Source organism: Microcebus murinus, chromosome X (assembly GCF_040939455.1).
Source record: "Microcebus murinus isolate Inina chromosome X, M.murinus_Inina_mat1.0, whole genome shotgun sequence".
Taxonomy (NCBI): domain Eukaryota; kingdom Metazoa; phylum Chordata; class Mammalia; order Primates; family Cheirogaleidae; genus Microcebus; species Microcebus murinus.
Window position 1 is genome coordinate 46,077,924 of NC_134136.1, and position 144,179 is coordinate 46,222,102.

Below are 144,179 nucleotides of genomic sequence, written 5' to 3' on the forward strand. Positions count from 1 at the left end.
AGATCTTCACATTTTTTTAAGAGAGTCAGAAATACCGGTTTTATGTAAAAATCTATTGGTTAAGTGCCTACATCTAATATTTCAAGAATTAAAATAACGTGAGGGTCAAATAAACATGTGTTCAAACCAGCTGTAGTCACCAAGGCCAGCAATTTCCCAGCCTTGGCTTACCACATTGTGCAATGAGCCTTGGAGGGATGTCTACCCTGTATTCTCCCTGGTGATCTAGTTCAACGCCAGCAATTTCAACTACCACCAACACGCTGATACCTCCTGTCTCTACCTCTCCAATCAAGACCTCATGCTGAATCCCAAACCCAAATCTCTAACTGGACACATTACTAGATCTTTCCACCAGGACATTCCTTATGCCTGTGCTTTTTGAACATTAATGTGCATGTGAATTATCTGGGGGTCTTGTTAAAATGGAGACTCTGATTCAGTAGGCCTGGGATACTGCCCACGCGTGCATTCCTAATAAGCTCCAGCTAAGCCAACACTACTGGCTCATGAGCCACACTCTAAGACACAACCCCCACTTAAATATAAGGTCTTTTCTGCAAGTTTGCCCTTCTCCCTGTATACCTCCTCTTGGTGACTGATATGCTATCCACCCACCCACCCAAGCAAAAATTTGGGGCATAAGTTGGATGTAGAAGAAATGGGAAAAGTAGAGGAAGAATCCTAAGCCCTGTCCCATCCAAGTCCTTAACATATATCTGTCCCTGCATTTATGTCCTCATCATCCCAACCTTGATTTAAGCCCTCATTTTCTCCTGGGGTAAGGCTCCTCTCTGTTGTCCCCGCTCCAGTCTCCACCTCTCCAATTGGAACCTTAATGCACCTACCAGCACAATACTTGTAAAAAGCAAAATGATCTCTAAGTGGACATATAGGAGTAACATTTATCGGGTGTCGGGAGGGGGGAGGAGGGGCGGGTATATAAAACCACAACGAGTAAGATGTGCAACGTTTGGGGGATGGACACGCTTGAAGCTCTTACTCGAGGGGGGAGGGGGGATGAGCAATATATGTAACCTTAACACTTGTACCCCCATAATACGCTAAAAAAAAAAAAAGCAAAATGATCTCTCATAAAACAAGGGCTCTGGGGCCAGACTGCTGGTGGGTTTAAATTCTAGTGCCATCTTTTACTAACTATGACTTTGGGCAAGTAACGTAACCTCTCTGTGTATCAGTTCCCTCATCTATAAAAAGGGGATAATGAGCCTAACTTGTGCAAGATAAATGAGGAAATACAGGTGAAGTGTTTATAGTACTCAGTGAATACACATTAGTTGTGATGTTGGCCAAGTCATTCCTGGCTTCAGTGTGGTTGGAGTGCCAAGGGTAAGGAGGAAGCAGAAAGATATAAAGCTGTACAGGTAGCCTGAGGCCAGATTGCAGGAGGTTGGGTTCCCTGGGAGATAGATTCTGCGATTGAGGTTATTAGTATGTAGGAAGCTTATTGAGGAGTGCTTGGATCTACACCTGTAGGGTAAGGCAAGGAAGCAGGATCAGGCAGACGAGAAGCTAAGCTGTAGTGCAGTCACAACACAGCCTCTGTCAATCCCACAGGGAGCTCTCTGAGCCTGGCATGGCCCCTCAGAATTGTCCTCAGAGGGAGTAAGGCAGACAGGGCTCGATATTCCTGTATTGGCCATTCATTACCAGCAGGCTGTACTGAAAAGGAGGTGTGGCTTTCGGTTAGAAAGATCTCTTAGGCCTGGTGCAATCTCGGAATGAGGATTCAGTTGCAAGCTGTCAGGCTTTCAGCAGTTGGGGAGCTCAGGGAATGGGTGCTTGGGTCCTGAAGTGGGGGTGGGAGGCGAAATCTGGATGAGTAGCGCTCCACAGTAGGGTAAATCATGCTAAGGACTTTAGACTTGATTTAACTGACAATGAAGAGTCAAGAGAGGGTTTTCCCAGAATAGGGCATGCTGTCAGGCACCTGTGTGCCTTTGTTCAAGTTGCTGCTTCTACCTCAGTGTTTCTGACCTGCATTGGAATCACCTGGGGTGCTTGGTCACTTATTGGAATGGAGGTAAAATGGCTTAATAATGAACAACCAAGTGTTCGAACCAGACCGACTATTTTCGAATTCTGACATCGCCACTTACTAGTAGTGTGACAGTGGACAAGTTCCTTAACTTCTCTGTACCTAAGTTTCCTCAGCTGTGAAATGGGGATAATATAACCAACTGCCTCACAGTGTTTTAGGAAGAGTATGAGAGTTAATCCACAAAGGGTTTAGAACATTGCCTGGCACATAATAAGTGTGCAAACAATGTTAGCTATTACTGAAGATGGAGATTCTCAGGCTTCCCCTTAGACCTCCTGGATCAGAATCTTTGGGGCCTGGTCCTAGGAACAGACATTTGAATAAGTACTTTCCCCCTCTTCAAGATTATTCTCATCCTCATTAAAGTTTGAGAACCACTGGTTCATCCCCTTCCTAATCCACCTGGTGAAAAATTTTGAGACTCAGCTCAGTGTCATTTCCTATATGAAACGTTGCTAAATCATACCTCCCACCATCCTTTGCCCACCTCCCCTTACCATGTAGAGACCTCGACCACAGCATCTATGACCTTTTGGCCGTCTCCCCTTGCTAGACTGCGAGCTCCTTCCTTGAGGGGAAACAACTTTGCATCCCTAGCCAACCACAGAGTCTAGCACGGGGCTGGAGCTCAGTGGAGGCTGATCAGGTAGATGTAGATGAGCAGGTCTCTTTAAAGTCTAAAATCTCAGCATGAAATGCTGCCTAATCCAGCCTCTGAAACTGAAAATGTCGATCCATGTACTATCACTGAAGATGTAGTTGGTAACTGTGGAATTTTGTTTTCTATTTTTTAAATTTTTAAACTTTTTATTGCTTTTTACAATAATATAAGTAATTTATGTTCACTGTGTAAGGACAACAGCAACAATTACCCATAATCCTTTTTTTCTATGCATGTGTATTTAACATAATGAGTTTACCATACCAGATAAATTCAATTCCACAAATATTAATTGAGCACCTACTATATGCCAGGCACTATTCTAAGTACAGGGATACAGCAGTGAAGAAAATAGACAAAATCTCTGTTCTCATGTAGCTTATATTCAAGTCGGAGGAGATAAAAAAATGAAAAATGACAATGTATATTAGGAACAGTAAATGTGATGGAGAAAAATAAAGCAGGGAAGAAGGGTGGAGAGTGGGATGAGGGTGTTTCAAGATTTGAAAGTGGTGAAGGAACGACCCATGAGGATATCTGGGGAAGAGCACTGCAGGCAAAAGGAATCATAAATACAGTGGCCCTGAATTGGAAATAGCCTCGTTGTTCAAGGGACAGCAATAAGGCCACTGTAGCTGAAGCAGAATGACCAGGAGAGGAAGTAGTAAGTGAGGTCTTAAAGTTTTAAAGGTAAGGGTGGGTGGGTTGGTGCAGATCCTGCAGGGCCTTGTAGATGCTATAAGAACTTTGGCTTCTACTCTTCGTGAGATGAGGAGCATTTTGGATACTTAGGTGGTTTCTAGTTTTTTTGCTGTCATAAATTGTGCTTTTTGATTTTTCTACACAAATTTTTATTCACATTGCTGAACACTTCCCTAGAAAAAATTCCTAGAAGTTAAATTTCTTGGCCACAGGCTAAGAATCATTTGAGGCTTTTGTTGCATATTGCCAAAAGACTTTCTAGAAAGCCTATATCCATTTACAACGTAATTTAGTTCAACAAATATTTATTGCATGCCTACTACATGCCAGACACGGACTAGGGGCTTAAAATAAGTTGGTGAACAAAATGAATCTTGTATTCTAGAAATTTCACTCTTGCCAATTGTGTCAGAGTGCTTGACTTGCTGCATGCTTGCCAACACCAAGTATTACCATTCTTAAAAAGCTCCAAGCAACAAATGAGAAAACAGAACACTCTAGTAATATAAATGATGAAAAATGGTATGTTGTTATGTTTCTTTGGATATATTTTATTACTAGTGAGGTTGAATTGTTTCCCACACATTTTCTAGCTAATCAGTCAATTGTCCTATTTTTCTTTGAAACTGTTAAAAATAATTACAAGGAGGCAGAAAGTTTGGAAGCATTAAAAGACTTAACATGTATCTTGGGAAATAAGTAGTCCTCAGGTCAAGTGCATAGGGAGTCCTCAAACTATGGCCCGAGGGCCACATGGCCCACCGAGGACATTTATCGGGCCCGCCAGGTGTTTTTGCCGAAGCTGCCTGTCCTGCTTAGCAGCCGACTTGTCCCGGGCCCACAGTGCGCATGTGTGGAATGTGTGCGCACTCTCCAACGGCCCTCCAACAGTCTGAGGGACAGTGAACTGGCCCCCTGTTTAAAAAGTTTGAGGACCCCTGGCAGATTTTAGGAATTGATTTGAAGCCAAAGAGCACATATAAGGCAACTCTCAGGTTCTGAGAAGGGCTTTTTACTCAGGCACACTCTTGCTTATTTCCAGATAACTTGAGAACTGTCACCCTGTACGAAACCTTCCCAGCCAGAATTGATTCTGACATGAGCCAAAATGGTGGATGCTTTTCTTCAACAATATCAACATCCCAGTGTTCCCTAATAGCCCACCTTACTTCACATCAAATTTGGTTTGAAAGCATTTATATTTGCAAACTGTATCACTTCTTGAGGTTTTAAATTACACAACTTTTCTACCCTCTGTGTGAATCAGGACTTCTTTAATCCATTACCCCTCCAAGGGGGATGCAGAGCTGTAGCAGAAAAGACACTGGACTATGAGAAATGAGAATTATAAATCCCCCCCCAGCCCTCCATAAAAACAGTTTCCCCACGTCTAATAGTGTTTACCTTTGAGGAAAGAGAATCAGGAGTGAGGAAGAAAGCTTTAATTATCTTCTGCATTTTTCCTTAGTTTGAATTTTCTTTTTCTTTTTTTTTTTTTTAATTACAAAATACCCTCAGATTCTATAGTTTGAATTTTCTAACCTTACCAAATATAACTTAAAAAAAAAAATTCCAGCAGGGGTTATCTGGGTGAGGAGCTAATGGCTTGTTTTTATTTTTTTACCTTTGCCTGTCTTTATTATAAAACAACTGATAAATATTTTATTATTTAGAGTTATCCCTAGTTTTGTAAAACAAAATCCTTATGTGTGTGTGTCTTGCAAGTATCTGCAAGAATATAAACCAAACTGCTAATTCATGGGCCTGATTTAAAGATTGGGGAACTGGGAGACGGAGAAATGAATTTCATTTTTTTTTACTTTATATACTTCCATATTATTTATGTTTGTCATAGTGAACAGGTATTATCGTTCTACAAGTTTTCAGAAAAGAAATAGTAAAACCATTTTTTTCCAAGGCAAAAAGTGACATACGTTCATGGTAGAAAATGTAGAAAAGTGCAAAGAAGAAACTATCAATCACGATGGTTAACACTTCAGCATGTTTCTTTTCAGGCTTCCTTTCATGTATTTTTTTTTTTTTACATAATTGAATTCATATAGTTTTGTGTCCTGTTTTTTTCTCTTAAGATTAAAACGTAAACATTTTCCCACATCATGATGATATCTGGATGGCCATTTTATGGTTTTACCACAATTCAAGCAGATTAGTTAGCCATTTTATTTAAAGGTGGACATTTAGGTTGTTTCTAGTTTTTCCATATTAAAAATGAATCTCTGATAAGCAGCTTAGTAATGAAATCTTTGTCTGCATTTCTAAGAGTTTCCTTGGGATAGATTCCTAAAAGCAGAATTACTGGGTCAGAGTGTAGATTTCTAGAAGTGAGATTAATGAACAGAAAATATTTTTATGGATAACAAAAGGTTTATACCAATTTCTCCCCCCTCAATAGTGTATGAGAGTCTTACCACCCACAACAGTGTATGTTATCCTTTTTTCCCTTTTATCTTTCCTACAGGAAAGCAATAGGTGACAGTGATATCTTTGTGTTTTCCTTTTTGCTAGCAAGACAGAACTTTTTCATATGCTTATTCACCATTAGTATACCTTTTTTTGTGAATCACCTGTTCCTAGTCTGTCCATTTACTGAGAAGAATCTCATGGATTTTCTTATCAATTCAAATGAGCTCTTAAAGGATATTAACTGTTTGTAATATAAGTTACGCATGAATGTATTTCTTGCAAGTTTGTTGGCTTTTAAACACGTGTTGACCCTACATGATTTTTTTTTTTAAAAAAAGAATAATTAGACTCTACTACAGCCGAGAGCCCTCAATTTGAGCCTGTTTCCCCATGATTTAAATTGAAGAGGTTTGACAAAAGATCTGGAGGGGCCTCAGCTAACCGTAGATTTAGCTCAGAGAAAACTGTGTAGGCCTGATATAAAGAGTATTTGGGCCGGGCGCTGTGGCTCAGGCCTGTAATCCTAGCTCTTGGGAGGCCGAGGCGGGCGGATTGCTCAAGGTCAGGAGTTCAAAACCAGCCTGATCAAGAGCGAGACCCCGTCTCTACTATAAACAGAAAGAAATTATATTGGCCAACTGATATATATATAAAAAATTAGCCGGGCATAGTGGCACATGCCTGTAGTCCCAGCTACTCGGGAGGCTGAGGCAGAAGGATCACTCAAGCCCAGGAGTTTGAGGTTGCTGTGAGCTAGGCTGACGCCACGGCACTCACTCTAGCCTGGACAACAAAGTGAGACTCTGTCTCAAAAAAAAAAAAAAAAAGTATTTGGCTCATTACATTTTTAAATGATTTAAGAAGATGGGAGGGCAAGGATGGAAGCAGAAATTTGCCAGAAATTTTTAGAATTCTGAGGTAAAGAGCCAATTCTCTCCTCAAGTCTTCTTGCCTATTGGGAAGTAAATTATGTGCAAGCCGACAGAATCCGTGATGGAAGAGTACTGCTCTGGGCTGCAGATGTGTGCATGGCTTGGTTTTAATTATTTTTTTCCCTCTCTCTATCCTTTCTTCTGCTCCCCTCCCCCTGCCACAAGATAAAGGACCGCTGGTTTAGGACCAGAAAAACCCTTACTCTGTGGAGGCCTGCTCCCGTGCAGCCTGTTAGCACATCAAAGGCCCGATGAAATACCTAGGAAAAGAAGGCACCAAGCCTAGGCCCCTTCCAAATCCCGCCTTTGTCCGGGCTCCAGTTCAGGGTTATTGTGACTGCCAAGGGTAGCTCGACAGACTTCAAATGAAGGAACGCTGCCAAACAAAGAAACTTTGGACATTAAAAATTTGCAACGAGAGGACGTGGCTTACTGATGCCTAGTGACTGAGCAAATCTGTGATTGCAAAAGGGTTTATTTTTCGAGAACAAACCCAAAGGAAATCGGGCGATCTGACTCGTTTCCCCAGATATTAGGGAGCATTGACTTTAGCTATCCCGTGGGTGCCCGCCTCATACCATCTGGGGGAAAATCGAGGAAAGGCCATGAAGGAGAGCGAGTGGGGGCTCTAAGACAGAAAATGGTGCTCGAGGAATGAGTTTCCTGTCGCCTAAGACAGCTTTGTAGCTTTGTGGTCCTGGCGGGTGGCCTGGGAGGGAGAGTGTATGTGTGTGAAAAATGAGGGGCTTTGGAATGGGAGACAGGGGAGAGGGAGCCTGAAGCAAGAGAAATGGCGTCGGCGTTTGGCGCGCATCAGGTGGCGGAGGGGGCCTAGCACAGAGCTCGACCAACCACACAGGTCTGCAAGGAGCAAAGGGGGGCGGGTGCCAAGGAGGGCTGCGCGCTGCGACGCGGTTAGCTGGAGGACTGCGAGAGCCTGGGCCTTGCAGGTAGAGCGGAGGGGTGGGCAGCGCTCGGCCGGGGTGGGGGGAGGCGGGGGCCGGCTAGTGGAGGGGAGCAGGACTAGGGAGGCTACGTGGGGGGCCTGAGCCGGGCCCTGCCTGACTGAGCCGGGCGGGGCGCTTAGGTGGCCGCAGGGGGCGGGGCTATGATGCTCCGCCCCTCAAGGCCCCGCCTCCTCCCCGCTCTAGTCCTCATCCGCCGCGGAGCTCTGCGCGCCACTAGCTCGCGGAGAGGGAGGAGAAAGCGGCGAGTTCCGGAGTCCTGCCCAGCCCGGCCCAACCTTTGCTCTAGAGATCATGGCTGCCAAAGATGTGGTGGCGACCGGCGCCGATCCGAGCGAGCTGGAGGGCGGCGGGCTGCTGCACGAGATTTTCACGTCGCCGCTCAACCTTCTGCTGCTTGGCCTCTGCATCTTCCTGCTCTACAAAATCGTGCGCGGGGACCAGCCTGCGGCCAGCAGCGACAGCGACGACGACGAACCTCCCTCGCTGCCCCGCCTCAAGCGGCGCGACTTCACCCCTGCCGAGCTGCGGCGCTTCGACGGCGTCCAGGACCCGCGCATACTCATGGCCATCAATGGCAAGGTGTTCGACGTGACCAAAGGCCGCAAGTTCTACGGGCCCGGTACGGCGGCCGGCAAGGGGGTCGCGGAGACAAAAGAAGGGGGCCCCAGCACGGGGCTGGGCCGGGAGAAGCCAGCGGGGAGCGGGGCGTCCCTGAGCAGAGGGAGGAATGGCGGCGAGCCAGGGAGGGCGGGCAGGCGACAGCCGGGAGGCTCCCTGAGCGGGCAAGGGATAAGAGACGCTCTGGAGGGGCTGCAGGCGGGGGGGGGGGGGGGGGGGGGGGGGGCAGATGCCGGCCCGCGCTGACAACGCTGGGATGGGGGTGGAGGAAGCCTGTGGTGGGTGGGACCACGAGGCTGGAAGGGGGGCACATCAGAGCACGGGGTGTTGGGGGAGTTTTCGAAGGTCGTGGATTTGGGGATTCCTGCAAGGAGGGTTTGGTGTCAGGTTCGAGAAAAGAAAATGAGGGTGTCTCGAGGGAGGCTTGAGGGGGGAAGCGCAGGAGCAGAGACAGTCCAGACTTGGAGAAGACGGGAAGGCCAATGACGCCAAGGGGCCAGGGATAGTCTTGGAATGTGAGGGTGTTGGAAAAAGTGGGGATTGAAATTACCAGCAGCTCGGAGCATTGTGCTTGGTGGGTAGTGATGTGTGTGCGCTGTGTGTGCATGCGCGGTGTGTGCCTCTTCAGTATATGTGGTTCGTCAGGGGTGTGTGTGTGTGTGTGCGTGCAAGCTTGCAGTGAGGCATGTGTCAGGTATGTATGTGGCATGTGTTTGGTATGTGTGCGCGCGTGCTGCGTGTGGCGCATGGGGAAAGGCTGGAAGGTGGACAGGGGAGGCTCCGTAGGGGAAAGGGTTGGTTGAGGAAGGAATAAAATAAAGGCTGAATGTGGTGGACAGTGGTAACGTGGTAAGCTGCTAAGAAAATACGGTATTTAGTCTGTAGCAAGAGAGAAAGGACTAGAAGCCAAAAAATAAAAATGGAGGGAGGAAGAAGTGGGAGGATCCCGAGAAACAAAAGGGGTAGGGCTATGAAGGCTTCTGGGTGGGGGGATTTCAGGAAGAGCCAACAGGAGGGGAAATGAGAGATGGCTGTCTGCAGTGCTGCTGGAAGGGGAAGGCTTGGGAGGGTTCCTTAGAGGTGAGGTTTTTGCAAACCTCATTGCCTATCAGAATCACCTGATGCGTCTGAGCAAAAATACAGATTTCCAGCCTCGTCACCATCACCACAGATGAGACTCTGGGGGAGGTCCAGGAATCTGCATTTGAACATGCTCCCCCAGCGAATTTGAGAAGCAGTCAGGTTTGGAAAGTCCTGCTTCACAGAATACTTGGAGAGGAGGAAGAAGAGTCCAATATGGACTCCTCTAAACACAGAGAGCTCAGGGGGTGTCCACATCGATGACAGTGTTCTCTTCCCCATTGGTCTGAGTACAGAAGGCAGTAAACTGCTCAGGCCTACACCTTTGTTTTCCTCTCTCGATCCAGCTAATCATAATCAGATGTGTGAAGGTTCTTAAGGAACTCTCCTATTTTTTTTCTTGTGGACATTTTAGAATACCTACTTTTTGTAAGCATGTAACTGTCAAAATAATTTATCAAAACCTGTTATTACTGAGCTAAACCATAAAGTAGTCAAAACATGTGCATTGGGCATCATCATATTTGCAAAGTCATTGAGAGGAATGTTGGCCTGTGCTGAGAGCACAATATTGGAAGTCAGGCAACCTGCGTTCTGGTCCTGGTTGGGTCACTGACCAGCTATGTGAACTAGTACAAAACATTGTTCTTTCTGTGCCTCAGTTTTCCCTCTGAAAAGTGATAAGGATGGCCCATCCTGAGATCTCCAAGTCTCTACCCTGCGCTATCACTCAGTAAGCCCATGAATAGTTAACAACATCACGATGGAAAGGATACTTCATGTTATACAGGATTCCTAAAAATTATGCATTCAGGTGCCTATTACTCCATACAAGGCATGGTTGTAGGTGCTGAGAATATAGCAGTGATCAAAACCCACAATTCTCTGTTCATGGAGCTTACATTCTAGTGAATATATATTGTGATGAATAATATGTATTCTCCAAAGATTTTAGTGCTTTCCCAAGGACCTTGTTTAAGTATTCTGTGAGGTTTGCTAGGTAAAGACCCAGTCTACCAAGTCAGTGACCATAATTTCTGAAATGGTGAAGTCCAAACCAGTACAGTTTGCTTATTTTTTTTTTTTTTTTTTTGAGACAGAGTCTCGCTTTGTTGCCTAGGCTAGAGTGAGTGCCATGGCGTCAGCCTAGCTCACAGCAACCTCAAACTCCTAGGCTCAAGCGATCCTTCTGTCTCAGCCTCCCAAGTAGCTGGGACTACAGGCATGAGCCACTATGCCTGGCTAATTTTTTTTTTCTATATATATTAGTTGGCCAATTAGTTTCTTTCTATTTATAGTAGAGACGGGGTCTCGCTCTTGCTCAGGCTGGTTTTGAACTCCCGACCTCGAGCAATCCACCCGCCTCGGCCTCCCAGAGAGCTAGGATTACAGGCGTGAGCCACCGCGCCCGGCCCAGTTTGCTTATTTTCAAGCACTAGGTACTACCATTTCCACAGAGATATACATTTATGAAAAATATGTGAGGTATTTTTACTTTCTCTAGTGGAAATGGCAGCATGTAATGATGATTAAAAAACAACCATTTTTCTTTGGAATCTTAATTGCATTTAAAAGTTGGTCATAGAATTCATCTAATTTTAAAAAATTTTCTTGGTGGATTGAGGTTTCAGGTGACCAGGCCATATTGAAACTTGATCTTTTCTCATACTTGGCATACTGGGTGGTTACTCACACTTTTTAATGTCAGGGTTGCTGTTTGGTCTACCTTTGGGAAAACAACACAATGTTTAAAGTACACTGGATTCTCTTCATTTACTTGTGCAATATTTAAATAAGTCTAAACATCCAATTTAAGTACCTGCGGAACAACAATTTACTGCTCTTAGACAAAAGTGCAGTATAATAACATATATAATAGCATTCTAAGTTTTATAGTTATTTTGCAGTATTGTTACAGCCCTTTTTTCCATGAAAATTTTAGTATTTTCAGTCTTCTCCTTAAACCCACCCAAAACAAGATGATTGAGCTGATCCCCTCTGTGCTATCTCTTATTTATTGACAGTGAAGGTTATATAACATGTGGATTGATTTTTGAACCACTAATACTCTTATAAAATGATTGCTCCTGCAGATGCTATGAGTTAATGTTTAACTGAGTCTTGCAACCAAAGATCTCTATGACATGACATTGACTCATTAAAACATACCAGACTACATTTATAAAGAAATATTTTCATTTACACATTAGGGCTTATTAAGAAACCATAATTCTCACTGTCGTAGCCCAAGTACCTAGAACATAGTCAGGCCCCCGATTTAATGTCCTAAAGTTGAATTCTAACCCCTGGACTCAGTATTGTCTGGAATGATTCCCTACCACCATTAACCCCCCCCCCCCAAGCAATAACCATTTATGACTTTTTTATTACCTATTTGGACATCATAGGAGATTAAAGAAAGTGTATAGCATTTTGATTTAATTTTTAGTCATTTAATAGTTTGATGACAACAGGTCTTTCTATATCCCCTACATAACAATGAAAGTATCAATATTACTGTGGTCTCCAAGTGGAATTTGATATTCAAAAAGGGTAAAGAAACCAGTTTCTGTGTATGAATGGTACTGTCTAATAAAGAATTGGTCTTTGGTTTTGTTTTGTTTTTAAAGAGGGGCCCTACGGGGTCTTTGCTGGAAGAGACGCATCCAGGGGCCTTGCTACGTTTTGCCTGGATAAAGAAGCACTGAAGGATGAGTACGATGACCTTTCTGACCTCAATGCTGCCCAGCAGGAGACTCTGAGTGACTGGGAGTCTCAGTTCACTTGTAAGCATTTTTTTTTTTAACATTGTGCCGGGATCAAATTTCTACCAGTAATGGGGATTCATGGCAGGACAATAGTTATTACTAAGCAGCCTGAAACTTGGGCACATTTTGATAGGCTCCTGAATCTTGGACAGATCAAGTTCATGGCTTGAAGTAATTTCAGAAGTGCTGAGTCACTTGCTATGATTGCATACCATTTTTTAGCTAGTTCTCTATGGAAACTTGGGTTTCTGGTTTTGATTTTAAGATTTTTGAGAGGTTTGCATAGATTCCACACTAGGATTTGGTGCTTGGTGTGTGGGGGAAAGGGTAGTGGCCATCTTGGCTACAGAAAGACGGATTTTCATAAGCCCTCTCTTGTACAGCTTGCCGTTTAAAAGCAGCCCACATCTCCGTTGAAGAATGGGAGACTTGTATTCTGCAAAACAGCTGCTTTTTAAATCTAATTGAGCCTAACTATAGGCTGCATCTACGAATGATGCTTATAATCTGTGCAGCAACAATGGTGTCTACGTTTTTTTTAAAAGAAAAAAGGAGACACTTGTTTCTTGCGTATGCTATGGGCTGAGGTCTTTGGGGGGAAGTAGGAATGAGGGGTTAAGTTCAAATTCTGAGAATTCAGGAATTAGCTTCTGTCAAACCTATATGTTTAATTATCACTTTAGTAATATTTTACTGCCAAGAATTTGAATAATAATCTTTCCCAGCTTTTATGAAACAGTATATAAAGAACACAACCATTTCTTTGAGGAAGATTTTTCATATAAAATGTAGTTTTCTATTTGCTGTTCTCTATAATAAGTTAAATATTATATGCTCTTTTGGCTATATTCAACCATTTTCTTTTAAAATAATGCTAACTTCAGAGAAGAGTTCTAGGTTAATAAATGGCCAGATATAGTTCTGCCTTTGAGTTTGGGTCTCAAGCAGATTAAGTATAGCTTTCAAGTCTAGAGGCAGATCATTATACTTTGAAAACATAGTTCAGCTACCTAACATAGACCCTAAATTTTTGCATCCTAAGGATGCCTTTGTAACAATAGAATCTTCTATATGAAACCAACAAGTTGTAATTTATAACTTACAAAGCTCTATTTTCTATGGCTTGCCTTCATCAGTTGGAGAAAAAAATGTGATTTTTTTCCCCCACCTTAACTAAGGCTAGCCCCAAATACTGTTGTAACACCTCAGCTGTACTCTAAGCAGGTGTGGCTTCCCCTTAAGGCAGGTTTCCCAGGTGCCACCCGGCTTTTATTTGTCCTGCATAGTTCCAATTGTTTCACACAAAAGCAGCTCTGGTTAGACAGGTTGGTTACTCTTTTAATTCCTACTCATATTCAGAAAGAAGACACTTGGTCCTCTTGGCTTCCGACATTGAGATATCCTGCATTAGTTTGGCTGTAATAATGTGGTGGTTTGCTGACTCCATCTCTTTAAGTCTTTTGCATTCTGGTTTGTACTCTTAAATTTGTTTTCTCCAACATCTCTCAGTCTTCTGGCTCCTTTACCTGACTTGTGTTAACTACCCATAGATTTTTCTCCATGTTGGGGAAAAAATTTCTGTCTCCTTCTGTCCTCTCCATCCACTAGACTATTATTCCTTCCCTTCACTGTCAAGCTTCTAAGTTGTTTTTGCCCCTAACCACTGCTTCATTTCTTCTCTATGCCTCCTTCCTCTCTACAATATGGCTCTGTCTCCATAATTGGATTGGACACTCCTTCTCAAAGGTTTCAGGGAAACCTTTTTTTTTTTTTCTTGCCAATACTAACTTCACTTATTCATTTCTTGTTGTGGATTTCCTCTACACAGTCCCCATTTTGGTCCATGGAACCTCCAGTTTTCACTTCATTAACTCATGTTCTAGCTTGCTTTCAAAGTATCTCTTAGCCTCTCCTTTCCATTCCCATGGACACCACCCTACTCCTAGCTGTGGTTCCTTTGCACCTGGATCTGCATAGTAGCCTCCTGGTTGCCCTGCTTCTAGTCTCTCCTTCCTGAAATCTCTCCTGTACACCACATTGATAATATTGTTGCTAAAGCAGTATTTTACATTGTCCTTCCTTTGCTGATAAATTTTCAGTGCACTTTGCCACATATAGGATAAGTCCAAACTCCTCAGGCTGGCTTTTCAGATCTTTCATAATATTTCCCCACACTAACTTAGCCAACCTTATCTCCTTCTACTTCCAGATGCCTACTCTGCCTCTGCCAACTTGGTTTCTTTATTGCTTCTCAGATATGTTCAGTTTCATATGCAATTGTACGTGGTGTTTTCGTTTTCCGGAAATCCCTCCTTCCCCAAATCCTTCTATATATTTTTTCCAAAACATATCCTTCTTCCATGAAGTGTTCTGCAACCTTTCTAACTAACTCATTACATGTCCTTGCTCTTCTAAACACTGTCTACATGAAAACACAATTCTTTTTTTGTTGTTTCTAGAGACAAGGGCTTGCTCAGTCACCTAGGCTGGCATGTGTGGTGCAGTCTTCGCTCACTGCCTCCCAAGTAGCTGGGACTACAGGCGTGCACCACCACGCCTGACTAATTTTTCTTTTTTCTTCTTCTTCTTATTTTTTTTTTTTTTAGTAGAGATAGGATCTTATTGTGTTGCCTAGGCTGGTTTTGAACTCCTGGCCTCAAGCAATCCTAAAGTGCTAGCAACATGACCCACCATGCCCCAGCCCCATAATTCATTTTGAGATTACCTTGCACGTGCATTGCCAGACATTGCTACCTTTTTTATGTTTCTGCCTTCTGAATAAAGCTCTAATTTCCTATTGGCAAGGACTGTGGTATAAACCACATTTGTATCCTTCAAGGAGCCTAACACATTGCTGAATATATTGTAGGCCTCTAATAAATGCTTTCAGATGAGATGTGGTAGTGATTATTTTAGAAGGCATGAGAATGACCATTTGTGGTTTTTTTTCTCTACCTCCAGTCAAGTATCATCATGTGGGCAAACTGCTGAAGGAGGGTGAGGAGCCCACTGTGTATTCGGATGAGGAAGAACCAAAAGATGAGAATGCTCGGAAAAATGATTAAAGCATTCAGTGGAAGCATATCTATTTTTGTATCTTGCAGAATCATTTGTAACATTCCAGTCTGTCTTTAAAACATGGTGATTTCAATATTTAGAAAAGTTTTGAACTTGCTGTAAATTTTTTAATTAACATCACTAGTGACACTGATAAAATTAACTTCTGTCTTAGAATGCATGATATGTTTGTGTGTCACAAATCCAGAAAGTGAACTGCAGTGCTGTAATGTAAATGTTAATACTGTTTTTCTTCTGTCTGTAGTTAGTACAGGCTGAATTAAATGTGTGTTTCCTGAGAGACAGGTAAGACTTGGATATTTCCTGGAACAGGTAAAAACGTTAGATGTGCACCAAGAACAAAGGATCAACTATTAGTCATGATGTTCTCTCAAGACAGCAAATCCCTTTTTTTCCTCAATTGACTTAACTGCATGATTTCTGTTTTATCTACCTCTAAAGCAAATCTGCAGTGTTCCAAAGGCTTTGATATTGATTAAAGAGAGCTGTCCAGTAACAAAATGAAATCTCAAAGCTGGACTCAGCTGGAAAAAAATATACTGTGTTTCTAGACTGCTTTGTTGTCCTTGCTTGCACATGGACACTCAGACACCCTCACATAGTAAACTACAGTTTGGATTAAAACAGGATCTAAACATTCAAAAGGAAGCTTTATAAAAAGCCAGCCGGCTTGCCTACAAACTGAAATATATGGAGAAGATTGTAGGACTATCTTCCCAACCCCCATGTTTGTGGCAGGGCAATGGTTATTTCATTATTTTACACGTTTGAACTGAGAGAGGGGCAAACAGACAGGAACAGGTGTCTGCTCTCTTACGGGCCTTCATATACACCCCTGAGCAATGAGGAAACAATACACATCACTAGCCAAGTGGTTTTTAAAGTAAAGCATATTCGTAAGGTAACACTTATTATGTTGTTACAAAACTATAGCCACTGCGAAAGTAGTAGTCAATTGTCTAGGTCTTTGATATTGCTCTTTTGGTTAACACTAAGCTTAAGTAGACTATACAGTTGTATGAATTTGTAAAAGTATTACATGAACAACTAGTGAGGTTTCAAATTCTTGTAGTTAAATAGTCATTGTATTTTCTTGTGAACTGTGTTTAATGGTTTTACCTCAAATCAGAAAACAAAATGAAGTGCTTTGGTCAGTTAATAAAATGGTTTTACCCAGTATAGTGTGGTGGCTTGTTTTAATTTTTTAAAACCTTTATTCTAAGGAATCAGACTTATTTTATTGTAGCTTAAAATTCAGTTTCACTTTTGGGTGTAGACTTTTTGTATTCCAAAGGAAATAAGGGGCAAAACTTCATAGATACGTCACACCACAAACAAAATACCAGGTTGTCCTGTTAAGAAATAGTGACTTGAATTACTTTTTTGTAATTTGTCAAATTCTGCCCAAGTCAGAACATTCTAAATTGTAAAAGGCAGGCCCTCTACCCTAAAGTCTATAGCAAGGTTATTAAAGGGCAATGTCACTGTGAAGGCATTGTCATTACCAAATGCTAAGGAAGGGTTTTGTTGTTTTTATCTTAATGTGTTGTCTGATCAGGAAAGTATTAGGAATCCTCATAGTAGCAAGAGATAATTCATCTCATGTCAATAGAAGGATAATAGATTTGCATAGGCAGTTGTATAAACATGTTTTGTCATTTTAATGTTGATAGTTTTCTTACAAGAGATGTACTCTTAGGTCATAGGTTTTCATTTTTCATGTTATCAAATTGCATCGAATATATTTGCATTTAAAATTTTTTTTTATTTCAACATACGGGGGTACAAATGTTCAGGTTATATATATTGCCTTTGCCCACCCAAGTCAGAGCTTCAAGTGTGTCCATCCCACAGATGCTGCACACTGCACCCATTATGTGTATATATATCCTTCCCCTCCTTGGCCCTCCCACCTGCCCAACACCCGATGAATGTTACTAGTATATGTGCACATAAGTGTTGATCAGTTAATACCAATTTGACAGTGAGTACATTTGGTGCCTTTTTTTTGGAGGGGGGAGACAGAGTCTTACTTTGTTGCCTAGGCTAGAGTGAGTGCCATGCAGCAACCTCAAACTCCTGGGCTCAAGCAATCCTACTGCCTCAGCCTCCTGAGTAGCTGGGACTACAGGCATGTGCCACCATCCTGGCTAATTTTTTCTATATATATTAGTTGGCCAATTAATTTCTTTCTATTTATAGTAGAGACAGGGTCTCACTCTTGCTCAGGCTGGTTTCGAACTCCTGACCTCGAGCAATCCGCCCGCCTCGGCCTCCCAGAGTGCTAGGATTACAGGCATGAGCCACCATGCCAGGCCCATGTGGTGCTTTTAATGTGTTCTTTTTCTCCACTAGGTTTCATTCACCAAATATTCCAGTGCCTATTGTGTCCAGTGACCTGTTACACCTTACGCTTTGAGGAAGCGGTGGAGAGAAGTTGAGCCACCTTTGCAGCCTGAAATCTCCTTTAGATTTGAAGATCAGGCTAGTCCTTTCACAAAGTTAAACAGACTTGTCTGAGGCCAAGAGGAAAACATGCAGAGCCTCCCCAAAGCTTCACTTCCAATAGCCTGATTCTCCATTCAGAGCTGAGTCAACATTGTGTTGATTACATGTAAAGGGATATTACTATAAAGCAGGACTAAAAACTTGATCTAAAAACTTCTCAAATCCAGCTAGAATATACATAAGCCATATTATGTAAAAGGTGCATTCAAGATGAGGAGTGGTTATTACAGCCACCACATGTCCAGTGGGGGAGGAGGGAGGTGTCAGGTTAACATCTGTTTGCTCTCCACCTGCTGTCATCCAACCAGCTACAGAGACACTTGTTTTCAGTACCAGCATCTGTGGTTCACAAGCAGCATTCACTACATGTTCGGTATGTGCATATCTGGCTTCTCTGCATAACCCAACATTCCCCTTACCTCAGAGGGCCAAATTTATGTAAATCCTAGATCCAGAACAAGCATTGTATATTCCTTTGTGTTTCAGAAAGAGCTCTTTGAACCCAACAAAGACCTCAGCTCTAAAGTGCCCAGATTTTACTCTAAGGTATAGTCTGCCTTTGTTATGTAACACTTAGAGGCAGTTTGCTGTATATTTCATGTGAAAATACAGTTAAAATATAGGTAATTCTTGAATGGTCAAAGATTGATTATTGAAGCCCCTAACTTCTCTGACCAGACTTCTCATCCCACACCCACAATTATTTTTGGATATTGTATAACTTGAACACTTCCACCCAGTGCTAAAGGGATGAGATACAATTCCATGGAGTCAATTTTGCTACCTTTTATTAGCACTGATAAAACATGCTGAAGGAAGGATAATCTTAAATCTTAATATCATGATTTCAGTTTATCCAAAATGAAAATAAAACTCTGGTCTTCAATTCCAGGAGATCTGACAGAGTCACTTCCCACAAACTAGCATCATAAACATCATAAAGGGAAAAGCTGCATAGAAAGGATATTAAAATTAGACATCTGTATTTCTATAGAAAATGTCATGGATGTGCAACATTTTCACCAATACATGTGGTAAATAAACAAAGACTCAATATTCACTATGACAATTTTATTTTTAATATATCTGAAAATTAAATATGTATTATTTCTCTAACAATGCAAATGAGAAAAAAGACCAGCAACATTAGTGCAAAGCAGCATACTACTGGTTACTACAGGTAGAAACTCACCCCTCACCCTGCCAAAGTGGAATTATCAGCATTTATTTAAAACTTAATATTTTCAACAGTTTTGCAACAAATAAAAATACATTTATTTGGTTCTTATTTTCAAAATTACCTGGTTACATGGCTTTCTACCTGAGAAATTCAAACAAATTGAACAGAAATACATTGACAGATTTTTAGCTTTCTTACAGCACCATCAGCAGCACATACAAAGAAAAACATGAAAACACCTATTTAAAAAGACAAAGTTTAAAGTTCAGGCCCTTACTTAATAGGACATAGAAAAAAGATAGGAGCAAAAACTTTTGCACCACTTAAATAACAGCACAACAAAGAATAACAATGTTAATTAAGGTGGTTATGATATTTTCAGTTCTATTTCATTCCTTACTAAGCCATTCACTTGAAAAGTACAGGATAAGTTGTTCTCTTCCTCATTTAAGGCCTACACACATAAAAGGTTGACTCAAATCTAGAATGCATTATCTATCACAAGACATATAAAAATCCAGGGTTGTACAGAAAGTAAACATAAAACCAGTATTTTTACTTTCTTCTAGGTCTCAGGACAGTATTTTGCAAACAAACAAAACAAGACAAAAATGTTATATAGAAATGACTTAGCACCAGTTCTATGATACAAAAAATCTGCACATGCTGTATTCTGCAATTTATTTTTTATGTCTGATTACTGAGCAGCAAATTGTTTCCATGCCTTAAAACTCTGCAAAGAAAAATTATCAAATGACAGAAGGAAGTGAGATTTTTTTCAAAACAAGCATAGCTGCTTTCCATTACAAACCCATGTTCTTTGTTTTAGTGGCAAGAAACGAAAAAATAAGGAGTCAGGTTTTCATTGGAAGAGAATAATACCTAATTACTGAAAGTTGTCTGACAAAATACAAGCTATTCGTAGTTTAAAAGGCTATTCTGGACAACAGTACTTTGAACATTAATAGTCATTGCTAGTCCTTAGGAGAGAAGGCACTCGCCCATGAGCGATTTTTTTCAGATCTGACAAGCCAAACGTCATTTTGATGGTAGAGTTACTGGCTTGAAAGTGGAATTGAACACAAGAGAGCCAACAAATCATTCCTTGGTTATCACCTTGTTGATAATAAACATGATCTGCTATGTTACATTCATTTCTGAATTCTTGCATGTACTAACATAGCTCTATTAAAATGTGATTAGAAGAGATCAACAAAGCAACTTGGGGCTCTTCAGATAAGTGAGATTTTTTTGTAGCTCCTGCAGATACCAGGTTGCTAAGAGGCTGATAACGAGCGCACATCCATGCTGCATCATTCTGGGCAGCCACCATGACTGGCAGCTGGCATTCTACCTGGCTCTACCAGTTGGCACTTTTCTACAGAATATCAAATGAAGACTGTTTGAAATGGATCATGTCATATGAAAATGTTGCCCTTCCACTGCTTCTGTGGATTAAAAGCCACCCTTTCCTGTTGCAGGCAGTCTCTAATGTCATTGGTGTCTTCAATTGCCAGGTCAGGTATAGCTTTGTTGGGGGGAAAAAAAGTAATCTACTGCCCCTGAGGTCCTAAATCCAATGTAAGGCAGAATGAATCAGCCGAGCTTTCTATAGAACATGCACTTGCACTAAGATGGAAGTCTTTTAAGAATCTATAAAATATCTCAATTTAAAAACATTTAAGAAGTCCAAAACCAGTAGGTAAAAAGATAAATTGCGTATGTTAAGAGTTTACAAATCCTACACAACATACAATTTTTCCCCAGCTAGAAAACTACACACTTTCCCCTTGACTCTTCCTAACTCCATGGCATTAATTGAGGGTTGAGGAGGCACTTGTTACTGTTTTATTAAAAGTCGGTTTGGAAATATTCAGTGACTTTTTACAAACTGATGTCATCCGACCCTGAGTGAAAGGATTACATAACCTAAAATGGAATACTGTCATGTCCTTTCTTCCCAAGTGCCATTGTTGGTGCCCCAGGATCTTTTCAATATTTCATTTGCAAACCCCACTTCTTATATCACTTCAATCCTGCTGCTTTTCTAGAATGGAAAGACATAGGTTAAAAAAAAAAAAAAACCTCTGCTTAATGGTCCCCTCTCCATTTAAACCTCAAAGGACAATCAGAGCCACTTTTAGATTCTTCTTCCAAGACTTTGTCTCTAAAAAGACAACTCTTTGAGTACTATCAACATAGTAATAAGATTAATTTCCTCCTGGTGGGTGCTCTTTAATGTCATGAAGAAGTCCATTTATATGTCCTAGCTGTCATCTCTCTTCTTTTATCTATAATTATTTCTAAATAAAACTCAGGGAAGTTTGTTGCTGCACATGGTGTTTCGGACCAAATCAAAGAACATGTAAAAGGATCCTTATTCGTTCACTGTTGTCCTCTTTGAAGCTACATGATACTAAATGATGTTATGACAGCTAAGGAGCCATAGAGGGGCTATCAAACCCCTCTCAATGTTAATCTGCTCCTTCACTGGCACCAAATTAAAGTTGCAGTTGAACTGTAAAAATGTCTGTCCTTAGATCAAGAAGCTTTGCAAGCATTGTTTTACCAAGCTTCAGCATCTGGATGTTTTATGTTTCCAAAGCTTGCCAACACACCTGCAGTCATTTTGATCTATGCTTTAAACTCTGGCAAGAGAAACAAGGTTTTGTATTTGACTCTGCTCAGGCTTTTAAATGCTGCTCTCTTGCTCTGTAGTTGCTAACTACATAGCTATGTTTGGTTTTAACTTTTCTTCTTGCATCATGTTTATTATAAATAAGGGTGTTCCTGATCTAAGTGGCCATCAAAACATTTGAAAACATAAAGAACTAGTGTAGTTGTTTCCTAAATAGCTTTCATAGTCAACGTGCTCTTGACTGTTATGTCTAATATAATAATTATCAGGATTGAGCATGAAATCTTTAGAATTCTCATGCCTTTTATACTTTCTTGCATCCTGTTTACATTCTGACTTCCAAAGAGTCTCTCTTCTTTTGGGAAAATCACCCAAATAGAAAGCGTTAGCACTTTTTAATGATGTTACTGGCACATGAGAGGGTTTATAGTTCACTTTCTGGTCAAATGTATTACCACTAAACCTCCTCTTCTTTCTTGTGATGTTCTCTAATAGATTACTGGAACTGGATTCGTGGTAGTATCCTTCATCAAACAAGTATTTGGGGGATAGTTTTCCCCTCTTTTTGCTGCTGTTCTTTTCATCTCTAATGAAATTGCTTTCACCCTCAAGCCATGAACATTTCAGTTCATACTTAGACCTCTTGCTTGGTGTCCTAAGCTTGCATTTAGAGTAGTTTTCTTCACCATAATGTTTCCACTCTGAATACAAGGTCTGCTGACTTGACCTAGGTTCTTGTTCACAAGTGATGATTTCATCAGGGTCAAGAGGTCCTTTTTCTGAGGAGCTGTGATATGTGGCCACAGATCTCTCTTTCTCCTCTTTGTTTACACTAAGGGTTTCACTGAAGCATTCAGAATCACTACTAATTTCCTCTAAGAAATCTGTCAACTGCAAATCTAAGCCTACTGACCTATAGGGTGAAGATACTTGGCTTTTCCTTGTGGATTTGGAATCTTCGATATGGTAAGTGTGAGACTTTTCTAACTGATGGGTATTTCCATCAGCTGGGGACAGCTGATCACCAGCTTTACTGGCTATATCCTTCCAATGGTTTTTAAGTCCACTAGTACATTCGTTGGCATAATCCACTTTTACCCTCTTTTGTGGTTTATGCTCAGGATCCTGAGTACAAATCTCTGACCAATAATCATCTTCTTCAACTTGTTCTCTCCTTTCCAGGTTTTGCATTTGGCTCAAATTGGTTGAGTGATGCCTGCGCTTTCTCAAATTAATCTGAAATCCATTTCCTTTAGCATGGACATCCCTCTGCCACTGACACTTGCCTATTACGTGACTTGGTTCTAGATAGATACGGGCATATCTTGGAGTTTGATAATAGTTTAATAGATAGTCAATAAATTCATCTGTTTCATAGATCTTATGTTTCCTTCCATGGTCTCTCTCAGGTAATGTAGAAGAGTAGGATTTATTAGAACTGTGGTTGTCTTCTTTCTCAAGAGTTGGACCTTGAATCACTGCAATCTGCAAGGGATTCTGGTCAAAACCCAAACTGTGGTTGTATCTGTCAGTTAGTAATTCTCCAGTTCTCTCTTTTCTAGTTGAGTATCTTAATTTTTTTTTCCCAAGGCGGTGGGAAGATTTATGTAAGTGAGCCCCTGTTCTTTTCTTCATTTTTTGTTTCCTTTTATTGTCTGACTTGGCAACCTGATCTTTTGGCATTTCCTCTTGATTTTGAAGGTGCTGAGTGTTTAACTCTTCTTCCTCCAGAGTTCCCAATGTGTTTCCTGGAGCATGAGTAGCTTTGGGGCTTGTAACGTCGACCTCCTGTGGGTTAAACTGACTGGATCCCTTCAAAGAAAAAGGTTAAAAATCTCACATGAAAAACTAAACATTAAAATATTCCAAAGAAAATTGGGCTTTCTGACATTGTTCTGAAGAGACTTCTAACACCTGGGATAGATCCAAATTGGGAATAATATTGCACTGAGGAAATAGAAGGTACAAAATTAAATGTCTTAATCTAATATGAGCTGCTTTTACTAGGTCTGTGCTGATGCTTAGGCCTGAAGGCACCACACTTTACATAGCCTTCAAAGCATATGATTCTTTTTTTATTATTTGTTCAAAGACTGATGAGCCCACTGTTCCAGGTATTGTGCTAGGAGCTAGAGATACAATGAGAAATAAGAACTGCTCTCTGTAGCCCTTCCAAAAAATCCTAGCACAAGAAAAGACTGAGGGATGAAATGTAGACCTAAAAGGGTCAACTGGCTTAAAAGATAAACTGCCTTTCTGTTTCTTATACCAGTCTCTTACTATGGATTGCAGGTGAGGGTGCCTCTGGGTTGCTCTGCCTTGTCCTCACTCAGAAAAAATTCAAGACAACAAGTAGCAAATGTGGCCGTGACCATGGTTCTATCTGCAGTTGCGTACATGGTGCTATTTTGCTCTGCACAACCACAGAGCAGGTAAAAGGGGCAGCCTACAGGCGGGAGGGTTTGTGCTGTGTACCCACTGCCACCTGACACACACCAGAGCACAGTGCCTACCCATTACCTGGGATTGGAACTTGGGGACTGCATAATCAGTATAAGTATTAATGGGGCCAAGAATCAGACACCACACACATTGAAGAGAAATTTTTTAGGAGGAGTCACCCGTGGCAGTTATTACAGTAAACTAAAAAAGATCCAGCTAGCCTTATTATAAATGTAAATAAATGTGAGATTTTTCTGATCCTGATTTCACTAAGTTTGATAGTCTACACTAATGAGAAAGAGGTCAAGACTGCAAATATACATAAAATTAACTCTGTTTAATCTTAATGGCATTTATTATTCATATTTAAAAACACCGAATATGGATTTTTAAATTGGGAGCCTTTCTGGTTTTTAATCTGGGACTTCTGCTGACTCTGGCAATCCTTACATACTCAGAAAGAAGAAACACCTTCCAGAACTGAAACTCTGCAAATAAAACAATTGTTCTGTGAGGTGAGAAATTCCTTATCAAATAGTTTAAGACTAGACTAGCATGAGTTTGCTACAAGGCTCAAGGCTCTTCCTTCTCATCGAAACCTGTTGCAGATGAATGGACAAGTAAAGTTAGTAGAGGACTACAAACATAACACCAACAGCATCCACTGCTTTCCCCTAGCATTTTTTTTTTGTTGTTGTTGTTGTTATATCCATTAGGAACTTGGAAAAATAGATAAACTACCTAAATTGCTCTGGGGACTCCCATCCTGAAGTTTAGAAATATAAAGTGTGTGTGTTGGATGGTGGAGTTGGGACACAATTCCTTTAAAGAACATGGCTATCCCTTTTGTAAATCCACTTTTGGGGTTGACAGAGAAAAGCCTGTTTAAAAAAAAAAATGGATATGAGTCTTCCATGGAGTCAATTTGCAGTAGGCTCCTGCTTAAATGCAAAGGTAATGTTTCAGAAAGGTTAGTACCTACCCAAACGGAAGAACAATAGGGAAATAGCCTTACTGAAATTTTCCTCAGGAGTACCCGTAGCAAGCGAAGGGCCTCAACCCGCCTCTGAGCCAGCAGGTACTTCCGCTCCTCCCACTCCTCTGAAGAGTCCGGCTCACGTGGTTCCTCAGTTTTGGCTTTGTCCTTCGGTTTCCTTTGCCGGTGTCTGTCCCTTTCCTTCAGCGCTCGCTTCCTGACCCTGGCCTTCTTCCTCTTTTCCTGGGCCTTCCTCTCCTCGTCTTTTCTTCTTCTGGACAATGATTAAGATGAAACTATTCAGAAGGTATTTATTAGGCATTGGATCTCCTCGCTCCTTCCCCCTACCAGGGGAAGACAGATCAGCTACTTTCCAGGAATCTACCACTGCTAACCCCAGGGCCTGGCATAGGCAACGTATGATAAAACAACAACACTGTTAAGCATCAGTCAAGGGAGAAAGACACATCATTTCGTTAGTCAGACAGAAGCATGTGAAGGAGACCTCATGCAGAGATATAGCAGCAAAAAAAGAAGCCTACAGAATTCAAAGGAGGGGCCTCTAGCCCTCATTTTATCAAACCACTGGCAGGGACTACAGGATCCAGCTTTCACAGTGATGACCCATTTTTCATGTGAACAAAACCTTCTGTGAGTTGGTTTCACACAAGCAAATAAAGATGAGTCAAGGCACTAAGAAAATCTTCAGGGTGAGAACCGGTCTTTGGCATATAATAACACAGCATACCATCAGAAAAACATACTGGCTTATAAAAATATGGGCATTTTTTACAGCTATTTTTGGAAAAGTAAAACTATTTCAGTTAGGCCCTTATGGAAACATGGGGAAGGGGAAATAAGGGACAATTATCAGAGTCAGAACTTAGCCAAAACCCAGAAGATGATCTAAATTGGATGTTGAGCCTAGAATTTTGAGGGGAATAGTTTCTTTATTGGGCTCAAGCTCTGGCCAAATTTCCCAAATTTCCTCAAGTTAACTCCTATCATCCCACCAGCCAAAAAAGGGAGAGGCACATGGAAGGATACTCTTTATCCCATTTTTTGAATAGCTACAACTTACATGAAAGATTGGAAGAATAAATATGCATGTGGTGGGGCCAAGAGGTAAAATTGGTTTTCAGAGCCCCATAGTTCTAGCCCATCTGTACTTTCCTGGCAAACTTTAGGCAATCCAATAGCCCCTTCTAGGCCTGAAACCCTAAATTGGAAAACAATGGTAAGCTCAAAGAAATAAATATGGAGGCTCCTTACATTTACAAAGAATTTAAGTGAACGAGAAAAATGGTCCCAACAAATCCATGCCTTCTTGCCTATGGGTTAGTTTGATTATTGACTATTTTATAGAACATGCTCTTTTCCAGACCTAATTTTTTAAACTTTTAAATTGGTACACTAGGTAATATTGGCAAATTTTAGGTAAATTGGTAAAATTTTTAATTTGGTAGGCTATGGTTTTTAGTATAAAAGTTCCTGGTCCTTTTCTTTAAAAAAAAAAAATTATTTCTTTCCAGACATCTTAATCTGTTTAGTTCCATTATTCCTCAGTATTTGTTCCCCCTGACATATATGTTTTATTGTCTCCCTCTGTCACCCAGGCTAGAGCACAGTAGCATGATCATAGCTCGCTGCAGCTTCAAATTCCTGGGCTCAAGTGATTCTCCTGCCTCGGCCTCCTGAGTAGCTCAGACAATAGGCGCGTGCCATGACGCCAGGCTAGACAAACATAATATTTGAAGTCTCTTGTTTTCAACTGTTAGTCATTTTGGTTTTGTAACAGCACAGTAGAAAGACTATAGCCTTCAGTGGAGTTTTCCAATCTGAGCCAATTCCTGTCCCTCACCCCAATGTTATCTATCAAGTCTAGCCATTCACCCAAAGGCATTAATCCATAAATCAAAAGGAAAAAAAAATACTTTCTTCACTAAAGTTGGTCTACATACCTTTCAGCCACTTCCTCTTCTCTTTTCTTTTCCTTTTTCCTTTCTTCTTCCAATTCTTGTAATTTTAGCCTTTCCTGATTTCTTCTCCTTATAGCTCCTTCACTGAAGTGTTTAGTTGTATCAAACATAACCTGCCCCAAAACAATTCAAAATTTCATTAGAAGAGTTTTCTAGCCAGCTGGTTTATGTCCCAAGCCAAACAGATAAAACTCAGATGGCACAAGTTAATTCAAAATCAAATGAATTCAAAATGTGCTCTCTGCATCCTGGTAGCCATGCTGTTTCACTGCTTCTTAGCTGCTAGCTGAATAGTGTTTGTGGGCTCTGGGATTTTCTATGGCAGAACTTTTGAATAAGTATATCAAATCATCACCTTAACTTTATACAATTTTATTTGTCAATCATACTTCAATAAAGCTATTTTTTAAACCCTTGAGGAGCTTACTTTACATATGGTCATAGCATCACAGTGCCATTTCTCATACGCTGAGAAATGTGAGTATATTACCTTAGGTTTGTTATAAAGATCAATTGAGTTAATGTATTTTTTTAGTCACTAGAGACAGAAATGGTCAAAAAATGTGTGTTGGGAGGAGCAAAAAATACAAGAAAACTGACCTAATGAGATATAATATCTTACTATTGTGGTTATTAAACTACTTTTAAAATCTTGAGATACAGTGAAAGTCAAATTGAGGCACTACAAAATAGATTTTCTTAAAAAATAAAAGGAGGCAGAAGTAGCTACTTCCATATGTATAACAATGGTAAACCACAAATTTATGATCATGGTTAGCTTTCATGTGAGGGAGGGTAATGTGATTGAAGATAGGTACATGCAGAGGGAGTGGTCTCTCATTTACTGGTAATGTTTCATTTTTAAGCTGAGTGGTGGTATATGGGTGGTCATTATAATATTTGCTATATCTTTTGTCTGACTGAATAGCTCATAATTTAAATATATCCATTTTAACATAAGTAGCTATAGATATACATATACATATGCACGCATGCACACACACACTTATACAGACTGATTTAGAGAAAAAGGAGGGCTTAGTCACATCTTTTCCACTGCTGCGTTAAGACTTCAAGAGGGAGGTAACCCGAGCATACAGACATCAATGAGGTGACATGACTGGATGGACAAGCTGATTTTGAAAGAAAAAGATCCAAGTTTTTAGGATTATGTTTTAGCAGTTTACCTGACAGACATCCTGAAAATATAAGTTGTGACCCCAGGAGTAAAGAGAGAATAAAGTGCTTTCCATGTGGTATCAAACTGTATGTATTCCTCTCTTTCTCAGCAACTTGTCAAATATAATAAGCATATGAGGTAATTCCATTAGGGGCCATGACGAATCCTTTAATGCCCTTGAGAAGTTGGGACAGAGCCCCCGATTATAACAACCATCACTTTAAAAACACAGATGGGGCCGGACGCGGTGGCTCACGCCTGTAATCCTAGCTCTCTGGGAGGCCGAGGCGGGCGGATTGCTCGAGGTCAGGAGTTCGAAACCAGCCTGAGCAAGAGCGAGACCCCGTCTCTACTATAAATAGAAAGAAATTAATTGGCCAACTAATATATATAGAAAAAATTAGGCGGGCATGGTGGTGCATGCCTGTAGTCCCAGCTACTCGGGAGGCTGAGGCAGAAGGATTGCTTGAGCCCAGGAGTTTGAGGTTGCTGTGAGCTAGGCTGACGCCACGGCACTCACTCTAGCCTAGGCAACAAAGTGAGACTCTGTCTCAAAAAAAAACACAGATGGCAGTATGCCTGATAGCACAAGAATTGAGTGTTCAAATCAGGATTATTTTTCTCCCTAAACATTTTATTAAGGACAACACAAGTCCTTACACTAGCAATTGATCAGAGCCTGGTAGGGTCCAAGGAAATTTATTCTAAATGCTTCCTTCAGGCCAGGTGCTGTGGCTCATGCCTGTAATCCTAGCACTCTGGGAGGCCAAGGCGGGTGGATTGCTCCAGGTCAGGAGTTCAAAACCAGCCTGAGCAAGAGTGAGATCCCGTCTCTACTATAAATAGAAATAAATTAATTGGCCAACTAATATATACAGAAAAAATTAGCCGGGCATGGTGGCACATGCCTGTAGTCCCAGCTACTCAGGAGGCTGAGGCAGAAGGATCACTCAAGCCCAGGAGTTTGAGGTTGCTGTGAGCTAGGCTGACGCCACGGCACTCACTCTAGCCTGGGCAACAAAGCGAGACTCTGTCTCAAAAAAAAAAAAAAAAAAATGCTTCCTTCCAGCTTTTACTCAGGATCACCTGAACAGTGGAAAATAAAAGAAACTCTTACTTTTTACCTTAATGTTACATGCCAGAGCTTTCCCATCATCTCCTTTAAGCATCAGCTTCATTCCTCGAAGGGACTCCATGGCTTTTACAAAGTCAGTTGACTCTTGGTACTGTATGAAGGCCTCGAATGTCTGCAAGCCAAAGCTGAAACCCCCAAAGCTCCCACCAGTCATCACTTCTCTGTAGGGGTCAAGCATAGGGATATCCACGTTCTTGATCTTCCCAAAGCTTTCAAAAACTACCCGAAGGATCTCTTCACATGGCTTCTCCCCACTAGAGCCTTTAGGTGCAAACCATTTACAAGGCAAGCCTTCAAAATATATAGAATCCGGGCTCTTATCATGGTTCTGCTCTTCGGCCTCATCACTCACTGAGGCCTCTCTCTCCTTGGGGAAGTGTTCCCACTCTCCCTGGGCATCTGTGGCCACTACTTTTAAGTCTGTTTTCAAACCATTTAGCTTGATGATCTTCCCATGTAACTTTGCCTTCAGGATCTGAACCAAACTTCGGTTTTCAGCCTCACCCTCAAATCGGATGAAGTCCCTTGTGCTCTTGGAGAGCCGAACTGTGGTGAACTGGTCTGGGCAAATCAGGCTCTTCAGCTGGTCAAGAACTTCCCAGTTAGAGAAGGGCCTCACAGGTTCTAGACTCTCTGGGAGTAATACGTTGATCATCAATTTTGCTATGGGCTTGAGGTAGAGGTGCTGAGCTGCACAGAGCTCTGTTGCCTCTGAGTTATCATACACCACCGTGACTGTCATGGTGTCCTCAGACCACCTTAGAGGGCAAAAGAGAAAATTTTGATACAAATGGAGCAATATACAAATTTGGATTGTGAAATGGTGCTAGTATTACTGGACTTAGGTCAAAATTGATAGGGAAAAGTATACTATGGGTAGAATTAATATCTTATAACTCCTGGAACTAAGTGATTACAGCAAGGTTGCAGAACACAAGGTTAATACAAAAAAGTCAATAGCTGTCCTATATACCAACAATGGACAAGTAGAATTTGAAATTTAAAACCCGATACCATTTACATTAACATACAAAATAATGAAATACTTAGAAATCTAATAAAATATGTGCAAGATCTATATAAGGAAAACTATAAAACTCTGATGAAAGATATCAAAGATGAACTAAACAAGTGGTCCATGAATAAGAAGACTGAAGATGTCAGTTCTTCCCAACTTGATCTATAGATTCAAAGCAATCCCAATCAAAATCTCAGCAAGTTGTTTTGTGGATATTGATAAACTGATTCTAAAGCTTATATGGAGAGACAAAAGATCCAGAATAACCAACTCAATATTGAAGGAGAAGAACAGAGTTAGAGGATTGACACTATACAACTTCAAGACTTACCATAAAGCTATAGTGATCAAGAGAGTATGGTATTGGCAAAAGAATAGACAAATAGATCAATGGAACAGAATAGAGTGTCCAGAAATTGGCCTGCATAAATATAATCAACTGATCTTTGAAAAAATGAGCGAAGACAATGAAATGGAGCAAAAATAGTCTTTTCAACAAATAGTTTTGGAACAACTGGACATTCATGTGACCTTGGGTATCGTGACGACTTTTTAAATGCAACACTAAAGTCATGATCCATAAAAGAAATAACTGACAAGCCCAACTTTGCTAAAATTTAAAACTTCTGAGAGTTGAATCCAACCTCTCTCCCATGCTACAAGAACCCATTGCAGCGGCCCCTGTACCTATCTCCATGGCTCCCTTTGAATAAAGTCTGTCTTACCATCTTATAAATAAATAAATAAATAAAACTTCTACTCTACAAAAGACACTATCAAGAGAACGAAAGACAAGCTACAGACTGGGAGAAAAGATTTGCAAAAGACATGTCAGATAAAGGACTGTTATCTAAAATATACAAAGAACTCTTAAAACTCAATAATAAGAACATAATCTTATTTTAAAATAGGCCAAAGCCTGAACAGATACCTCCCCTCAAAAGATATACAGATGTCAAAAAGCATATGAAAAGATGCTCCACATCATGTCATCAGGGAAATAAAAATTAAAACAATGAGATATCGCCATATACCTATTAAAATGGCCAAAATCCAGAACACTGACCACACCAAATGCTAGTGAGGATGTGGTACAAGAGAAATTCTCATTCATTACTGGTGGGAATGCAAGATGGTACAGATACACTGGAAGACAATTTGGAGGTTTCTTATAAAACTCTTGTAAGAAACTCTTGACATATAATCTAGCAATCACACTCCTTGGTATTTCCCCCAAAGAGTTGAAAATTTATGTCCATACAAAAACCTGCACAAAATGTTTATAGCAGCTTTATTCATAATTGTCAAAACCCAGAAGCAACCAAGATATCTTTCAGTAGGTGAATGGACAGATAAAGTGTGGCACATCCAGACAATGGAATATTATTCAGAGCAAAAAAGAAATGAGCTATGAAGCCATGAAAAGACATGAAGGAGACTTAAGTGCATATTACTAAGTGAAAGAAGCCACTCTGAAAAAGGTTACATACTATGTAATTCCAAGTATATGACATTCTAGAAAAGGAAAAACTATGGAGACAGTAAAAAGATCAGTGGTTGCCAAGGGTTAGAGGGATTGAGGATTTTTAGGGCAGTAAAACTATTCTGGGCCGGGCGCGGTGGCTCAAGCCTGTAATCCTAGCACTCTGGGAGGCCGAGGCGGGGCGGATTGCTCGAGGTCAGGAGTTCGAAACCAGCCTGAGCAAGAGCAAGACCCCGTCTCTACTATAAATAGAAAGAAATTAATTGGCCAACTAATATATATATATATAAAATTAGCCGGGCATGGTGGCGCATGCCTGTAGTCCCAGCTACTTGGGAGGCTGAGGCAGAAGGATTGCTTGAGCCCAGGAGTTTGAGGTTGCTGTGAGCTAGGCTGACGCCACGGCACTCACTCTAGCCTGTGCAACAAAGTGAGACTCTGTCTCAAAAAAAAAAAACTATTCTGTATGATACTATTAATATAATGGTGAATACATGTCATCCATTACACATTTGTCCAAACCCACAGAATGTTCAATACCAAGCGTGAACCCTAATGTAAACTATGGATTTCAAGTGATGATGATGTGTTAATGTAGGTTCATTGACTATAACAAATGTACCACTCTGCTGGTGAATGTTGATAATAGGGGGAAGGTTGTGTATGTGGCCGGGCAGTGGGTATATGGGAACTCTCTGTACCTTCTGCTCAATTTTCCTGTGAACCTAAAACTTCTCTGGAAAAAAAAAAGTCTGTTAAAATAATAATATCTAACATTTATTTAATAGTATTTGTTTAATGTATGTTAGAGTTTTCAAAGAGCTTCCGTATACTGTCTCAGTTTCCTTAACCATAAAAATATATATAATAGGATTTAGGGGAGGATTAAATGAGTACAGGTGAAATCGTTAGACTAGTGCCTAGAATACAGGAAGTTCTCAATAAACACAAACTATGAATATTATTTATTAGTAGTACTGATCTTACTTTACTTCACTTGATTCATAAAATAACCTGTGAGTAGGTAATTTTCATGCCTGTTTTACAATGGCAAAATCAGACAGATTCAGAAAAATTAAAAGACTTGTCTATACTTGGAGACTCCAAGATTCCAAATCCCCAATATATTGTACAATTGATCTCAAATGTAAAGTCTCATACAAACCTGCTGGAGATGGTATAGAAACAGGGCAAGGGTGGCACATGAACGTACACTCAACTGATAGTTCTAACCCATGCACCTGATTTACCATCCCTTGTCCAGACTTGGTTTCCAAGTCTTCAATGAACATAACCTACTCTTATTCTTCCAGTCTATTGACTTTAACTAAATTGATCTATAAGTTCAAGTGAAGAGGATACAACCTCTTCTAATAAGTGGCAAAGTGAATTTGGCCTCTACTTTGGGACTGGAAAAACCCCCAAACATGAGTGCTTGCTGGAATTTCATATTAACAAACTCTCTGAAGCTGTCCCAAGGTGAATAAGATCACTAATGCTGGGAATTAGAGATGTAAGCTTCTATTTGCTTACTTCAAATAGCACTTTCCAATAAAGGAGTTTTTTCTGAGTGGATATATTCAGACTATGTCACCCAAATTTCTCATTAATATCAACTTTAGGGAGATTTTAGACCCAAACATATATGGCTGGATGATGGAGATTCTAACACAAAATTTACTACTAAATCTTGGTTAACTTTATAGGTACAGAATTCTTTAATAACTATCCCTAGATGACAGTCCAAGTCAACTTCCTTTAGGAGACCAAGTTACTATAGGCTGATTTTATAAAAGGTCATCAAAAACAATATCTAAGATACTAGGTTCTAGATAGAAACCTTTATGATAGCAACACTGAAATGGGATGATATGAGTAAAAGACATGTTTTCTTTCTCCTAAAGCGTAATCTAAATAGCAAAATGAAAAAAATCCAGTTAGTTTGCCGCAATTTGTAATGACTCAACACTAAGCTCTATTAGGAAAAAAATTAATTTGATACTTTAATTAAGGTATACTGAACTCCAAAATTTATTTATAGCCAGCAGGTATTTATTTATACAACCTAATTTAAAGCAACAGCTTTTTAAAAACATTTCAGAAAAAATACACCCAAAATAAAGTTAGTCACTTCGAGAGTTTGTTGAGCTCTCCATTATTCCAGTGATACTGCCTTTGTTTTAAACATTGTAAAAGGCTTCTCTTGGATTGATTTCAAAGTTTGAGCTATATTCTTTTAAATAGCCTTGATGGAGATCAATTTCTAAATTCTTTATCATGGATTTTACATTTAGAAATCATCAAAATTTATCTAGAATCAAGAAGGCTGGATAAAATGAATGACTATAAAGAATAAACTGATTGTCCCAAGAAGATCTAATTGTGTTTTTTTTAAATGGCCTCCTTTAAAATCCTCACAACTCAATTTCCAGTTTCCCAAGGACAATGACAATAAACTGAGACATTTGTTCTTCTCATATCTTCCACAGTTGTTCCTGCGCATTAGATCTTAAAATGAAATGTCTATGAATATTTCATCTTAAATTATTCTCTAAGAATAGAGGGTTAATTTTCAAATACTATTCTTAAAAAATATTGAGGGGCTAGTATGTACCAAATAGTAGGCTTTTTTATATTTATCACAGCTTCAATGCTACAACAATGTCATTGGCAACTGTGCCAGGTCACTAAAAATTAACTAACACAGTGCCTGACACACAGGAGCACGACAATCAACTCCTGGTTGTGATGCTTCTTCCTCAAGGAGACCTCAGGTCAAAACCTAATGGAAAATAAAGAAGGAGGAGGAAAGGAAAAAGGAGGAGGAGGAGGAGGAGGAGAGAGGGAGGGAGAGAGGGAGGGAGGGAGGGAGGAAGGGTGGAAGGGAGAGAGTGGGAGGGTAGATATATATTAACTGACAAGGAGGGATGCCCATGATACTTTTTAGAAAAAAATAAATAAAAAGAAAGTTGAAGAATAATAATATACAATATGATATTGTTTTTATAAAAGTCATATAAAGTCATAAAAGTAATATAAACACACATGGCCGCACACACACATACGTAGTCAGGAAAGAGGTATATCAAATTGTTAACAATCTTTCCCCTGGGAAATGGACTGAGACTATAGGAATGGACTTTCTCTTTTTACTTTGTACATTTCTTATTGCTTCAATTTTTGAATGCTTACAATAAGCATGTGTTAACTTCATATTCCAATCTTTTTAATTAAAAAGAAGAAGCTCAGATGATAATAACAAGCTATTAAAAGGGAGCAATTTTGGCCAGGCATGGTGGCTCATGCCTATACTCCCAGCACTTTGGGAGGCTGAGGCAGAAGGATCGCCTGACGCCAGAAGTTTGAGACCAGCCTGGGCAACATAGCAAGACCCAATCTTTACAAAAAATTAAAAATAAAAAAATTTAAAAAGGAGAAATTTACAACTGTCAACACAAACTTGTAGAGAAAAAAGTCAAAATAGATTAATACAAGAGCAACTCCCTTCTCTGACCAAAGATACCCTTCTATCTACCATCCCTGTAAATGCCTATAGGCATCTGAACCTGTAATCAAAGTTGTGTGAGTCAGACTGAAGCTTGGCAGATCAGAATAGGACTTTGAATGACAAAGGCTCACTTGGCAACTGCAATACTCACTACACTATAGACTGCAGAACTTATTTTTAAGAACTACTTTATTGATTCATAATTGATATATAATAAACCACACATTTCATATGTATCAAACTGCACATATATCAGAAGTATATGTTTTTATAAGTTCTGACATATATACACATACCTATGAAACCATCACTACAATCAAGATAGTGAAAATATCCACATCCCCCCAAGTTTCTTCATGCCCCTTGGTAATCCTTCCCCTCCCTCGGCAACCACTGATCTGGCTGCAGAATGTTTATATCATAACTGATTTATAACATAGCAAAAGCAGATAGATGTTTCTGGAAAATGTTCATCCAATACACAACTTTAACAGGTGCTTGACTCTAAATCAGAATACTTTCTCAGTTCCAAGCTTAAATCAATCCTTGGATCTAGTTAAAGCTGTATGGGGCCCTACTTTGCTCTTAAAAATAGGTCTAAAAGTCAGGCGAGATGGCTCACGCCTGTAATCCTAGCACTCTGGGAGTCTGAGGCAGGAAGATCCCTTGAGGTCAGGAGTTTGAGACCATCCTGGGCAAGAGTGAGACCCCATCTCTATAAAAAATGTAGAAAAAATTAACCACGAATGGTGGCAATACCTGTAGTCCTAACTACTTGGGAGGCTGAGGCAGGAGGATTGCTAGAGCCCAGGAGTTTGAGGTTGCAGTGAGCTATGATCATACCACTGTACTTAAGCCAGAGTGACAGAGCAAGACCCTGTCTCAAAAGAAAAAAAGGCCTAAAAAGCTTTGTGTTTTCCTCCCTACATAATCTCTGTTTTTAACCTTGTTTAAACCAAATAAACATATACAAAAATATATTTTTAATTATGTATTATATTATAGATATGTATTTTATGCATATTTATATATTAATCAAAATATATCTACCAAAACAGGTAGAATCACCAAGATAAAGTTATTAGGCTGACTTAAAACTGATTCTTTAGAACAACCTAATTTGTCCTCTTATTTCTCTTTTAATAAGCCTGTGCTTCAATTGACAGTAATGGTAGAATTCATTAACAATTTTCCCATCATCTTCACCAATCACTGTCATATGCATAGATTAATTTATTCAATAAAGGTTGAAGAGCCTAGTATAAACCAAGCCCTGATGGCAAGAAATGCCATAATTATGATCTCCATAATTTATCAAAAAGTCAAATTTTAATAAAAAATTTTTAACTATTCCCACATTCTATTGTGTTCCACCATGACTTCCCTGATCCCTCCACCCATATGCACACATCTTTCTTCTAGCCTGTGATTAAAAGTAACACTGAGATGACTTACTCTTTAACACCTTTGCACAGGCAAATGGGAGCTCCTCTAATTTTAAAAAAACTATAGTTATGCAGCAATGTTTATGCAGTGTGCATTCTAGCAGTATCTTGTATACACAGCTTTTCTAAAACATTTCACTAAACATGCTCCCAATGCCAGAACATTTCTAGGAGATTCTCAGAGAACATAGCTGCTTTCTCTAGTCATCTGGCCACCTCATCTTCCTTGCCTCTATACCAAGCAGCAGAACTGACTGAATAACAGTAGAATAAGAGAACAGAGAAAAGGAAACAGACTGCAGATGTTCTCATAGGCCTAAAATGGTTGTTTTAACCTGTAGTGAAACCTCAATAAATTCTGCACGGTCTGCCTCCAAAGTCATTCCAATACGTTCTCTCATTTCAGAAGATACTAGAGAGATTCATCTGACACATCTCATGTTTTTTAGATCAGAAATATAACTTGGAAACTTTAAAGTCACTCCAGTCATAAGCAACATATCCATCCATTCATTTTCTCTTGCTCTTTCTCATTCTCATAAATATTTTGTCAGAGTGTTAGCAAGGCCATTTGAATGAGGCACATTTAAAAAAAAAAAAAACAGTGGAAAAAATAGGACCATCTGTGCAACTCAATATACTTTCTTTTTTTTTTTTATTTCAGAATATTATGAGGGTACAAACATTTTGGTTACATATAATGCCTTTGCCTCGCAAAGTAGCTCCTTGCTGCCTTTCTTTTTTTCAGGCTTTTGAACCTTAAAGTTAGTCATTTTGAAAGCATTTAAGATATATGAAATTATATCAAAATATTTATGGAAGTAGCAGGGCAACCAAAGTTTATTTGGGTCAAATCGACCTAGCCAATTTCGAATTTTCTGGCTAGTATAGAATTCTAGTAATCTTGACCAAATAGAAATATTCCATGGCTCTTCAGTCAACATGCCATGGAGGGACATTTAAATATTCTGACATGTCATTAACCTAAACAACATTTTTTTTTTCTTTTGAGATAGGGTCTCACTCTGTCACCCAGGCTAGAGTACAGTGGCATGATCATAGCTTACTGTAACTTCAAACTCCTGGGCTCAAGCAATCCTCTTGCCTTAGTCTCTGAGTGGCTAGGACTACTGGCACTGCCACCACGCCGAGCTAATTTTTCTATCTTTTATAGAGATAGGGCCTCACTCATGCTCAGGCTGGTCTCAAACTCCTGGCCTCAAGTAATCCTCCCACCTCTGCCTCCCAGAGTGCTAATGTTACAGGCGTGAGCCACCGCGCCCAGCCCCAAACAACATTTTTTTTAAACTAAGGCTGATCATACGCTCTGATCTTGAATAAATTAAAGATCACGTCATTAAAATAAATGAAACTCAGTTTTGCAGTACTAGGAATAAAGCCACTATGTGACCCTCCAAATGACGAAATTCCCAAATTAAGATGGTTTAAAAGGGTTTACTGGGACACTGGGGGCTTCTAGACAGAAAAAGGACCTTTGGAGATTCACAGCTATTCAGCAATGATAAATTTGCAACAGTGAAATATTAGAGTCCTACTGAGAGGGAATATCTTCTACCACCACTCAAAGAAAATCAGCTCTAAAGTGAAGTTTAGTGTGGGGAATTTTGATCCTCAAATAAGCAAGCTGGATTCATGTTAATTCATCTCTTTGAGCAACTTAATTTCCTGTTTTTTCTTTTATTTATTTATTTATTTATTTTGAGACAGAGTCTCGCTTTGTTGCCCAGGCTAGAGTGAGTGCCGTGGCATCAGCCTAGCTCACAGCAACCTCAAACTCCTGGGCTCAAGCAATCCTCCTGCCTCAGCCTCCCGAGTAGCTGGGACTACAGGCATGCGCCACTATGCCCGGCTAATTTTTTCTATGTATATTAGTTAGCCAATTAATTTATTTCTATTTATAGTAGAGATGGGGTCTCGCTCTTGCTCAGGCTGGTTTCGAACTCCTGACCTCGAGCAATCCCCCCGCCTCGGCCTCCCAGAGTGCTAGGATTACAGGTGTGAGCCACTGTGCCTGGCCCCTGTTTTCTTTTCCCTACATTAAAAGATCATCTTAATGTTTCCTTTATGTGATAATATTTGTGAAAGCAAAGTGTTTTGAGTGTTTCTGTGGCTAATAAAAAATAAATTAACCGAAAGTGAAGTTTGTGTTGGCCTTTCTGTGCAAATGCATTCATATAACTCTGTAAGCTAGTGTCTACAGGAGTCATTTCATGACAAAAAGGGAAGGAGCCTTTTTTTAAAAAATATCCACAGAGCAGTTCTTTTTTAAATATCCACAAAGACCCCTCTGACCAGCCTTTTGGTATTTTGCTCCTTCGGCACCAGGAATATTTTTGTTGAGGAACACCTCTCTCTAGCCACCTCCAGCCAGGAATGCTGCTCTATACCTTGGACTAATTGACCACAATGCTACTAAAGAGGACTTGCTACTTTCTATTCTTCACACATACACACACACACACACACACACACACAGCTATCAGGGATTTAAAGGAACGTAGCTGAGTGTCTTCCATACTTTCTGTACTTCCACACTCACTGAATAATAAGAGTATTATTTATGGGAAATGCATAACATGAAGTTACCAGTGTTTTGCTTCTCAGTTGTTATCGCCACAATCTGAAAATTACCAGCAAAATCCCTGCCCACCAGTCGCCACCTACAGGGAAAAAGCCACCTTCGCGTGGCATTGTGCTTGGTACTATTGAAGTTTCTGAGAGCAGCAGTATTTCCCAACTTTTTTTTAAAATCCCAAGGTAAACTTATTTGAATACAAGTCCCACAGAATAGGATATTACCCAATACCTTATGCTAAAAATGTGATCAAGGGAAGAAAGTTTGAAGAAGCCACAATTCATGTGAACTCTTCATGGTGGACCACTGTTGTAGCATCCTAAGCAGGGAATACTCTGCCAGAGAGAAACAGGTACAAAGTCAAAAGCAGATGAAATGGTTAAAGAAAAGCAAGACAACTGTATGTTTACAATTTCCAGCATGAGCAGGGTGTGAAATTTACATAGTTGTACTTCCATACCATCATGATTTGGTTTCTGCACCTGTTTTATTAACAACAGATATTGATATGCTCAACCCACTTCTCATTTTTTCATGCCTATAGGGAATTTCTGTAGAAATTCTGTACGATTCCAATGTGTCAATAAAAAATAAAGATTATTAAAAAAAGAAATTCTAGGCCAGGCGCAGTGGCTCACGCCTGTAATCCTAGCACTCTGGGAAGCCGAGGCGGGTGGATCACTCAAGGTCAGGAGTTCCAGACCAGCCTGAGCAAGAGCAAGACCCGTCTCTACTAAAAATAGAAAGAAATTAATTGGTCAACTAAAAATATATAGAAAACTATTAGCCGGGCATGGTGGCGCATGCCTGTAGTTCCAGCTACTCGGGAGGCTGAGGCAGGAGGATTGCTTGAGCCCAGGAGTTTGAGGTTGCTGTGAGCTAGGCTGATGCCATGGCACTCTAGCCCGGGCAACAGAGTAAGACTCTGTCTCCAAAAAAAAAAAAAAAAGAAAGAAAGAAAGAAAGAAAGAAATTCTATATAGAGAAAAATTCTATAGAAACTCTATAGAGAACTACTATATACTTGGTTAGATATTCCCCCCTTTATAGGGACTTGTGTTTTCTAATTTTTCTTGAAAGAGCACTACCCTTCCCAAAAGAATATCCCTGCTACTCCTCACTATCACCACTGTAAAATAGAGCACTAACATGAAAATCTTTGTGCCAATCTTTTTTTAAAAATTATTTCTTCAAAATATGTTTATATGGTTTATTACATATTATCAAATTGGTCTCCTGAAAGATTAAGTCAATTTATCAGGCTATCAGCAGAATTAATGTCTGATTCCCTTGCAGCCCTGCACACATTGGATCATTACCATTTTTATTTCTGCTACCTTTATTAGCATATAATGGCAACTTAAAGCAGCTTTAATTTGCATTCAATTTTATGTAGGCTGAAGCTCCAACCAACCCTTATATTGATCTTCAACTGCCTATTCAATGTCTCCAGGTGAATGGTTCATTGACCTCTCAACCTAATAAGTGCACCAGAGTTTTTAATTTCCATCCTCCAAACTTGTCCTCCAACTCAAACTTGGCCCCCTCCACCCAGTGAGTCCCATCTCCCTAAATAGACCCACCCTCCAGCCAGCGGCACAGGCTTAAAACCTAGGAGTTATTCCTCCCTTCCTCTCAGGTCCAATCCTTCCAGAAGTCCTTTTGACTCCACCATTATAACACATTCCAAGCACATCTCCATCTTCACTGCTACCCCCTAGCTCCCGGCCACCATCATCTCTCACTTGGATTATTTCAACAGCCTCCTAACTTGTCTCTCTTCTTCCATCCTTGCCCCCACAGAGTCTACACTACACAACAGCCAAAGTGACTTTTTTAAAAAAGCCAAAAAACCCTCAAGTCACATCATGTCACTCCTTTGTTCAAAACCCTCCAGTGGTTTCCCATCATGATTTGAATGAAATTCAAACTGCTTACCCTCAAAATATAGTCTCTGCCCACCTCTTTCAACTCACTTTGTATCCTCCTCCCCTACTGCCCTCATTCTCTCCATCCCAGTACATCTGGCCTTTTGCTGTCCCTCAAATGCATCAGGTCCACCCCTCAGGGCCTCTGCATTTGTGGTTTCCTCTGCCCAAAGTGCTCTCCCCTGAGATTTTCTCATGGCTGGCTCCTTCTCCTTGTTCCAATTTGACTTGAATGTCGCCTCCTCAGAGAAGCCTTCCCTGAACACTCTCTGAAATAGCACTGCTCCATCCCTGGCACTTGGGAACATAATACCCCATTTTATTTTCAACATAACATTGAAACCATCTAATCAGCATGTGTATTTGTTAACCTGTTTTTTATCCACAAGGGTAAGGACTGCATCTGTCTGGTTCACCATTATATCCTCAGAGCCTAGAACAGTGCCTGGCATATAGTAGGAACTAAATAATGCTAAATCTTACCAAAAACAGAGACTTTGCTCAACAACTACATTTAAAAGGTGTTACTTCCATATTTGAAATACTAATAATAGCACCTAAAGATCAACAGTGAAATGATAATGCACACTTGCTTGTTCCTTCAGACTCCTAGAGCTATTAACATTAATCAGTGAGCGTTGAGACTAATTTGAGTGTACCTACCAAGCACCTACTCCATTTAAGGCACTTTGGGGGCTATAGCAATGAGTCACCTTCAAAGAACTGAGTCTAGCAAGAGAAATAAATTAAGACAATTAACTAGAATCTAAGGAATAAAATGGTGAATGCTGGGAGAGACATAGGGTATTTTGGGCCACAGATAAGCAATAATGGTTTTAACATTCTTTAACATGAAATGAGTGTTAGAATTCCTGGGAATTTCCAGTTATTGTCAGATGGTAAAAAAAAAATAAAATAAAATAAAAAAAAAAAAAGAATTCCTGGGAATATGCTCCAGTGGTTTTTTTTTTTTTTTTTTTTTTTGAGACAGAGTCTCGTTTTGTTGCCCAGGCTAGAGTGAGTGCCATGGCGTCAGCCTAGCTCATAGCAACCTCCAACTCCTGGGCTCAAGCAATCCTCCTGCCTCAGCCTCCCAAGTAGCTGGGACTACAGGCATGCGCCACCATGCCCGGCTAATTTTTTCTATATATATTAGTTGGCCAATTAATTTGTTTCTATTTATAATAGAGACGGGGTCTCGCTCTTGCTCAGGCTGGTTTCAAACTCCTGACCTTGAGCAATCCGCCCGCCTCGGCCTCCCAGAGTGCTAGGATTACAGGCGTGAGCCACCGCGCCTGGCCGCTCCAGTGGTTTTTAAGTGTGCCAGTATTGCTCCCTTTTATGTATTGGGACATACATAGGAACAGTCACAGGCAGTTGTCACAATAACTGGCATAGTCAAGGGCACCACTGCCAATTGGTAAGCAGGGGGCCAGCAATGCTAAATTTCTTGCAGTTCCTGGACAGATATGTGCAATGAAGAACTCTCCACCCCAAATGCCAACACAGAATGGCTTATACCTGTCCATCTAGAACATGTAGAGTGCTTCCAGGGACTTCCAGATTAATATTTCTAACATGCTCCATTTTAGGTAGTCACTTCTGAGCTGTTTTCCCCCTGAATTCTTTTTATCATTTTGACTCAGGTTGTAGTCACATCAAGTATGCAACAAAAAGAAAACCTGAGTCCAAGTTAAGGATGAAGGAAAACAGCAAGGCCCACCAGAATGTGTCTCTGGGGCCCTGGCATAGCAGGTGTTCAGTCCCACCGAGAGGAAAGCTAGCACCTCTGGATAATGTTCCACAATGATGCCCACAGCATCCATGTATGTTAAGATTATTTGCATTTCACAGAGACAGCTCTACTGCATGTCTGACAATGCCCTAATTACACAGCAAAACAAGAAGCTAATCCAGAATTAGAATCTTCCCAGGTGGGGGCTTGTTTCCCTCGAGCAGGGGTCTGGGGCCTACAGGATCAGGTAGGTCCCAGGCATGGGGGCTAGAACAGTATCTCCATTGCAGGCAGAGAGCAGAGCACTCAGCCCCCAGCTAAAGAAGTCAGTTCTGCACAGCTCTGCGTTCTACAGGTAAAACGTAGACCAGGCCTCTTGGCATTTCAACATAAGCTTGAAATCCTGATTTTTATCGAGACCTTTTACTTTTTCAATGTTGACCCCCTAATTCAATTGCTTTTTCAAGTATTGTGCAGGCTGAAGCACATGCATCTGGGGCTGAATTTGACCACGGGCCTAGCTTGCTCTTTCTGCACACTGGACCTGGGAATCTATTTCGTTACATATGTCTGGTACTCCCTAAGGGCTCAGGGAATTCAAAAACAAGAGTTAAATATGCTGATAACTGGGCAAGGTTCTCAAGAAAGGATGAGAGAGGCACAGGGTCTCTCATTGGGACCAAGGCAGGTGACTCTGGGTGATTGATACTGCTTTTGTCATGCTCTTCCTTGCTCAAAAATTCTCAACATGGCCGGGCGCTGTGGCTCACGCCTGTAATCCTAGCTCTTGGGAGGCCGAGGCGGGCGGATTGCTCAAGGTCAGGAGTTCAAAACCAGCCTGAGCAAGAGCGAGACCCCGTCTCTACTATAAATAGAAAGAAATTAATTGGCCAACTGATATATATATAAAAAAATTAGCCGGGCATGGTGGCGCATGCCTGTAGTCCCAGCTACTCGGGAGGCTGAGGCAGGAGGATCGCTTGAGCCCAGGAGTTTGAGGTTGCTGTGAGCTAGGCTGACGCCACGGCACTCACTCTAGCCCGGAAAACAAAGCGAGACTCTGTCTCAAAAAAAAAAAAAAAAAAAAAAAAAAATTCTCAACATCCTCTATTTCTTACTGCATCAAATCACAAGTTCGCTTCAAGGTGCTCTAAAACATGATCCTACCCCACCTCACCAGCCCCATATTTCATCATGTCCCTGTGTCCATCCTCCATTCTGTAATAGTTGGAATAGTCCTCCTTAAATTCCTTCAAAGATATTGATCCCCTCAGCAAAATGTCCCCTGTCCTCATTTAAATCCTACTGATGCTTCAAATCCTTGATCATACCTCACTTCTTTTATGAAACCGTTTCTGTGACAGTAAAAGCAAAATACTTTTGAGCTCAAGGTCTGGTGTCAAGCAGACTTGGGTTCAAATCCCACCTCTGCCATTGCTTGACCAGCTGGGTGATATCCTTGGACTTGTTATCTAACCTCTTTGAACTTCAAAAGATGATCATAGGCCGGGCGCGGTGGCTCACGCCTGTAATCCTAGCACTCTGGGAGACTGAGGTGGGCGGATTGCTCAAGGTCAGGAGTTCAAAACCAGCCTGAGCAAGAGCGAGACCCTGTCTCTACTATAAATAGAAAGAAATTAATTGGCCAACTAATATATATATATATAGAAAAAATTAGCCAGGCATGGTGGTGCATGTCTGTAGTCCCAGCTACTTGGGAGGCTGAGGCAGGAGGATCGATTGAGCCCAGGAGTTTGAGGTTGCTGTGAGCTAGGCTGATGCCACGGCACTCAGTCTAGCCTGGGAAATAAAGTGAGACTCTGTCTAAAAAAAAAAAAGATGATCATAGTGCCTACCTTACAGGATTTTTGAAAGATCAGATGAAATGATGCAAGTACTTAACCCCTAGTAAGTACCCAATTAATGTGAGTTCCTCTTATTATTATTATTATGGCTGCTCAATTTTCACTTACCTTCGTCTTCTTCTGTAAGTGTTCCAGGCCTTACGCTGTCTCTTCTGAGCAAAGCCCCACTCGATTCCATGCTGTCCAAGTTTGCTCTGACTGTGTCTCAGGCATTAATCTGCCTCAGCCCAAAGCTTGGTTTTAAAGCTTCTTAAAGTGACAGAAGCATGTTGGATATAACATAGAACCAGTAGAGCCAAGTGGGCACTGAATCAGAGAGTTGCACAATTTATAACTACCCTGACTCTGAAATAACTCAGCAAAAGTCCCTTTCTCTAGCAAAGGCAGGAATGCATGCTGGGAAGATAAACGTGTAGCCAGTCTCAATGGCAGAGAGCTGCTTCAACTTTCCTTCCTTCCTTCCCTCCCTTCTTCCTTCCCTTTCTTTCTCTCTCTCTCTCTCTTTCTCTCTCACACACACATCCCACCACCACCACCACTATCATCACCTCCATGTTCCCTAAGCTCTGCACCTCACCTCCTCCTTTTTTTTTGTATTTTTCTTGTTGCTGTTGTTGTTGTACTCACTCTGTCACCCTGAGTAGAGTGCAATGGCGTCATTGTAGCTCACTGCAACCTCCGACTCCTGTGCTCATGCAATTCTTCTGCCTCAGTCTTCCAAGTAGCTGGGATTACAGACATGTGCCACTATGCTTAGCTGATTTTTTTGTATTTTTAGTAGAAACGGGGTCTCGTTCTACCTCAGGCTGGTCTTGAACCCCTGAGCTCAAGAAATCCTCCCACCTCAGCCTCCCAGAGTGCTAGGATTTCAGGCATGAGCCACTGCACTCAGCCCTCATCTTTCCTTTTAATGCTAGAGATGACACATGAAGCTAGCAAAGGCCACTCTCCTGAGTATGATAGAGAATCTGGACAAATGGGCCACAATGCAGGTGTGATCTTTGGCTGGGGCTAAATGGAAGCCCATGATCCACCACAGAAGCCAAGATGGCCTCTGCAGGCCCTGTCCTCCTCCCCACAATGTTACTCCACCTCAAGTCATCCCCATCCATTCTCCCATGTATGTGACAGCTGGGATCCCCTGGGCACCAGTGCTGGCAAGCCTATTCTACTTGCCACCTTCCTCTGTGCTTAACAAGAGTTGAAGGAAAAATGCCCTCATGGAAGTTATCCCATGCTTCAAGCTACTCCATGCTTTGAGAGGGACACCCTCCAAAAAAAAAAAAACAAAAAACCAAAAGAGAACCCAGAAAAATGTGACTACTGGAATTCCACATGCCTTAAAAGGCAAACAAACACACAAACACACAAAACACTAGAATTTGAGAGGTCTCAACATATTATTCCAAAGAATGGTTTTCTCAGCATGAAGACTAAGGATAAGTTTATACTCTTTCGACAGCATGAGATTCCAAAGTTAGATCAGAGGCAGGCAGGAAAACATAGGGCAAAATGGCCATGATCTTTGAGAGTATAGTCCCAATCTAGAAAAGACACCAAGAAAATGAAAAGGCCCAAAGGATAACCAGCCCCCTCCCCGTCCCCGTGTTGGGACCCAGCCATTGCAATACAAGCCACCCCTCAGAGTCAGCAGCATTCGAAAGTCCTCCCGTAATGGTCGGCTTTAAACAAGATCACAAAAAGCAAGAGATCAAATGTAAAGAAGGCGTGGGTCCCAAGGACCAAGACTATGATTCTCCTGCGTGTGCACGGGCTTGGCACGCATCTCCTGCAACTCGAGTCTCCCAAACTTGATTCTTCCCCTCGCCCCTCCGCCCCACCAACCCAAGCTCTGGAGTCTGAATCCCGATAGCCTTGGGGGTGAGCCCTGCTCTCCTGGTCGGATTGAAACGGTCTTATTCCACCCACGCTGGAAACCTCAAGCAGAGACTCAGAGTCTCTTGAGAGGTCCCTGAAGCCAAGGATGGGGGTCATCCGGGGCGGAGGCGGTAGGGCCCTGCTAATGATTAATTGGATGAGTGCTGCGAGAGCAAGGGGGGAAGCCAAGCACCCGGACCCTTGGAGTGCCCATCGAGCGGGAGAGGGTACCTTCAGTTCCCATTAGTGGGATGTCAGTGCCAACGTACTCCAGGGGAATGTCTGGAGTGACCTCGGCCAGAACAGAGGCCAGAGGGAGCCCTCGAGTGGGCTCCAGAGCGCCCCCTAGTGCGGCGCCAGGGCCGGAGGAAGCGCAGCAGGGTGTCGGGTAGAGGGAGAGGACCAGGGGAAGAGCTTAGGCGCATCTCTGGAAGACCTCACTCTGCTGGGGCAGGAGGGGCGACCCAGGTCTCCTGCGCAGCCCCTCCCCAATCCCCACCGAGGGTCCAGTGTGGCCCTGTCTGCGATGCACCCACAGCTCCGGCAGGCCAGGGCGGCCAGCCGGCCGAGACGCAGCGGGACGTGGCTGCCTCCTTTGCCAGCAGAGCGGAGGGTATTTACCGGGAGCCTCAGGAGCTGTTGCGTCTCCACTCCGGGCTCCGCTGGGATAGCGGGACCGCCACCACCACAGCCGCTGCTGCCGCCGCCGCCTCCCTCCAACAGCCGCAGTCGCCACCGTCAATGTTCCCAGTTGCTCCCTGCGACTGCTGCCCGCGAGGCCAGCTGTTGAATGGCTCGCGTCTAGTGCACCAGGCACAGAAACGTCCTCGCCACATCTAAGTCGGCGACGCAGGCGCGCGCCCGGGTGCCAACGCCCCGTGCGCCCTTCGCCCCGCTGCGGCCCTGGCGAGCTCGCCGCGGCTGCCTCCCGGCTCCGGGCTCCGGGCTCCGGGCTCGCCTGCCCGCCCGCTCGCTCCCCGCGGTGGGCTCTCGCCCAGCCAATTGCCTCCCCTCGCGGGCTCCGCCCCCCTCGCGGCCATCCCTTCACTTGCCCGCAGGCCCAATGGCAACAATGAACTAGTCCCGCCCCTTCGATTTCCCCGAGGCCAATGGCCTTCTCCTGGGGAACCTTTCAAATAACCCCGCCCCTCCTGTGCGGCAAAGCTGGAGCCGAAGTTTGTCCCTTTGCGCAGTTGCTCTTCACGATCCTTAGGCTTTGGCCAGGCTGCCCACCCGCGGCCCCCACCAAGTTACAGTGATTTAAAGGCTGCCACCTACCTGGTTTACCGATCCCCGCGCGACTTATTTCCTCTGAATAAACGAATATAAAAAAGCTAAAGAGAGAGGTACTGTTGTGCACCTCATCCCTGAGGTGGGACTGCTGAGAAATGGCCACGCGCTCGGCCAGAACTTCCACATCACTTGGTCAGAAAGAACCTCGAAGGTCAACTGATCTATCCCCGCATAGTTTTTTTTTTTCTTTGTTTATTTGTTTTTTGCCCCGTGTGCAAGGGCCCTCCCTGCCCTTGTAGGCTGGACAACTTCCAGCGACCAGGACTCACTGGCTCTGCCGACCTCCTCTTGGGTCTTTGGCCTCCTAGTAACTTCTCCCCTTTGAGGCCACGCAAAGCCAGCCTTGCCCATCTTCCCCATGTCTAAGAATTTGAAGACAATTATGACTCACTGTTCCTCCAGGCTCCGTTGCTCCAAAGACCTGGGTTCAAGGCTTTTCTCTAAATTTAAGCCATTTCCTCTATATCTTTTGAAAGTGGAAAGCAAGAACGGAGTCGATCCCTCCCATCCCACCCCCACGCCAAGGTGCAGACCCTTCTGCACAGAGGAGACCAGGACAGTCACGTCCCTTGTCTAGACAGTTGACTTTTCTGCTCCAGCTCCCTAAGGTGACATTCGCTTTCTTGACTGTCGTATTATGAGGCTGATTCTTATTAGATTTACTGTCAACTCACCCCCAGGTATTTCTCACTGCAGCTGCTATCACAGGACTCTGCTTTCTACTTGATTACCTGGTAAATTTCACTTTTTATTGGAGGGGTGTGGTGCTAATATCACTCTTCTGTCAAGTCCTTTTCACAAGCTCATTCTGTCCTAAACACACCTCCATCTTTGCTTGCTAACATTGTCCTTGCTCACATCTGGTTTTGTTCACACAACTACCAGAGAGCCTGCTAACTGGCTACCTTGCCTGTAGACTTTCACCCTTCTGACTGGCCTCCCAACACTCCTGACCTCGTTCATTTTACACCAGAAGACAGAGTTGGCTCTAAAACACTATATAATCATGACACTGCATCCCAACTCAAAAGCCCACCCCAGCTTCCAATCCTTTTCTACTCCCTCCCCTCACCCCTGTTGCTTTCAGGATATGATCTAAAACCCATGGCTTAGCATGTGAAACCCTTGCAGATCTGACCTTACCTGCCCAGCCTCATTTCTAGCTCTTCCACCTCCAACACAGAGCATTCTACTGCAGGTAAACTGAACTTCCTGTTGTTCCACAAATGAGCCATGGTCCCCAATACTACCATGCCTTTTATACAAAGTCTGGAATAAACTTCTCCCTATTCTCTTAGACCTGACCTGCAACACACTGATGTACCTTATTCATGTATTGAACAAATATGTCATGAGCACCCATTGGGCGTCAAGTACTGGAGGTACAAAAATGTGTAACATTTGATCCCTTCAGCGGATGCTCTGCTCCTGAGTAGGGGGCGTAATGATCCTGTTTCTATTCATCTTGCCACGCAGACATGAGGCAGCTAATTAGAAAGATTGCTTTGGACTCCATATTCATTCAAATAAATGAGGGGTTGGGGGAAACTGGGATTGGGATTTTTTCCCTTGCTGAGTATCATTAAATGATATTCAAACCGATTTCATCAAGGTTGGCAGTTTGAAGGCCAGAAGGTATGGTCCTTTTCTTTTATATTCAGTTTAACTTTTTAAAAAATCCAACTTGTTGAAGGGTGCATGTGTGTGAGTATGTGCTTATGTGTGTGTTGGGTTCTTTTTTCTTTTTCTTTTTTAAGATCAATAAGCAATTTGTAATGTACTATAGGTATTTCTGGGTCTGAAGAGAAAGCTCAGGAACAGGACTGTGTGTTGTAAAAATGAATCAGTTGGAATCACACAATCACAGAACTTCAGTGTTAAAAGGGATTTTTAAGTTAATTTAGTCAAACCCCACCCTAGATGCTTGAACTACTACTGGTATGCGGGCAGTTTTTCAGGTTCCTTACAAAGTTCTTAGCTCTCTGGCCTCTGAAAGTATACTTTGTTCTTACTCTTAAAATATATGGCTCTACCTGGCTAAGTTCATCCCCTCTGGAGTGATTTGGGGGACATCCAGAATGCTTCTCTATCCATTTATGTCCTTTAGGGTTAGATGTGTCCTCAGGACCTCCTCTTTCAAAATGCAAATCCCACTTGGAAGAGTCACATATTGGCACTTATTACTTATTAACACCTAACATAAAAAAAGCAGACAGCTTACTAGAAAAAATTTTAAGATACTTGTACCTAATTGCAGTTTTCAAAGTGTTTTCACTTATTTTGTCATATTTGATCCTCATAGTAACCTGAGTAAATATCTTGATTTCCATTTTACAGAGGGGGGAAGCTAAAACTCATCTAGGTTAAATCATTCCTCAGGGTATTTGAATTCCATTCCTGCCATTAACCTCGGGCAAGTGACCATGCCACTCTAGGACTAAGTTTCAATAAACTGCTGTCAATAAAATGAGATGAGATGCTTTCCAAGCAAGGTTCCTTTCAGCTCTATCTATAATCCCTCTGCTCCTGCTCACTGAGATCCGGGCCCTGGGTGTAGAGGGAATAGGCATTGTAATGGTAATGATGACAGGAACTAGAGATTCATTTTGGGAGGGACAAGCTCTAGTAGACTGCCAAGCAGACAGCATGAAAGCAATGACTACTAAAAGGAAGAACATCTGAGAAAGGATAGACAAAAAGCCCTGAACTCCAAACTCACCTACTCTCTAGATCTATAATACAACCACTTCAATTGAAATTTTGAACTAAAAAATTCCAACTCATTTACTTTAGTGATTAAAGAGCCTTCTATGCAAACCTTAATTAAAGTCTGCTTTGGCAAAGCATTTGATCATATTCAGAGAATAATTATCACAATAAATTACATAAAGAAATCTACTGGGCATCCCCTGCTTATTCTATATAGCAAACAGAGTAGATAAGGAATTGCAGCCTAAAGATGTCATTTGGAAAGAAAACTGACAGGCAAATTGATGCGTTCTATTATAATAATTTATGCAAGTCCCGAGGTGATACACTTCCCTTCCCCCATTCATTCATTTACTGAGACGACTGGAGGAGCACTGAGATGCAGCTAATCTTATGACTATGTATTTGCTTAATCTTACTGAGAAAATACAGGCTTTATGCCTAATATAAAAGGAATTTAAGAGGCCAGATGAGAAGTGGTGATCTTTAAACTGGTTGCATGAGAAACTGAAAGCTAATTCCTAAGATGATAAGCCTAATTAATAGTCTGTTCTTTTTGGAGTGATTAAAAACATGTTTAATTATGGTAGAATCAGTTTTGTTTTAAAGACATCTCATCACTTTTCAAGTAAATGGCTCTAAAGTCAGAATAAATTACACTAACATACTTCACTGAGTTCTTACAAGGATTAAGTAATTGATTTTAAAGGGTTTTGGAAGTTTTCTAAAACAGTGGCCTAGGAATCAGGATACCTAGATTTTAGTCCAGTTGCCTTCAATAGCTGTGTGACCTATAGGATTCATTTAACTTCTCTGGACTCAATTGCTCCATCAGTAAAATGAGAGATTTGGGCTAGATAATGCCTATACTTTGAGTCTAACATTCTAATACTCTAGGACTCACTATCATTTTTTTTTTAGTTGCTTAAAACAGCTATAATCTACTTTTGGTTTTCCTAAAATTGGATTCCTAGGAAAATTTCCAGAATATCCTGCTGTTCTCCAGACACAGTCGCTTACTGACCCCAACAAAACTGTCCAAATAGAAATAGAGCAAAATGCAATAGAGATACAGAAGAAGGAAAAAATGGAATCTAGATTTTCACATTCATGAACAAATGGAAGCCATTTCTTAGTAATTACAGACCCATACTTTCCTCTTTTCATCTTTTTTTCCACGCTTTTCTTTTCCAAAGATTTTATTACTCTGCCCCTTCTCTAAAATGAATCTGGGGCCCTCATTACCGGCTCTAAAACACTAACACTATAAAAGGACTTGAAAAGAGATGTTTTGAAAGGAAAATGACAGTATATGGAGAGGAAGAAAAGCAGAAAACAAAATGGTATGCACAATATAATCTCAACTAGGCTAAAAAATAGTGCATGTGTAATACTAAAGACTGGATGGACATATACTGAAAGGTTAACAGTGCTGGTTTCTAGCTGTCGAGATTAAGGGTAAGATTTCCGCCCCCCCCCCCTTTTTTTTAGACAAAGTCTCACTCTGTTGCCTGGGCTAGAATGTCGTGGTGTCAGCCTAGCTCACAGCAACCTCAAACCCCTGGGCTCAAGCGATCCTCCTGCCTCAGCCTCCCGAGTAGCTGGGACTACAGGCATGCGCCACCATGCCCCACTAATTTTTTCTATATATATTTTTTAGTTGGCCAGTTAATTTCTTTCTATTTTTAGTAGAGATGGGGTCTTGCTCTTGCTCAGACTGGTCTCAAACTCCTGACCTCCAGTAATCCTCCCACCTCGCCCGCCCAGAGTGCTCACTTTAGCTTTTCAAAAAATACTTAATGAGCATGAATGTGTTTATAGTAAGATAAACACAATGTAAATGTCTTTAACAAAAGAAAGAGGAGTGACTCCTTTTTTCAGGCAGCATGGAGTAGTAGTTAAAATGGCAAGAATTTGAGTCAGATTGCCTGAGTTTGGCTCAAGGAGCACTATTGTGTGATCTTGGCCAAGTTAGTTAACCTGAGACTCAGTTTCCCATCTATAAAATGGCAATAATATAAAGGACCTACCTCATAGAGTTATTGTCCAGAATAAACTACTCCATGTAAGTGCCTAGAACAATGTGTGGCGCATTTTCATTGTAAGCACTAAGTTAAAATTAACCGTTATTTAGAATGTTAAAGATTCGTTTCAAATATAATGTGTGCATGTGATAAAAATATAAAATAGTACAGAAGACTTTATAATGAAAAATAAAAATAGTTTTATCTTCTTTAACACCCACCCTTACTCTTAGAAGTAACCATTGTTAACAGCTTATATTTCCTTATTGACATGTAACCTCTTTTAAAACACACACATGCTCACAAGCAGAATCATTGCATATTCATAATTCTCCACCTAATTGTTTCACCTAATGATCTCTCTTGAAGATTTTTTCATATCAGAACATCTAGATTTACTCCTTCGTTTGAAATTTTGGTAAAAATTAAAAAAAAATGTAACATAGCATTTACCATCATCATTTTTAAGTATACAGTTCAGCAGTGTTAAGTATATTTACATTGTTGTGTAACCAATCCCCAGAACTTTTTCATCTTGCAGAACTGAAACTCTATACCCATTGAATAACAACTTCCCTTTTTCTTCTGCCCGTAACTCCTGGCAACCACCATAAAGTAGCAAAATTTGTAGACACAGAAAGTAGAATGGAATTTTACTATTTTAGACACCTCATATAAGTAGAATCATACAGTCTTTTTGTGACTGATATATTTCACTTAGTATAATGTCCTCAAGGTTAATCCACATTGCTGCACATGATAGGCTTTTTTTCCTTTTTAAGACTGAATAATATGCCATTGTACATATATACCACATTTTGTGTAACTATTCGTCAATTCATGGACATTTGGGTTGCTTCTACCTCTTGATTATTGTGAATAATGCTGCTATGAACATGGATGTGCAAATATCTCTGAGAGCCTGCTTTCATTTCTTTTGGATATATACCTAGAATTGGGATTGCTGGATCATATGGTAGTTCTATTTTTAATTTGTTTGAGAAATGTCCATATTATTTTCCACAGTGGTTGCACTGTTTATTCATTCCCACCAACGGCACAAAAAAAGTTCTTATTTCTCCACATCCTTGCCAACACCTATTATTTTCTGTTTTTTTGATATTAATAGTAGGCATCCTAATGGGTGTGAGGTGATTTGCTCCTTATTTGTAGTAGCTACATGACATTCTTTTCATTATTATTATTATTAGTTTAAAGCAATCACAAACTTATAGAAAAGTTGGAAGTATAATACAGAATGTTCTAGGTTTTTTTCCTGAACAATTTGAGAGTGAGTTGCTAATCTGATGCCCCATTTCCCCTGAATAATTTGGTGTGTGTGTGTTTTTTACCATCAAAATCAGGATATTAACATTAATTGATTACTAGCATCTAATCTGCAGGCCCCATGTAAGTTTCATCAGTTGTCTCAAAATGGCCTATTATAGCAAAAGGATTCAGTTTAGAATCATATGGTGCTTTCAGTTGTCATGTCTCCCTCACCACCTTCAGTCTGGAATAATTCCTTGGTCTTTCATTGACTTTTAGGACTTTGGTACTTTTGAAGACTACAGGCCAGTTATTTTGAAGAATGTCTCAAAGGAGAATGTTTCCATTCCCCTATCAATGGAAAATTTGTTTGCAACTGGTCTTCAGCTCTTTCAAACAATATTGCATGTGCATGTATGAATATCTTTATATATGAATTAGGCATTTTTAGTAGAGAATTGCCAGGACAAAGGATGTGTGCATTTTTAGTAACTTTTTATTATAGAGTAATTTCAGACTTACAGAAAAGTTGCAGGAACACCCATATTTCCCTAATTGTTAACAATTTGTTTGCTTTATCATTTTCTCTCAATGTATATGCACACTGGTTTTTATTCTGAACCATTTGGGAATAAATTTTAGCCACTATGTTTCTTTAATCCTAAATACTTCAGCATGTATTTCTCAGAACCGAATATTTCTCATATATAAACACAGTGCAAATATTAATATTAATATCAGGAAGTTGACACTGATAAACAACTATTATCTAATCTAGAGGCCTTATTCAGAGTTCTCCAATTGTACAAATAATGTTCTTTGTAGCAAAACAAAATTTGGGGAGAGAAGTTCCGAGATGTAATTTAGGATCACACATTGCATTTTTATTTCTATTTACCCTCTTTTAATCTGAAACAATTCCTCAAACTGTCTTTGTCTTTCATGATCATAATGGTCACTTTGATCATTTGACTAAGAAGTTATGTGCCAGGCTTCTCCACTGTGAAGTTACCCTTCGTAATTAATAACTACCTTGTGGGAAAGTACTTTGAAACTGTGTAAATATTCCATTCCTCACTAAACTTTCAGTCTGTTCTTTTATTTATATCAGTAAATATTTATGGTTTCCTATTTTATTCAATGAATTATAATCTATTACTATCATTGTTTACTCTGACGCTCAAATCCTAGATTTGGCCATTGGGAGACCCTTTTAGCTGGTTTCTATGTCCCTTTGACATGTCCCAATCATTCTTTTTTTTTTTTTTTTTTTGAGACAGAGTCTCACTTTGTTGCCCAGGCTAGAGTGAGTGCCGTGGCGTCAGCCTGGCTCACAGCAACCTCAATCTCCGGGGCTCAGCGATCCTACTGCCTCAGCCTCCCGAATAGCTGGGACTACAGGCATGCGCCACCATGCCCAGCTAATTTTTTGTATATATATTTTTTAGTTGGTCAATTAATTTATTTCTATTTTTTTGGTAGAGACAGGGTCTCGCTCAGGCTGGTTTTGAACTCCTGACCTTGAGCAATCCGCCCGCCTCGGCCTCCCAAAGTGCTAGGATTACAGGCATGAGCCACCACGCCCAGCCTCCCAATCATTCTTTGACCACCTCCTTTCTGGCACAAGATATTTCAGGTTCATCTTGTACTTCCCCTTCCACAGTCCCAAAATCAGCCTGGAGAAGTCCTGATTCCTTTTAGTGGAAATGGTATTTAGAAGCCAAGTCCTAGGTTTGCATATTGTTGATGGCGTGTTGCTGCTGCCTGGCTTTGTCAGAGGCCTCACTTACACACTCACAAACACACACATGTACACACACACACACACACACAACTGTATCCATCATTTATCACATTGTGAATTTACTCTGATATCTCCAATCCAACACCACTGGGTTCATTCTAGTCCTCTCTTTCTGCATTTGTAAAATCTATGACAATAAGAAAACTAACTTCCATCATTCTTAATATATTTACTCATTTTATCAATATTCCTGTATGTATTACGGCTCAGTGATCCCTGCCTACTGGTATTTAATCCTCCTGTGTAATCACCTTCTCTGGAGAGCAGGATCTAATGGATCACTTCTAATGATGGAATACAGCAAAAGTTATGGGATGTCACTTCCAAGATTAGGTTATAAGAAGACTCTGGCTTCCATCTAATCCACTCTCTCCTCTTCCTTCTCCTCCTCCTCCTCCTCCTCCTCCTCCTCCTCCTCCTCCTCCTCCTCCTCCTCCTCCTCCTCCTCCTCCTCCTCCTCCTCTTCTTCTTCTTCTTCTTCTTCTTCTTCTTCTTCTCTCGCTCGCTCACTCGCTAGCTGAGAGGAGCTGGCTGCCCCATGGAGAGGCCGACACAGCCATCAAGTAGCTGAGGCCTTCAGTTGACAGCATGTGAAGAAATAAATCCTGCTGACAACCACATGAATGTACTTGGAAGCAAAGCCTCCCTCAGTTGAACCTTCAGTTTGGAGCTTCGTGAGAGACTCCGAGCCAGAAGCACCCAGCTAAGCTGTGCCCAGATTCCTGACACATAAAAACTGAGATCATAGCTGTGTGTTGTTTTAGGCCGCTGAGTTTTGGGGTAAATTGTTACACAGACATATATTACGTTACAGCAACCAATGTTCCATTTCCATTGCCACCCCTCCCTGATGCCAATGTCTGCTCTCCCTGCTTGAGGCCTCTGATTCCCCCCACATAGATTCCCTCTGCAGCCTGCTTGGGTTCTGACTCCCTACATACCCCCTCTACCTCACATGGATGCCCTCCTCATCCCACTCGGGCTCCGACAGCCCATGCCATGCCACTCCATCATGAGGATGTCCTCGTCAGCCCCTTCAGGCTCTGACACCCCCCCCCACTGGCCTGCCCCTCCAGAGGAATGCCTTCATCAACCTGCTTGACTCCGATCCCCCACAGCCACCCTCTACAGGGACACCCTCCTCACCTTGCTTGGTCTCAGACACCCCAATCCAGGCCCCCCGTACTCCCCACCATGGATGTCTCACCTAATGGCTTTAAGACTGAGTTGCTCAAGAAAGGGAGGTGGAAGGGTAGGGTATGTGAATTTTTAAATTTTTTACATATATATATTGCCAAATTGTCCTCCAAAAATTTTGCATCAATTTACACTCTAGTCCCTCCCCCTTCTCTTGTCACACAGGGTGCAGGTTGGTTTTTCCTTCCTAGTACTGTTTCTAGGTCTCCCAAGGACATGTCAAATGGTCCAATTCTTTTTCAAAACAACTGCTGAGTTTCTGTTGCACTGGCCTATCTAAATAGGGAGCATTTCCCCTTAAAAGGCAAATCTGAGGTCGGGGTGCGGTGGCTCACGCCTGTAATCTGAGCACTCTGGGAGGCCAAGGTGGGCGGATTGCTCAAGGTCAGGAGTTCAAAACCAGCCTGAGCAAGAGCGAGACCCCGTAAATACTGTAAATAGAAAGAAATTAATTGGCCAACTAATATATATAGATTAGCCGGGCATGGTGGTGCATGCCTGTAGTCCCAGCTACTCAGGAGGCTGAGGCAGCAGGATTGCTTGAGCCCAGGAGTTTGAGGTTGCTGTGAGCTAGGCTGATGCCACAGCACTCACTCTAGCCTGGGCAACAGAGTGAGACTCTGTCTCAAAAAAAAAAAAAAAAAAAAAAAGGCAAATTTGGTTCACTCTCACTGAAAGTCAGGGACTTATACCCTTGGTCAGTGAGTTGCAATGTAGAGAACTGTAAAGAGGAGAAAAAGAAGATACTTACAAAAATAGCAGTACGCTTTCCAACAGTTGTTACAAAGATGGACATTTAAACTGTAGACCTACAGGAACTTTTCCAAAAAGGGTTACCTTGTCCTCTATTGAGTTATGAATTAATAAATATCTAATTGAGTGGGAGTCATTTCTCAGCCCAGTTTTTAGCTTTCAGGTTACAATCTGTGCTCATGTGTGGATTTACTTTACTTGGGGCTTTAACTGTTCTGGATTTATGTCTCTTTCCCTTAGGGCAATAGTTATAATTATTGATAACAGTTATAAAACACATTATGTGACTCCCTTAGCTCACCCAGTTCTTCTAACAGCATTATGAGTTTGATATTTCTGCCCCTACTTAACACATGAGGAAAAACTGAACCTCTAAGGGGGTGACTTAACCAAAGGTCGCATAGCCAGTTAGCGACAAAACTGGGGCTGGAACGAAGTCTTCTGACTCCAGACCCAGAAACCTTTCCACTCTATTCACAACTTCTCTGGGTTCCTCTCCTTCAAGGAAGAATCCTTGAAGGCTTAAGCTCCCCTTCCATGTTGGAGCCTGAATATGTAGAAACCCTGGTCAGCTTGCCTGGCAGCCTATATTTGGCCAGGCCAAAATCAGTTCTGTAGAAGTGATTTGTACTTGAATTTCTTTGCTGCTCTTTATTGCATCATCAAAACACAGTTTTTAAAAAAAATATCTTGGCAATATTAAGATTATTACTGTTACTGAAAAAATCAAAATCAAAATAAATTGGTATATTAAGCAAAAAACAAAAACAAAAACAAAACCCTTCGTCACTAACACTATGTCGAGAACTAATTGTGCTGTTCAGTGGTGAAATTTAATTTAAGAAGATAAACTGGATGCCATTGAAATAAATTAAATGTCCTTCAAAGAGAACTGGTTAAATAAATTACAGTACAAGGAAATACGATATAGATGTTTAAAAAGAATGAGGCAGATTCATATGTGCTGAAAGGGCTGCTTTCCAAGCTATACTGTGAAGTAAAAACAAATACAGATTTAAAAAAACAGCATGAACAGTGTCCTATCATCTGTGAAATACATACAGACATACACACACGTATAGATTTGTATATGCATAGAATAATAGAATATCTCTGGAGGGATACACAAAAAATTGAAATAGTGGATACTTCTGGAGAGGGCAAATGGGTGGCAAGGGTGGGGAGGAGACTTGCTTTTCATCGCCTGTCCCTTTAGACCATTACTTCCTATCATTTGAATTTTTACCATGTGCTGGTGTTGCCTGTTAAAAATATTTTTAGTTGTATAGTGCTTTTTTTTTTTTTTTTTTGAGACAGAGTCTCGTTCTGTTGCCTGGGCTAGAGTGCCATGGCATCAACCTAGCTCACAGCAACCTCAAACTCAAGCGATCCTTATGCCTCAGCCTCCCAAATAGCTGGGACTATAGTCATGCATACGCCACCATGCCCGGCTAATTTTTTCTATATATTTTTAGTTGGCCAATTAATTTCTTTCCATTTTTAGTAGAGACGGGTGTCTCGCTCTTGCTCAGGCTGGTTTCCAACTCCTGACCTTGAGTGATCCTCCCGCCTCGGCCTCCCAGAGTGCTAGGATTACAGGCGTGAGCCACCACGCCCAGCCTGTATAGTGCTTTAGAATTTTTAGAGAATTTTTAGTATATGACTTTATCAAATATACACACAACCCGAGGTAGTAAGTAGTATGCCTTTTTCATAGAGACCTTCAAACTAGCTCCCACCTCCAACCTACTTTTCAGCTCTCCCCCACCCCTACTCCCGGTGTGCTCCAGCCACACCTGAGAGAAGACTGATCTCCACTTTCCCTCTCTCCCTATGGCAGGGCCTCCGGCTTCACTCTCTCACTCCTTTCTAATTAATGTAACTAGGCATTGTGTTCCATAATTACAGGGTTTTTCAGTGAAATCAATAGTTGCCTCCCTGGAGACAGTGACATTTTAGCTCCATCAATCTCCCTGGAGCCCAGCAGCTCCTCTGAGCCAACACAACTCCCAAGATGATTAACATGTCCCTTTGCTCTTACTCATTTTTATTCACGTGTATAAATCAGCAGATTCTCAATTCACATGATTCATACACCCTACTGTGATTATTTGGAGATAAAATGCCAATCAAATGCATTTTTTAGTGGTTTTATCTAGATATAATTTACTATCACAAAATCCACCATTGTACATGTAAGGTTCTATAATTTTTAGGAAATTAAAGAGTAAATTTAGTAAATCAAATGCATATTTTTTCATGGTGATCTTAAGAATCTAACTTAAAATATCCTAGGTCATAATAGGTTTCTGATATGACTCAGTTTCCTTCATCTGACTTCAACTACTAAATATGTTCTCAGCCATACTTTTTAAATTTTTATTATTTATTTATTTTTTTGTTTTGAGACAGAGTCTCACTCTGTTGCCCGGGCTAGAGTGCCATGGCATCAGCCTAGCTCACAGCAACCTCAAACTCCTGGGCTCAAGCGATCCTCCTGCCTCAGCCTCCCGAGTAGCTGGGACTACAGGCATGCATCACCATGCCCGGCTAATTTTTTCTATATATTTTTAGTTGTCCCGCTAATTTCTTTCTATTTTTAGTAGAGATGGGGGTCTCGCTCTTGCTCAGGCTGGTCTTGAATTCCTGACCTCAAATGATCCTCCTTGGCTTCCCAGAGTGCTAGGATTACAGGCATGAGTCACCGCGCCCGGCCTCCTAGCCCTACTTTTTAATGGAAGACTTCTATTATTTCTTTAGAACCATAGCATGTAAGACTTGGAAGAGCCCTTAGAAATCAACTAAAGATGGGAAAGTTTGAGCCAGATAGTACATATGATTTGCCCAAAGTCACATAACGGGTTACTGGCAGAGTCAGAACTAAAATCCAGGATTCCTGCTCCAAGCCCAGTCAACTTCCCATGACAACACAGAGCCTATTCTCTCAAGCATTGCCAATGTCCTGGAAATCGATGAATCAACCATCATCAATCAATTTGCCCAGATAACTCTAAAGATCTGACACTAGATAAAAGGCTTGGTTTGAGGGTGGATCTAGAGAACAGGTAGGAAATATAAGCTCTTTTCCTTCACATTCTTTCTGGGTGAATTTCTTTCTTAGTATTTAGGACAATTAACCAAGAAGATACAGTCTTTTCCGTCTAGAGAACGACCCTATGGTTACCAGTCAATAGTATCTATCATTATTATCACTCTTGTTATTATTGTATTTTTTTCAGCATAGTTAGCGAGATGTGAAGGTGGTATGACACTGTAGCAGAGAAACCACATAGGCACTGCTTCCTGATTTGCCTAAAACTGTGCTAAAATTAGCCTGTAATCCCCACAGATTTGAGCCAGGGAAAGCAATTCAGCGTCTCATTTTGTTTTTCTCGTAATCAGTCTATAGCGATTAAACAACTGTTGATAAAGAGAGAAGTACTCTTTATATATATGTGTGATGAGAACTGAAAATGTTCTCTGTCACTAACTATAGTGGCACATGGTGTCACCATAGTAGGAGGGACCAGGCCAACAAGAGTTTTGAGGTGCTAAACATGGTATTCTGAACTTCATGAGGAAACTCAAAAATATTCAGATTGACACAGAAACACTGTCAATTATTTTCTCATTTTAAAAATAAATTTAGGGGATACAAATGCAGTTGTGTTGCTTGGATATATTGTGTACTGTTGAAATCTGGGCTTTTCATGTATACATCGCCCAAATAATTTACAATGTACCTAACGGGTAGTATAGGTAATTTTTCATCCCTCACCCCCTTCCCACCCTCCCACTTTTTGGAATCTCCAATGTCCATTATTCCATTCTGTATATCCACGTGTACCCATTGTTTAGCTCCCATTTATAAGTGAGAACATGCAGTATTTGACTTTCTGTTTTTGAGTTATTTCACTTAAGACAATGGCCTCCGGTTCCATCCATGTTGCTACAAAAGACATGCTTTGTTCTTTTTTATAGCTGATATACCACATTTTCTTTATCCACTCATCTGCTGATGGACACTTAGGCTGATTCTATGACTTAGCTGTTATGAATAGTGCTGTGATAAATATATGAGTGAAGGTGTCTTTTTTGTATAATGATTTCTTTTCCTTTGAGTAGGTACCCAGTAGTGGGATTGCTGGATCCAATGGTAGATCTACTTTTAGTTCTTTCAAAAATCTTCATACTGTTTCCCATCAAGGTTGTACTAATTCACATTCCCAACAGTGTATAAGCATTCTCTTTTCTTTGCATCCTCACCAACATCTTTTAATTTTATTTTTTTAAAGATCCTATTTCCAAATAAGTGACTGTTTTTTGTTTTTTAGGTTTTTTTGACAGAGTCTCACTCTGTTGCCTGGGCTAGAGTGCCGTGGTGTCGGCCTAGCTCACAGCAACCTCAAACTCCTGGGCTCAAACGATCCTTCTGCCTCAGCCTCCCGAGTAGCTGGGACTACAGGCATGCGCCACCATGCCCGGCTAATTTTTTCTATATAGTTTTAGTTGGCCAATTAATTTCTTTCTATTTTTAGTAGAGACGGGGGTCTCACTCTTGCTCAGGCTGGTTTCAAACTCCTGACCTTGAGTGATCCTCCCCGCTTCAGCCTCCTACTGTGCTAGGATTACAGGCGTTAGCCACCACTCCTGGCATAAGTGACTGTTTAATAATAGTCATTCTGACTGGTGTAAGATAGTATCTCACTATGGTTTTAGTTTTCATTTCTCTGATGATTAATGATGTTGAGCATTTTTTCATGTTTGCTGGCTGCTTGTATGTCTTCTTTTTTTTTTTTTTTTTTTTTTTTGAGACAGAGTCTCGCTTTGTTGCCCAGGCTAGAGTGAGTGCCATGGCGTCAGCCTAGCTCATAGCAACCTCAAACTAACTCCTGGGCTCAAGCAATCCTCCTGCCTCAGCCTCCCCAGTAGCTGGGACTACAGGCATGCGCCACCATGCCCGGCTAATTTTTTCTATATATATTAGTTGGCCAATTAATTTCTTTCTATTTATAGTAGAGACGGGATCTCGCTCTTGCTCAGGGTGGTTTCGAACTCCTGACCTTGAGCAATCCGTCCGCCTCGGCCTCCCAGAGTGCTAGGATTACAGGCGTGAGCCACCGCGCCCGGCCTGTATGTCTTCTTTTGAAAAATATTTGCTCATGTCCTTTGCCCACTTTTTAATGCCGTTATTTGATTTTTTGTGTGTGTATGTGTGTGTTGAGCTGTTTGAGTTCCTTGCAGATTCTGGTTATTAGCCTTTTGTCCAATGCATAGTTTGCAAATATTTTCTGCCACTCTGTAGGTTGTCTGTTTACTCTGTTGATTATTTCTTTTGATGTGCAGAAGCTTTTTAGTTGATAAAAATATACACTGGAAAAAAAAATACCCCATTTAACAAATAGTGCTGGGAAAATTAGATAGCCATATGCAGAAGAATGAAAGTGGATCCATATCTTTCACCACATACAAAAATTGACTCACAATGGATTAAAGACTTAAATGTAAGACCCAAAACTATAAAGATCCTAGAAGGAAACCTAGAAAAATACTCTTCTGGACATTGGTGTAGGCAACGAATTTATAACTAAGCCCTCAAAAGCAAATATTGCAAAACCAAAACTAGACAAATGAGACTTAATTAAACTATTTTCACAATTTTATTTTAGAAATAATTCCTCCCCCTTAAACATCATCTTTTCCCCTAGCAATTCCCTTTCTAAGTATGTATCCTAAGAAGAAGCAGAGATTCATGTACAAAGATATTCATCACACTTTTTATAAGGGTGAAACATTTTACAGATGTTAGAAGCAACTGGAAGTGATTAAATAAATTATGATTACTCCATAAAAGGGAATTTTATGCAACCATTAAAAATCACTTTTTCAACATTTGTTTTATTTGTAACAGTTTTTGACAAAAAATTTATATACCATAAAAAAGTTCACTCATTTAAAGTGTAAAATTAAGAGGTTTTTAGTATATATACAGAGTTGTGGAACTATCACCATAATCTAATTTTAGAACATTGTCATCACCCCCAAAACAGAACTTGTCCCTTTAGAAGTTGCTCTTTATATTTCCAACTGATAAATTGATAGGAAAAATACAAATAACCAAAAATAAGATTGAACAAAGGAAAGACAAGTCACAGAAGAGGACATGGAAATGAATATACATATGAAAAGATGTTCAACTTGACAAATGATAAAGGAAATGGAAATCAACGCAATGTGATACCCTTTTCCCCCATCAGACTTGCAAAAAATGAAAAACACCAATAACATCTTTTCCTGGTAAGCGTGGGGAAAATAGGCATTCCCATAATAGTTGTTAAGAGTATGAATTATCACCACCTTTTTGGAAAATAATCCAGCACCATTTAACCTTTTAAAAGTACATAGCATTGGAGCCAGGAATCCCACTTTGGGAATCTATCCTACAGAAATTAAAGGACCAACGTGTAAGGATATATGTACAAAACTACAGAGAATAGCAAGTTACAAAGTAGTGTGTATAGGATGATACCATTTTTTATGCCAGTAACTGTTCTTGGCATAAGAAAAACTTGCCTTTTTTCAGCCCCCAGCGACCCTATGATTGCAGACACTATTCTCACTGTCAGAGGGGAAACTGGGGCTCAGAGCAGTGAAGCAACATGCTTCAGGCCTTACACACAGTTACCAAGTGGCAGAGCCAACATTCCTAGCTAGGTTCATTTGGCCCCCAAACCAAGATATCTGCCAAGAATTATAACTTTCTTGTTAGAATATCTGAAACTCCCTCAGTGGCGGTGGGGTTAATCTTTTAGGCTATCACTTTTGAGAGTGGATCTCTGATCTCTAGACCACTTTGGAGAGTACAAAGTGAACTCATGTCCCAATAAAAGGGACAGAAGTCAGTGATGCTGGAATTTGGTGAGAGAACAGTTAGCAGGGAGAGTGGGTTGTGGGAACATGTAAAATTCATTTATTTGTTAATCTGACAAATATTTATTAGCATTTACTATGTGACAGGTATAGTTTAAGGCACAGGGGGATTCATCAATGAATAAAACAGACAAATCCTTGCTCTTGGGAATTTACATGGGGATGTGGATGAAACAGCAGACAATAAATTATATATAGATATAGACATAAATATAGATTATAATATGTGAGATGGTGAATAATGCTATAAAGGGGTCTCCTTTGAAGTTCACACAGTTGATAGCTGAATTCATTTCCTTGTAGCTATAGAACTCAAGGCATCTTGCTGCCTTAAGGCCAACAAGAGAGAGTAGATCTCTGATCTCTAGACCATCTTTTAAAGAGCTCACCTGATTAGGTCAGGCTCATCCTAGATAATTTTCCATTTGAATAACTCAAAGTTAACTTCCGATTAGGGACCTTAATTATATCTGCAGAAATTTCTTCCCCTTTGCCATGTAACAACCTAATCACCAGAGTGGCATCCATCATATTTACAGGTCTCACCCTCACTCGAGGGAACTGGATTACACACAGCATGTATACCAGGGGACAGGGATTATGAGGTTCATGTTAGAATTCTGTCTACCACAACATCTAAGAGCAGCTGTCGATTAAGCAGTTTGGATATATGAGTCTGGAGTTCGGGGCAGAGGTCTGAATTGAAGATGTACATTATGGAGTCATCAATACATAGTTGCTGTTTAAAGCTATGACATTGAATGGGGCCTCCAAAAAAGGTAATGTTGATAGAAAAGAGGTCTGGGGCATGAGCCCTGGAGAACACCAATGTTTACAGTTTGGGGAGATGAAGGGAAAACAATAACAGAGACTGAGAAGGAAGAGCCAGTGAGGTAGGAGGCAAACCAAAAGAGTGCTAGAAGCCAAGTGAAGGGTTTTTTTTTGGTTTTTTTTTGTTTTTTGTTTTTTGTTTTTTGTTTTTGAGACAGAGTCTCGCTTTGTTGTCCAGGCTAGAGTGAGTGCCGTGGCGTCAGCCTAGCTCACAGCAACCTCAAACTCCTGGGCTCGAGCGATCCTTCTGCCTCAGCCTCCCGAGTAGCTGGGACTACAGGCATGAGCCACCATGCCCGGCTAATTATTTATTTATTTATTTATTTATTTTTTTTTTTTTTTTTTGAGACAGAGTCTCACTTTGTTGCCCAGGCTAGAGTGAGTGCCGTGGCGTCAGCCTAGCTCACAGCAACCTCAAACTCCTGGGCTCGAGTTATCCTTCTGCCTCAGCCCCCCAAGTAGCTGGGACTACAGGCATGTGCCACCATGCCCGGCTAATTTTTTCTATATATATTAGTTGGCCAATTGATTTCTTTCTATTTATAGTAGAGACGGGGTCTCGCTCTTGCTCAGGCTGGTTTTGAACTCCTGACCTCGAGCAATCCGCCCGCCTCGGCCTCCCAAGAGCTAGGATTACAGGCGTGAGCCACAGCGCCCGGCCCCGGCTAATTATTTATATATATATATATCAGTTGGCCAATTAATTTCTTTCTATTTATAGTAGAGACGGGGTCTCGCTCTTGCTCAGGCTGGTTTTGAACTCCTGACCTTGAGCAATCCGCCCGCCTCGGCCTCCCAAGAGCTAGGATTACAGGCGTGAGCCACCGCGCCCGGCCAAGTGAAGGGTTTTTAAGAAGGCGTGATCAACTATGGCAAATGCTTCTGCTTGGTCATGTAAGAGGAGCCTTAGGATATATAGTCTATGAAATTTAGTAACAAAAGCAGCTTAGGTGGAGTGGTTGGGGTGATAGCCTAATTGGAATTTGTTCACAAGAGAAAGAGGAGAGAGAAATTGGAGTTGGCAAGTACAAACAATTCTTTCAAGGAACTTAGCTGTAGACAGGACCTGAGAAATGGGTGCATTAGATAAAAGGGGAAGTAGGATCAAGAGAATTTTTTTCTATTATGGACAAAATACCATAATGGGAATTGCCCAGCAAGAGGGGAACTTTGATTATGTGTATGGGGACGGTAGTGCTGGAGCAGTGACCTTGAATAATTAGAAGGGATCGGATCTAGAGCACAAGTGGAAGGGTTGTACAGATAGGTCATCCGTAGAAATGTGAAAGAAGGCACAGAATGGGTAAAAATGCAGGTAGATCAGTAGATGTGTTTTGAAGGTCCATGGAAATTGTCTTCTAATACTCATATTTTGGGGACCAACTGAAAGTGTCTCCTGCATTCTTCCATATTGCCTGAAATGTCAGCATGAGATTACTTTCAGGTGTTTCCCAAAGCATGCATGGTACATGTACCTCTTGTACCACTTGAGAGGGGATTTTAGTAGTTTCATGTTTATTTTAACATCTATTAGGGGGAAAAGTAACTAGTATGCCTACCCTATGATTTTTCAGATATAATTGTAAATTTCCAATGTAAACAAATTAAGATAATTGTTAGCTACATCACAGAAGAGCTAAAGGGGTTACAGAAAAACTTTTAGACAGTTTGCAAATAACTGACCTTTGAGAAAATTGCTTAAGACATTGATTTTGTTGGAGTCGCTCTTTAAGTGCAGCCGTCTCTGAGATAACACATTTCGCCAGCTTCATTCCTGAAATTCTACTGTGAATTAGACCCAGACATCTCTGGACTGAAAGGAGCCCCCCAGGGTCTGTTAGTTTACATTCAGGGAGAGAGAACTCTCTACAGCTGAAGACTGAGACAGTTCCTTTCATCCTGAGAGGCCTCTGACTAAGAGTGAAACAGAAAAACAACAAATGGACAAGTTAGAAGTTTCTTATATAACCATACAGTGAATATCAACGGAAAGCCTAGAGCCATGCATTATGGGAGATGCCATAGGAAAAGGAGTCTGTAAATGATTTAGAGAAAGGGCTTCTCCAAGGTAGAGAGATGAAAAATTGTGATAGGCAGAATAACGTATCCTCAAGCACGTCTATGTCTTAATCCACAGAAACCTGCAAATATGTTACCTTACATGGCAAAAGGGATTTTGCAGATGTGATTAAGTTAAGGAGCCTCCTGCTGACACCTTCATTCTAGGATTTCTGACCTCCAGAACTGTAAGATAATAAATCTGTCTTGTTTTAAGCCACAAAACTTGTGGTGATTTATTACAGCAGCAATAGGAAATGAATACAGAAATAATGGCAAGTTAGAGTGCAAATTCTGAAAAAGCTCTCTGGCAAAGCCTCCTGTCTGGCCTGTTGATTCCTGGAAGATGGGAGTGAAATAAATCTGAATTGATAGCATATTTTTATATTGTTCTTGTGGCTCTTAGCATGTGTTTCTCTGTATTAACATTAATTAGATTCCCATTAGATGTACGCTACTTGTAGACAGGTTCATTTAGCCCATAGCACAAGACTTTACCCACCTAACAGGCAAGCAGCAATTATGTTTTGCAACTGCATGATACATTGGAGTTTCTAAAAGGTTTTCACATATGATGCAAGTATCAACATAAATTGAAAATAGGAGGGGAGGAATCATGGGAGGTGTCACAGGTTAGAGAGAGGAGGCCCCCAGAAGAGACTCTCTGAGTGAGGAAGAAAGGAAAAGGGACAGCTGACATGGAAAGGAAATGAGCTCCCCTTCCCCTGGAAAAATTGGTGAAGGGTGACAACCTTTGAGTCTTTCCTTGAAAGTAAGCCAGGAGGCTTGTGCAGGCCTGAGAGAAGCCACAAATCACCCCGTGGCCTGTGGAAGTAGAGCAGGTTGGATCTCAGCGGATGGCTCCATCCGGCTTCCTGACTCCACTCCCATCCCGGGTGGTATGGCCAGCAGCAATGGACAAAAATGTTTCCTGCCTGCCTCAAGGGTTTGGTGGCTCCTGTGTTAGGTAGCTGGTTAGGCCGGGGGAAGGAGAAAGCTACATAATCCACTTGGGGTTTCAGAAGGATCCAAAGTCAACTTCTTAAGCACAATACCAGGCAGTCTAGACCAATGAGAGCAGAGAAACCATCACCTCTTCAATTTCAAAGGTAAGCCAAGGGGAGGGACAGGGCTTGTCCATGATATGGATGAAAAAGCCCAAGAAGATGGAGGTCTGTAATTCTCAACCTCCATGTGCAGTCCACTTATGTACCTTAATGTTTTATGGGCAATATTTTTCACTTACTTATGCCTTGTAAGAGAACTCCGGGAAGAGCAACTATTCTGTGAAATTGCTGAGCCATTTGGTAGCTATATGTTTAGTTTTCTAAGAAACAGCCACACTCTTTTGCAGAGTAATTGTACCATTTTACATTCCAAACAACAATGTGTAAGTGATTCAGTTTCTCCATAGCCTTGCCAGCATTTGTGGCTGTCATTAATTTTAATTTTATTTATTCTGATAAGTATGTGGTGATATCTCATTGGGGTTTTAATTTGCATTTCTTTAACGATGTTGAACATCATTTCCTGTGCTTATTTGCCATCCTTATCCATGGAATGCCTCTTCATGTCTTTTGTCCATTTTTTAATTGAATGGATTGGGGTTTTTTTCATTACTGTTAAGCTTTTGGGAGTTCTTTACATATTTCATATACTAGTTCTTTGTTGGATATGTGGTTTGTAAATATTTTCTCCCAGCCTGTAGCCTGTCTTTTCATCCTCTTGATAGAGTCTTTCACAGAGCAAAAGATTTTCATTTCACTGAAGTCTAATTTACCAATTTTTCCTTTTATGGATCATGCTTTCAGTGTCAAGTCTAAGAACTATTTGCCTAGCCCTAGATCCCAAAGATTTTTCTCCTGCGTTTCCTAAAAGCTTTATAATTTTATGTTTTACACTTAAATTCATGATCTATTTTGAGTTAAATTTTGTGTAAGATGTGTTTTATAGGTTGAGGTTCTTTATTTTTTTTTTCTTTTTGGGGCCTATGGATGTCCAATCCTTCCAGCACTATTTGTTGAAAAAGGTGTATTTCCTCCTTTCGATTTCTTTTGCACTTTTATCAAAAATCATTTTGGCATATTTGTGTAAGTATATTTCTGGACTCTCTGTTCTGTCTCACTAATCTGTATCTGTCCTATATCAATACTGCACTTTCCTGGCTACTGTATCTTCATAGCAAACCTTAAACTCAGATATAGTGATTCCATACACTTTAATCTTATTTTTCACTATATTTTAGTTATTTGAGGCCCTGTTCCTTTAATATAAATTTTAAAATAAACATGTCTACATTTACAAAAATTTTTGCTGGGATTTTGGTAGGAATTGCATTAAATCTGTGTATCAGGCCGGGCGCGGTGGCTCACGCCTGTAATCCTAGCACTCTGGGAGGCCGAGGTGGGCGGATTGCTCAAGGTCAGGAGTTTGAAACCAGCCTGAGCAAGAGCGAGACCCCGTCTCTACTATAAATAGAAAGAAATTAATTGGCCAACTAATATATATATAGAAAAAATTAGCCGGGCATGGTGGTGCATGCCTGTAGTCCCAGCTACTTGGGAGGCTGAGGCAGGAGGATTGCTTTAGCCCAGGAGTTTGAGGTTGCTATGAGCTAGGCTGACGCCATGGCACTCACTCTAGCCTGGGCAACAAAGCAAGCCTCTGTCTCGAAAAAAAAAAAAAAAAAAAAAAAAAAAAAACCTGTGTATCAATTTGGGGAAAATTAACATCTTTACTATGTTTAGTCTTCCATCCATGGTCTCTCCGTTTATATAGATCTTTGATTTCTTTAATAAGAGTTTTGTGGTTTTCAGCATACAAATGCTTTACACGTTTGGTTAGATTTACATGTAAGAGTCACATTTTTTTAGCTATTGTAACCTTACAATATTGTTAATTTCAGGTTTCACACATTCATTACTAATATATATAAATATAATTGATTTTTGTATGTTGCTCTACTATCTTGTGACCTTGACGTCAAGTCTAAGAACAATTTGCCTACCTCTAGATCCCAAGGCTTTTCTCCTGTGTTGTTTTCTAAAAGTTTTATAGTTTTCTAAAAGCTGAATGCACTTATTAGTTCTAGAAGGGTTTTTAAAGATTCCTGGTATTTTCCATGTAGACAATTATGTCATTTGGATATAGAGGCAGTTTTATTTAGTCTTTTCCATTTTGTATGCCTTTTATTTCCTTTTCTTACCTTGCTGCACTGACTAAAACTTCCAGCACTAATTTGAATAAGAGTGGCAAGAGTGGGCATTCTTGCCTTATTCTCAATCTTAGGGGAAAAGCATTTGGGCTTTCAACATTAAGTATAAAGTCAGCTGTAAGTTTTTCATAGATACTCTTTATTGAGTTGAGGGAATTCCCCTTTATTCCTAATGTACTGAGGGTTTTTTATTCTGAATGGGTATTGCATGTTGTCAAATCCTTTTTCTGCACCAATTGATACAATCATGTAAGTTTTCTTCTGTAGCCTGTTAGTATGGCAGATTACACTGATTGATTTTGAACACTGAACTAGCCGTGCATCCCTGGAGTAAGCCTTGCTTAGTAATGGAGTAAAATACTTTTTATATCAATACAGTCTGAATTCTGTTTGCTAATATCTTGTTATAAATTTTTACATGTATATTCATGAGAGTTTTTTTTTTTTATTGTGCGATGTCTTATCTGGCTTTGGTATCAGGTTAATACTAGCTTTGTAAAATAAATTGGAAGTGTTCCCTCCTCTTTTATTTTCTAAAAGAGATTGGTAGAATTGGTATAAATTCTTCTTTACATGTTTGGCATAATTTTACAGTGAGGACATCTGGACCTGAAGATTTCTTTATGAAAGTTTTATATTATGAATTCAATTTCCTTAAGAATTGTAGGGCTATTCACATAATCTATTTCATACTGGCTGAGTTGTGGTAGTTTGTATTTTTCAAGGAATTTGTCCATTCCACCTAAGTTGTCGATTTTTACATGTGTGGAGTTTATCATAATATACTTTTATTATCCTTTTGACGCCTGCAGGGTTTATAGTGCTAGGCCCTGTTTCATTCTGGTTATTAGTAATTCGGGCCTTGTCTCTTTTTTGTTCTTTTTTGTTAGTCTTACTAGAGGTTCATCACGTTATTGATCTTTTCAAAGAACCAGCTATTTTTTTCATTGATTTTCTCTATTGCTTTTCTGTTGCCAATTTCACTGATTTCTTCTCTTATCATTATTGTTTCCTTCCTGTGATTGCTTTGAGTTTATTTTACTCTTTTTTCTCCCTAGATTCTTAAGGTGAGAGCTTAGATTATTGATTTGAGACTTTTCCTATTTCCTAATACATGGATTTAGGGTTATAAATTTCCCTCTTGAAAAGCTTAAGCTGTCTCCCATAATTCTTGATATGCTGCATTTGATAGGAGACTTTTTTTTTTTTATTACTGATTCAACCTCTCTTCTTGTTATTGGTCTGTTCAGATTTTTTATGTCTTCATGATTCAATCTTGATAGTCTGCAAAGCCTGGGGCCACAGGGATCAGCCTGGAGCCCAGGGCCAGCCTGGTGCTGGAACGGGTGTTGAGCCTAGATTCATTGGCACTGATCTGGAGCCTCAGATCACAGGTGCTGGCATGGTGCTTGGAGCCACAGGGGCTGGCCTGGAACTTAGGGTTTTGTAGTAAACTGGTCCAGCACTGGGATCTACTGAAACAGGACTGGACCCTGGGTCTGCTGGGGCGTGGGGCCACAAGGGCCAGCATGGAGGGTGGGGCCTCAGGGACTAACCTGGCACTGGGAAGGCCTGGAGCCTGTGTCCTTTGGTGCCGACCTGGTCTGAGGCCAGGGATGCCAACCTGGCACTGGGGCAGATTTAAAGCCTGGAGCTATGTGAGTTGACTTGGCTCTGGGCTAGTCTGAGACCTGGGGCAGGCTTGCAGCCTGGGGCCACAGGGCCTGGCCTAGGACTGGGTAGACCTGATCCTATGTCTTCAGGCTGGGTCTGTGAGTGCTGGCCTGATGACTAGGACTGCAGGGGCCAACCAAATGCTGGAAGTGGCCTGGAGCCTGGGGCTGCAGGCGCTGGCTTGATGCTGTGGCAGGCCCAGAGACCAATTCCACCAGGCAGGCCTGGAGCCCAGGGCTATGGGATCCCACCTGGCACTGAGGTGGGCTTGGAGCTCAGTCTACGGGTACCAGCCTGGAGTTTGGGGATATGGGGGCCTGCCAGTGCCAGATTTTACTGGGGTGGGCCCAGTGTTGAGGCCCAAGGCAAAATCAAGTGCTCATTTCCCTCTCTTCCCACGTAGAGGGTATCTTTTCACACTGTAATGCATGGGGTTGGGAGAGGGGTGGCATGGATTATATCTTAGTGACTGTATTTTTCAGTCCTGAAATATCCATTTAGTTCTTCATCATATTTTCTATTAATATTTCTTTGCTAAGACTTTCTATTTTTCTGTTTCAAGTGTACTTATATTTGCTCGTTGAATCATTTTTGTCATGATGGCTTTAAAATATTTGTTGGATAACTAATATTGGTTGGATATCTAACATTTCTACCATTTCTGTGTTAGTATCTATTATGGGTTAAATTATGTCCCCCAAATAAAAAGACATGTTGATTTCCTAACCCCAGTACCTGTGAATGTCACCTTTTATGGAAATAGGGTCTTTGCAGAGGTAATCAAGTTAAGATGAGGTCATTAATGTGAGTCCTGACTCAATATGACTGGTGTCGTTATAAGAAGAAGTAAGTAGGGACACAGACACACAGGGGGAATGCTATGTGATGACAGAAAAAGAGATTTGAACGATACAGCTGTGAGCCAAGGAATGCCAAGGATTTATGGCCACCATTAGAAACTAGGAAGAGCCAAGGAAGGGTTCTCCCCTGGGGGTTTCGGAGGGAGCATGGCCCTGCCAACACCTTGATTTCATATTTCTAGGCTCCAGAACTGGGAGACAATGAATTCTGTCATTTTTAAGCTACTCAGTTTGTGGTAGCTTGTTATGGCAGTTCTGGGGAACTCATACAGCATCATTGTCTTTATGAGTTTGAGATTTTCAAGTTCTTGATATGATGAATGATTTTCAGTTGAAAACTTGACGCTTGGTATTATGTTATAAAAGTCTGGATCTTATTGAAACTTTCTGTTTTAGCTGGCTTTCTGCAACACTGTTCTGTCAGAAGAAAGAGAAGGTGTTGCCATGTTACTGTTAGGCAGTAGTGAAAGCCCCAGGTTGCCCCTTTGGCCTCCTTTTGCAGCTGAGGGCTGCTGAGTGGGGATACAAGTTGCAGCTCCCCACTCAGGCTCCACTCATATTTCCCTGGCTGATAGGTGTGGAAAGGCTTGTTGGTGTTCTCCACGTGGCTTGTACTGACACCATAAGAGAAGGAGGCCTCTTTTCTCCTGGGCAGTGGCTAAAGTCTTGACTGACTCTCTTCCAGGCTTCCTCTGATACCTCCAGGCAGAGGGGTTGGGATGCCTTGTTATAATCTCATGCAGGTGGAAATCTCTGCTCCCCATCATACCTTTGCTGGCATGGGTGGGGCTGCTGTCACAATTTTTATGTAGTGTTTGGCTAGAGTAGAGCTGTTATGGTCTAAAAGTTTTCTATCTTGCTAGACTGTTCCTTTCTGGTCTTTTGGCTAGACAGAGCAGCCTTTCCTTGGGGCAGTTTTTCTTTTTTCTCTCTGCACTCATTGGCAGTTCTGGATGGCTAGTCTCTGCAGTTGCTGTATTCTTCAGGTCCAAGTCTGGGCTGTATGAGGCAGAAAGAAAACCCCAGGCACTCTCCACTATGTCATTTCATGGGTCCCAAGACCCTGAGGTGGTCTTGCTTCTCTCAATCTTTCAGAGTCTTCTTATGCTTATTTCATATACAATGTCAAGAGATTTTAGTTATACTTAGTGGGAGAAATAGCAAAAGCATGTGCACTCTACTTTCTCAAAAGCCAAAGTCCTGGACTTCTGTTTAAAATAATGAATTCAAACAACATAGACCAAAGGTAAAAACACTTTCTCACTCTTCATCTCATTCAGAATCAAGAAAATGAGTAGCCACAGGGCATGGGTATCTCTCTCTAGGGAAATATTACCCTTGGCTTTACTATCCCTTAAACACTTGGGTAACCCCAAATAGAAATTTTAAAAAGAGTGTTTGGACTCACTTGTATTCATTTCTATTCATCAGGATATTGTTTTTCCAAATTGAGCTCCACTTAATGAAATGATTATTAAAAACATAGATGTGTTTTTACTGTGTCCTGATCCAGACCTGCTGAATCAGAGCCCAGGATTGGAGACTTGGAAGCTACATTTTAACAATTATCCCCTGCCCTCAAAATATTCTGAAGTGCTCTCACATTTGAGAAGCACTGATCTAAGCCACTGATAAAATCACTGAAATAGACCAGGCCAAGTATGAAGATTTGTAACAGGCCTGGAGACTTTCCTTGGGGAACTATTAATCATTAATCAGGGTCCTTTGAGCAGACTGATCAACCAGTTACTAATCCCTCTAATTATTCTCACATCCAGTCCCCATTATGCTGCTTGGCACAAATAATATCATGAAAGTCCTCAGGTAGTGTTTTGCTAAATTTCACTTGTTCTCTGTCTACCATACTGCCCTGACCTATCGCTCTAGTAAACCCATCAAAGAGAATGAAACTAGTTTGACAGCTTTTGTTCCCAGGAAATCACACTGGGTCCAGTGAACACAAACCATCCTTTACAAATAATCCATTTAAGACTGTCTCCTGGAATCAACATCAAGCTTATTGATCTGTCCATTTACACTTCCTCTGTTATTCCCTTTTAGAAATCTATGATCACATTTGCCTGTCTTCAGGCTTCTAGCATCTCTCCTCTCTAAGTTGATGAAAATCAAATTATCCCCAATAGCAATTAGAGATCTTATTTGCAAGTTCTCCCAATACAGTGAGAGATGTAGTTTGTCCAAACCAGACACCTTGAACTTGGTTAAAGCAATGAGAGACTCTTTTGACAACCATTTTACCTACCCTAGACTTTTCTTCCTTTACCAATGTTTAGTCTAAACTCTTGCTATCCAAAGTGTGGTTCGGGGACCAACAGCAGCATCGCCTTGGAGCTTGTTAGAAGTTTGCAAATTCTTGGGCCCCAACCAGACCTACCAAATCAGAATCTCATTTTAACAAAATCCCTAGGTGGCCAGGAGTGGTGGATTATGCCTGTGATCCTAGCACTCTGGGAAGCCAAGGCAAGAGGATTGCTTCAGGTCAGGAGTTCAAGACCAGCCTGAGCAAGAGTGAGACCCCCGTCTCTACTACAAATAGAAAAATTAGCCACACATGGTGGCATGCACCTGTAGTCCCAGCTATTCAGGAGGCTGAGGCAGGAGGATCGCTTGAGCCCAGGAGTTTGAGGTTGCTGTGAGCTAAGTTGATGCCACGGCACTCTAGCCTGGGCAACAGAGTGAGACTCTGTCTCAAAAAAAATAAATAAATAAATAAAAAAGAAAGAAAAAATCCCTAGGCGATGCATGTGCATGTTAAAGTGAAAAGCACTGGACTAGACTTTTCAGAATGAAAATTTCTTCTTGACAGAAAATATAGGTATGAAGTGAGAACACTCTATCTTTGCTCTATCTTTGTTCTGCTCTATCTTTGTCATCCATCAGTATATCATCGTCAATTGTATCCCTTTCTTGTCTTCTTGTTCTCAAAATAACTTTTTAAAAGTTTTTTATCTTGCTGCTACTATCCTTGAAGGCCTTGGGTCTACACCTGGTGTTTAGCCTCCTGGACACTGTTTATGTAGGTGTATAGCAGCCTCCTGCACTCACCATTGATCTTTCGGGGCTCCTGTCCAAATTTAACCTGCTAATAACTGAAGGTAAGAAACCTTTCTTGGTCAAGAATCAACAAGACACAGTAATTCTCTATATGGGGAAATCTGCTGGAGTCCAGGCAACAGACTACTTAGAGGAGTTGCCATATCCCTCTCTCTCTGCACAGAACTTCAAACAACTTACCAAGAGGGTCCCTAAGATTGACCCCTGAAGGATATTGTTACTTATTCCAGAAGACTGTTCCACCTTTTGCTCTTAGTAATTTGTATATGCTTATTAGGTAAAAGTCTGTGTAACAGTCAAACCACACACCACTTTAAAGTGTCCCACCTATATCATTTATTTCTGGGAGGCCCACCTTGTTTTTCCCATGTTGTTCCAGTTTATACTTCTCCATGTCTTCTGCTTGCAAGCCTACCTGCAGAAATCTAACTGCTTAGTGGCCATAATGAGATGCCAATGTCCATGCTAACAGTACTTTCTGTAACTCCTCCCAGAGCTTGCAATTAATTCTTGGGATGTCCAAATTATTCTGGATTCGAAGGGTATCCTCCTCAATTCTATGCCATACTGTGTTACCTGAGCCTTGAAACAGTTCAGCTTTTGCTCAGTCTCTCAAAGTCTCCCTTAAGGTAGGGCGCGGTGGCTCACGCCTGTAATCCTAGCACTCTGGGAGGCCGAGGCGGGTGGATTGCTCAAGGTCAGGAGTTTGTGACCAGCCTGAGCAAGAGCGAGACCCCATCTCTACTATAAATAAAAAGAAATTAATTGGCCAACTAATATATATAGAAAAAATTAGCCAGGCATGGTGGTGCATGCCTGTAGTCCCAGCTACTGGGGAGGCTGAGGCAGGAGGATTGCTTGAGCCCAGGAGTTTGAGGTTGCTGTGAGCTAGGCTGACGCCATGGCACTCACTCTAGCCTGGGCAACAAAGCGAGACTCTGTCTCAAAAACAAAAACAAAAACCTCTCCCTTAAGCAGGTCCAGTAATTTGTAGTGCTCATTTGCTTAACCATGGAAGTTAAAGGTCTGGAAAAGGAATTGATACCATGTAACTGCCTTTAGAGTTCCTCTTATCCTTTTCTAGCCCTTCACATCACCAAAAGCTCTTCCCTTCCCTCGTAATTACAAAGCAAATGACCCTACATATATGAATGGACGCAAATAGACCCTGATGCGTATTTAGGAGATAGGGGGAGGAAGAGAGATGGCATACTTTAGTAGTGACTAGGCCAAGTTCAGTCAGTCAAAAGTGCCCAGTTATCTGCTGAGCACAGTGGTTCATGCCTGTAATCCCAGCACTCTGGGAGGCTGAGGCAGGAGGATTGCTTGAGGCCAGGAGTTGAACACCATTCTGGGCAACATAGCAAGACCCCGTCTCTACAAAAAAGTAAAAAAAAAAAAAAAAAAAAAAAATTAGCCAGGGATGGTATGGGGTGGAGTACTTTAAAGTGGTGTGTGGTTGGACTATTACGTGGACTAACCTGCACCTGTAGTCCCAGCTACTGGGGAGACTGAGGCAGGAGGATCACTTGAGCCCAGGAGTTCCAGGCTACAGTGAACTGTGATCGTGCCACTGCACTGTAACACCTGAGTGGGTGACAGAACAAGACCTCATCTCAAAAAAAAAAAAAAAAAAACCCAGTTATCACTACATTTGATTAATTTCCAAACATTTAGGGAATTTCCAAGACATCTTTCTAATTATTGATTTCTACTTTAATTCTTTTATGGTCAGTGAACATACTCTTTATTATTTTCATCCTTTTAAATTTATTGACACTTCTTTTATGGTCTAGCATATGGTTTCTCATGGTGGATGCTCTTCATGTACTTGAAAAGGACAGATATTCTATTGTTTTGGAAATGGGGAGAGGAGTGAGCTATAAATGTCAGTTAGGACAAGTTGACTGATAGAGTCGTAATGACTGTCAACTTGTTCTATTGACTACTGAGGAAAGAGTGTTAAAGTTTCCAAATATAATTGTGGATTTTTCTATTTATCCCTTAAATTCTACCAGTTTTTGCTTCACATGTTTTACAGCTCTGTTATCAGGTACATATACTTTTAGAATTTTGTCTTTTTAGGAATTACTCCTTTTATCAGTATGAAATATCCCTCTGTATCTCTGGTAATCCTCCTTGTCTTGAAGTCTACTTTGTCTGATGCTAATATTGTCACTAGATTTTTTATGATTAGTGTTTGTGTAACAATATTTTTCCATCTTTTTACTTTAATCTAAGTCTTTATATTTAACTAGGTTTTCTTTTCTTTTTTTTCTTTCTTTCTTCCTTTCTTTTTCAGAGACAGGGTCTCATTTTGTTGCATAGGCATGAGGGCAGTGGCATGATCATAGCTCACAGCAACCTCAAACTCCTGGGCTCAAGAGATCCTCCTACTTCAGCCTCCCGAGTACCCATGACTACAGGCATGCGCCACCACACCCAGCTTATTTTTCTAGTTTTTGTAGAGACAAGGCCTCGCTATGTTGCTCAGGCTGGTCTCGAACTCCTGACATCAAGCAATCCTCCTGCCTTGGCCTCCTAAAGTGCTAGTATTACAGGTGTGAGCCACCACATCCAGTCGGAATTGGGTTTCTTATAGTCAGCCTGAACAACTTATACCTTTTATTTGGAATGTTTACTACATTTAATGTAATTATTGATATGACTGTTTCTAAGGCTCCCATCTTGGTATTTTTTATTTGTCCCATCTATTCTTTGTTCTTTTTTCCTCCTTTTCTCCATTCCTTGACATCATTTGTGTATCTTTAATATTCTATTTTGGCTTTTTAGCCATGTTTCTTATTTTATTTTTAGTAGTTCATTTGGGGATTACAACATGCATCCATAACTTATCAGTGCACTTTGAATTAGTATTGTACCAATTCACATATAATGTAAAAACCTTGTAATAGTATACTTCTGTTTACTTCTCTTTTTCCAATTGTACTATTGTTTAATGTATATTTAATTCTATATAGATTATATAATAGATCCCATAATATATTGCTATTGTTTTTGCTTTAAGTAGTCCATTGTCTTTTCAGTACATTAAGAAATGAAAAAAAAAGTGTATATTTATCATTTTTATTTTTTCATGTAGCTCTGAATTTCCCACTGGTATACGCCTGCAAGATTCCCTTTAATATTTCTCATAGTGCAAGTCTGCTGGGGATAAATTATAATCAATTCTCATTATTTGAGTTTCTACAAAGTCACTGCACACAATGAGTTAAGCAACACTGAACCATTTCTCCTAGAGTAAATACAGGGTTAGATTCCTACAAGCCTCAGGTCACGACATTTTCACCTACTGATCAATATGTAACCTTGTTTTATGTGTGTTTCTGTTTGAAGTTGCCTTGTATCATATATATTGTTGATTCATTAACACTGAACTCACAGCCAATAGCACTATAGCTCATGCCTAAACAAAACTTATGTAACACCTGTATTTTCTCCATAAGGCATATCACAGCCTTCTTGCACTTAGAAATGGTAGACATCACTTTCGCACTAAGCTTGGGGACCATCTTAAATAGCAAAATCACCAAGAAAAATGTGAAAAACGTAGCACTAAATAGACAATGAAAATGACATTTTTTTTTTACAGTATGAGAGTTGAAACAAGATGGCAGAACATCACCTTGTTTGGCCTCAGCTGGGAACATGCACTTCAGGCAATTCAAATTTTCTCCTACTCTGTGCATGTCCATGAGTCATGGCGAAGGCACCATGAGTATTGATTTAGGAGTTGCAGATAAATTGTACTGAGTACGTGAATTTGCAAATACAGAATCCATGAATAATAATAAGAATTTACTATATCTTATCTAGAAAGAATTTCTGTCTTCCTTTAAACAGTGTTGAGCTTTTGGGGGAGGTTGAATTTTTTCTGGTAGGCAATCACTTGTCCAATGCCTGAAAATATGTGTTCCATTATTTATATTTGTTTACAGCAAGAAGGTAAGTCTGATATTCATTTCTCTATCATGTTTAAACCACCTTTGCATTTGGAAGAGAAACCACAAACAAAATAGTCACTCATCTTCCAACTATTGTGTGGATGCGGATGAAAAGAGGTACAGGGGTACTTTTGCAAAACTTGGTCCTTGTTTAAAGGACTACTTCCCAGCACTGTGCTAGGTGTTATGAGAAATAAAAGAAAAGGAGACACCCAGCTCTTCTTCCACTTTAAGTTTCAGTTAGTTGTCACACATGAAATGTCAACATTTCTCTTACTTCAACTCCTACCTCAGGCCCTAACCCTGTTCCTCTGTGATTCCTCTCAAAAAAAAAAAAAAAACTTTTATAGAGATGTCTTCAGGCTGAGGACCCAAGGAAAATATCCTTGGATACTATACAAAATACCCTCAAATTATTCTATTGTACTTGGGTCCTATGTCTGCCATTTAGGCTGACCAACTCATTCTGCTTCATCGACAGGAACTTTCCTGGGAAAGGCCTATGTTTCAGGAATCCCTTCAGTCCTGGGAAACGAGAATATTTGACCCCCCTAGCCCATGTTGCTTACAATATTTCCAGTGCTTGAACATGAATTCTAAACAAGGTAGGGTGTAATACGTGGAGCATAGAGGAATGGTCTCCAGCTCTCAAATCCTTTTATTTTTTCCTACCTGGACTGCCACAGTGCTCAAAATTCCACTAAAAATAATTACTCTGGGTTTGAGGCCTTCTATCTTTTGGAATTACTTGCTAAAGTGCAAATATTTCTGGCAGACATGACATTAAGTCATTACCAATTATTAATATATAATGGCATTTAACGGATTGGCTAATAGAGAGCAAGAGCACGGGAGAATGGGATACGGGAAAGATAAGTTTTGATAGAGAGTGCAATGGATTTACAGAAGGCTGCCGGGCTGGAGTAGGGTATAACATCTCCCCTGTCCAACTGTTGGGTAAGTCAAGCAGTGGTTGTCTGAACAAGATCTCACAAATGAATGAGCTGAGGCATTTGTGGGAACACCTTGCCTTCTCAACCGAGACCTGGCACTTTAAAGTGACCCACAACCAGCACCAGACAGAATGGAGTTTCTGGCACTCCACCTTGGTGAACGATTTAGATCCTGGATGATTTCACCTTTCTCTTCTTCACCCTCTGTTTTATGACTTCTTGCTTGTATTCTCACTATTTCTTTCAGTAAATACAGGTGTTACATAAGTTTTGTTTAGGCATGAGCTATAGTGCTATTGGCTGTGAGTTTAGTGTTAATGAATCAACAATATATATGATACAAGGCAACTTCAAACAGAAACACACATAAAACAAGGTTACATATTGATCAGTAGGTGAAAATGTTGTGACCTGAGGCTTGTAGGAATCTAACCCTGTATTTACTCCAGGAGAAGTGGTTCAGTGCTGCTTAACTCATTGTGTGCAGTGACTTTGTAGAACCTCAAGCTAGGCATCACCCCTCTGGTCCCAAATATGGCTCATCTTGTTAGGCACAATTTGCATTCACTCTTGGAGTCATACTTGTTTTTGCCACCATCAGGAACATCATCCCTGGGCTCCCTAGTACTGATTGGTTTGTCCTGCAGAAAGGAGCCTGGCCTTTCACACCAGAAAGTATTGGTTCTAGGAGTACCTCTGTTATTACTGCCAGGCCAGGAACATTTAGCAGATACTGCAGCAGCTTTCACCTAGGACCATCAAAATAAACAAATAAATCATGGTAATAAGAGCTACCCTTTACTGAGTGTGGACTCTGGGCCATAGAGTGCTCAGAGAGCTTTGTGAGATGAACGCATGAAATCTTCACCACAGCTCTGTGATGTGGGGACCATTTCTATAGATGAGGAAACAGAGGCACAGAGAGTTTATATAACTTATTCCAGGTCACAAAGTTATAGCTGAATTCAAATCCAGCGTTTTCTGACTTTGCAGCCCTAAGCTTTTTCACTTTCGACTTTTTATTACAGAAAATTTTAAGCATATACCAAAGCTGAGTAATAGTCTCAAAACTTTTCATGTTGCCATCATCCAGATTAAACAACTATCAATTCAAAGCCAATCTTGCTGCAACTATACCCACACTCACTTCTCCTCCTCTGGATGTTTTGAAGCAAATCCTAGATACCATATTATTTCATCCGTAAATATTTCAGTATATTTCTGTAAATGATACAGATTCTTTTTAAAAGCATTACCACAACATTGTTAACACACCTAAAATATTGACAATGATTCTTTAATATCATCAAAGATCCAAATCAGTATTCAAATATCCCTGATAGCTTCATAAAATTTTACAGGTATTTTTAGTTCATATCAGCATCCAAATAAGATCCACATATTGCAGTTGGTTGATATGTCTTTTAAGTCTCTTTTAATCTATAGGTTCCTCTACCATTTTCCGTTTTTTCCCCATTGGAATTGATTAATGAAGATACTAGTTAGATTTTCCTGTGGAGTTTCCCACTGTCTGTGGATTTTGCTAATTGCCTCCTAGTAGTGTCTTTCAAGTAAATTGGTAGTTAGATCTAGGGGCTTGTTCAGATTTAGGTTTGATTTTTTGGCAAGACAACCTCACAAGCGGTGCCATGTACTTTCACCAGAGATACAAAATATCTAGTTGTCTCTCTTTCTCTCTTCTTGTGATACTAGCAGACACTGATGCTCATTATCTAGCGCCATTATTCCATTAATAATGGCCAAATGGCAATATTCTATCATTCCTTCTTTACTTACTAACTGGAATACTTCTATGAAAAGAAACTTCCCATCATTGCATTTTTGACTATGTTGAGGTACAATTTGTATAGAAAAAACTGCAGCAACAGCCTTGCTAGTATAGATCCCCATATGCAACTCAGGCTTGGGCTTCCAATATTTAAAATCCCATCTTTAGTCTTTCTTTCCAAAGCACAACTTCCATTGCTAGTGTGTCTACATCTAGTCTCAACTACAGTGAAATTTGGGAGAAAAGTTTTTAAAAATACATAAAATATGGCCGGGCGCTGTGGCTCACGCCTGTAATCCTAGCTCTTGGGAGGCCGAGGCGGGCGGATTGCTCAAGGTCAGGAGTTCAAAACCAGCCTGAGCAAGAGCGAGACCCCGTCTCTACTATAAAAATAGAAAGAAATTAATTGGCCAACTGATATATATATAAAAAAATTAGCCGGGCATGGTGGCACATGCCTGTAGTCCCAGCTACTCGGGAGGCTGAGGCAGGAGGAGGATCGCTTGAGCCCAGGAGTTTGAGGTTGCTGTGAGCTAGGCTGACGCCACGGCACTCACTCTAGCCTGGACAACAAAGCGAGACTCTGTCTCAAAAAAAAAAAAAAATACATAAAATATTCATCTGGGAGGGTCAACATTAATTTACATAGAATTCTGGAAGGAAAGAAAAATACAAGAGAGAAGAAGAACTAATTTAAAAAACAGAAGAAGGCCAGGTGTGGTTGCTCACACCTGTAATCCTAGCACTCTGGGGGGCCGAGGCAGGAGGATCACTTGAGGTCAGGAGTTCAAGACCAGCCTGAACAAGATCGAGATCCCATCTCTACAAAAAATAGAAAAGTTAGCCGGGCGTGATGTACATGCCTGTCGTCCCAGCTACTCAGGAGGCTGAGGCAGGAGGATCATTCGAGCCCAGGAGTTTGAGATTGCAGTGAGCTATGATGACATCACTGCACTCTAGCCTGGTGACAGAGAGAGACCCTGTGTCAAAACAACAGCAACAACAGCAACAACAAAAAGCAGAAATTTTCTCATAACTAAAGAAAGATTTCAGTTTGAAAAGATCACTGAGTGTTAAGTAGGATGAAAGAAAAAAGACTCACACCTAAACATACCCTTGTGAAATTCTACAAATATGAAGAATAAAGGGAAGATCCTTAAAGCCTCTAGAGAGAGGAAAAAATTTATCTACAAAGAAATGGAAATTTTCATTAGCAGCACTACATGCAAACAAATCAAAACAAAACAAACACTAGAATAATACCTGCAAAGTTTGGACCCATAAGTCTATATTGGTCAAATATAAGAACAAAAATTAAAAAGGTGCAAAGGTAATTTATGTGATCAAAGCATTTGTACTCCTGTAATATTCTGGAATTTAAAAAATAAATAAATAAAATAAAAAGGCATTTTCAGGCATGAAAGAACCCAGAATTTAACCTCCCAGCCCTCTTCTGAAAAAAAAAAATTACTTGAGGATATACCCTGACAATCAAAAAGACAGATCAGAAAAAAAAAAAAAAGGAAGACCTTGGATCTAAGAAACAGAGACACTAGCCCAGGAATGCAATGAAAAAAATCCTAAAATTACAGCTGTGTGAGAGGGAGGCTTAGAAAGAGTCAGTGCATGTCAGAGCATTTAACAAGTAGTCTATGCAAATAGCTGAAAGATATCAGTAATGTGGTGACAAAAGCACCTATATTTTCTGCCAAAAAGAAATAATTAGAAACTCTAAGAAAAGCAAACTTCCTCAAAAAGTCATGGTCCATATATAAAACAATCTAAAATGTGGCATGACTAAGCAACTGGTGGAGCATAAGAAAAGAGAAACCATTTGAACTGGACATGTGTACTATGCCCCTTCAAGTGGCCCAGGTGTAGGGATATAAGATTAAGTCTCCTCCAGTGATCAAATCACACACTCTGATTTCCTAATAAATAACATTTACTAAATCATACAGAAAGTCATGTTGATTGGCTTTCATAATCAACCTATAGACAAAGCATGAAAGACAAGTCTAGTTACCGAATGGAATGTAAATATGAAAATGATTTAAACTCTAACAATGTAAAGCTAGTAACTGGGAGGAATTGGGAGGAATTTCCTCATCTGACAGAGTAGTGCCTCAAGGGGTAAGTATAAATGGAATTTCATTATGCAAAGGATTTAAGGTAAACAATTGAGGAGCTAACAAAAAAAAAAAAGAGGAAAGGAAAGGAAGGAAGAAAGTCAATACTGTTTAAAGTAAGTAAATCAAGATTTTGAAGTAAGAGCGTCCTATTAAGAATTGTGGAAATACCTAACAGAAGAACAAAAAGCCCAGAAATAATCAAAAGAGGCTCAAGAGTATCAAATAAGGCTCCGATTAGTAGAACTGGTGGTAGCAGCAGGAAGAATCTTTGTACTTTTAATTTTGTAACCTCCTATGTGGCTATTCCATTCTGTCATTCATTCCTTCAACAAATACTTACAGAGCCTCTGCTACTGTACCAAGCATGATTCAAAGCACAGGGACACAGGGATGGATAAGGCAGAGAAGGCTCCTGCCCTCAAGGAACTCACATTCTAGTAGGGGGAATGTATACAACAAACAAGTAAATCTCTTCCCCAAAGAGACAGGTACAACTAATATGAAGCGCAATGAAAATTCTAAGACAAATAAAGCGATGAGAACTTGAGTGATCAGGGAAGGTCTCTCTGAAGTAAAACTTGAGCTAAAATACTTTTTTATATCAGAAAATGTGTAAGATCTTGGCTGGGCACATTGACTCATGGCTGTAATCCTAGCACTTTGGGAGGCCAAGGCAGGAGGATGGCTTGAGGCCAGAAGTTCAAGAACTGCCTGAGCAAGAGCAAGATCCTGTCTCTACTAAAAATAGAAAAATTAGTGGGGCATGGTGGCGCATGTCTGTGGTCCCAGGTACTCAGGAGCCTGAGGCAGGAGGATCACTTGAGGTTACAGGAGTTTTGAGGTTACAGTGAGCTGTGATGACGCCACTGCACTCTAGCCTGGGCAACAGAGCAAGAACCCGTCTCAAAGAAAAAAAAAAGAAGAAGAAAGAAAAAGAAAAAAGAAAATGTATAAGACCTTGATCCCTTTCTTCCTGGGAGGCTCCATGGCCCCTATGCAAACTCACATAACTCCTCCCCAGTAACCAGCTCAACAAATGAAGGAATTTTGGGAGAAGGAGCCTGTGTCAAACTATAAAAAATCTTGTCACACCCTTAGCCCAGGACAATGATTGTCTACTTGCCTTACATTTACCAAGAGGGCCTTCTCAAGCGATTGCTTCAAGAACAAGGAAGACCTGTTCCAAAGTGACTTCTTGGATAATGTTCAAATGGCACTTTCTTTCCCTAATGATTCCCTAACCTACGTCCAGCAGCACCACGAAGAGACCCAGGCTTATCTCAAAGGGGTCTCCAAAGAAGCATGAGTAAGGTAGGCCTACTATATAGGCATGGCTGCCTTTCATTCCTGAGAGCAAAGCCCCTAGATAGGTCTGAAGTCTGTGCTATGATGCTACCGTAGCTGGTTACCAATATACTCTTTTGAAACACACAGACATAAAGCACCTTGATTTCTAGTGGCCCACAACCTACTCAATATCCTGCACTACACAAAGGCATGTTTTTGCCTATGGAAAAAAAAAGAAAAGCTAAAAAAGCTCAATAGAGCTATTCTATTATCACTCAATCACCAAGTGTTCCTGGAAGAAATGCTTTACCTTCCTTAACAAGGCTCTCCCTACTGTGCTCATAGCATGATAATCATTGAAGTCAACACCTTTATGAGGGCCAGGCGTGGGGGCTCACACCTGTAATCCTAGCACAGGTTGAGGCGAGAGGATCACTTGAGGTCAGGAGTTTGAGACCAGCCTGAGCAAGAGTGAGACTCCATCTCTAGTAAAAATAGAAAAATTAGCCAGGTGTGGTGGCCTATGCCTGTAGTCCCAGCTACTCGGGAGGCTGAGGTAAGAGGATCACTAGAGCCCAGGAGTTTGAGGTTGCTGTGAGCTATGCTGATGCCATGTCTCAAAAAATAAAAAATAAAAAACACCTTTATGAGAACAGCCCACTTGCTTTCTTCAGCTGGATCACTTTCTGCCCCAGTTATCTCTACCTTATTCTCCAGAGATGTAGTTTCTCCACCTCCACAGACAGCCTAACCCTATCTGACTGTGGAGCCCAATTTGTGCAGTTGTTCTAGAAAGCACACGTCCAATCTGCCATGGCCAAATCCACTCGTCCACTGTCCACCACAAGCTAACTGAATGACAGCCAGATCAAACATGTAAACCAGATTTTGGAGGAGGTTTCTGGTTGTCATCTATCTTCAACCAGTAAGATGAATGGGCCACGCACCTCCCAAATGCTAAATTTCCTTGTCACACTCTGTACCCATATACTAGAGCACCCCCTTTTCACAATAATTGTAGCATTCTTGCTCATACCAACCAGCTTCATCACAACTTTTAGCTTTTGGTCAACAGATAGCAATGACCTACTAGGTACCAGACACCATGCTGAATGTGAGGGTCATGGCTGCCCACAGGCCATGAGATGCCTTTGTGCAAATTTGAAAAAGGCACTCCTCAATGAGTAAGATGTGAAACGTTTGGGGAATGGACACGCTTGAAGCTCTTACTCAAGGGGGGAGGGGGGCATGGGCAATATATGTAACCTTAACACTTGTACCCCCATAATATGCTAAAATTTAAAAAAAAGGAAAAAAAGAAAAGAAAAAGGCACTCCTGCTCCAGATAGACATCTCTGTGCTAGGGTGCATGACTTGGTGAGTATAGCAAACAATCATACCCAACAGGCCTATATGGATTCGACAATAAAAAAGAGTCTTGTCACTAACTGGAAGCATTCTAGGTTCCCCCAGGGAGGCCCATAGGACACCTACATTTGCTCACCCTCTACAGTGTCTGCTCTACCTGCCCCTGTTACATACCTAGGGACCACTCCCAGGGCCAAATCACATTCCCAGAGATTATGAACCTTGTCACCTTCACCTGCAGCTTCCCCCTTTTCATGCATATTCACCTCATCTGTCCCCATTCCTTAGACTCAGTTGGTCTCAAACCCACCCAGCACCCCACCATGTACCCTACACTCTTAGAATCCAATGCTGCAAAATAAGAAACCCAAAGACACAATATGGGAGATTTTGGAGCAAGCCACTATCTCCAGCACTGATCCTACCACACCCCATTCAGCAGGCAGGGACTAAAAGGCAGAAGGGGCATATCCAACTCTGCTATTTCTTAGGTTGATCAAATCACCCCCAAATAGATGGCCAACATCTACTGAAAGTGGCTTCCATGTCTCTAGGTGTTGGCCAAAAACCATATTCTTTGTACCTCATCCCCAGATCCAGCCAGCTGAAGCAAAACCCAGTGGAGCCCACCTTTGACATTATTAAATAGAATGCATAAACCCCCAGTCTGAAGCATCTGCTTTTCCATTTTCCACCACCATTCCAGAGCACTGGCAGGTAGGTGACTTACTAAGAGGTCTCAACGAAGTGGTCTGTCCCAGAGAAATGGCAAGTTTTCCCCAAGATAAATTCCAGATCCTCTGCTTAGAGCAACAGGAAGAAATGCTAAAACCAAACCAAGCAAAACAATGAAAACCCCAGCAGTCTTTCATCTGCTCTCAATCTAGACAGTTTCAGAAGTATGCCCATCATGAGAGCATCCCTAGGGGTTTGCTTGTACTGGAGGAGCATAAACATTTACATTGCCTCTCTTCTGCTCACAGGACAGTGAGAGGGAAAGGCCTCATCTGGCAATTTAAAGCAATGCCGTGCAGTCATTCCCAAGCCAGCCTTTTGTGTATGTAAGCGGCTGCCCTTACAGGCGCCTTAACTTCCAGGAGCTCAGGCCTATGAGTCAAACTCTGACTTCAAATCTCAGCTTCATTACTTACGATTCTTCTTTTTTCTTCCTTTTGTTTTTAATTCTGTCCCAGGAAATTGCTAACCACCTATAATTCTATGGTGTCATAGAAAGCACACAGGCTCTGGATACTTGACTGCCCAGTTTAAATCCCTGATCACCCACTTACCAGCCATGTGACCTTCAGCAAGATACTGTGCCTCAGTTTCCTCATCTTTGAGATGAGAATTATAATCATTCTTACATCATGGGGCTGTTATAAGGCTTCAGTGAGAACATTCACAGCCTTACCTATAGCAGGTGCTCACTAAATCTTACTCATTATTGTTATTCCATTGTGAGTCTATTTCTCATGCCCTGAAAGTGGGAAGGTAAATAAAGGGAAAGGGGCACTGCTCTGCAGAAACATGCGAAGTGCTCATCCCTGTGAGCTAGGAAAGTTAGGGAAAGGTTTCTTTTCTTCCATGTGGATTTAGATCGCCCTCTCTCTCTCTCTCTGAGAATCTGTTGTGTAGCCTAAAGAGAGATACATGTGTATCTGTGTTTTTATCTAACTGTTACCCACTGGATACCAGGAAAAACAAGAGGGCATGTCTCTCTATGACTCCTACTGATAGAGACCTCTGGAAAGGGATGACATTTGGAATCCCAAAGTCTACCCTAACCTGTCTTGTTGGAAGGCCCAGAGCAATATGCCTGGCTAAGTAACTAAGACCTGGGCAAGCGTGCTGCCAGTGAGGGAGATGGGACCTGGGGCAAGACTAAGCTCACGAGTATGGGGTGGACAAAGCTTCACTTGGCGGGTTGAAAGAAGAGAAGGAAGATGAAGCTGAATTCAAGGAAGAAGGGCATAAGGGCTCTTTCCACGATGGACCTAACTCCCTGATGATTTTCTCTTGGTCTAAGGACATGGATATGGGTAGTAGACTTTTTTATTTTAAAAAGTCCCCATACTTTAAATTCTTTTCAGTTATCCCTAACCCTTCTGCAAAATCTGTACAACCCTGGTAGTGATATTAGGGAGGATAAATGGGAGGACAGTATAGGAATGTGTGTCTTCACTTCATTCAGCATCTTTTTATCCTCTTTCAGAGTGGACTTCAGGGCTGGATTTCTGGAGGAGACCAGAAGCAAACTGAGTTTTGGTCCATGGGAGCAGCAGGGAAAAGTAGCTGCCAGACAAATGATGGGGGGGTGTGGAGGGGCATGTGGGCCTAACCCTCTATTTTGTGATACGTACACTAGAAGAAAATGACTTGTGAAGGAGGAAGAGTGGGATGACCCTAGATCTACTAACTATGTGTCTTTGGATATGTTACTTAACATCCAGGTGCATCAGTTTCCTCATCTGAAAAATGGGGGTAGTGATAGTACTGTGTACATAGGGATGCTATGGAGGATGAAATGGGTTAACATTTGCAAAACATTTCAAACAACAACTGGCACATATTAAACATGATAGAAATGTTTGTTAAAAGTAAAGTTTGAATGACGGAAATGTGGAGTGACTGATAAATAACATTGAAAATGCCGAGCTGGGAAGTAAGAATTTATGTCCCCATTCATGGGATAGACACACTCCATGTATGCCACACAAGAGTTCTGGCCACTGGGCAGGGTATTCTAGCATGGATCAGGGGGTCCAGGCCTCACTGCTTTCCAAATTAAGCTCATTTTCTTACATGGCCCAGACTCCACTGTGGTCTAATGCAGATATTCTTACTGTTTAGCCAGAGTATGATGAAGGACGGTGATTTCAACCCCATGTGAAGAAGAACTTCCTTCTTGAGACACCCTTGAACATTTGCACAAAGAAGCATGGACAAGGGTGTTTACTGTAGCATTTCTTGTAATAGTGAAAAACAGGACCCAATCCAAATGGCAACCATAGTGCTGGAAGTCCTAGTCAGAGCAATCAGACAAGAGAAGGAAATCAAGGGTGTCCAAGTGCAGGCAGAAGAGGTCAAACTATCATTCTTTGTTGATGGTATAATCTTATATCTAGAAAACCCCAAAGATTCTGCCAAGAGATTCCTGGAACTGATAAATAAATTCAGCAAAGTCTCAGTTTACAAAATCAATGTATAATAATCAGTAGCATTCCTATACGCCAACAATAATCAAGCCAAGAACTAAATCAAAGACTCAATACCCTTCCCAATAGCAACAAAGAAAATAAAATACCTAGGAATATATTTAACTAAGGAGGTGAAAGACCTCTAAAGGGAGAACTTTGAAACACTGAGGAAGGAAATAGCAGAATACATAAACAAATGGAAAAACATACCATATTCATGGATTGGCAGAATCAACATTGTTAAAATGTCTATACTAACCAAAGTGATCTACAGATTCAATGCAATCCCTATTAAAATACCAACATCATTTTCACAGATCTAGAAAGAAAATAATTCTTTGTTTTGTATGGAACCAGAGAAGACCCCATATAGCGAAAGCAGTCTTAAGCAAAAAGAACAAATTAGGAGACCTCAATTGACCAAACTTCAAGCTATACTATAAGGCTATCGTAACCAAAACAGCATGGTACTGGTGCAAGAACAGAGACATAGACTAGTAGATCAGAAAAGATAACTCAGATATTAAAACCATCTTCATATAGCCATCTGATATTTGACAAGGCACACAAAAATATACATTGGGGAAAAGAATACCTATTCAATAAATGGTGCTGGATTGGCCACATGTAGAAGACTGAAACATGATCTGCACCTCTCACCACTCACAAAAATCAACTCACGATGGATAGTAGACTTAAATCTAAGGCATGAAACTATAAGAATTCTGGAAGAAAATGTCGTAAAAACTCTTATAAACATCGGCCTAGGCAAAGAATTTATGAAGAAGACCCCAAAAGCAATCACAGCAACAACAAAAACAAATAAATGGGACCTGATCAAATTAAAAAGTTTCTGCATAGCCCAGGAAATAATCGTTACAGGAAATAGACATCCTACAGAATGACAGAAAATATTTGCATGCTATACATCCAAGAAAGGGCTGATAATTAGAAACTATAAAGAACACAAGCAAATCAGCAAGAAGAATCAAACAATCCCATTAAAAAGTAGGCAAAAGACATGAACAGAAACTTTTCAAAAGAAGATAGTCTAATGGCCAACATTATCAGGGAAATGCAAATCAAAACCACAATGAGATATTGCTTAACTCCAGTGAGAAGGCTTTTGTCGAAAAGTCCCAAAACAACAAATGGCATGGATGCAGAGAGATAGGAACACTCATACACTGTTGGTGGAACTGCAAACTAGTAAAGCCTCTATGGAAAATAGTATGGAGATACCTCAAAAAACTAAAAGTAGAGCTACCATTTGATCCAGCAATCCCACTACTGGGTATTTACCCAAAGGAAAAAAAGACATTCTATATAAAAAAAAAAAAGATACCTGCACTGGAATGTTTATAGCAGCACAAGTCACAATTGCAGAGATGTGAAAACAACCCAAGTGCCCATCAATACATGAGTGATTAATAAAATGTAATGTATGTATACCGTGGAGTACTACTCAGCCATAAAAAATGGTGAAGGAATACCTCTTGAATTAACCAGGATGGAACTGGAGACCATTCTTCTAAGTGAAGGATCACAAGAAGGGAAAAACAAACACTACATGTACTCACCATTAAATTGGAACTAATCTATCAACACTTATATGTGTGCACATATGGAAATAACATTCACTGGAAATCAAGCAGATGGGAGGGGGAGGAGAGGATGGGTAAATTCACACCTAATGGGTGCAATTCACACTAAGTCATGGGCACACTTGTAACTTTGGCTCAAACAGTACAAAAGCAATTTATGTAAACAAAACATTTGTACCCCCATAATATTCTGAAATAAAATAATAATAATAATTACTTTTTCAGAAAAAAAAAAAACAAAAAACATGGCGATCAACAGAGACTGGCCAACTGATAAAGATTCAACCAAATGATGAAAGAAAGAGATCCATCTATGGATCTATGGGCTAATATGTAGCCAAAATATACTGTTCAGTGAAAAAAATTAGAAACAGAATAGTATCAATAATGTGATCTCGTGTGTGTGTGTGTGTCTGTGTGTGTGTGTGTCTAAAAGTGGCACACACCCACCACATGCTTTTATATAAAGCAAAAACTTCTGGAAGGATAAACAAGAAAATGGTAACAGTAGTTACTTCTCTGGGGAATGGAACTGGGGGTGAGGGTGAAGGTAAAGGAGATTTTACTTTTCAATGTTGGAGGTTTATTTCTATTTTGGCCTATTTTTACAATTAAAATAATCAGGATTTTTTCTGTTTTTTTCTTTTTTTCAATTCTCTCCTTAAGGAGCAATGTTTTCTGATTATATAAGCAATGTATGTTTATTCTTGCTTCATATTTTAACTTTCTATTTTGAAATAATCTCAAACTTGCAAAAAAGTTGCAAAGATAGTACAGGAATTCTCATATACCTGTCCCCTAGCTTCCCCAAATGTTAACATCTGGTAATCACATACAATTATCAAACCCAGGAAATTAACATTGATATGATGCTATTGACTAATCTTACAGACCTTACAAAAGTTGTCAATGGCCCCACTACAGCTCGTTTTCTGGCCCAAGATTCAATCCAGGATCCCACATTTAGTTGTGACATTTCCCTGGTCTCCTCTAGTCTGGGGCAGTTCCTTGATCTGTCTTTGTTTCTCATGACCTTAATACTTTTGAAAAGTAATAGCTATTTTGCAGAATGCCTCTCAGTTTGGGTTTGTCTGATGTTTTCTCATGATTAAATACAGGTTATGCATTTGAGGGAAGAAAACCACAGAATTAATGTCCTTTCACTGCATCCCATTAGGAGGCGCACGATGTAAATATGTCTCATTACTGGTTATTTAACTTTGATTGCTTGGTCTGCTGGGTTTCTCCACTGTAAAGTTACTACTTTTCCTTTTGTAATTAATTAATAGCTGTGGGGAGAGAATTTGAGTGTGTGTAAATATCCTGTTTCTCATCATACTTTGCCCACTAATCCTTTGATGATTCTTGCCTAACACATTACTGTGATACTGGCCAATGGTGATTTTCTATTTCCATCATTCCTTCTACATTTATTAATTGGCATTCAACCGTGAGAAAGAGCATTCCCTTCTCCTTATGTATGAATTCAGTTATTTATTTATATAACCATGGACTTGAAACCGCCCTGCAATAACGGAGTACAAAGCGAGTACTGTGATGAGGGCCTAGCTAAAAATAATGCACAGGTCTAGCTAAAAATAAAGATAATAATTAGTAACTGTCCCCCTGTAATTGTCACCATGAGCCACACAGCTTGTGGTCATAAAGATTCTTAACTTCTCCCCATAGCTGGTGTCCGTAAAGTTTCTTAACTTTTTCCATCAATAACATCACCTTTTCAAAACCTAAAGGAAGTTTTTAAGATATCTTCCAGACCCCAAATTCCAGTGGATGGATTGGCCTACCCAGACCAGCAGCCCATACTAAGAAACTGACTCAACTGGAATTGTGACCCCAGGGATCAGAGCAACACAAGAAGATGATTTCTACACCCCTATAATTTTGCCCCAATTAACAAACCTAATTGCCTAATTCCTTGCCTATCAAACTATCCTTAAAAACCCTGTCTCCTTACCTGCTATTACACATCCACTAAAGAAAAAAAAAAAAAAAAAAAAAAAAACCCTGTCTCCAAAGTTCTCAAGGAGGCTGATGTGAGAGATTTCTCCCATCTCCCCGCTTAGCACTGTGCAGAATAAAGACTCTTTCTCAGCCATATACCTGCTGACTCAGCATGTTGGCTTATTCTTGGGTAGTGGGCAAATGAACGTGGTTGGGCAACAACAGACTTGCCAATAGAATGTACTGTCATACCTTTTAATTTTTGCTGAGCTAATGGGGAGAAATGATATGCTGGTGTTGGTTTAATTTGCATTTCTCTAATTATATGTGAGGTTGGAAGCTTAAAGAGCCATTTACTGATGATAGAGAGATAGAAAGACAGATAGATAATTGTCTGTTCATGGATCTCCCCATTTTTCTATTGGGTATTTGGACCTTTGTTGATCAATTCTGAAGATTTCTTTGTATAGTCACAATACTAGCCCTTTATCTGTGATACATGTTGCACATATTCCCTTCCAGTTTGTTTATTGTTTTTTGACTTTGATTTTGATGGGGCTTTCTACCACACAATTTGTTGTTGTTGTTGTTGTTTTGTTTTGTTTTGTTTTTTTGGGTTTTTTTGAGACAGAGTCTCACTTTGTTGCCCAGGCTAGAGTGAGTGCCGTGGCGTCAACCTAGCTCACAGCAACCTCCAACTCCTAGGCTCAAGCGATCCTCCTGCCTCAGCCTCCCGAGTAGCTGGGACTACAGGCATGTGCCAGCATGCGCGGCTAATTTTTTGTATATATATTTTTTTAGTTGGCCAATTAATTTCTTTCCATTTATAGTAGAGATGGGGTCTCGCTCTTGCTCAGGCTGGTTTCGAACTCCTGAACTCGAGCAATCTGCCCGCCTCGGCCTCCCAGAGAGCTAGGATTACAGGCGTGAGCCACCGCGCCCGGCCCTACCACACAATTTTTTACATAGTCAGATTTATCAATATTTTTCTTTCATTGCCTCTAGCTTTTCAGTTATAGTTAAAGAGCCTTTCCCCACACCAAGATTAAAAATGGAAATTTGTTCATATTTTCTTTTAATATTTGTATGGTTTCATATTTTACATTTGGATCCTTGATCCATTTACAGTTGATTCCTATGTATGGTGTGAAGATTGAATGTTATTTTATATTTTTGCAGATAGCTAGTCAGTATTCCCAGCACCATTTGAAAATCTGTCTTTGCCCTAGTAGCATATGTTTATTCTTTAAAAAATGTAATGATAAGTAAATAAAAATTTAAGGAAGAAAACAAAAAAATCTCAACAACAAAAAAATCTCACCACCCAGAGATGATCACAAATTACATTTGTGAAACATTTTGATGATTGCTGTGGTTTGAATGTGTGTTTCCTCTGAAACTCATATTGAAATTTAATCCCCAATGTAACAGTATTAAGAGGTGAAGCCCTAAGAGGTGATTGGGTCCTGAGGGCTCCACCCTCATGAATGAATTAATCCATCAATCCATGAATGGATTAGTTATCACAAGAGTGAGTCTGTTATAAAAACCAGTTTGGCATGCTCTTGCCCCTCCACCATGTGATACCCTCTGCCATGTTATAACATAGCAAGAAGGCCCTCATCAGATGTGGCTCTTGACCTGGAACTTCCCTGCCTCCAGATCTATAAGAAATAAATTCCTTTTCTTTAAAAATTACTCACTCTCAGGCATTCAGTTATTGCAACAGAAAACAGACAGTGACTATAGGCATTCACATACACACAGACAACACACACACACACACACACACACACTTTTACAAGGATGGGATCTCATACATGCTGTTTTTATCATGGACAACTTTTTCTTTTTTGGATGAGGAGTTGGAGATGGAGTGTGAAGCTAGAAGAGCCCTCAATTGGGTAAGTCACTTCGCTTATCAGAGTTTCAGTTTTGTCACCAGTGAGCATTAGAAAGTGGAAACAAAATATGCAACACTTCACAAATTTGCATGCCATCCTTGCACGGGAGCCATGCTAATCTTCTCTGTATCATTCCAATTTTAGTATATGTGCTCCCAAAGTGAGCACTATCATGGACACCTCTATTTTCGCACTTTTTTTTTGCACCATTCCTAAACAAAATTAACAGCTTGGTGTGTGACCTTCAGCTCCTTTAGTCATGTCCAGTTATTCACATACAAACCTATTCATATATGTATAGGCTGTTTTTTATTTTGTTTTATAAAAATGGGGTGATATTATATACACTTCTCAGCATTATATCTTTCCCATTTAACAATACTTTGAGGGGCCCGGCGCGGTGGCTCACACCTGTAATCCTAGCACTCTGGGAGGCCGAGGTGGGTGGATCGTTCAAGGTCAGGAGTTTGAGACCAGCCTGAGCAAGAGCAAGAACCCGTCTCTACCAAAAAAAAAAAAAAAAAAAAAAAATTGAAAGAAATTATCTGGACACCTAAAAAACATATATAGAGAAAAAATTAGCCGGGCATGGTGGCTCATGCCTGTAGTCCCAGCTACTCGGGAGGCTGAGGCAGGAGGATTGCTTGAGCCCAGGAGTTTGAGGTTGCCGTAAGCTAGGATGACACCACGGCACTCTACCCCGGGCAACAGAACCGGACTCTGTCTCATAAAAAAAAAAAAAATCTTGAGGAATGCCTCCAAGGCTTCTGGTATAGGCCTAATTCTTCCTTTTTAATAACTAATAGTCAGTAATGGGAATATACCGTTAAATACTGATGGCCATTAATTTTTTCCCTTTTTTACCGCTGCAAACTGAGCTTCTACTAACACCTTTGTACATGAATCCTTATATACTAATGTCCTTGTCTCTGTGTTACTTTTCACTTTAAACTCATCTATACTGTTTGAATTTTTACCATGAGCAATTATCAATTTTATTTAAAAAAACAAAATCTTTCAGTGTATAAAGCTTGGGCTTTGCAACAAGACGCATCTAAATTGAAATCCTCTAAGACACAGACACTGCTTGTGGGAGTGTGAAACAATGCATCCACTTTGGAAAACCGTCTGGCATAATTTACTAAACTTGAATGTACATATATACCCTATGAGCCAGCCACTTTACTCCTAAGCATATTCAACACAAATGCCTGCACATGTATGACTCAGAGAAGTGTTCGAAGATATTCTTATCACTTCTATATGTAATACCTGAAAACAGAATATTCCAAGTGTCTGACACCAATAAAGATAAATTGTGGCACATTCCTACAATAAAATTCCTACTAGACAATAGCTCTTCTCAAAAATGTGATCTGTGGACCTCGAGGTGGTCTCCCACCTTTTTGGTACCAGGGACCGTTTTCATGGAAGACAATTTTTCCATGGACCGGGGCAGGGGTGGGGGGGATGGTTTCAGGATGATTCAAGCGCATGACATTTATTATGCACTTTATTTCTATTATGATTACATTGTAATATATGATGAAATAATTATACAACTTACCATAGGTTAGGGATCCCTGCTCTAGGGAGTCCCAAAAACCCTCACAGGGAGTCCTTAAGGTCAAAACCATTTTCATAATAATACTAAAAGGTTATTTGCCTTTTTCACTATGTTGACATTTGTATTGATGGTGCAAAAGCAAAAGTACACACACACACACACACACACACACACACACATATATTTAAAGAAGAATTATCAGCACCTTAGCACAAATTAAGGCAGTGGCACCACGTGTACTGCTGGTATTGATTATATTCATCACCCCACACACACTCATAGTAAACAAAGTTTTGGATAATAGCTTGAGCCCATTATCCGAAGTGAGGTGACACAAGATCGGAAGAATGGGCTCCACATGTACTCGCCATCAAATTGGTACTGCCAGATTAACACTACAGTGCTCAAATGGTGGTGGTGTTCTCCAAGGATTTGGGGGTTGGGGGGTAGACCCACATCTGAGGGATGTGGTGAGCATTGTGAAGGGGAAGGGCATACCTCTAACCTTTGCTAGGGAGAGGCAAAGATATAAAAGGTAACCAAAATATTTGTACTCTCATATTTTCTTGAAATAAAAAGCCAAAACAAAGTTTTGGATGAAGCAGTGAAAATCAATTTTTGTCAAATCTTAATCACTGGGTACATTTAAAAGACTATTTTCCACATGATGAACCAGGAGGCATGCATATAGCGTGTCTGTTACATACCACTATACAGTGGCTGTCTCAAAAAAAAGTACTTGTTTGAGTTGAGCTGAACTAGACACTTTTCATGGAACAACATCTTTACTTAAAAGAATGACTGACAAACTGGTTATTCAGATTTAGACTTTTGGCAGATGTCCCCTTTAAAATGAACAAAGTGAGTTTTTCGCTCAACTAACAATATTTGCTACCAATAATAATTTTGGAGGTATATATGATAATTAATACATTCATATAATTTGTAAAGGTCAAACAGTGTCATTTGGATATCCATCATATTAAATATTTGTCTTTTCTTTATGCTAGAAACATTCAAATGATTCTCTTCTAGCTATTTTGAAATATACAATAGATTATTGTAAACTATAATCACCCTACTGGTCTGTCAAACACTAGGTATTATTTTGTCCATCAAAGTGTATATTTGTACCCATTAATCAACCTCTCTTCATCTCCCTCTCCCTCCTACCCTTCTGACTCTGGTAACCAGCAATCTACTCTCTACCTTTGTGAAATCTACTCTTTCATCTCCCACATGTGAGTGAGAACATGCAATATTTGTTTCTATGCTGGGCTTATTTTACTTACCACAATAACCTCCAGTTCCATCCATGTTGCTGCAAATGATAAGATTCCATTCTTTTTTATGGCTGAATAATGTGCCATTGTGTGTGTATATACCACATTTTCTTTATCCATTTACACATTAATGGACACTTAGGTTATTTGTCATTTCATGCAGGAGAATAAACCTGGACCCTGTTACTCCATCATGGTCATGAAACATATGTTTCCCGTTCTTTTTCAGTCAGGAAAACTGAGGCCCAGAACAGCTAATTGGCTTGCCCAAGTTCACACTAGTTAATGAAGGAAACTGAACTAGAAACCAAGGTCTCCTGACCTCTAATCTGTAGTTGAGACAGAACTGTCTCCCATCTTTCCAGCTCCAGGGATGACTTGACAATAGAAGATTAATTAATGAGCCACAGATAAAGTAAATGGGCATGACCTAGGGTCTCTGAAAGGTTCAGACCAGGCTGCCCCACACATCCTTCATCATTCAGCAAATATTTACTGCACACCTATGTACAATGCCTCATATGAAACATTGTTGGGGACAGAAAAGCAGGAGCTACTCTCTCTGGAAGCAAAGGCTCGAGTCTAGTTGGGAGAGAGCCCACATGTGAAACATTTCCATCTTTATACTCTCTTATACTGAATCACTCCACTCTCCAGCCAAATGAGTCACAGTTGGTAGACTTTTCTCAGGAAAGGCTTCCCAGAGGAGCGAGGGCTTGGACTCAAAAGGCAGGCAACTTGCCATGACTGAGGAGGACAGTAAAGGCAGGAAATTGTCTCCACATGGCCCTTGTTAAAATGTGCTCATAACCTCAGAGGGTCTTTGGGTGTTAAAACAAAACAAAACAAACAAGCAAACAAAAAAATTCCTTGGGATAGTGAAAAGAAATGATGTTGCCTCTATCCAGAAGGTAGAACTAGGGGATTTGATGGAAGTCCAGTGGTGAGGAAGATGCCTACCAGGGCACTCACATTTCCTACTGCAATGCTAGAAACAGGGCTGCTGCTACTATCCCTTAAGCAAAAACAAATACTCCCAGGAAGATGGTTTTCGTATATGAAATCATAGTGTCCCTACTTTATTTACCTCCTTTCTGTCTCAGTCCATCCATTCTTGCTTCACAACTTTCAACAGAACCATCACTGTTCACTTAAGAGGAGATAGCATATTACCAAAAAAAGACACAGTGTCTTTGCAGGTCACAAAGAGCTGGGCTGTCCACTTGAAGCTGTAAGACAAACACTCCAGACCATAGCCATTTGCTCATTCACTGAGCATGTATTGAGCGCCTACTATATGCCTGGAGTTATGTTAGGGGCTGAGGACTCACAGGTGCCTAAGATACACAGCCTGTCCTAGTTCATGGTCTAGAGGGAAAGATAGACACTTGAACAATGATGATGACACAAGATGTCAAGTTCTAAAATAGGGACAAGCACCAAGTGCTTGGGAGCATGGGAGAGAACAATTAGCTAAGGTGGGGAGGTGAGGAAATGGGTTGGTGCCTGGGAAGCTGCTCAGAAGGAGGCATTTCAGCTGAGTCCTGAAGGATCATCAGGAATTTGGCAGTGAAGGGAGAGGGGGGAAATCACTGCAGATAAAGAAAACAGCATGAATGGTGGCAGAGATGGGGTGTGTGTGTCTGTGTGTGCACCTGTCTAGGGAATGAAATGGCTGGAGCATTGAACAAAGTGGCAAATGGACCTGGAAAGTAGATTGGAGTCATGAATACCGTGTCTGCTGTGTACCCTGAAAAATAGGTATTCTGCCTCCAAAATAGGTATTACTTTCAGCCACCGTTCCCTTCCCTGTCAGTGCCCTCCCATCCTTTTCATTTCCTACCCAAACTGATCAACTTTCTTCATCAAATCATGCATTTGCCCATCTACCAAATTTATTGGGTAACTTCCATGTACCAACATCTTGTCTCCTTGTAATGCTCATTTGTACCTGTTGCTTGTAGGAGCATGAAACCCAAGGTGGTGGAACTGTGCCAACATTCCTGTGCCCTTCTGGGGTTTGGCTGAGACCCTGGAAGCTGGGCTCTTCCAGCTGTATATAATGTCAGTGTTTTGACATATTTGCCAAGACCCTAGTTCATACACAATGCCACATTTCTCCCTAATTTTTTTGCTTTGGGAAATATAATTATTTGCATTAAAATATGTTATTTATTTATATTCACATGTAATGAGTTTTAAAATTAATAACTAATTGTTTTTTAATTTCTCAGTTTTAATTTCCAATATAGTAAATATCAATAGATATAGCCCACATAAGCAAAAGTTCTTTGGGTTCCTCAATAATTTTTATAAGTGTAAAGGCCAAAAGTTTGAGAGCTGCTATACTTAAAACATTCATAAATTTCACAAACATAGAACAAAAGAAGCCAGACTCATAAGCATACATGCTATTATATTTCATTTATATAAAGTTCAAAAACAGGAAAAACTAATTGATGATGTTAGAAATCAGGACATTGGTTACTTTGAGGGAAGAAAGAGGCATAGTGATTTAGAAGGGTGGCACACGAGGGGGTTTCTGGGATGTTGCCAACATTACATTCCTTGGTCTGAGTGCTAGTTATATGAGTATGCTTGATTTGTGATATTCCATTGGTGTTAAGTGTACTTTTCTGTATGTGTTTTGCTCTGTTTTTTCTTAACATTGAAAAAATATACCCCTGCAAAATCTTAGCTCTGCCATTTTCTAGTCATGAGTTGGAAAAGTGACTTGACCTCTTGTCATTTATTCAACAAACATTTCTTGAGGACCTACTCAGTGCTGAGCACTGTGTTACACATTAGGGATAGACTGCAGCAGCATGTAATGTACAGTTCCAGCTTTGTGTAATGCCATGCAGGGGAGATGACTCTCTTAGTCCATTCTGTGTTCCTCTAAAGTAATACCTGAGGCTGGATAATTTATAAAGAAAAGATGTTTATTTGACTCACAGTTCTGCAGGCTGTACAAGAAGCATGGCACTAGATCTGCATTGGGTCAGGGCCTCAATTGGCTTCCACTCATGGTGGAAGGTGCAGGGGAGGCAGCCTCTGCAGAGATCACATGGCAAGAGAGGAAGTAAGAGGGTGAGGGGAAATGCCAGGCTCTTTAACAACCTTTTCCTCATTTTAAATACATACTCATTTTGTACTTTATTTTATGTATTTTTAAAATACATAAAATTACAAATTAAATAAGTTTCAGGTCCTATATATAGGATATGGCCCCACTCACACTCGATATCCAGCCAGCAAGTCCAGATGGTTATACTGTCAAAATATATTTATAGTCCAACCCCTTCTCACCACCTGGAATGCTATAACTCTGGTCTGAGCTGCCATCATGTCTCACTTAGATTACTATAATGGTGTCTGGACCAGTGTCCCTGCTTCCTCCCCCACCCCACATCTTCCCTCTTTCAGTCTATTCTCAATATAGCAAGTAGGGACCTTTACATAAAATCAATTAGATCATGTAACTACTCTGCTAAAACTCCTCCCATAACTTCCCAATTCATGCAGAGAAAAAGCTTAAATTCCCTAAAGTGGCCTACCAGCCCTCATGGCCCAGCCTCTAGCTGCCTTTTGGCACCATCTCCTACTGTACATGTCCTTGTTTACTCCACACTAGCTGTAATGTCCTCCTTGCGGTTCCTCCAGCACCCCACACAAGATTCCCCTCACAGGTTTGCACTGGCTGCTTCCTCTCTCTAGAATGTTCTTCCCTCAGATATCCACATGGCTTATTCTCTCACCTCCTTTAAGTCTTGGCTTAAGTGTCACCCTCTCAATGAGGCTTACCTTGACCTCCTGATTGAAAATTTTACCCACTCTCACTCTGCTCTGTACTCTTTATCCCACTTACCTTGCTCTCTATAGTTTTCTTTTTTCTGTAGCGCTTATCACCTTCTAAAACACTATGCAGTTTGCTTATTTATTATTTTTTATATCTCTCCTTCTTCTAGAATGCAAGATCTACAAGCACAAGAGTCTTTTTTTTTAATTGCAGCACTATTCACAATAGCTAAGATATGGAATCAACCTAAGTGTTCATCAGTGGATGAATGTATAAAGAAAATGTTGTATATGCACAGTGGAATACTATTCGGCCATAAAAAAGAATGAAATCGTGCTTTTGCAGCAACATGGGTAGAACTGTTGGTCATTATATTAAGTGAAATAAGCCAGTCACAGAAAGACACATATTGCATGTTCTCGCTCATATGTGGAAGCTAAAAACGTGGATCTCATGGAGATACAGAGTAGAATAATAAATACTAGAGGCTGGGAAGGGTATGGGGAAGAGAGGTTGGTTAATGGGTACAAACACAAACATGCAGTTAGATAGAAGAAATAAATTCTAGTGTTTGATAGCACAGTATGGAGACTATAGTTAACAATAATACATTGTATATTTCAAAATAGCTAGAAAAGAGGACCTGAAATGTATAGAGTTTCTCAAAAAACTAAAAGTAGAACTACTGTAAGATCCAGCAATCCCATTACTGGGTATTTATTCAAAGGAAAGGAAATCTATATTGTGTTCAGTGTTATATCCCCAATACTTAGAATAGTGCCTGCCACCTGGGAGGCACTCAATAAACATTTGTTGAGTGAATGAATAAATGAATAAATAGTGGTCCAGACAGAGTGAAGATCATATGCAAAAATCCAGAGATGAAAGAGTATGTGGTTTATTTAAGAAAATTAAAGAAGTCTCAAGTAGAAAAATCAAAAAGGAGAATGGCTCAAGCTGAGTCTGGAAAGACAGACAGGAATCAGAAGGTGAAGGACTCTGTATTCCAGAATAAGGATACTGGACTTTAGAGCAAGGAAAATCCACCAAGGACTTATAACAAAGGGCATGATATGATCATAGTTTGGAGCGATCATTGGCAGTTGTGCAAGGAACAGATTGAGGGTGGGGTGGGGAATTGGAGGCAAAAAATTCCCTTAAGACTGAAGTCCCCAAGCCTCGGGCAGTGGACCAGTACCAGTCTGTGGCCTGTTAGGAATCGGGCCACACAGCAGGAGGTAAGCAGTTTCATAGGGAAAGAACTGGTGCATAGATACTCGAGAATAAAATGTCCTAGAAACAAAACACAACTACTTTCAGAATAAAATTACTGTCGTATCACAAACTTCAAAAAAAAAAAAAGCAGTGAAGCTTCATCAGTATTTACAGCTGCTCCCCATTGCTTGCTCGCATCACTGCCTGAGCTCCACCTCCTGTCAGATCAGCTGCAGCATTAGTTACAGGAGAAAACGAGCTCAGGGGTACCACTGATTCTGTATTACGGTGAGTTGTATACTTATTTCATTATATATTACAATGTAATAGCAATAGAAATAAAGTGCATAATAAATGTAATGCACTTGAATCATCCCAAAACCATCCTGCCACCCCACTCCTAGTCCATGGAAAAATTGTCTTCCATGAAACCAATCCTGGTGCCCAAAAGGATGGGGACCGTTGCCTTAAGAGGCTCTAGGGTCCGGGCGCAGTGGCTCACGCCTGTAATCCTACCACGCTGGGAGGCCAAGGCAGGTGGATCGCTCAAGGTTGGGAGTTCAAAACCAGCCTGAGCAAGAGTGAGACCCCACCTCTACTAAAAATAGAAAGAAATTAATTGGCCAACTAAAAATGCATAGAAAAATTAGCCGGGCATGGTGGCACATGCCTGTAGTCCCAGCTACTCGGGAGGCTGAGGCAGGAGGATCACTTGAGCCCAGGAGTTTGAGGTTGCTGTGAGCTAAGCTGACGCCACAGCATTCTAGCCCAGGTAACAGAGTGAGAGACTCTGTCTCCAAAAAAAAAAAAAAAAAAAAGGCTCTAGGAGTTGTCCAGGCAAGAGTGTATGGTGTCAGACTAATTGGGGTGGAGACAGTGGATATAGAGAGAAGTGGAAAGATAATAAAAATATTTAGGAAGTAGAATCAAAAAGCTCTGAAGATGGACCAAAGTAAGAAGGGGTTTTGATAAGAAGAGGAGATGGTCATCTGTGCTAACTATCTATAGTAGGAAGTCAGGCGAATGAAGACTGAAAAGTGTCTATTGGAATGTAGTGACAGGGAAGTCATTGACAATCTTGTCAAGAGCATTTGCCACAAAATGAAGATAGTGAAAGTCAGTCTGCATTGCCAGTTGAGTGGGGCCCAAGGAAACAGAGGCCACTGTACATTCTACAAAGCACCTGGCACCTAGTAGGCTCTCAATACATGCCACCTTCCTCTCTCCCTTCTCCATATTATGATGTTGCATAACTGCAACAGTATTGCAAATTAAACAAACTCAGTACAAAAATACATTAACAAAATAATACCATAAGTGGCTAAATATTTACTATTTCTTGGATATCAAATTTCTTAAAGTACTAAATTCAAATATTAACGAGGAAAACAGCTGGTACTGAATATTCAAGCTCCCAGAGGAACGCTTTAATGAATCATTTTTAAGGCTGGACAGCTTTACGCTTAATCTGTTGAAGGAATAGGAACACAGTCTTTTCTCAATTATCATTTTATAAAATGAATATAAATTTCCCATTAGCCTGTTCCCAAAATGGAAATGGCCTTTTGACATTATAATAATAAATGTTTGTTGTAAGAAATTCAGACATAAGCCTAGTGTATAAAGAAGAAGCAGAGTACAGAGTTTCAATTTTTCTAAGATGAAACATTTTCTGTGGGATGCATGGTAGCTATGGTTATACAACAATGTGAATGTACTTGATGCCACTGACCTGTACCCTTACAAATGGTTAAATGGTACATTTTATGCTATGTATTTTTTACCAGACTTTAAAAAAAAATTTTTTTTTAAAAAGAAGAAGAGATTATTCTCTAATCCCACTGCTTAAATTAACATGTAGGATTTGTCCTTCATTCATTCAACAGATATTTATTGGATGTCTGCTATGTGCCAAGCACATATCCAGGTGATGAGGTACATTAGTAAACAGAACAAATCCCTTCCCCTTGCAGAGTTTACTTCTAATGGAGGAGAAAGAAAATACACAAATAAACAGGGAAGTATGCATTATATCAGATGAAGATCAGTGATATGGAGAAAAATAAGGCAAAGAAGGGAGATAATGAGTGATGGGGAGGTTGTAATTTTATATAAGAAAGGTCGCACTGACTTAAGGTACCATTTAAGCAAAGACCTTAAGGAAATGAGGGAGCAAGTCATGCAGACATCTGAAAGAAGAGCATTCCAGGCAGGGGGAACAGCCAATGCCAAGATCCCAAGGCAGAAGTATGTTTGGCATGTTGAAGGAACAACAAAACCAGAGTGGCTGGAATGGAGTAAATTAAAGGAGAGGAGTAGGAAAGGAAGTCAGAGAGGGTTGAAGGAGCACAGATCATGTAGCTCTCTGATGGCCACAAAAAGGACTTTGAATTTTACTCTGAGTGAGGATGGAAACCACTGGAGAGTTTTGAGCAGAGGAAGGACCTTATGTGACTTGAGTTGAAAAGGATTACTCTGGCTGCTGTATTGAGATTAGATAGAAATAGGGCAAGGCAAGAAGGAGAAAAATTAGGAGGTTTAATTCAGGTAGAAAATGATGGTGGCTGGTGGCTAAAGACCAGGGTGGTGACAGTGCAGATGGTGAGAAGTGCTCGGATTCTGTAGGTGTATTGAAGGCAGAGCCAACGGTATTTGGTAAAGGACTTGATATAGGCAAGGACAGACCTAGGCTTCTGTGACCTGACACACAATTTGAGGGGTGGGGGTCTCCATTAAGAAGAATACAAAATTAGGTACAAAAGTGAATATATCTTTAAATTGATAAAAGAAATCACAATATATTACAAATTTATGAAAACTTACAAAGACTACAAACTTCAGAAAATCTTAAAAAATAACTTAATGTTAACTTCCTGGCATACCTCTATAACTTTCCTGTATTATGGGTTGCATACAATTTGTTTACCTGCCCATATGATTTTATAACATTTTCTATAAAGAAAGACAATTCTGTCTTTCCTTTAACATAGTTTACCAAAATTTGTATTTTATTATTGATACTTTTAGTTTGTTTTTATTTTGTTTTGATAGTTGTTTTTTTTTTTTTTTTGAGACAGAGTCTCACTCTGTTGCCTGGGCTAGAGTGCCATGGCATCAGCCTAGCTCACAGCAACCTCAAACTCCTGGGCTCAAGCAATCCTTCTGCCTTAGCCTCCTGAGTAGCTGGGACTACAGGTATGCACCACTATGCCCAGCTAATTGTTTCTATATATTTTTAATTGGCCAAGTAACTTCTTTCTATTTTTAGTAGAGACGGGGTCTCACTATTGCTCAGGCTGGTTTTGAACCCCTGACCTTGAGCAATCCTCCCACCTCAGCCTCCCAGAGTGCTAGGATTACAGGCATGAGCCACTGTGCTCGCCCTTGTTTTGATAGTTTTTTAATTGACAGATAATACTTATACATATTCATGGGGTACATATCGTGTTTCCCCAAAAATAAGACAGGGTCTTACATTTATTTTCCCTCAAGAAGACACCCTAGGGCTTATTTTTAGGAGATGTGTTATTTTTGTTAAGTACAGTATAACAGTCTACATTTATTCAAATATAGTTAAGTCGTCTTCTTCTGGAACATCATCATAACTCTCCAAACCCTGAATTCCATCCTGAATTTCTTGCGACTCTATTTCCTTTAGAACCATTGGCCCCAATCTCTCATGTTGAGCAATAGAGCTCTCATGGGGCAGATGAGAAGGGCTGATGATCTTTACTGCTCCGCAACGAAATGCATGGGTTGTGCAGATATGCTGCTTAGCCATGCCCATCACTAGGCCTTATTTTCAGGGTAGGGCTTATATTGTGCAAATGCTTAGAAATCCTTCTAGGGCTTATTTTATGGGTAGGTCTTATTTTCGAGGAAACACAGTAGTGATGTTTTGAGACATATAATGTATAGTGATCAGATCATGGTAATTATGATAGAGTTTTTACTTGCCATTGTAATAATGACAGGTTTTGACAGGGTAGCCTTCTTTCTTTCAGTTTACATGTTTGGCTTCTTTCCTATCATATTTAAATTTCGGTTCATCAAAAATTCTAAAGAACAACATAAAATTAATCTGAAAATAAGACATTTATAAGAAAATTTGTATGTATTTAAAAATTGACACTGCATCGTATTGAGTTATATGCAATTATATAATCAAACTGCTTTTAATACTCCATACATGGAATTACTGAAAACTATGTTTAGGTTTTTTTGTGATTGGGACACTTGTTTCTTCAAGCTATTTCCCTGTGTTCGTGACAATTTGATATGCCATTTCATCTGAAACTGCCAGGCTTCATCAGAACAAGATGAGTCAGATACATTAAAACATGATTCAATATGGTAAGATGTGTAAAACATGCAAATGCATAATAGACAAAAATCACTGTAGGACTGCTACAGGCTTGTGCTTTGAAATCCCAGGATTTCTGATAAATTCTATTTCACAATATTCCCATTAAAATGGTGTGGCCACTATGGAAAACAGTATGGAGGTTCCTCAAAAAATTAAAAATAGAACTACCATATGATCCAGATACCCCACTTCTGGGTATTTATCAAAAAGAATTGAAATGAGGGTATCATAGAGATATTTTCACTGCCATATTCATTTCAGCATTAGTCACAATATCCAAGGTGTGGAAGCAACCTAAGTGTCCATCAATGGATAACTGGATTAAAATAATGTGGTGTGTACATGCAATGGAATATTATTCAGCCTTAAAAGAGAAGGAAATCCTAACATATGCAACACGGATGAACCTTAAGGGATTCATACTTAATGCAATAGGCCAGTCACAGAAAGGCAAATACTGCATGATTCCACTTATCTGTGGTATCTAAAATAGTCAAACTCAAGGCCGGGCATGGTGGCTCACGCCTGTAATCCTAGCACTCTGGGAGGCCGAGGAAGAGGCAGGTGGATTGCTCGAGGTCAGGAGTTCGAGACCAGCCTGAGCAAGAGCAAGATATCGTCTCTACTAAAAATATAAAGAAATTAATTGGCCAACCAAAAATACATAGAAAAAATTAGCCAGGCATGGTGGCGCGTGCCTGTAGTCCCAGCTACTCGGGAGGCTGAGGCTCCTTACAGTGGGATAATATGGTCATAGGCATTTGTAAAATTTGCAAATGTAAAATATGTTCATTGCAATCAGTTAAGACATCAGTCTCTTTCCACTCCAACTTCCCTTCTATCACCCTTCCCTCACAGGGTTGGCATTGGGGTGGCTTTGGACATTGTTGCGATCATGCAAAGGGGAAGTAGAATTGGGTTTATATTTATTTTGGATTTGAACAGATGTATTTACATGGCTGGCAGTCACTTCTATGTCATTGCTAGCCACCCCTGCACAGGAATGGCTTCCAGGAATACTCCCACCTCACACTGGGCTGACTAATGGTGCAGGGCAAAGATCACATCTTGATATTAATGCCGCCTACAGCACCCAGCATTGGAAATAGGTGTATCTGAGGAGAAATAAGGTTTGGAATCTACAGAGCCAGAAACTAGTCTGTGGAAAAGTATTCACTGGACATGTAAAACTATGTGTGGAGGATTCAGCACTGTTTAGTCAGAATGGTTGTTTTCTCCTGTCACTAATATACTGAATAATACAGCATATACAACTGTAAATGCACCATACATTTTCTTATTGTGGTAATACTTAACATAATATCTAGCCTCTTAACAAAATTTTAAGTAAACAATACAGTATTGTTAACTGTAGGTACAATATTGTACAACAGAGCTCTAGAATTTCTTCATCTTGCATAACTGAAACTTCATACCTGTTGAACAACTCCACATTCCCCACCCTCACCCCAGTCCCTGGCAACCACAATGCAACTCTAGGAGTTTGACTATTTTCTTTTCTTTTCTTTTTTTATTTTTATTTTTTTAAGACAGAATCTCACTCTGTTGCCCAAGCTAGAGTGCCATGGCGTCAGCCTAGCTCACAGCAACCTTAAACTCCTGGACTCAAGCAATCCTGCTGCCTCCCTAGTAGCTGGTACTACAGGCATGTGCCACCATGCCCAGCTAATTTTTTCTATATATTAGTTGGCCAATTAATTTCTTTCTATTTATAGTAGAGACGGGGTCTCGCTCTTGCTCAGGCTGGTTTCAAACTCCTGACCTCGAGCAATCCTCCCGCCTCAGCCTCCCAGAGTGCTAGGATTACAGGCGTGAGCCACCACGCCCGGCCTCAATTCCCTTTTGATGGACATTTAGGCTATTGTTATCTTCTTGGCAATTGTAAATAATGCTGCAATGAATATCTTTGAACATATTTTTGTGCATGTGCAAAACATAGATTTCTGAATTCTGGAATTGCTAAATAAAGACTATGCACATTTTCAGTTTTGACTTATATTGCCAAATTGCCCTCAATTGACTTTCTCATCAGTAACATATATGAATGCCCTTTCCCCACGCCCTTTTAAGCATTGAATACTAATAATCTTTTAATCTCCACCACCTTGATAGGTTTTTAAAAATAGCAATGTTCTTTTAATTTGCATGTCTTTGATCACCAGTGAAGCAGAACAGCTTTTCATCTTTATTTCCATTTGTACTTCTTTTGTATTACAACTAGGTCCTTTGTTAATTTTTCTACCTGAGCATGTGTCTTCTTTGTATTTTAATCAATTTGTTAGAATCATGTCATGGATGTTGCAAACTTTTTTCCAAATATATTGTTTGACTTTCAGTATTATTTATGGTACTTTAATAGAGTTTTGAACAATCCGGTCTAAGCTTTCATTCTTTTCTTTTAATGGTTTCTGCCTTCATTGTCACATCTGATTTTTTTTTAACAAGAGTCACAGAAATAGGTGTTAAAATTATTAACTCAAAGCTTAGAGAGAACACGTTCCATTTTCGTAGCTAATCAGGTATTTGCAATAGGGACAAAATTGCCCCTCTCTGCCCTGGAGTTTAATCACAATGTTTTGCTCCTTATATTACTGGCAAAAACCACTGCCTAATTGAGACTTCCGCATACTCAGTGAATGCTTCTGGGTATTTGAACTAAAAGTGCCCAGGGGCTAATGGGACCATGTGCTTTCTCTAACAAAGATGAATACAAACATGAGTAAGACAGCCTATTATGGGCTTTTCCAGGTCTTTTGTAAAATGTAACATTTTCAGCATGTGAATTACATCAGATAGTGGCAATACAGTTTTCCGGTTTTAAATGCATTTTGGTTCATTCCATTTATAAAGCAGAATTGAAATAAAGTAATTCTACTCCAAAGTATTTTTTAATTTGAGTTTTTTGAAAGCTCTTTAGGTAAGATGTTTTTGCCTTGCATGGGTTAGAAACCACTATTCATCCATTAAATTAAACAGTTTCCACAGTATTTGAATACTGCAAGTTGAACTTTCTTTAAACCCAAAAGCTGACACAAGAGAATTTTGATAAGAACTGAATTGTTCAAGTAATTTTCTTAATGAATAACAAGTCAATGCAAAAAAATGCCATCAACTACCTACAGAATAAAGAGTTCTCAATCCTTGTTGTTTTCCCAAAGTAAGCCCAGGGGGTAAATTTTGAATTCAGTAAGCATCCAAAGTAAAGAAAATCAAATAGAACATTCAGACTTCAATTACTGCAAAAAAGGTTTACAAAAATCTTTCAGACCACAAGTTGCTAAAATATCAGAATGCAGAAACAGAGGAGAGAGGAGAAAGTGTGTGTTGTGAGGTTAATTCAGGCAGGTCTAGAATAGCCCGAGCTGTTTTACTGAAGTTCTTGAATGACACTGACCCCTTGCCAAGACACAAAACATACTGATTAATGGTGTTTTGTAACCGTGGGTCTTGAGGAGATTCAAGGTGGCTTGTACCAGCTTGTCAGTATTAGGTATTGATGACAGTGAGACTCATGCACCTGCAAATGCACCTGGTCTCAGCGTGACACCTGCCCCTTCCTCGAAGGGCTTTACTCTTTGGGCTGGAATATGCCTATGTGACTGGCAAAATATTTAAAAATAACCAACCAAGACTCCTTTTTGGACTCCTGGGTTCTGAGTTGCTCCATGCACGTGTCAGTGGTTTCTGGTCCAAGTGAGAAAGTGTGTCCTGCCACAGCCCTTATAGAGGACAATAAGATCCCATATCTGACCTCTCCAGACCCCTTGCTGTATCCTTTCCCTATAATAAACTGTACATTTGTAAGCATTGCCATTTGATTCCTGTAAATCTCCTTTAGCAATTGAACCCAATTCACCTGCCACTGTTAAGGTGGTATGAAAAAGTCATCCAGGAGAGTGGAAAAGACCATTGGTGGGGATAAGACACATTGTTCAAAAATGATGCTGGGACAGATTGTATAATAGATGTGTCTGCCCCAGTCACAGCGATTCCTCCCAGAAAATGTCCACCTTCTATCTTCTCCATTCCAACCTACGAGGTTTCGGGAGTGAGCCCACAACAATCATGTTACATTAAATGACCCATGTCCCCTCAAGGTGAACCCCTGACCCAAGCTAGACTAATCAAAGTCTCTTCCAGTCTGAATGGTTGGCATCTTGAAGGAGGAGACTTTAAACCTCAGTTGCTGAGCTTTGGTATGGCCAGCCTCCCCCGACAGGACCGAGTAGCAGAGAAAGCCCATCCACAGAGATAAACGATTGACGTGGATGCTCCAATAGCAACAGAGCTGAGAAATAGAAAGAAACTACTCTGCATTTCTGACACCTTTTCCTTCTCAGATTCCAGCCCTTTGGGAAATTAAGCTCCCTTCCAGACCTTGTTCCAAGGAAATATTCTCATAATCAATTCCCCCCTTTCCCCAACAAATGAGCTTCAGTTAGTTCTTTCACTAGCACCCAAAGATCCTTAACTCACTAGCCATGTAGAAACATATATAGCTGGATCCCTAACTCACTGCCTACACAAAAATACGTTCCATGTGGAGTTAAGCTTTCAACCTAAAAATAAAACAATACAGGGAGTAAAGTAAAATATAGGAGAGTGGCTGGGAGGGCGGTGGCTCACGCCTGTAATCCTAGCACTCTGGGAGGCCAAGGCGGGCGGATTGCTCGAGGTCAGGAATTCAAAACCAGCCTGAGCAAGAGCGAGACCCTGTCTCTACTATAAATAGAAAGAAATTAATTGGCCAACTAATATATATAGAAAAAATTAGCCAGGCATGGTGGCGCATGCCTGTAGTCCCAGCTACTTGGGAGGCTGAGACAGAAGGATCGCTTGAGCCCAGGAGTTTGAGGTTGCTGTGAGCTAGGCTGATGCCACGGCACTCACTCTAGCCTGGGCAACAAAGCGAGACTCTCTCTCAAAAAAAATAAATAAGGCCGGGCGCTGTGGCTCACGCCTGTAATCCTAGCTCTTGGGAGGCCGAGGCGGGCGGATTGCTCAAGGTCAGGAGTTCAAAACCAGCCTGAGCAAGAGCGAGACCCCGTCTCTACTATAAATAGAAAGAAATTAATTGGCCAACTGATATATATATATAAAAAATTAGCCGGGCATAGTGGCGCATGCCTGTAGTCCCAGCTACTCGGGAGGCTGAGGCAGAAGGATCGCTTGAGCCCAGGAGTGTGAGGTTGCTGTGAGCTAGGCTGACGCCACGGCACTCACTCTAGCCTGGGCAACAAAGCGAGACTCTGTCTCAAAAAAAAAAAAAATAAATAAATAAATAAATAAATAAAATAAAATATAGGAGAATGCTTTTATAATCTTGGAATCTAGAATCAAACAAGGAAAAGATCTAAACATTTGGCTATATAAAATTTTAAAATTCATAAACAGCAAAGATGCATCATAAGCAAAGTCAAAAACAAAATTAAGGAAAATACTTGTGACGAATATGAAAGGCAAATGACTATTACATGTCACTACATATAAGAAGATGCTCCGCCTGACTCTTAATTCAGAAATAGAAATGAAAGCTACAGATTGGCAGATATTAAAAAGATGAATAACCCTATGTCAACAAGGTTTTAGAAATACATATACTCTCTTTTACCACTGGTAAAAACTTTTTGGAGTGTAATTTGGCAATATCAGTCAAAATTGTAAACGCACAATAGATGGACACACTTGAAGCTCTTACTCAAGGGGGTTGGGGGGACATGGGCAATATATGTAACCTTAACACTTGTACCCCCATAATACGCTAAAATAAAAAAAAATTAAACGCACAATACCTTTTTTTTTTTTTTGAGACAGAGTCTCACTCTGTTGCCCAGGCTAGAGTGAGTGCCGTGGCGTCAGCCTAGCTCACAGCAACCTCAAACTCCTGGGCTCAAGCAATCCTGCTGCCTCAGCCTCCCGAGTAGCTGGGACTACAGGCATATGCCACCATGCCCAGCTAATTTTTTTTCTATATATATTAGTCGGCCAATTAATTTCTTTCTATTTATAGTAGAGACGGGGTCTCGCTCTTGCTCAGGCTGGTTTCAAACTCCGGACCTCGAGCAATCTGCCCACCTCGGCCTCCCAGAGTGCTAGGATTACAGGCGTGAGCCACCGCGCCCGGCCCACAGTACCTTTTGATACCAGTAATTCCACTGTCAGAAATTTATCCTACAGAAATATTTGTACAATATGTGTGACACTACATATTTAATAATAAGGATGTTTATTATAAAATGGTCGATAATAATAAAATTTGGATACACCCAAATGTCTTACCGAAGTGCATTGCATTTTTTTTTTTTTTTTTGAGACAGAGTCTCACTTTGTTGCCCAGGCTAGAGTGAGTGCCGTGGCGTCAGCCTGGCTCACAGCAACCTCAATCTCTGGGGCTCAGCGATCCTACTGCCTCAGCCTCCTGAGTAGCTGGGACTACAGGCATGCGCCACCATGCCCGGCTAATTTTTTGTATATATTTTTAGTTGGTCAATTAATTTATTTCTATTTTTGGTAGAGACGGGGTCGCTCAGGCTGGTTTCGAACTCCTGACCTTGAGCAATCCGCCCGCCTCGGCCTCCCAAAGTGCTAGGATTACAGGCGTGAGTGCATTTTTTTTTAATGTAGCATATCCATAGAGTGTAATACGCTACAACAGTTTAAAAAGATCAAGGAACATTGTGTGTGCTGAAATGGAGCGCTACTTGGGAGATATTTTAAGGAAAAAGCAAGTTGCAGATCACAGGAATAGCATGATTGTATTTTTGAAGAAGCAATGGAGACTGAAACACCATGACCCGATAATAGTGGTTACCCAGGGCAATAGGAATGGAGTAGGAGAGGGGGACAGGAAGTCGGCAATTTTTAATTTATACAGGTCTAAGTTGTTTAAAGCTTTTACAACAGACACTTATTAATTTTGTAATCATAATTTTTAAATAAAATATTTAAAGAAACTCCAGACAAAAACTTAAATAAAACAAAAGACAAAAAACCATATTTTTGGATAGGAAGACTCAACTTCAAAATATGTCAATTCTCTCTAAGTTAATTTATAAATTCAACATGATCCCAGTAAAACTGCCTATTTGGGACTCTAGAGAAGTTTATCTAATGTTCATATGGAGAAAATAAACAAGGAAGAGTAACCAGAAAACTGCTGAGAAGGAAGAATAATGGGGTGAGGGAGGACTTGTCTTATTAAATATTAAAACATATGCAATAAATATGGATAGCAAAGATGTGTTATTACAGCAATGTTTATGTTACAGACAAACTATAGACCACTGAAATACCAATATAGGACTAGTTGAGTAAAATATATGTCCATGTTGTATAATACTAAGCAATCATTAACAATGATGTAGGTGTACTGATGTAGAAAGATGCTTACAATATATTGCTAAATCCAAAAAAGCAAGTTGCAAAATAATAAATATAAGGTAATCCCACTTATATAAGAAAGGCTTTTTTATGTAAGAAAGGCATATGCAGGCCGGGCGAGGTGGCTCACGCCTGTGATCCTAGCACTCTGGGAGTCTAAGGCGGGCGGATTGCTCAAGGTCAGGAGTTTGAAACCAGCCTGAGCAAGAGCAAGACCCTGTCTCTACTAAAAATAGAAAAAAATATAATTGGCCAACTAAAAATATATAGGAAAAAAATTAGCTGGGTCTGGTGGTGCGTGCCTGTAGTCCCAGCTACTCGGGAGGCTGAGGCAGGAGGATCGCTTGAGCCCAGGAGTTTGAGGTTGCCGCCAGGCACTCTAGCCCAGGCAACAAAGTGAGACTCTGCCTCGAAAAGAAAAAAAAAATAAGAAAGGCATATGCACATATGAACATACATACATTACATGTATGTAAATGCATGGAAAGTAGATGGGAATTATGCCCACTGAACTATGACAGTGGTTACTCACCTCCCACACACAGTAGGACTGGAATTCAGGGAATGGGTGGTGGGAGGGAGGGTAATAATGATTTTGTTCTGTATACTTCTATAATGTTTGAATCTTTTATGATAAGAATGTATGCAAGTATTATCTGTGTAATTTAAAAAAAAGACAAAAAGTAGCTCATAGCTTTCCTGTAAGAGCAGTTAACTGATTTCTTGTGAATGTTTGGGCAAACGGGAACACAAAGTTTAAATTCAATCACATATTCATTTATTCACTCATTCAACAAATATTTCCTTCGAAGTGCTTGGTATTTGGTGTCCACTGGTGATTAACAGACAATGCTCTGAGCCAAGGAGGCTCGCCCAGCTATCAGACGAGCGGTTGACAGGAGCAGTTGATGTGGCTCTTTAGAAGCCATGTAGGTCAATTGTGTACGATTATTGGCTACTAATAAAATAAAAAGTTAATGCCTATCACAATAATATCCAAAAGTGAGAGAGAACATGACAAAGGCAGAAAATAGGAATTTAAGAATGCAAAAAGAGAAAAGCAAGCAACGGTGGGAAAATCCAACATGGCTCTTGTAAAACTTCTACCGAAAGCCTTTCTAGCTCTTTGAATCGACTATGGAATCAATTCTGCCCCCACTTGTACTTTTTGGTCTGCCAACGTGGAAACCCACCCATGGAGCTCTGCATCTTCCTTCTGGATCATCATAGAGTCAGGGAGTGGAGAGCGAGTGACAGAGCATTGCCAGGGCAGCTAGTGAGGACCTCAGGATCATATATTTGTGGCTAAATATCTGAATCTTCCCATTCAGATGGGGAGGACTGGCATTTGTGGGGACAGGGCCAGAGTGTGAGGCTTCTGCCAGAAGCAGCATAGGCTGCCAAGAACCTGAAGGTCAAGTCAAGTCAAAGCCCTTAAGAGAAAGCTGAGGTTTGATCACCAGGATAACCTGGTACAGGCCTAAATCCAAAGAGTCAGAGGCAAGATTCAGACTGAGCAGAGCATTGGACACTGCATCTCCTCTCAGCTCTCCGGCCCCGATCTCTCTGGGCTACTGAATTCCCTCCTCACGTCCCCCTTTCCGTCTCCTGGACTAAATTCATGGCGTTGGCTTTCTTACTAGAACCTTGGCCCTTCTCCACATAGCATCTGGCTCTCTAGCTCAGACTGCCTCAGGAAAAGCCCTGAAACAACGCAGTCCTAGGACCCTGCTGCCCAAGAGTCAAGCCTTTGGCCAGCACTCCCGCCTCATTTGCCCTGGTCCCTTTGGTGGGGGGGAGACCAGGCCCCTGCTCATGGGCATGAGAATCTCACTGACAGTCCCCTGGCAAGGCCCTGTCTGAGCAGCAATCGCTTTCCATTGATCGCTCTCTGGTTGCAACACTTGGCAAGCATATTTCTCAGGGTAAATTCCCAAATTGGTATTCCGGATTAGCAATCAACCACTTGTACATTTAGGTAGGGCATTTCTGTCCCCAGACCTGAACACTTCTGGGGAAGCCAACAAGGCAAGGCTTCGGAATCCTCAAATTTGAGGAACAGACCCTAGGCCCCTGGGAAGCCCTGCTCACACAGCCAGCTGCTTTCTTTCTTTATTGCCTCATCACTGAAAGAGGCAGAGTCCAAGAGATGATTCTGAAATGTAGGACTCTGTCTGCAAAGGCAGGCTTAACAAGGCCCTCCAGGTAGGCCCTTCTTGGGCAAAGCAGAAAGGGGGTGCAAGCATGTGGTGGTGGATGACAATGGCAAGGAGGAGGATGCAAATTAGCAGAGTAGTTAAAAATGTGGGCTTAGCCTGTATTTGCATCTCAGCCCAGCCTCTTACAAGCTGTGAGACTCTGGGCAAGTTCATTAACCTCTCTGAAGCTATTTCCACATGGTAAAATGGGATCATAATAGCATTTGCCATTATTTTATGAGAATTAAGTGAGATAGCACCACAGAAGACTTAGCACAATGCCCAGCACACAGAAACCACGCAGGAAATGTCACCTATTAGAGGAGAGAATGAGGCTAAGAAGGTTCCAATGGAGAGGAAAGGGGGAATGAAGGGAGGTGAGAAACACTCAGATAAACTGCCTAATTCCTGCTTTTTTTCCTATGCCAGCCTTGAGTATTTTAGTTGTTAAACCAGAAACGTATTTGTATGATTTGTATATCTCTCTGTCATTACCAGTTTGCAGTCCCAGTTCTGTCCTTGTCTATCTGCATGACCTTGAGCAATCTCCCTATCGCCCTATGCCTCAGTTTTTCCAAATGTAAAAGTAAGTAGTTATTACAGAAAACTGTTAAGGTCATTCTAATTTTCTGGTTCTACCTTTCATCCTTGTCTTTTTCATTGGGAAAGTGTTATGAGTTGAATTGTCTTCCCCAAAATGGTATGTTGAAGTCTTAACTCCCAGTGCCTGCAAATGTGACCTTATTTGGAAATAATTACAGACGTGATCAATTAAGATGAAGTCATTACGGTGGGCCCTAATCTAATATGGTTGGTATCCTTATAAGAAAAGAGCAGAGGCTGGGCGCAGTGGCTCACACCTGTAATCCTAGCACTCTGGGAGGCCGAGGCGGACGGATTGCTTGAGGTCAGGAGTTCGAAACCAGCCTGAGCAAGAGCAAGATCCCCGTCTCTACTATAAATAGAAAGAAATTAATTGACCAACTAATAAATATAGAAAAACTTAGCCAGGCATGGTGGCGCATGCCTGTAGTCCCAGCTAATCGGGAGGCTGAGGCAGCAGGATTGCTTGAGCCCAGGAGTTTGAGGTTGCTGTGAGCTAGGCTGACGCCATGGCGCTCACTCTAGCCTGGGCAACAAAGTGAGACACTGTCTCGAAAAGAAAAAAGAAAAGAAAAGAAAAGAGAAGAGAAGAGAAGAGTAGAAGACACAGACACACACAAGGAAAAGATAGCCATATGGTTACAGAGGCAGAGATTGGAGGGATCCATCTGCAACCCAAGGAATGCCAATTGCTAGAGGACAACAGAAGACAGGAAGAAGCAAGAATTCTCACCTCCAGAGTTCAGAGGGAGCAGGCACTGAAGACACTTTGATTTCAGACTTCTAGTCTCCAGAACTGTGAGAGAACAAATTTCTGTTGTTTTAAGCCACTCAGTTTGTGGTATCTTGTTATGGCAGCTCCCCAGCCCAGAAAACAAATCCAGAAAGTTTCCCCCAAAACATGTCTATCTTGTGCTATCAAACTGCTGTTTCCAAGAGTCCTACCTATTTTCATATCTCCACTTCTCATTAAAGAAAGTTTGAGCACAGCATTCTAAATTCCTTATTTAGCAATTTCATTTAATGATAAAAATTAATGCATGATATACCAGACATTTTGAAAATGTAAATTGCCAGAAGATTGTTATAGCAACATTCATACTAATTAACATGTCTTAAGAAAGGCCATGCATGTTTATCAACTAATTAGCATCATACAATCAAAAGAATAAAGAGTACTTCCTTGGGGGATATAAAATAAATAAATAACTACAATGTTTTCATTAGAGTTGACAATGTTCCTTTGAACCTATTTGAGTGCTAGAAATTGATGTATAAATTAAATGGCTTTATAGTTTGGATTTGATATTTAGAAGAGATTGAGACCATTAGAGAAAATTGTTTTAAAATGTATTGTGTATTTGAAAAATGCTATGATGCTTACGATGTTATGGGAAGAAAATGAGCTGCGACTCATTTCAAATCTTGAAGAAAGGAATGTTTTAGAGACTCATTTCCATATTCCTATGCAACCTTAAAAATTCTCAAAAGTTCGGAGAATCTGACAAAAAACGTTCCAGTTCCTAGATCAAGGGATTGCTAAACTCTAACCCACAGGCAAAATCCATCCCACCATTAAGAGTGGTTGTATAGGCCGGGCACGGTGGCTCACGCCTGTAATCCTAGCACTCTGGGAAGCCGAGGCGGGCGGATTGCTTGAGGTCAGGAGTTCAAAACCAGCCTAAGCAAGAGCGAGACCCCGTCTCTACTATAAATAGAAAGAAATTAATTGGCCGACTAATATATATAGAAAAAAAATTAGCTGGGCATGGTGGCATATGCCTGTAGTCCCAGCTACTCGGGAGGCTGAGGCAGCAGGATTGCTTGAGCCCAGGAGTTTGAGGTTGCTGTGAGCGAGGCTGATGCCACAGCACTCACTCTAGCCTGAGCAACAGAGCAAGACTCTGTCTCAAAAAAAAAAAAAGAGTGGTTGGGGAAAAATCAAAAGAATAATATTGTATGATACATGGAAATTACATGAAATTCAAATTTTGATATCCAATAAATAAGGTTTTATTGGAACACAGCCTCCATTGCTCATTCACTTACATATTGTCTATGGCTGTTTGTATTAATATCAGTTTCCTATTGCTGTCTAACAAATTGCCACAACCTTGATAGCTTAAAACAACACAAATCTATTATCTCACAGTTTCTGTGGGTCAGCAGTCCAGGCAGGATTTAGCTGGACTCTCTGTTCAGGGTCTCACCAGGCTGAAATCAAGGTGTTGGTTAGGGCAACAGTCGTCTCAGCTGAGGCTCAAGGTCCTCTTTGAAGCTCATGTTAGTAGTTGGTAAAAATTAGTTCCTTTCAGTCATCGGACTGAGGCTCCCATTCTCGTGCTGGCCATCATCGAAGGGCTGCCCTCAGCTCCTAGAAGCTGCCTGCATTCCTTGCCACATGACCCCTCCATGTTCAAAGTTGGCAACAGAGAAATCTCCCTTACTGGGAAGAGGCCCATCCTTTTTAAAGGCTCACCTGATTAGGCCAAGCCTACCATGCATGATCTCCCTATCTTGAGGTCAACTGATTGGGACATTAATGACATTTCCAGAATCTCTTCACAGCAGCACCTAGATTAGTGTTTGATTGAATAACCGAGATAAAGTTTGTGTGTCTCAGGGGCCAGGAATCTTGGAAGCCATCCTAGAATTCTGCCGACCACACTACTTTCACGCTACAATGGCAGACTTGTGTGGTTGCAACAGAGACCGTATGGCCCACAAAGCTGAAAATACAATTTGGCCCTTTGCAAAAAAATTTGCTGATCCTTGTCTCAAATAAAGTGAGTTTCAAGCTGAAAATGTGTGCTTCCTGTTCAGCAAAATAACTCTAAATCTGGGACAGTGTAAGCAGAAAGAAGAGGCTGCAAAGGTGAGAAAATAGCAGTAGTACCAAACTAAGTTCTAACTCTCTCACATACACAAACAGATGATACTGAACTAATGATACTTTTGCAAATGCATCATTTTGAGCACACACTAAGGAGCTAATAAAATGAGAATTCATGTCATGTCATGTCATGATATTATCACGACCCATCTCTATCAAATCTTAACATATTTGCTTCTTTTTATTTTTTTTTTATTTTATTTTTTTTTTGAGACAGAGTCTCGCTTTGTTGCCCAGGCTAGAGTTAGTGCCATGGCGTCAGCCTAGCTCACAGCAACCTCAAACTCCTGGCTCAAGCAATCCTCCTGCCTCAGCCTCCCGAGTAGCTGGGACTACAGGCATTCGCCACCATGCCCGGCTAATTTTTTGTATATATATTAGTTGGCCAATTAATTTCTTTCTATTTTATAGTAGAGACGGGGTCTCGCTCTTGCTCAGGCTGGTTTCGAACTCCTGACCTTGAGCAATTCGCCCGCCTCGGCCTCCCAGAGAGCTAGGATTACAGGCGTGAGCCACCGCGCCCGGCCTGCTTCTTTTTAAAGTAATAAAAAGCATGCAGTTGCAGCCTTCTCTGATCCTATGCCCATCCCTCCCACTCCAGAGGTAAACACTACTCCTTTACCACATATTCATCTATCCATAGACACATATGGCAGTTTGTCATGTTTTGACACCTTACAGAAATGGAATTATATAGCACATATTTGGCAATTTGCTTCTTTCACTCAGTGTGTTTATGAAATTCTTCCATCAATGTGTGTAGTTATAATTTGTTCATTTTTATATATTTTTTCTTTTCTTTTCTTTTCTTTCTTTCTTTCTTTCTTTCTTTCTTTCGTTTTTTTTTTTTTTTTTTTTTTTTTTTAGACATAGTCTCACTCTGTCACCCCGGACTAGAGTACTGTGGCATCAGCCTAGCTCATAGCAACCTCAAACTCCTGGGCTCAAGCAATCCTCCTGCCTCAGCCTCCCAAGTAGCTGGGACTACAGGCACACGCCACCATGCCTGGCTAATTTTTCTATTTTTAGTAGAGACGGGGTCTCACTCTTACTCAGGCTGGTCTCAAACTCCTGACATCAAGCAATCCTCCCACTTCAGCCTCCCAGAGTGCTAGGATTACAGGTGTGAGCCACCTCATCCAGCTGATATTTTTTATATTGCTCTTATATACTCAAACTTTGTTGTAATAGTTTATATATTCTCTTGTATTTTCTACATACACAATCATGTCATCTGCAAATAATAATCATTGTTTCTCCTTTTTGGTCCTTCCTTTTTATTTTCCTTTTCTTACTACACTGATTGAGACCTACAGTACAAGGTTGAATACAAGTGCTAGTTTTGCTCCTTTGTTGTATTATTGTGGTAAAGTAAATTTAATAGCTTTTTCTAATGTTAAATCACTCTTATTACCAAGATAAATCCAACTTGGTCATAATGTATTTTTAATACATTATTAACTCTGATTGCTAGTATTTTATTTTAGATTTTTGCATAGATGTTCATAAGTGAAGTTAGCCTGTAATGTTCCTTTCTCATAATATGCTCGCCTGGTTTGGCATTGAGGTTATGCTAGACTTATAAAATGAGTTGGGAGAGATTTAATACAATAGTTTATATAGTATTAGGATTATCTGTTCCTTGAATGTCTGATAGAGCTCACTTATACAACTAACTATCTAGGGGATGGGTGGTGGGTTGGTTGATTGATAGATTTTAACCACTGCCTCAGTTAATGAGTAATCATAAGTATGCTCAAGTTTTCCCATTTCCTCCTGAATTAGTTTTGGTAAATTATAGTTTTATATTGAATTATCCATTTCATTTAAGTTTTCAAATTTATTGGCATAAAGATGTTCACAAAGTTCTCTTATTATTGTTTCAATATCCTATCTACTATATGAATTACTTTAAACCCATTTTCATTATAATTATTTATTCGTACCTTTTCTCCTTTTGTTATAGACCACTCTACCAGAGAGTTGTCTGTTTTATTCATCTTTTTCAAACAACCAGGTTTTCATTGTATATTATTTTCTATTTGTGAATGTATTTAGAGGATGGACTTAAAAGGCTAAGCCACATTTAATTCCCTACGTAGTCAATAACCTTTGCTAAAAATAAAATTACTTGAGAAGAAATACAAACTTTAACAACAATAAGCTGTTAACATAAGTATATGAGATCAAGCCTATCATGGCCTACCTACCATGTATGTTTGTCAACTTTATACATGAAAAAATAGTGTTTTATCTTGTCATTCCTCTTGAGTTGGCTTGGTATTTTATTTCATTAAGTTCTGCTCTTAAAAATTTTTTTCCTTCTACTTTCTTGCTGTTTTATTTCTAACTTTTGGAGTTAATTTTTAATCTTTTACCTTTTCTAATATAAAAGTTTAAGGCTCTATATTTTCCCCTAAATACCTCCTTAATTATACTCCCACAAGCTTTGATATTTTCATTGTCATTTAGTTCTAAATATTTTCTGGTTTCCAGTAAAATTTCTTCTTTGACCCATGTGATATATAGTTATTAAATATCCAAGTGTATGTGGCTTTAAAATTGTCTTCATTTTATTAGTTCTAATACAGTTTCACTGTGGTCAGAGAATATGTGCACCATGATAAATATTCTTTGGTATTTATTCAGTTTGCAAGTTAATGATCAATTTTTTAAACTGTTTATGTGTGCTTGAAAAAAATATGTATTATTTAATTGATAGATGTATGATTCTATGTGTGTCCACTAGGGAAATCCTGTTAATTGTGTTTTCAAGTTTTTTTTGTTTGTTTGTTTGTTTTTTTTTTGAGACAGAGTCTCGCTTGTTGCCCAGGCTAGAGTGAGTGCCGTGGCGTCAGCCTAGCTCACAGCAACCTCAAACTCCTGTGCTCAAGCAATCCTGCTGCCTCAGCCTCCCGAGTAGCTGGGACTACAGGCATGCACCACCATGCCCGGCTAATTTTATATATATATACATTAGTTGGCCAATTAATTTCTTTCTATTTATAGTAGAGACGGGTCTCGCTCTTGCTCAGGCTGGTTTCGAACTCCTGACCTCGAGCAATCCGCCCGCCTCAGCCTCCCAGAGTGCTAGGATTACAGGCGGGAGCCACCGCGCCCGGCTTGTTTTCAAGTTTTTTATACCTTCATTAATATTTTTGCCTGCATTATCTCTCAAATATGAAGAGAAATGTGCTTTCTAAAGTCTCCTATTTGTGTGTATTTGTCCTTTTCTCCTTGTGAGTTTATCCATTTTTGCCTTATTTTTGTGATAATGTAGACATATACAAGTTTAAATTTGTTATACCTTTTTGATGAATTGTTCCTTTCATCATGATGTAGTAACCATATTTATGCCTAATAATGTTTTCTACCTTAAACTTTATTTTGCCTGGTATCAATATAGTGGCACCAGTATTCTTTTGGTTATATTTCCTAAACATATATATTCTTTTTACTTTCAAACTTTGTGTCCTTATATTTTAGATATAGCTCTTAAAAACAACGCATAGTTGGATTTTAAAAACACAATCTGCCAATATCTACTGTTTAACTGGTAAGTTTCATCTGTTTACACTTGTCATTGCTAGTTTATTGGATTCCTTTCTACCACCTTAATTTGTGGTTTCTATTTACCCTGCTTTCTCCTTATTTTTTCTTTTCTTTTTTGCTATTCATTTGGACTTGCAGTCTGAGTGCTATTTTTATTGTATGGCTGGGTCTGTGGAGAGGTTGAGCAGAGGGGTATTTATTTTAACAGGAATCTTTTTAATTCACTTTTACATCTTATAAGGGTTAGTTTAGTTCAAGCAAGATCATGTTATCCACAAATTCACTTGACTTGGCACAGTTAACAGCAAAACATTACAGTACACTAGAAGTGAAACAAGGAGTATGGCACCACTGTCAAACCCTCTGTGTTGGGGAACTCCCAGTCTTCTTGCAGGATACCTTGTATCCTGTTTCTGACACCAACGATCAGACATAAGACTAAGTGAGCATGCCCATCATATCAATCCATATGTTAAATATTATCTTACTCTTTGGTTTAAAAATTACTAATGCAGCTTTCCGTTTTCGGCTCGGAGGAGGCCAAGGTGCAACTTTCTTCGGTCGTCCCGAATCCGGGTTCATCTGACACCAGCTGCCTCCACCATGCCGCCTAAGTTCAACCCCAACGAGATCAAAGTCGTATACCTGAGGTGCACCAGCGGCTAAGTCGGTGCCACGTCTGCCCTGGCCCCCAAGATCGGCCCCCTGGATCTGTCTCAAAAAAAGGTTAGTGATGACATCGCCAAGGCAACTGGTGACTGGAAGGGCCTGAGGATTACAGTGAAACTATTCAAAACAGACAGGCCCAGATTGAAGTGGTACCTCCTGCCTCTGCCCTGATCATCAAAGCCCTCAAGGAACCACCAAGAGACAGAAAGAAGCAGAAAAACATTAAACACAACGGAAATATCACTTTTGATGAGATTGTCAATATTGCCAGACAGATGGCGGCACTGATCTTTAGCCAGAGAACTTTCTGGAACCATTAAAGAGATTCTAGGCCGGGCGCGGTGGCTCACGCCTGTAATCCTAGCTCTCTGGGAGGCCGAGGCGGGCGGATTGCTCGAGGTCAGGAGTTCGAAACCAGCCTGAGCAAGAGCGAGACCCCGTCTCTACTATAAATAGAAAGAAATTAATTGGCCGACTAATATATATATATATATATATATATATATATATATATGTATATATAATTAGCCAGGCATGGTGGCGCATGCCTGTAGTCCCAGCTACTCGGGAGGCTGAGGCAGGAGGATCACTTGAGCCCAGGAGTTTGAGGTTGCTGTGAGCTAGTCTGACGCCACGGCACTCACTATAGCCTGGGCAACAAGCGAGACTCTGTCTCAAAAAAAAAAGAGATTCTGGGCACTGCCCAGTCTGTGGGCTGCAATGTTGATGGCCGCCACCCACATGACATCATAGATGACATCAACAGTGGTGCAGTGGAATGCCCAGCTAGTTAAAAAGTACAAAGGAAAATATTTCAATAAAGGATCATTTAACACCCCCCCAAAAAAAATACTAATGCATATTCTAATATTTTATCCCACACCTCAAAAGGGATGGTGTTATGGATTGAATTGTATCCCCACCAGAAAAGGCATGTTGAAGCCCTAACCCCTAGTACCTCAGAATGTGCCCTTATTTGGATACAGGGTCTTTACAGAGTTAATCGAGTTAAAATGAGGCATTAGGGTGGGCCCTAATTCAGTATGACTGATGTCCTTACAAAAAGGGAAAGTTTGGACACAGAGACAGAGATATGGGGAGAAGGTCGTATGAAGGTGAAGGCAGCGTGGAGCAATGTGTCTATAAGCCAAGGAACACCAATGATTGGCAGCGAACCACCAGAAGCAAGGAAAGAGGCGTGGAGAAGATTCTCCCTTACAACCCTCAGAAGAAACCGACCCTGCTGACACATTGATTTGAGACTCCTAGTCCCCAGAACTGTGAAATAATAAATTTCGGTACTCAGTTTGTGCTACTATGTTCCAACAGCCCTAGGTAACTAATGAAGCATTAATTAATCAATTAGCATTGATCTTGTGCACTGTCATACTGGAAGTAGATGTCCTAAAGCAGTGGTCCCCAACCCTTTTGGCACCAGAGACTGTTTTCATGGAAGACAATTTTTCCAAGGACTGGGTGGAGGGGTATGGTTTTGGTATGATTCAAGAGCGTTACATTTATTGTGCACTTTATTTCTATCATTATTACATTGTAATATATAATGAAGTAGTTACACAACTCACCATAGGTCAGAACCCCTGTCCTCAAAGGCATTTCCTTACTTCCCTAATACACAATTTTTTAAATGCTTCTATTCAATGAATAAAGACAATAAATTTTTGGAAATATATTTACTTCATTTCTTCATTTAATAAATATTCACTGAACACTTAGTACATGGCACTTACTGGGGATACAGCAAGGAACAAAACAGACAAGCTCCTACCCTCATGGAGCTTACCTACTAATGAAGGAGACAGACATGAAACAGATAAATACATATACACAAACTTTTTAAGCAATATTAAGAAAATCCAGGCCAGGCGTGGTGACTCACGCCTGTAATCCTAGCACTCTGGGAGGCCCAGGTGGGAGGATTGTTCAAGGTCAGGAGTTCGAAACCAGCCTGAGCAAGAGCAAGACCCCGTCTCTACTAAAAATAGAAAGAAATTAATTGGCCAACTAAAAATATATAGAAAAAATTAGCCGGGCATGGTGGCACATGCCTGTAGTCCCAGCTACTCGGGAGGCTGAGGCAGAAAGATCACTTGAGCCCAGGAGTTTGAGGTTGCTGTGAGCTAGGCTGACGCCACGGCACTCTAGCCCAGGCAACAGAGTGAGACTCTGTCTCAAAAAAAAAAAAAAAATACAGGGTGCTATGAGAGAGTATAAGAGAGCGTTCTTAGACATTGTCTCTGGGGAGACGACATTTAAAATATTTAAGCTGCAAGTTGAAGGAAGAGAAGGATCTCCATGTGAAGACAGAAGAAGATCATTTTAGGCAGAGGACGCTTCATGTGGAAAGGCTTTGAAGTAGAAGTACCTTGGCATGGATGAAAAACAGAAGGGCCATCAGAACTCGATCTGCATGGGCAATGGGGAAGAAGAAACAATCAAAGATGGCTAACTTGGAAACTGGGCAAATACTGGTAGCTATTGACTGAGGTGAGGAAGACTCTAGAAAGAGTGAAATGGGTCAGGCTGGGAAGCAGGAGTTCATTTTGGACATGTTAAGTTGGGAATCTAGTAAATCTACAAGTGGGAAATTGAATATATATAAGTTTGGAAATCAGGAGAAAGCTCTGTGCTCGAGATATGAATATGGGAGTCATCAGTATAGGTGGTATTTAAAGCCCTGGATCCATAAGGGATTAGCAAGGGAGCGAGTGTGGCTAGAGAAGGAAAAAGGGCCAAGGACTGAGTCCTGGGGCATCCTGACACTTAGAGGTTTGACTTTGTCAGATCTGCATTGTGGTTTGAGACTCTCCCTTCCTAATTCTGCTGCCTTCCCCCTTTTTGTTCCTAAGTGTCAGGTCTGTGTCATGGTCTGAAGCATTTCCCACTCAATCCTGCTTCCTCCACCCTTCATATTTCACAGGCAGGACCTCCAATAAAACTCTTGCACTCCTAACTCTGTCTCAGTGTCTGCTTTCCAGAGGACCTGAACCGACAGAATTGGTACCAGGATTGGTCTGAGAAAGCAGGGGTTGTCTGGGGCTTTGGGACTATATCACTGAAATGAGATGAGGACTTCCTCCCTGGTAGCATGTGGACCATGGATAGTCCCTGGTCAAAAATAGTGGCCCAAATGCTAAAACTTTCACTGGCAATGACTTGGGAGAATGTTCTGGTAAAAAAAAAAAAAAAATGCTCTGGCAGGTGCAAGCAAAGTAAAGATGGATAGCTTTGCATGCAAGGACAGTGGAATTGGCTGGCTGTTATTAAGTTGCATTGACACCCCGTGGAGAGATAATTAAGCTGCTGATAGCAGTTAACAATTCAAAACTAAGTGTGAAAGCCAGAGGACCTCTTTGGTAGCTCACAAAGAGTTCCTTATCTTCTTCAGTGGGAGAGCCGGAAAAAACCTAAAGATCTAACTCAGAACCCAGAGTCACTAAGCTTCAAAGATGACTGAATGTTCATCCAAGGCAGGTCCATTATACCAAAGTCAGGGCCCTAGTTGGGCAAACCCAGGATCCTGGCACATGTCATGGGAACATCTAAATGGATACCCCCAAAGATTCTGGCTCCCTAGACTGCTCAGAACCCTTAGAGCCTGCAGAGGTAACTTGCCTGTTCCCATTAAGGGCTGGTATTCACCCCATCCCTTGTGGGAAGACAGTACAAATGTCTCCCCCTATAAGGCGACAAAATCTGCCTCCACCTTTTCTCCTGAATACAAGACCAGTAACTAGGGTTAAGTCAGAGTGTAAAGCCAGCCAAGTATGTTGGGCCTGGTAAGAAAGGAAAGAGTCTATACCCCAAAGGAGGTGCAAGACCTTGCCAACATATCCTGGAAGGAGTCAGAGAGGTCTCATGGACTGGATTTCAAGGGTGTCCGATCAGTGAGGCCAGAACATTAGAGTAGATGAGGGAGCATCTATTGATTTCAGGACACTTTCTTAGAATACAAGACTTAACACCCTGACAAGAACCCCTAGGGGTTGGTGCAAACTTGCAGTTAGGGTAGCCCCTAGAAGTCTGGGGAAAATGATAAACTACACTGAGGGTAAAATTCCTGAATTGCCATGGCAGATGGTAAAGAAAGGAACTCAACGGCTCAGGGAGGTGACCATGCTGGAGTGGATATATTACCGAAGGCCAGAAGACCCCAGAGAATTATGTTGCACGGGAGGGCTCAGGACATGCACCATTCACCAATGCCATGAGGAGTGCACTGGTGACAGGGGTACCAGCATCACCAAGATTTTCTGTGGTGGCTCTTCTCTGCAGGCCAAAGTAGATGGAAAGGTAACTGCAGAGCTGGGCTTGTTAATAGAGGCCAAAGTAATAAGAGCCAGGTGGCTGTCTTTAACTGCCCAAAGCCAGGAGGCTGCAATTACCATAATGACTGGCAGTCAGAGGGGCAGCCAAAGGGACTTGACCCTCAGGGAGTCAAGAGAATGAATAGAGCATGGTGTCCCTAGGGGCAAAATAGATGGACTTCCAACAAATATATTAATTATATAATTTTTTAAAGCAGCAATTGATGAGCAGGAAGTCAAGGGTCAACACCCCAACAAAAAGCCATGATCCCCGTCTCAGTTCCTGGACCTGAGTCAGTTATCATACCCAGAACCCACTGACTGAAGAGGTCGCTGGGTCCCCAGGAGGAAGAACCCTGCAAATGCCATGACCATTATATACCATAATAATAGTTCCAGTCCTTCCCCAAAGGGACATAGATGACTCTACATCAAGGAGAGACATTTAGAAGACTACTGAAGTTTGATATCTAGAGAGTCGAAGTATCTCTCTAGCAAGCGGTTCCAGGTAATAAGTAGGGAGGTAGAACACACATTTGGATAAAAGATAGTTTACAATATAGTAGTACTCTCCTAGGATATAGGATTTGACACACTGGGAAGGACCCTGGAAGATGATACAAACACACAGCTAGGATGCATCCTAGAAGCTTGAAAAACATTTTTTTCTGACATTAAGACTAGGAAAAATCCCAGAATTTCCCTGGCAGACAGTGAAGAAAGGAATTAAAAGGCCCAGGGAGGTAGGCATGCTGGAGTGGATATATTATGTGAAGCCAGAAGCTCACTGGAGGATATGTTGCATGGAAGGGCTCAGAGAACGTACAGTTTACCCAGGCCATGAGGAATGTGCTGGTGAGAGGGGCACCAGCATCACTAACAAGTTCAGTGTGGCTCTCCTCTGTAGGCCAGGGTGGACCAGTAGGAGGGACAATCACAGAGGTGGGTTCCTAACTAGTAATGAGGATGATGGGACCTCTTCCATCCTGGAAAGGCTAACAATTCACTCTCACAGAAATGGACATTTATTCTAGCAATTGTTTTGCCTTTCCTGTCCACAAAACCTCATCTAGCACCACTATCCAGGGGGTTAAGGAGTGCCTGATCCACACCACGGAATTCAACACAGTAGAGCATCTGACCAGGAGACTTATTTCACAGCAAAGGAAGCGTGGGAGTGTGCCCATGACCGTAGGATCCCCTAGGCATGTCAGATTCCACACCATTCATTAGTAGCTGGCCTGACAGAGCAATGGAATGGCCTGCTGAAGGAGTAGCTGTAGCACCAGCTCAGAAGCAATACTCTGCAAAGATGTCATATCATCCTTCAGGAGGTAGTGTAAACACTAAATCTGAGATCTCTATATGGCACCATCTCCCCAAGAGGAAAAATACATGGTTGTAAGAACCAAGAGGTAAAAGCAGGAGTGCCATCATTCCCAATAACCTACTAGTAGAGAGACATTGTGCTTTCAGTCTCCAGAATTTGGGGTTCTGAAGTGTAAGAGGTACCTTCCCCCAAAGGAGGCACACTCTTGCCAGGATCACAGCAGAAGTCCCATTGAACTGTAAGTGACAGCTGCCACCAGACCACATTGGAGGCAAGAGGGATGGGAGGTAAGAATTAGAAATACTCTATTATAAGGTGCCTGCACTACACACGAAACAGTATAGTGTTAGTTGAAGGTTGACTTAGATTAGTTAAATATGTATGTTATAAACTCTAGGGTGATCATAATTGATAAATTAAGAGAGGAGATATAAAATGGAGTCATATAAAAAGCTCAGTTAAAACAAGGGTAGGCAGAAAAAGGAGGTAGGGAAGAAGCAAAGAACAAGGTCAACAAATAGAAAACAGTTTTAAAGAATGGGTACAAATATATACTTAGATGGAAGAAATAAGACCTGGTTTTTTGATAGATCAGTAGGGTAACTATAGTTAACATTAATTGATTGTACATTTTGATTTAAAGAGAATACTTAGAGTGTTCAGAGCATAAAGAAAAGATAAATATTTAAGGTGATGAATATCCCAATTACTTACCCTGGTTTGATTATGTGAATGTATCAAATTATCATATGTATCCTGAAAATATTTACATCTAATGTGTATCCATTAAAATAAATAAATAAATAAAAATCAGTTGTAAAGATGGTACATATTAATCTGACTATATCACTAATCACTTTAAATGTGAATGGTCTAAATTCACCAATTAAAAGACATATTGTCAGAATGGATAAAAAATAAGACCCAATTATACTCATATATTGTCTATAAGAAACCCACTTTAAATATAAAGACATAGGCTAAAAGTAAAAGGATAGCCAGAAATATACCAATAAAATGCTAACCAAAAGAAAGCTGGAGTACTACATTTCTATCAAAGTAGGTTTCAGAGCAAGGAATATTATCAAGAATAAAATGGAGCATTACATAATGATAAAGGGGTCAATTCTTGAGAAGACAGTACAATCTTAAAACAAATATGCACCTAACAACAAAGCTTCAAAATAAGTGAGACAAAAACGGATAGAACTACAAGGAGAAATACTAATAGATACATCTACTGTTATCACTGGAGACTTCACGCACTCCCTGTCAGTAACTGATAGATAGATCAAGCAGGCAGAAGATCAATATGTATAGAGAATGAATAGTGGAGAATGGAGATGAGACTAGGTGGCAGCCCTGAGACCAACTGCAGCAAGGTAGGCTGTAGTTATTCCTATTAACCCCCTCTTCTAAGTTTTCCCTCAGGAAGAGAGGTTCACAGAAACTCTAAATATGTCTAGAAAAGTTAATCCATGCAGTGCAAAAGGTGGAGTGTGGCAAGCATGGAGGTACACAGCTCAGATCTTCCTTCAGAAAGAAAGAATTTGCCATATAGCTCTGAGCAGTGCAGTTAGCTTGGTGCCTTCTGAAATCAGCCACGGTGTTCTTGGCAAGGCCATGTTGGGCAGCCTCCAGTCAGTGACTAAGCATGGTGGCAGCACTAGGCCTGGTCATCTCTGCCCAACGTGAGACACTTCTAACAGGCAATCTTTCCTCTAGAACTCCCCATTGGGTTGACTAAGACTTTGTCCCATCTGCAATCTGAGGCAATTCTGCCCAATTCTGCTTCCTCCCCTTATCCTTTCACATCTGCCAGATCTGCATTATGGTCTGGAGGCTTTCCTACCCAATCTTGCTCCTTGCCCTTTCATCTTTCACAGGCATTATCCCCAATCATCATCCTGTGTTCCTAACTCCATATCAGCATCTGCTTCCTAGAGGATCCATATTGGCACAATTAGCCACTCACCACTGCCATCTATTTGGGGGAAATTCTTTAGAAGTCATTTAATCAAGCATTTCAAGAGTCTCTTCATTATGATCAAAATATTTTCAGCAAATTCTTCACTCAAATTCACAACTAGATAATTCAGACAATAAATACCATTTAATATCCCAGCCTCATAATCTCCTTTAAGGCATGTGAGCTGCAGCTACAGTCTTTACAGTCATTGCATTTAGTTTCTCTTGCAGGATAGAACACTGATGAAGTTTGTCTTACAAGCATAAATTTAGGTTGTTCAAAGTCAATCCTAATCTTGTTTATGATCATTCCGATTGAAGGTTTTTGTTCCAGAAAGACATAAGGTTTTTCTTGAAATTCAAATCAAGTAAGGACTTTTCCTTACGGAAGTCACTGACTTCCTTGAGCAAAAGTAGTTGTTTATGTTCATTGTCCATCTCATCATGAAACTGAGGGAAAAAATTCTTCATATAACTGTCAAGAATTAAGGGCTTCTCATAATCTTCATGCAGAGCTCGGGCTGAGAGGGCATTCTTGTGGACAACAGTGTATAGCTGTGTTAGTTTGAGTAGACTAGAATTTCCTGAAATTTCAGTGGCTAAATCAAAGGTTTCTTTCTCACCCACAAAAAGTCCTATGATATGGTTCCTGTCCAGGCAACCCTCCAGGTGGTTTTCCTCTGAGTGGTGAACTCAGGGATCCAGGCTCCTTGAGTAGTGCGTGACCATTTCAGAGTCCTTTGTTTGCAACTGCACCAACAGCAGAAAGATTTAGTATAAAAAATCATGACGGATATTATATGGGCCAGGCCTGGAAGTGGCAGTTATCAATCCCACACACATTCCTTTGCCAGAACGAAACCACATGGCTCCACTTAGCTAAAACGAAAGCTGGGAAATGTATGGGAGCATGTGGATATTGGTATACAGTCTGTGGCGTAACAGACTTTGCTTTTGGTATAACAGCTTGAATACATGAAACAAGCTCTCAAGTTGGATTTATCATAGCTTTTAACACTCTTTATACTTTATCCTGATACAACACTTTCAGCCTAAATTATTCTCATAAAGTCATCAATAAATTTAACTCATTCCATATCTCAATTAATTGCATCATCATCCATTCATTTGCCCAAGTCCAAAATTTAGACGTTATCCTTGCTTCCTGTACATGGAAACTAGATAAAAGAGAGGGGTGATCCCAGAGCTACATCCATGAATATTACCATCCAGTTAGAAGGCATATTTCCAAAGTGAAGATGGATTGATAGAATTACCTGTGGAGAGTATTCTAATATTTCCTTTGCTCTGAGGCTATGTTCTACACTACTCATTGCAGTCTGATAGCCCATTAAGATTACCCTAAAAGGGCCGGGCGCGGTGGCTCACGCTTGTAATCCTAGCACTCTGGGAGGCCGAGGCGGGCGGATTGCTCAAGGTCAGGAGTTCAAAACCAGCCTGAGCGAGACCCTGTCTCTACTATAAAAATAGAAAGAAATCAATTGGCCAACTAATATATATATATAAAAAATTAGCCGGGCATGGTGGCTCGTGCCTGTAGTCCCAGCAACTCGGGAGGCTGAGGCAGTAGGATTGCTTGAGCCCAGGAGTTTGAGGTTGCTGTGAGCTAGGCTGACGCCACGGCACTCACTCTAGCCTGGGCAACAAAGCGAGACTCTGTCTCAAAAAAAAAAAAAAAAAAAAAAAAAAAAAAAAAAAAAAAGATTACCCTAAAAGGAAGACGGTGCCCTGAGTATCCAATGTGAATATTCAGGTCTGCTTAGCAGTTATATTTCTCACTGTCAATTAACAAGCAGACATTTTGGTTCATATATTGGTTATCTTATGATCATTCATTCATTCATACATTCAACAAATATCTATTGAATGCCTACTAGCCTGTTTTACTTGCCAGAAATATAGAAATATACAAAACAGATAACATTTCTGCCCTCAGGGAGCTTGCATTCCAGTGGGCTAAAGAGAGATTTCTTTTAAGGAAAATATATAGCTTGTCAGATAGCGATAAATTCTACAGAGAAAAAGCAATCAGGGAAAGGGGAACAAGATGAACTAAGGTGGGGGTACAATTTCAAATACAGTGCTCAGGCCTCACTGAGAAGAAGACATTTGAGCAAATATCCGAAGGAGGTGAAGGAAGTAGCCATGCAGACAGCTAGGGAAAAACATTCCAGGCAGAAGAGACATCAAGGGCAGAGGTCTGAGATGGAGACCTGGCTTGTTTATGGACCAGCAGAAAGGCCAGTGTGACTGAAGCGAGTGAACACAGAGGAGAGTAGTGAAAAGTCAGAGACATGTGGGGGATGGGAGGGTAAGGAAGAGATTGTGTAGGGCCCTACAGAGTCATGTCAGAATTTTGGATTTTACTCTGAGTCAGATGTAGAGTCATTGGAGGGTTCCAAACAGCAAAGGGACGTGATCTGACTTTCATTCTAAAAGGATCACGCTGACTGCTGAATTGAGGTCAGAGTGGAAGAGGGCCATGGTGGAAGCAGAAAGACCTGTTAGGAGGCAATTCTAATAATGTAGCTGAGAGATGATAAATTTTTAAAGAGAAAAGGGGGTGTCAAGTATGACTACAAGATTTTTGGTCTGAGTTATCAAAAGAATGAAGTTTCCATTTGCTGAAATGGAGATCAAGGATTTAGTTTGAGACACTTTAGGCTTGAGATGCCCATGAGATGTCCAAGTAGAGCTATTAAGGAGGCATCTGGGTATGAGAATCTGGAGTTTAGGGGAGCTGTCCAGGCTGGAGATACAGTAGTCCCCTCTTATCTGTGGTAGAGACATTCCAGGACCCCCAGTAGATGCCTGAAACCATTGATAGTGCCGAACCCTATGTTTTTTCAATCTGGTAACTGAGCAGCCTACTAAGTGACTAACAGGCAGGTAGGTAGACAGTATGCATCTGCTGGACAGAAGATGATTCACATCCCAGGTAGGATGGAGCTGGACAGCATGAGATTTCATCGATGCTACTCAGAACAGTGTGCAATTTAAAATGTATGAATTATTTCTGGAATTTTCCATTTAATATTGTCAGACCATGATTGACCACAGGTAACTGAATCTGGGGAACATGAAACCTCAGGTAAGGGGGTACTACCGTATATATTTGGGAGTCATCAGGACATAGATATTTAAAGCCATGAGACTAGATGAGATCACCATGGAAATCAGTTTATTTATTTATTTTTTTTGAGATAGTCTCGCTTTGTTGCCCAGGCTAAAGTGAGTGCCGTGGCATCAGCCTAGCTCACAGCAACCTCAAACTCCGGGGCTCAAGCAATCCTGCTGCCTCAGCCTCCCAAGTAGCTGGGACTACAGGTGTGCGCCACCATGCCCGGCTAATTTTTTGTATATATATTTTTAGTTGTCCAATTAATTTCTTTCTATTTTTAGTAGAGACGGGGTCTCACTCAGGCTGGTTTTGAACTCCTGACCTTAAGCAATCCGCCTGCCTCAGCCTCCCAGAGTGCTAGGATTACAGGCGTGAGCGACCAGGTGGGGGGGGGGGATCAATTTAAATAGAGAAAAGGCTCAAAGACTGAGCCTAGAACACTCCAATATTTTACAGGTCTTGGGGGTGAGAAACAACCAGCAAAGGAGACTGAGAAGGAGTGATCGGTAGTTATCAAGAGTTAGCCCCCTGAGCCCGCTCACTGCAGGATACTCTGATAAAACTGAATTTCTGGATCTGCAAAGCTAAGGAATACACAAGCAGGGACCCTCACCAAGGTACTGCTGTCTTCAGCCTTTAACTTTGGGATCTTTTAAATGCAACAAATCTCATGCAAATTATATGCAAAAGCAGCAGGATGGCAAGATTGTGGTAGATATGGCTAGTCTCTAGTTTGGGGTCATTAAACACCACAACCATGCATGCCACACTTGCAGGAGGAGTTCAGCCTGACCCTCCAACCAGGCCCTCTGGCCAATCGTGGAGAAAAACCAGCAGAGATACTGAAAACCACTCCCAGTGCCCCAATTGCAAAGGGCCACTGGCTCACTGCAGCCACTACTGCTACTTTCATAGTTGTTGCCAACACCAGCTGACCTAAAACTAGAACAGTTTGCAGTACAACAGCTAGGCCTTATCAGCAGGTTAGGGTGAGAGTGAGAGTTAAATTAGGGTTAGCACTCCCAGTCTATGATGGGTTAAGTCCCAAAGCCTCAAAGCTCTCAGGATGTTCTGTCCACATCCTGCTCTAATTGAAACTTTGGCTGTCTGCTGACCCCTTTCTAGTGCAGGCTGTTTATTCTCTCATCTTCCCACAGCTAAATGCCTTAGGGGATGCCAGGAGGTGGGGCTGAAGCTCTCCTTGTTCCTCAACACCACTTTCTGATCTTTGCTCCTTTTCCCTCCTGAGAAATCTCTGGCTCTTCCTTGGGGCGCACCATCCGGTTATACCACCTTCTCTGCATACTGGTGGCAGTCTTCTATCACCTTCTTGGTCACTGCCCTCATTTGTGAAGACTTTAGTTCTTCATTCACAGTCTGTCCTCTTCATCCCAGCTTCTCCTGTCATTCTCAGTGATTCCAACGTTCACATGGCCAACCACCTAGCACCCTGGCCTCTTGTTTCTTTGATCTGCCCATTGCCGGTGACCACTGCCACTTTGGGGAGTACTTCACAACGAAGAGCACCAGTATGGGGCCTTGTATCTTGAAATATCAATGCACTGATTGCATTCTTTTCATTGGCACACCAACATTTGATTTCTAGAAGCTGACAACCCTTTAGTCCAGGAAATAAGTAAAGGGACGTATAATTTTTACTAGAAATTAGGCCTGTGCTTCATTCTTTCAGTTTTGTTTTCTATTAAATTCACCATAGGTCAGTGATTACAAAAAGGATTTTAAAGTGTAACGGCAGATGAAGATAAACCTCTAAAACTTCAAAAATACATACGCACAAGGTTATTCATTGCAACATTGTTTATAATTGCAAAATATTGGAAACAACCTAAATGTTCATATATAAGAGTATGGTTGAATAAGCAATGGTATATAGACTACTATGTAGCTTTTTTAAAAAAAATGAAAGAAATTTCTATGAACTGAAGTGGTGTGACTTCTAGAATAAAGTGTACAGTGAAAAAGCAAAGTGCCAATTATGTATCCATAGATTGCTACCTTTTATGTATTAAAGAAAAGGAAATATTTTCAAACACCTGTGCACAAATGCCACAGCAATTTTATTCATAATAGCCAAAAACTGGAATTAGCTCAAATGTCCATCAACAGATGAATGGATGCTATGGTTTGAATGGGTCCCCTCCAAAATATAGATGTTGCCCATGTGATGATATTAAGAGGTGGGACTTTAAGAGGTGATTAGGCCATGAAAGCTCCTCCATCATTAATGGGATTAAGGCCCTTACAAAAAAAGCTTTATGCAGCATTTGGCTAGCTTGCCCTTCCACCTTCCACCATGTGAGGATGCAGCAAGAAGGCCTCACCAGACCAGATGCTGCTGCCTGGATCGTGTACTTCCCAGCCTCCGGACCTCTGACAAATAAATTTCTGTTCTTTATAAATTATTCAGGTATTACTCAAGTATCAGTACAGACAAAGAAAATAGATAAACATATCATGATACATCCCTACCATGGAATACTACTCAGCAACAGAAAAGACAAAAACTATTGATGAACACAACAACATGGATAAAGGTGTGCTTTATACTCAAAGGTATGCTGAGTGGAAGAAGCCAGTCTCAAAAGGTTATATGCTTTATGCTTCCCTTTATACAACATTCTCAAAAGGCAAAACTGTAGAGGCAGAGAACAAATCTGGGGTTGCATGGGATGGAGTTGGGGGAGGACAAAGGAACAGCATTTGGGGGGGGTTCATGGAAGAGTTCTGGATCCTGATTGTGGTGGTGGTCACATAAATCTCTACATGTGTTCAAATTCCCAGAACTCTACACCAAAACAAGATAATGTTATTGTACATAAATCATAAAAAGTGTAGAGGTGAAATTTTTGGTAAAAATGTGATGACTACATCTTCAGATAGGTATTAGAGACGTAGCACTCCAATACTTGAACCATCTATTAGTGTTGTAAAAAAAAAAACACCAGATACTAAAAATATGAAGTGACTCTCATGAAAAATAACCGAAATTTGGATTGTCGTGGCTTGATAATGAGAGTAAATTAAATTCCATTTTTTGACATATGTATCCCTAGTACAGTTTCCGATATAGAGTAAGTATTTGATACACATTTGTGGCATGAATAAATGTGTGAATGAAAAAATGAAAAGGCGCACACATTTTGATATGAAATCTTTCTGCTTCAAACATCATCAAAAATTTCAAAGCAGAATGGAAGGATATTCAGGCATCACCTAAAGTTAAGTACAATGGGCCAAATGTAAGCAGAGAGCTGTGGAAACCACATTTTATAGTGCTATATTTAATTGCAAAGGTTAGAGCTGCTGAAGTCACCGATGGCGCGCTTGCCAAAACTGCTGCCAAAGACATGACAAAAATGATGATTGGGAACAAAGCAAGTATCTCTGTCGAATATCACAGCTCATTTTAAAATTACAGATTTGGCAGGAAACTTAAAATGACAAATATCCAATTTCTAACCAAGGTTGATATTATTCACTGCAAATTGATGAATCCACTGGTCTTGTGAATTTAGCTCATCTTTTGGTATTTATCATATGTGACTTAAGTAAAGTCATGAAGATATTGTGTTCTGCCAAACTCTTCCAACTTGTACAAGAGAAGAAGCAATTTCCTTCTTTCCTTCCTTCTTCTTTCCTTCCCTCGTTCCTTCCTCCTGTCTGTCCTTCCTTCCCATCCTTCATTCATTCATCTAACTAATGATTATTGGGCACTAATGATGTGCCAGCCACTCTTCCAGACAATGGAGACACAGCTGTGAACAAGAGACAAGATCTGTTCCCCCATGGATCTTATATTCTGGTAGGTGGAAAAAGACAATAAATTGAGAGAAAAGAAAAACAGCAGATAGGAATAAACACTCTACTGAGAATCGAAATGGGACAATGTGGTAGGGTGGATGAGGGCTCTGTAGACTCGTTGGTGAGGCAAGCCCTCTCCTGGAGGTAACACTTAAGCTGAGTTCCGAATGACAAGAAGGAATCAAATCCGCATACATCTAGGGCAGGGGTCCTCAAACTTTTTAAACAGGGAGCCAGTTCACTGTCCCTCAGACCGTTGGAGGGCCGGACCATAGTTTAAAAAAAAACTATGAACAAATTCCTATGCACACTGCACATATCTTATTTTGAAGTAAAAAAAACAAATAGGCAAAAACACCCACATGTTGCCCGCAGGCCAAAGTTTGAGGACGCCCGATAGGGAAAGGACATTCCAAGCAGAGGAGTAGCTATAGCAGGTAGTTCTCAACAGGAATTGCACCGCCTCCAAGAGGGCATTTTGGAAACTGTGCAGGGGAGGGAGGGCCACAATGATTGGAGTATTCTACTGGCATTAAGTGGACAAAGACCAGGGATGCTGCACATCTACAAGCCCTGTATTCCTTCATGGCTTTCAAAGATCCCACCAGACATTTGTGTAGGTAGAAAACATGTTTACAATTATCTGAGTCGAGAACTTAACTCTGCTTTACTCCTAAAGACAAAACATTTTTTTTTTTTGCACAGTGTTTTTGGACATGGCATTTTCCAGCAATGCAAGTACCATGTAAATAGAAGGAAGCTTGCATCTTATTTCATTCAGAATTTCATCAAGATTGTTTTTATCATTTTTTTAAAAGAAGATTGTTGCCAAGGAAATAAAGATATGTGACTAAAAGGAAATCTAAAAAGCATCTCACCAAAGGCAAGGCAATGCTGCAGAAAATATTATACCTGATGGGAATGCTTCAGAGAAAACCGATGGAGGAGAGAATTTTTTTAAAAACTGATAATACATGCCCATGGTAAAGAGAAAAGAGTCAAAAAGCAAACAGTGCAAGAGGGCACACATTCAAAACTCAATCTCCCACCTCTGTTCCCAAGAGTCCTGGTTTCCTTCCCTAAAGATAACCGGATTATCAGTTTTGGGGTATTTTTCCAGAGAAATAATTTCATTTTTATTTCAAAGGAAGGAAAGAAGGAAGGCAGGAAGGAGGAGAAGGAGGGTGAGAGGGAGGAGGAACTAATTCAATATAAATGAATATTTACTTGTCTGAGCAAGAAAAAAATGTGAGGAAGGATGCACATATGCACACCAAGCTCTAACTTTGGCTACCTGAAGGCATGGGCAGGGGACTTAATTTCTTTAATACACTTCTGGACTATTTGTTTTGGTACAACAGGTATATACTACTTTTGTAATTTACAAATTTCCAAAGGAATAAAGAATAAAAGAAAAATTCGGAGAGCAGGAATCAACCAACATTGGTCTAAATAGAGCAAGATAAACTGTATTAGCGAGTTAAACTAAGGTAATATACTGAGAGAAAATTTCGGTTGGTGAGAAGAATGAGAACAATGAGAGTTGGAGAATAAAAAAAAAAAAAAACTGTTAGCACCTCCCAAACTCTGATTAGGGTGCCAGCAGGCTGCCTGCTGGCTTAACGCAACTAACCACCTTTCTCCTTATAATATTACTGCTAAGATTCTTTTTCTGACTGCTTCTTCCTTTTCTTTTCTTTTTTTTTTTTTTTTTGAGACAGAGTCTCACTTTGTTGCCCAGGCTAGAGTGAGTGCCATGGCGTCAGCCTGGCTCACAGCAACCTCAATCTCCTGGGCTCAGCGATCCTACTGCCTCAGCCTCCCGAGTAGCTGGGACTACAGGCATGCGCCACCATGCCCGGCTAATTTTTTGTATATATATTTTTTTTAGTTGGTCAATTAATTTCTTTCTATTTTTGGTAGAGACAGGGTCTCGCTCAGGCTGGTTTCGAACTCCTGACCTTGAGCAATCCGCCCGCCTCGGCCTCCCAAAGTGCTAGGATTACAGGCGTGAGCCACCGCGCCCGGCCTTCTTTTTTTTTTTAGTTATCATACATTTATTTTTAACATAGCACCCCAGTTTCATATGATGTACATCTTCCAAAGTGGGTGATCATTAATCTATTACATTCTTCACAGACTTTTCAACAAGTGTGAAAAGGAAGCGGTACAGTTAACTTGAGTCTACAAGTCATGATCCAAATATAAGATACTCTAAAGAATTTATTTATGTTTAAGATCAATATACATAATGTGCCCAATGCTCAGCAAATAAATGAGCCTCTCTCTGAGTAAAATATGAACACACCTAGTTAGCATATGATCATGAAAAGATAGAAGGCATCAAATATATACTTTGCTGTCACTCATTTTACTGTTAAATGTATCTGTAGTGAAAAAATGCACATTTTATTTTCACGGTTAAATTAGACCATCAATTCATTATCTCTCTTGGCCAATGGCCACGAAGACTAAAATGACTCTTATTGCCTCTGGCTCACTTGAACATCTCATTTGTGTTGAAGACAAAAAAGAATGGCTGTGCTAAAGAAAAGGGTATACCCAGTTCCCAAGATGAGTGCAGTCAGAGTTCTCACACAAGTTGCCTTAAAACAAAACAAAAACAACACAACTCAGGTGATCCAATCTCCAGACAATGGGGTTATCCCCATTAAGAGTCCCAGCCCCAAGACAGAACTTCCTAAAGGAGCTTTAAGATCTAATCCTATTGCCCCAACAGAGCACTTTAGGACAGAACTGGTACCCGAAGGTTTCCTACTATAGTCCTCAAATTCCAATCCAATCCTTTTTAAAGTCTCGTGTCCTCTGGTCTACTTTCTCCAACTTCCCACAGCTATGAAATTAGTTTATAGCAAGACAGGACAACTGACAAAACATGAAAAATAAGCATTCCCCAATTGTTGAGAGCAGAGGAAGGCTTCTGTAACTTTTTTTTTTTTTTTTTTGAGACAGAGTCTCACTCTGTTGCCTACACTGGAGTGCCGTGGTATCAGCCTAGCTCACAGCAACCTCAAACTCCTGGGCTCAAGCCATCCTGCTGCCTCAGCCTCCCAGGTAGCTGGGACTACAGGCATGTGACACCAAGCACGGCTAATTTTTACTATTTTTAGTTGTCTGGCTAATTCCTTTCTATTTATTGTAGAGATCGGGTCTCGCTCTTGCTAGTCTCAAACTCAAGCAATTCTCCTGCCTTGGCCTCCTGAGTGCTGGGATTAAAGGCATGAGCCACCACGCCAGGCCAAAACTTCTATAACTATTTATAGAGCAAGTTCTCACCATTAGAACCCTGCAATGCCTTTTAGCAAAGGTCCCTTTATCACCATGTGTTATTAAATGTACGAAATAACTATACATGCCTAAAAACAACTATGTACCTGGGACATCTT

General features: G+C 40.7%; 2 protein-coding genes, 1 non-coding gene and 1 pseudogene across 3 annotated transcripts; 2 read left to right on the forward strand and 2 right to left on the reverse strand.

Moving 5' to 3' along the window:
* Window positions 1–7,905: 7,905 nt before the first annotated feature.
* Window positions 7,906–16,472, forward strand: PGRMC1 (progesterone receptor membrane component 1). The gene is made up of 3 exons (XM_012739380.2): window positions 7,906–8,368; window positions 12,078–12,233; window positions 15,177–16,472. The coding sequence occupies exons 1-3, from the start codon at window positions 8,041–8,043 to the stop codon at window positions 15,278–15,280; spliced, it is 588 nt and encodes a 195-aa protein (XP_012594834.1). The 5' UTR covers window positions 7,906–8,040; the 3' UTR covers window positions 15,281–16,472.
* Window positions 16,473–18,862: 2,390 nt separating this feature from the next.
* LOC105857186 (A-kinase anchor protein 17B) lies at window positions 18,863–47,782 on the reverse strand. Its single transcript, XM_012739366.3, has 5 exons — window positions 47,409–47,782; window positions 29,321–30,089; window positions 26,999–27,129; window positions 25,077–25,311; window positions 18,863–23,431 (listed from the first exon to the last, which is right to left on the reverse strand). The coding sequence occupies exons 2-5, from the start codon at window positions 30,071–30,073 to the stop codon at window positions 21,788–21,790; spliced, it is 2,763 nt and encodes a 920-aa protein (XP_012594820.2). The 5' UTR covers window positions 30,074–30,089; window positions 47,409–47,782; the 3' UTR covers window positions 18,863–21,787.
* Window positions 47,783–96,700: 48,918 nt separating this feature from the next.
* Window positions 96,701–96,807, reverse strand: LOC142866033 (U6 spliceosomal RNA). The gene has a single exon (XR_012916105.1). It is a non-coding gene; the product is annotated as a U6 spliceosomal RNA (small nuclear RNA).
* A 29,198-nt stretch (window positions 96,808–126,005) lies between these two features.
* LOC105857341 (large ribosomal subunit protein uL11-like) lies at window positions 126,006–127,023 on the forward strand (annotated as a pseudogene).
* The last annotated feature ends 17,156 nt before the right edge of the window (window positions 127,024–144,179 follow it).

Bases quoted from the DNA above. Each gene is read 5' to 3' on its own strand.
- LOC105857186 (XM_012739366.3), bottom strand. From the start codon at position 30,073: ATGACAGTCACGGTGGTGTATGATAACTCAGAGGCAACAGAGCTCTGT. The intron at 27,130-29,320 runs GTAAAAAGTAAG...GTTTTGGGGCAG, and splicing joins CTCTGGCATGTAACATTAAG to GTTATGTTTGATACAACTAA. The intron at 23,432-25,076 runs GTAAGGCTATTT...TTTTCTTTGAAG, and splicing joins TACTCCTGAGGAAAATTTCA to GGATCCAGTCAGTTTAACCC.
- PGRMC1 (XM_012739380.2), top strand. From the start codon at position 8,041: ATGGCTGCCAAAGATGTGGTGGCGACCGGCGCCGATCCGAGCGAGCTG. The intron at 8,369-12,077 runs GTACGGCGGCCG...TTGTTTTTAAAG, and splicing joins CCGCAAGTTCTACGGGCCCG to AGGGGCCCTACGGGGTCTTT. The intron at 12,234-15,176 runs GTAAGCATTTTT...CTCTACCTCCAG, and splicing joins CTGGGAGTCTCAGTTCACTT to TCAAGTATCATCATGTGGGC.